Source organism: Pleurodeles waltl, chromosome 4_1 (assembly GCF_031143425.1).
Source record: "Pleurodeles waltl isolate 20211129_DDA chromosome 4_1, aPleWal1.hap1.20221129, whole genome shotgun sequence".
NCBI lineage: Eukaryota > Metazoa > Chordata > Amphibia > Caudata > Salamandridae > Pleurodeles > Pleurodeles waltl.
In genome coordinates this window covers 77,888,075-78,032,253 of record NC_090442.1, presented here as the reverse complement: position 1 = coordinate 78,032,253, position 144,179 = coordinate 77,888,075, and positions in this window count along the sequence as shown.

Genomic DNA, 144,179 nt, shown 5'->3' with positions numbered 1-144,179 from the left:
TTTATCCACGTATCTCTTCTTCTGCGGCCCTTTGCGGAGATTTTCCACTGTAAACCAGGTACTTTGTGCTTGAAAGAGACTTTGTTTGCTTTTTAAAGACTTAAGACATTTAGGGGGTCATTCTGACCCTGGCGGTAAAAGGCAGTTACCGCCGGTGAGAAGACCGCCATAACACCGCCGCAGCCGCGGTAACCTGCCAGGGTCATTCTGACCCACAACTGGCAAACCGCCAAAAACCCGACCTCCACTGAAGGCCGCCACATCAGCGGTCAGCGATAAACTGGAGATGACCAAGCCTCCACCGTCACGCCAACAGAAATACACCCATGCCATTACGACCCACGAATCCACGCGGCGGTCTTTCAACCGCAGTATCCCATTGGCGGTACACACCGCCGCGGTCAAAATACACACACATCTACAAAACACTGCCACATTGGACAATTACAAATACACACACCTGATACACATAAAAACACCACTCCCACACAATCAATACGATATAAAACACACACCCACATCACCCACAAACCCCCACAAATCGAAATTCAGAGACAAGGCGCAATACACAGAGAGAGAGCACAGGGAACGCAAACCACAACACACACAGGATCCCAACATCATCCCCCACACTACATCTACGCACAAAACACCACACACCACTACACTCATCACCACAAACACCACCCCACACCTCATCCACACCACCCCATGGCACCCCAAAGACACCCCAGGTTCTCGGACCAAGAACTCAGGGTCATGGTGGAGGAAATAATCAGGGTAGAGCCCCAGCTCTTCGGCACACAGGTGCAGCACACCACAATAGCCAGGAAGGCGGAGCTATGGCAAAGGATCGTAGACAGGGTCAACGCTGTGGGACAGCATCCCAGAAATCGGGAAGACATCCGAAAGCGCTGGAACGACCTACGGGGGAAGGTGCGGGCGATGGTGTCAAGACACAACATCGCTGTGCAGAAGACTGGCGGCGGACCCCCACCCACTCCACCCGAATTCACAGCATGGGAGCAAGAGGTCTTGAACATCCTGCATCCTGAGGGCCTCGCTGGAGTAGGCGGAGGAATGGACTCTGGTAAGTCTAATCTCAACTACTTCCCCCCCCCCAACCACCAGCATGCCAACCCACACCCCCACCCTCACCCCCAAACCCCCAGCACATATCCTCCCTGCTAATGTCTCACCAGCACAACCCACCCAAACCAACACCAACCCCTGAATGCCAACACAAACCATGGACACCCATCACCTAAGCATGACCACTGCACATACCCATCCCCCCCCCCAAACCACCCTCACAACTCCTCCCACAAGGGAATGCCAGCACTGGGGGACAAGGGCACCCACAAATCGCACGCCATGGCACACACAGAAGCAATAACCATACTCTTTTACCCCTGCAGGGCCCGAACGCCAACACACCGGCCCGGAGGGTCCAGAAATGTCCATCCCACCCCCAGAACAGGCCCCCAGTGATGACAGCAGCTCTGTCGACCTAGAACCTGATGACCAGCCCGGACCATCGGGGACCTCTAGACAGTGGGTTCCCCTCAGGCAGCCACAGGCCACAGCAGACCTACCCCCCTCTGGAAACCCCAGCACAGCACCCACCCAGCGGGCCCATGCCTCTGTCTCCAGGACAGGTCAAGCAGCGGTGTGTCTACCACTACAGGGCACCCAGGGCAACCCACCACCCCAACAACAACAGGGACCTGGGGGCAGTGGTAGTGGGCACACCGGCCAGGGGACAGAGGCCCAGGAACAAAGGGGAACTGGGAGGGCTGCTGTGCGACAGAGGGAGGACAGGCCTAGGGAACCCACTGTCCAAGAGGCCCTCACCACCATCATGGGAGCGTACCACCACTCCCAAGAGACGATGGCGACGGTCCTGGCCAGGTTCCAGGAGATCCAGGCCATGCAGGAGGGCCAGTACATGGGGTTCCGGGAAGAACTGCGCAGCATCAGTTCCGCAATGGGTACAATCGTGGTGGCACTCAACCAGATTGTCACCACATTGCGGGACCATGTGGCCCCCCAAAGGGCCCCTGCCACTAGCATGGAGGAAGAACAGCCCACCACCTCCGCCGGCGCTAGTGGTCAGGAGGCCCCGACGCAACAGCAACGAGCCACCCGGACCCCACCCCCTGCAGAACATGAACCACCCCGCAAGAAAGGCCTGAGACCTAGGAAGAAGACAGAGTAGGATGTCAAGACCCCCGCCATGCACGGATCCACCCGGATGACATCCCACTGTCCCACTTGTTCACCCTGTCCAACCTTGAACTGCCCCTGCTCCACCTTCCACAGGCATATGGACAATGCACCTGTGCGAACGAGACTCTGGACTCTGTCATGGACATGCCTCCACCATCACCCATCACCCTTTTTGAACTATACACCAATTTTTGCACTTCAATAAACACAATTATTGCACAAAAACCATCTGGAGTCTGCTATTTATTTTTTTAAACCAAATGTATTCGATATAACCAACCAAAAATGTCCAATTACAATGTGTTGACAACATACCAGTGTCACACAGCGGTAGTCCATGGGGAAATAAACCAGAGGGCACTCCATGGGGACCAGATCACTGAAATAGGAAGGCAAATTCACAACTAAGTTACCATACATTGGGGTGACAGGTCAGACAGTAGAGAGCCAGTACTGTTACAGATATAATAAAATGCAGGAGTAGATTCTTACCCGTGTGTTACTGGAAATACTGCAGTATCACTCTGTCCCTGTTGTCTGTGTCGTCCTCTTCGTCTTCCTCCTCTTCACTCTCCGCAGGCTCCACAGCGGCCACAACACCACCATCTGGACCATCCTCCTGCAGGAAAGGCACCTGGCGTCGCAAAGCCAGGTTGTGAAGCATGCAGCAGGCCACGATGATATGACACACCTTCTTTGGTGAGTACATTAGGGATCCACCTGTCATATGCAGGCACCTAAACCTGGCCTTCAGGAGGCCGAAGGTCCGCCCGATCACCCTCCTAGTACGCCCATGGGCCTCATTGTACCGTTCCTCTAACCTTGTCCTGGGATTCCTCACTGGGGTCAATAGCCAAGGCAGGTTGGGGTAACCAGAGTCACCAATTAGCCACACACGCTGTCTCTGTAGCTGTTCCATCACATAAGGGATGCTGCTATTTCGCATGACGTACGCGTCATGCACTGACCCTGGGAACTTGGCATTTAAATGGGAGATGTACTGGTCAGCCAAACAGACCACCTGGACATTCATCGAATGATAACTTTTTCGGTTCCTGTACACCTGCTCATTGTCTTTGGGGGGGACAAAAGCCACATGGGTACCATCAATGGCACCAATGATATTGGGAATGTGTCCAAGGGCATAGAAATCACCCTTCACTGTAGGCAAGTCACCTACCTCAGGGAATATGATGTAGCTCCGCATGTATTTCAACAGGGCAGACAACACTCTGGACAATACCTTTGAAAACATAGGCTGAGACATCCCAGATGAAATGGCCACTGTAGTTTGAAATGATCCACTAGCCAAAAAATGGAGTACTGACAGCACCTGCACTAGAGGCAGAATCCCTGTGGGTTGGCGGACGGGTGACATCAGGTCTGGCTCCAGCTGGGCACACAGCTCCTGTATAGTGGCAGTGTTGAGTCTGTAGGTGAGTATTACATGTCATTCTTCCATTGTCGACAGGTCCACCAGCGGTCTGTACCCGGGAACATTCCTCAGTCTCCTCGCAAGTCCCAGCGGACGGTGCCTAGGAAGGACAACATGGAGCACAGAGTCAATCAACCCACAGGTAAGTTCCCACAGCCTGCACAGTACACGAATCTCTCTGGATTGAATGGCTTGTATGAGTGTCGATGTAAGGCCTAGCCATGTGTGACGCAGTAGGAATTAAGCCATGTGGGCCCTTGAAATGGCGGCTGCCTGACCTGTGAAGTGTGACAATGTGAAGTGAGGTCATTGCGCTGGCGTGGCACGCCGTGGCGGTAGGCGGTCGGAGACCGCGGCGCAAAGCAGCATTGGTTAACATTGAACCCTATGGGTTTCAGGAGCCAATGACGATGTGCGCCGGCGGTACGCACCGCCGTGGTACACACCGCCGCGGGTGTGACCGCCATTTTCTCTCTGCTTAATCACACGAGACCTGAGCATCAACAGGAGAGGACCTATACTGCAAGTGCTGCTGTGACCTCGGTCTGGAAGTGACAATGGCTGCTGCGACTGGGGAAAGGGCCCCCGCCTTCAGTTCCGAAGAGTTGGAGAAGCTCGTGGACGGGGTCCTCCCCCAGTATGCACTACTCTACGGTCCTCCAGACCAACAGGTGAGTACACGGGGGCCAATGCATAGTGGCCAATGCCTGTGATGAGTGGGGTGGATGTACGATGGAGGGGAGGGGAGCGAATTACGAATGCATGGCACGACAGATGAGAGCATGTGCCACATGGCAAGTTTGGGGAGAGGGGGCCACTCACATCGAGCATGCAGAAAAGTGATGATGTTTCTTTTCCCCCCCTGTACATGTCACATGGGTCAGCGCCCATCAGAAGATCGATATTTGGCGTGCCATCGCCAAGGACGTCCGGGCCCTGGGGGTCCACAACAGACGGGGCACCCACTGCCGCAAGAGGTGGGAGGACATCTGCCGCGGGAGCAGGAAGACCGCCGAGGCTCTGCTGGGGATGGCCTCCCAACCTAGGAGGGGTGCCAGTCGTACCTTGACCCCCCTGATGTCCCGGATCCTGGCGGTGGCCTACCCCGATTTAGATGGGCACTTGAGGACATCACAGCAGACACAAGGGGGTGAGTACCAGCACATTCAGCTATATTTGCGCGCAGTGGAGGAGCCTGGGTGGGGGAGGAGGGCTGTGGGTATCCCTAGGCCAGGGCAATTTCTGTAGGCTAGGCACCTCCGTGAGGTATGGTCCTGTGCCCCCACCCCCCATCTCTGTAGGGTGCCTAGTAACGCTATTCATGGACCTGTGTATTCTGTGTGGGCAGTTGTCGCCCATAGGCTTGTAGGGCATGTCCCAGTGAATGAGTAGTGTACCCCAAGTGCGCAGCGTAGTGCAGGGGGATTCTGTGTCTGTCCTCTCCGCCAACGGTGTCCCCAATGCATGCACTCAACTTGTCTTTATTTCTCCACCCCCCCCCAATTTTCTTTGTTTTTCTGTGAATGTGTGCATTAGCATCATCAGGCGGAGGAGAAGTGGCATCGGCGCAAGAGGGAGCTGCATCTCACATGGCCCCGGAGGGCCATGCAATGGACTCCGACATGACCAGTGAGACGGAGGGCGAGGGGGGCTCCACCACGGGGACCCGTGCAGACGTCAGTGACACCGACACGTCCTCGGATGGGAGCTCCCTTGCGGTGGCGGCAACATCCGTGCCCACCGAAACTACAGGTACAGCCGCCACCCAGCGCACCAGCTCTGCCCTCCCAGCAGCCCCTCGGCCTTCGGCCCGTGCCCGCACGGCCAGGAAGGCGGCCATCTCCTTCGCCCCAGGCACCTCAGGCCCTGCCCCAGTCACCCCTGCTGCCCTCAGTGAGGAGGTCATTGATCTCCTGAGGACCATCATTGTTGGGCAGTCTACCCTTTTGAATGCCATCCAGGGTGTGGAGAGGGAGGTGCATCAAAGCAATGCATACCTGGAGGGCCTTCATTCGGGTCAGGCTGCCCAGCAGCGATCGTTCAACGCTCTGGCCTCAGCACTGACGGCAGCGATTGTCCCTGTCTCCAGCCTCCCTCTTCTAACTCCCTCCACCCAGTCCCACTCCCCTGTTCCTCTGCCTATCCCATCCACACCTACAGACCAGCCTGCACACACCTCAACACCCAAGGGAAGCTCATCCAGACATAAGCACCACAGAACACACAAGCATTCACACAAGCAACATACAGATGCAGACATGCCAACAGCCACTACCTCCTCTGTGTCCCCCACCTCCTCGTCTCCCTCCTCCCTCCCTGTGACGTCTACACTCACACCTGCATGCACACCACCATCAGCCAGTACACCCATCACCAGCACACCCTCCAGCCCAGTCCACACACGTGCAGTCACCACCCCCACTGCCATGTACACATCCCCTGTGTCCTCTCCCAGTGTGTCTGTCACCCCCGCTTCCAACCCACACAAACGCAGGCAGGCACCCAACCAACAGCCAGCCACCTCACGTCAGCCTCCAGCCCAAGCACCTGCACCCAAAGACACCAGACTTGACTCTCCTACAACCACATCCTCTTCCTCCACTCCCATATCCACTCCAGCTACCCTTCCCATTGCTCCTAAAAAACTATTCCTCTCTAAAGTGAACATCTTTTCCTCACCTGACCCACCCCCTCCATCTCGTAAGAGTTCCAAAAACACCTCAGCCACCACCAGCCCAGCAACTCCCAAGAACGTCGTGCCTGGTTTTTGGAGTCCGCCCTTTCCTTGGGCAGGGACATCGGCCAGCAGCAAAGGCACAGCCAGCCCCCCCCCTTGGGAAGAGGAGCAAAAAACTGAAGGGCAGGCGCGAGAGGCCTGATACGCCTGCCCCCAAGGAGGGTAGCCTTGCACCGTCACCTGCCACATCGGGTAAGGGAGCCAAGGGCCACGGAGAGTCTGCCAAGGAGGGCAAGGGCAGCAAAGCGCCGAAGGCAGGGAGCAGCCGACCTGGCCATGAGGGCCCCACCAGCCCCATTCCGGGGGTATCGGAGGAGACCCAGGGCCTCAGGACTCCATCACAGGAGGGCCCCGCAACGGAAAGGTCCGATGCTGACTGAGCGGGAAGTATTGGCCAGGTGTGGTTCACTCGAAACACAAGACAGGCACCGCTGAACAGGCCCCGCCGTGAGAAGCACCGCTGAACAGGGCCCCGCCGTGAGAAGCACCGCTGAACAGGGCCCCGCCGTGAGAAGCACCGCTGAACAGGGCGCCGCCAAGACAGGCACCGCTGAACAGGGCCCGCCGTGAGAAGCACCGCTGAACAGGCCCCGCCGTGAGAAGCACCGCTGAACAGGGTGCCGCCAAGACAGGCACCGCTGAACAGGGCCCGCCGTGAGAAGCACCGCTGAACAGGGCCCCGCCGTGAGAAGCACCGCTGAACAGGGCCCCGCCGTGAGAAGCACCGCTGAACAGGGCCCCGCCAAGACAGGCACCGCTGAACAGGGCCCACCGTGAGAAGCACCGCTGAACAGGGCCCCGCCATGAGAAGCACCGCTGAACAGGGCCCCGCCGTGAGAGGCACCGCTCCGCTGGGGCCTCATCTCAAGCACCGCTCCGCTGGGCCCTCCTGTCAAGCACCGCTCCGCTGGGCCCTCCTGTCAAGCACTGCTGGCCCATTGGCATGCCCGGTTCTGTGTCGGGCAGGGCTTCACGAGGCACTCTGCCCACCATGCCTCCTCCATGACCAGTGGACTCTGTAATCCACCTGATGGACTGTGGCTTTGCACTCCCCAGGATGGCACAGTGGGCAATCCACCCACTGTAGAGACTTGAAAGACTGTGGCTTTGCACTCCCCAGGATGGCACAGTGGGCATGGAGCCCCTTCGTGGATCTGGCGTCGTGGACTCATGTGGCTGAGGTGCCCCCCCTTCCCTTCCCCCTGAGGTGCCAGTATTTTATTATTGTGATGCCCCAGCAGTGTTCTCTCCAATGGACTCGATCTCGTGTGTGGGCTTTGCCCATGTGTTGCTGCACATTGGCCCACGGACATTTGAACTTTGCAAAAATGTGCCGGACTTTTGCTACTTGTATATATATAGTTCTAGATGTGTAATAATTCTGTATATATTGCTAAGTTCGCTATACTTCATTATTGCAATAATATAGTTCTATTTTTACAATCATTGCCTTTTGTCTTTGCATTTTTGTTTTGGGGGTTTGGGGGTGTCACTGACTTTTTAATCTGCATTGGTGTGTAGGTATTTCGGTGGGGGTGAGGGTGGGGGTGGGTGGGTGGCGTATGTGTGTGCCCGTAACCTTTCCTCCTCCCCCCTCCCCTGTGTCGTAGGTGCAGTACTCACCGTTGTCGTCTGCGGCGACCTTCGTGATCCTGGAAGATGAGCAGGAAGGCAATGGCTGGGAGGATGTGGAGTTCCGGTTCCATGCTGTTCCGATTCCGCGTGGAGTGTGTCGAGGTGAGCGTTTTCCATTGGAAATGTCTGTTTCCGCCGTGTTTTTATTGGCGGGGCTCCCGCCCCGGAAAAGGTGGACATACATAATGGCAAGTATGGATTTAATCTTCTTAACTCCACATTTATGTACCTTGAGAAGATAGATTTTCATGGTGCATATATATAAAATGAAGTATATTAACACTATACGTACCTATATACACTTTTCTTGCGGATATTAGGGTTGTCAGGATTTTTTATACAATATTTTTGCAGCGCAATATTTAATACTCAATAGTCCTGTACAATACTGCACTGGCTAATGGATCTAGGCAGTCTCAACATTTCCAAGTTACTACAGCATATTAATAGAATTGAAGTCTGACCGTGGAGCTAAAAATGTGAAAGTAGATCATGCTGTTTCTTACTATAAGTCTAAACCAAGGAATGAACGTAGGGTTGACAAAGGAAGCTTCGTCACTCCCAAGGATAGGAAGATTTTTAGGGGGAACCCCCCTCAGGGAACCTAGGGATACATCTTTCCTAAATCTAGCACCATCAAATCCAGGTATCCCTGTACCATTGGGCAATCCTAGCCTCAACTGTTTTTTTTAGGAAGAATTCTCATTCTTCTTTAGTGACCCTCGCCCACTCGAGCAGCGGAATGCTTCATCATCGGGTCTGCCCTGGCCCCTAAAAGCCAGGGTGGGCTCTACCGACTTGCGGAGCTCTTGCAAACATCCTGCGGGGAGTTTAAAGATTAAAAATGCCTGACTGTTCACAAGATGTCCCTTTATTAAAGAGACAGCAGGTATAGTTAAAAGCAAACAATAATGGGGGGTACTCTAGGATATTATGGTCCTATGACCCTCAACCTAATGCGTCAACATGTTTCAGCCCATCCGATGGCCTGCAAGATCTTTGGCTTTCATCAGGATGTCTAACTCAATATTAGCTCCAGTGCTATAGTAAACACTCCTCGAAGTAAGAATTTGGTCATACATAATATACTCAAGATGAATGTAGATGAATAATTCCTTCACTCACCTGAAAAGCGATGCACAATTTGTGGTCCATGTAATGTAAAAAGGTAAAAAGGAACAAAATACATAAAATGCGACATTTGTTAAATGTCTTCCTTGATCCTTTTGGGACACACTTCACATTCTACTGCATATGAATCTGAGGAAGGTAACATCATGTTTATCTCGAGCATACACGTGAGCCTGTGGCGGGCACTACACATGAACAATATGTTTCATGCAAGAGCAATCAGACAACTTGTGAGAAAAACGTGTGCATGACTCCATGCTTCATCTTTGTGCTTCAAACAAGAAAGAAACATACATTAGTGATGAACGACACACATCTATACACACGTATAGTTGAATGTCATGATTTGATTTATGCACTAAACGGTATTGGGCAGCCACTGGGCTTCTCAGGGAGAGTAGGGGAAGAGTCCCCTGTAGTTATACACTAAGAATATAAAGATTATTTTTGAAGATGCCCTAACCCTGCGGATCTAGGGATACCTTGCTTTGATGGCTTCTTACTGTAGCACATTTCCTATAATGTATGGGTTATAAAGCCTAAACCTATATCAAGGACAAGATCACCTACTTCTACCACTTTTCCTGGGTTATCCTAGCAACATTGTCAAAGAATATAACCATTTTTTCTAAATAATAATTGGATGGTGACAGCCTGGATTTTCATTATTTCCTTTCATAAATATGAGAACCAATGTCCACCTCGTCAGATCTACATAAGTAATACTCGTCACACTCCTGTCTGACCCTAGGGGGTGCCACCTCCCTTGGTCTGCACTGTCTGTTCTAAAAATTCTCAGCACTCCATGGCTGACATATGAACAGGTGTCTATGCCTAACATACAAAGTGCATGGCGGGGTCAGAGGATTCCATCTCTGCCCAAACACTGCTGGCCGAAGGCTCCTGAACCCATGCTCCGGCATTGAAGTGATAATTTGGAAGGACGCACCACACCAAGCAAGGCATTGTAAGTGCATAAACAACTAACCACCTGCCTTTCAGTACCTAGGTCCAAGTACTCCATGTGAGTACTATCCAGGTCTCATGCCACTTTACCATGCACTGTTCTGGCAAATAATATAATTTCAGATATCATAAGTGTTTTAGTTAATGCAATGACTTTACATGCTACAACATATGTAATATCCAAGGCTTTCACTCGTACATGGAGAAGGGGTAAGTTATAGTTCATGTAGCATGGCGAGTGGGGTGACAAGACTGTGAATGGAGGTGTGTGAGTGATACTGATTTAAAGGTGGTGCATAAGTATAAATGTGAGATATAAGTATGACTTATAGTAATTTGAAAATGGAAAAGCGCTTCAACGCCTCGTCAGGGGTAGTAAGCGCTATTTAAATACTATTACAATACAATACAATACAATATAAATGATAAATTTAACACATAACTATATATTTTTAATTTTCTTATGATTGTGTATTTTAAGTTGGTTTTGTCACAAATAAGAAATACCTAAGTACGTAAGTGGTGTGTAAATCATAAATTCAAGCAATACCTATTATTTTAGAATTTCTAAAGTTTGTATAGATTGTATACTAAATATAAATAACGTTTTCCTAATTATAACTTAACTCTAAATTTGCTTTTTTTGTGAATATGTATGTATAGACACACACACAAAAAATGCATGTAATTTAAGATTTATATTATTTTGGGGGGTCTCCAAAGGCCCTCCTTTTTTAGATTATTACACATTCACATTTGTTTAACACTGTAGAGATCGCTCAAACCACCATTTAAAAAAAAAATATTTTAGCCCCCCCTTTTTTACCCTGAACACATATATCATGTCAACTCCTAAACCCTAAAAATGCCCTTACCACCCGGTACCACTACTCAACCTTAAACCCTAAAACCAGTGCTTTAAATGGTCCGGTACTCTCCGGTACTGAGTACCGGCACTTTTTTATTTTGAAAGGGAGAGTACCGGCTTATCTCAAGAAAAATGTAATACTTTTAATTGGAGAGTACCGGCACTTCTGAGAAACAAGCAGGTACTCTATTACAGAGTACCTGCACTTCTATTTTTCCATTTAAAGCACTGCCTAAAACTAAGGGTGGGTGGTAGACTCCGCTCGGGGTTTGCCCACTCTGCGCTCTACTTGGAGCGTGGAGTTCAGCAAAAACTCCGCTATTCCCACGTGGTGGAGTTTACCGGTGTCCCTAGAATCTATGCCAGTAGCATGCTTACATACCTATCACATCACTGAATCGTCTTCCATGCCGAGCAACAAGGAAGAGGTGTGCCATCGGTTGAGGAAGCAGGGCTAGTACTAAGTGTAACCAAGAGGCCTCCTCTACATCACTTCCGACTTCCTGGCCCTGAATGGTGACTGACAGCGGCAGTAGCGGTTCCTAGCTCTCTGTGTGACCCTCGCAAGCCGGGCATGCTCCAGCACCACGGGCCAGGACGCAGTTGTCCCAGCAGTGCTGCGGGGAGGATGGCTCCTGTCGGAGGTCCTGGGGGCCGGGTGGGGCCCCAGAAGATGGCAGCGGAGGAAGAAAAGCAACCTATTGATACTGGACTGCTGCTTATGCTGCAACAAAGAGGGGCTGTACAGCTTGAGCTGCCAGCACTCAACGCTGTCCTAGCAGTCACCATCCATGGCAGTGACAAAGTCATCGACGGCACCTCGGGGGCCTTCCTGCAGCAGACCATGGGCCTGATTGGTGAGTTGGGCTTATTAAGGGCACCTATAGTTGGCATGGGCGTAGGAAGTGTGGGGGACGCAGGGGATGTATCTGTAGGAGGCTGGACTGTCTTGTAGTGAATACCTAGGGGTACTTGCACCTTGCACCAGGCCCAGTTATCCCTTATTAGTGTATAGGGTGTCTAGCAGCATAGGCTGATAGATAATGGTAGCTTAGCAGAGCAGCTTAGGCTGAACTAGGAGACGAGTGAAGCTACTACAGTACCACTTAGTGTCATATGCACAATATCATAAGAAAACACAATACACAGATATACTAAAAATAAAGGTACTTTATTTTTATGACAATATGCCAAAAGTATCTCAGTGAGTACCCTCAGTATGAGGATAGCAAATATACACAAGATATATGCACACAATACCAAAATATGCAGTAATAGTATTAGAAAACAGTGCAAACAATGTATAGTTACAATAGGATGCAATGGAGACACATAGGGATAGGGGCAACACAAACCATATACTCCAAAAGTGGAATGCGAACCACGAATGGACCCCAAACCTATGTGACCTTGTAGAGGGTCGCTGGGACTATTAGAAAATAGTAAGGGTTAGAAAAATAGCCCACCCCAAGACCCTGAAAAGTGAGTGCAAAGTGCACTAAAGTTCCCCAAAGGACATAGAAGTCGTGATAGGGGAATTCTGCAGGAAAGACACAAACCAGCAATGCAACAATGATGGATTTCCAGTCGAGGGTACCTGTGGAACAAGGGGACCAAGTCCAAAAGTCACAAGCAAGTCGGAGATGGGCAGATGCCCAGGAAATGCCAGCTGTGGGTGCAAAGATGCTGCTACTGGACAGTAGAAGCATAGGTTTCTGCAAGAACGGCAAGGGCTAGAGACTTCCCCTTTGGAGGACGGATCCCTCACGCCATGGAGAGTCGTGCAGAAGTGTTTTCCCGCCGAAAGACCGCCAACAAGCCTTGCTAGCTGCAAATCGTGCAGTTAGTGTTTTTGGATGCTGCTGTGGCCCAGGAGGGACCAGGATGTCGCAAATTGCGTCAGGGGACAGAGGGGGCGTCGAGCAAGTCAAGGGGCCCTCTCAGCAGCAGGCAGCACCCGCAGAAGTGCCAGAAACAGGCACTACGAGGATGCGTGAAACGGTGCTCACCCGAAGTCGCACAAAGGAGCCCCACGTCGCTGGAGAACAACTTAGAAGGTCGTGCAATGCAGGTTAGAGTGCCGTGGACCCAGGCTGGACTGTGCACAAAGGATTTCCGCCGGAAGTGCACGGAGGCCGGAGTAGCTGCAAAAGTCGCGGTTCCAGCAATGCAGTCTGGTGTGGGGAGGCAAGGACTTACCTCCACCAAACTTGGACTGAAGAGTCACTGGACTGTGGGAGTCACTTGGACAGAGTTGCTGGATTCAAGGGACCTCGCTCGTCGTGCTGAGAGGAGACCCAAGGTACCGGTGATGCAGTTCTTTGGTGCCTGCGGTTGCAGGGGGACGATTCCGTCGACCCACGGGAGATTTCTTTGGAGCTTCTAGTGCAGAGAGGAGGCAGACTACCCCCACAGCATGCACCACCAGGAAAACAGTCGAGAAGGCGGCAGGACCAGCGTTACAGAGTTGCAGTAGTCATCTTTGCTACTATGTTGCAGTTTTGCAGGCTTCCAGCGCGGTCAGCAGTCGATTCCTTGGCAGAAGGTGAAGAGAGAGATGCAGAGGAACTCGGATGAGCTCTTGCATTCGTTATCTAAGGAATCCCAAGAGACAGAGACCCTAAATAGCCAGAAAAGAGGGTTTGGCTACCTAGGAGAGAGGATAGGCTAGCAACACCTGAAGGAGCCTATCAGAAGGAGTCTCTGACGTCACCTGATGGCACTGGCCACTCAGAGCAGTCCAGTGTGCCAGCAGCACCACTGTTTCCAAGATGGCAGAGGTCTGGAACACACTGGAGGAGCTCTGGACACCTCCCAGGGGAGGTGCAGGTCAGGGGAGTGGTCACTCCCCTTTCCTTTGTCCAGTTTCGCGCCAGAGCAGGGCTAAGGGGTCCCTGAACCGGTGTAGACTGGCTTATGCAGAAATGGGCACCATGTGTGCCCATGAAAGCATTTCCTGAGGCTGGGGGAGGCTACTCCTCCCCTGCCTTCACACCATTTTCCAAAGGGAGAGGGTGTAACACCCTCTCTCAGAGGAAGTCCTTTGTTCTGCCATCCTGGGCCAGGCCTGGCTGGACCCCAGGAGGGCAGAAGCCTGTCTGAGGGGCTGACAGCAGCAGCAGCTGCAGTGAAACCCCGGGAAAGGCAGTTTGGCAGTACCAGGGTCTGTGCTACAGACCACTGGGATCATGGGATTGTGCCAACTATGCCAGGATGGCATAGAGGGGGCAATTCCATGATCATAGACATGTTACATGGCCATATTCGGAGTTACCATTGTGAAGCTACATATAGGTAGTGACCTATATGTAGTGCACGCGTGTAATGGTGTCCCCGCACTCACAAAGTCCGGGGAATTGGCCCTGAACAATGTGGGGGCACCTTGGCTAGTGCCAGGGTGCCCTCACACTAAGTAACTTTGCACCTAACCTTAACCAGGTAAAGGTTAGATATATAGGTGTCTTATAAGTTACTTAAGTGCAGTGTAAAATGGCTGTGAAATAACGTGGACGTTATTTCACTCAGGCTGCAGTGGCAGGCCTGTGTAAGAATTGTCAGAGCTCCCTATGGGTGGCAAAAGAAATGCTGCAGCCCATAGGGATCTCCTGGAACCCCAATACCCTGGGTACCTCAGTACCATATACTAGGGAATTATAAGGGTGTTCTAGTAAGCCAATGTAAATTGGTAAAATTGGTCACTAGCCTGTTAGTGACAATTTGAAAGAAATGAGAGAGCATAACCACTGAGGTTCTGGTTAGCAGAGCCTCAGTGAGACAGTTAGGCACCACACAGGGAACACATACATATAGGCCACAAACTTATGAGCACTGGGGTCCTGACTAGCAGGGTCCCAGTGACACATAACAAACATACTGAAAACATAGGGTTTTCACTATGAGCACTGGGCCCTGGCTAGCAGGATCCCAGTGAGAAAGTGAAAACACCCTGACATACACTCACAAACATGCCAAAAGTGGGGGTAACAAGGCTAGAAAGAGGCTACTTTCTCACACAACCCCCCCCCCCAAACGAAGGACTATAAGGCTAACCTTGGCCAGTTGAGACTTTATTGTCTAAGTGGTGATAAGTAGAGAGTAGCTCTGCAATAGACTGGATACTCCCTTTATCATCCACTATATGGCTACTTCCCTGTGGGGATGTAAACCACCCTGTTTGAAGTTTTTAGCTAAGCAACAATGTGAAGATGTATTTTTAGAGTTTCTATCAGTAAGTTTTAGTTTAGAGCAGTGGGAATTGTCCACTGAACCTATTTGTAGTGATGGAAATGCCAGACAGGGATGCTGTCTCAGAAAAGCCATAGCTGGGCAAAAACTTTGTCCATATGGCTGGAAGAGAGAACAGGGATGCTGTTTCTCTTGGGTTGGAGCAGGGCAGGGATGCTGTCCTATGAGCTCCACACTAGGGCAGGGATGCTGCCCTAAGTGTTGTGAGGCAGTGCAGGGTTTCTGCACTAAAGTTTCTCTGGGAGGGTTGGAGGGATGCTCCATGTTAACTAAAATGGTGCTCTTTTTCTCACCAATGTTAGTTATCCCACAGAGAGGTACTTCTACCTCAGGGAGTCCAGCTTTGCCAGCTGATGATTCCCTTGGAACAGGTGCCACCCCAGGAGAGGTTTCTCCCACCACAGGAATGGTATCCTGAATGGTAGGATGGTTAGGGGATACTGTGATACCCTTTTTACCTGTTGATGGAGAGGGATCCTGAGTTTTCAGGCCTTCTCTCCTTTGCTTTTTCATTTCAGTAGAAATGAGAGGGAACAATTCCTCTGGGATGCCCAGCATGGCTGCATGGGCATAAAACTCTACATCAGCCCAACCTGAGGCCTCTAGGTCATTACCTAAGAGACAGTCTACAGGTAAGCTAGGTGATACCACCACCTGCTTAGGGCCAGTAACTCCACCCCAACTAAACTGAATTATAGCTAAGGGAAGAAACTTAGTGGAGTTATGGACATCAATAATTTTATACTGTTGTCCAATGATGTGTTGTTCAGGAGCCACTAGGTTTTCAGTCACCAAAGTGATACTGGCACCTGTGTCCCTGTAGGCCAAGGCCTCAACACCATTTATTGAAACTGTCTGCCTGTACTTATCCATTGTAAGGGGACAAGCAGCCAGTGTGGCAAGGCCAATGCCACTAGGTGTGACAGAAACTGTCTTGGGACTGACTACCCCAGTTTCTACTATGGACCCATAAGTGAACCCAACTACACCCTTAACTTGACTGTTGCCAGCAGTCCCACCACTAGTACCACTACTGCTAGGGGCACTAGAGCTTGATGTATTAGTGGTGGTAGGCTCAGGGGGTTTACCTGGACAGGATTTATCCCCTGGCCTATGGCCTCTGTTTTTACACACAAAGCACCAAGGCTTTTTAAATTGTGTAGGTTGAGAAGAAGAGGAAGAATTTGTTTTATACCCACCCCCTGAAGAGTGTTTAAGATTTGAAGTGGGATCTTTGGTTTTACCCTTATCCCCATGCTTATCTTGAGATTTTTCACCATCTTTCTTCTTATTGCCATCTTTGTCACCCCCTGTATGAACTTTTTTGTTCACCCTTGTTCTGACCCATTTGTCTGCCTTCTTTCCCAATTCTTGGGGAGAGGTCAGATCAGAGTCCACCAAGTACTGGTGCAACAAATCAGACAACAATTATTAAGAATATGCTCTCTCAGGATCAAGTTATACAGGCTGTCATAATCAGTAACTTTACTGCCATGTAACCACCCCTCCAAGGCCTTCACTGAATGGTCAATGAAATCAACCCAGTCTTGTGAAGACTCCTTTTTGGTCTCTCTGAACTTTATCCTGTATTGTTCAGTGGTTAAGCCATAACCACCCAGGAGTGCATTCTTAAGAACTGTAAAATTATTGGCATCACTTTCTTTCACAGTAAGGAGCCTATCCCTACCCTTTCCACTAAATGATAGACATAGGATAGCAGCCCACTGCCTTTGAGGGACATCCTGTACAACACAGGCTCTCTCAAGTGCAGCAAACCACTTGTTAATGTCATCCCCCTCCTTATAAGGGGGAACTATCTTGTGCAGATTCCTAGAATCATGCTCTTTTGCAGGATGACTATTGGGAATACTGCTGCTGCCACCATGGGTTTCTAAACCCAGTTTCTGTCTCTCCTTCTCTACTTCTAAGGACTGTCTATTCAAATCCAGCTGTTGCTTCTTGAGCTTCAGTCTGGTTTGTTCCACTCTCAATCTATTGAGCTCCCTTTCTAACAATCTGTCATCAGGGTGGGTGGGAGGGACATGTCTTGAAACAGAAGTATGGTGAGAATGGACAGAAGGAGACCTGTCCCTTACAGAGGGCACCCTAACAGCTTGGTTAACAGAAACATCAGTTCTACTGTGGTGAGAATGAATGCTTTTGCTATGATGTGAGACAACACTATCTGTATGGTGTGACTCAACATCAGTACCAACTATGCTAGAGTGTCTAGTAATGGGCAGGCTAGGAAGTTTCTTTCCTGAATCTTTTTCTAGGGGAGTCCCTGGATCAGATTGGGAACCATTAGCTACTTTTTCAACAGATGGGGCCCTTGTGGCCGTATCTTGTTCTCTAAGCATGTTAAGCAATAATTCCAAGGAAGGATTCTTCCCTACACTCAAACCTCTTTCTATACAGAGACTCCTTGCTCTTTTCCAGCTAAGGTGGTCATATGCAAGTTTGGACAGATCAACATTTTGGCCTGTGCCAGACATTTTAGAAAGAGTTTAAGTGACAGAAAAAGTGATAAAAAAGTTTTTAGAGCTTTTAGAAAGACAGGGAAAAAAACTTTTTAAACTTTTAAGAACTTTTAGAAAGTTTAGAAGTACTTTTCAGCACTTTAGAAAAGAGTGAAAAGAGGAAATGCAAAACTTTTTAGTTATGTGTACATACACTGAACTTGTTTTGTATATTTTTCTCTTATGAAAAGTACAATGACAAGAGTGGTAAGTAGTCTCAAAGCACTTATCCCACCGCTGCACAACCAATGTAGGAGGCTGGACTGGCTTGTAGTGAGTACCTAGGGGTACTTGCACCTTGCACCAGGCCCAGTTATCCCTTATTAGTGTATAGGGTGTCTAGCAGCATAGGCTGATAGATAATGGTAGCTTAGCAGAGCAGCTTAGGCTGAAGTAGGAGACGAGTGAAGCTCCTACAGTACCACTTAGTGTCATATGCACAATATCATAAGAAAACACAATACACAGATATACTAAAAATAAAGGTACTTTATTTTTATGACAATATGCCAAAAGTATCTCAGTGAGTACCCTCAGTATGAGGATAGCAAATATACACAAGATATATGTACACAATACCAAAATATGCAGTAATAGTATTAGAAAACAGTGCAAACAATGTATAGTTACAATAGGATGCAATGGAGACACATAGGGATAGGGGCAACACAAACCATATACTCCAAAAGTGGAATGCGAACCACAAATGGACCCCAAACCTATGTGACCTTGTAGAGGGTCGCTGGGACTATTAGAAAATAGTAAGGGTTAGAAAAATAGCCCACCCCAAGACCCTGAAAAGTGACTGCAAAGTGCACTAAAGTTCCCCAAAGGACATAGAAGTCGTGATAGGGGAATTCTGCAGGAAAGACACAAACCAGCAATGCAACAACTATGGATTTCCAGTCGAGGGTACCTGTGGAACAAGGGGACCAAGTCCAAAAGTCACAAGCAAGTCGGAGATGGGCAGATGCCCAGGAAATGCCAGCTGTGGGTGCAAAGATGCTGCTACTGGACAGTAGAAGCGTAGGTTTCTGCAAGAACGACAAGGGCTAGAGACTTCCCCTTTGGAGGACGGATCCCTCACGCCGGGGAGAGTTGTGCAGAAGTGTTTTCCCGCCGAAAGACCGCCAACAAGATTTGCTAGCTGCAAATCGTGCGGTTATTGTTTTTGGATGCTGCTGTGGCCCAGGAGGGATCAGGATGTCGCAAATTGCGTCAGGGGACAGAGGGGGCGTCAAGAAAGACAAGGAGTCCTCTCAGCAGCAGGCAGCACCCACAGAAGTGCCAGAAACAGGCACTACGAGGATGCGTGAAACGGTGCTCACCCAAAGTCGCACAAAGGAGTCCCACGTCGCCGGAGAACAACTTAGAAGGTCGTGCAATGCAGGTTAGAGTGCCGTGGACCCAGGCTGGACTGTGCACAAAGGATTTCCGCCGGAAGTGCACGGAGGCCGGAGAAGCTGCAAAAGTCGCGGTTCCCAGCAATGCAGTCTGGCGTGGGGAGGCAAGGACTTACCTCCACCAAACTTGGACTGAAGAGTCACTGGACTGTGGGAGTCACTTGGACAGAGTTGCTGGATTCAAGGGACCTCGCTCGTCATGCTGAGAGGAGACCCAAGGTACCGGTGATGCAGTTCTTTTGTGCCTGCGGTTGCAGGGGGACGATTCCGTCGACCCACGGGAGATTTCTTCGGAGCTTCTAGTGCAGAGAGGAGGCAGACTACCCCCACAGCATGCACCACCAGGAAAACAGTCGAGAAGGCGGCAGGATCAGCGTTACAGAGTTGCAGTAGTCGTCTTTGCTACTATGTTGCAGTTTTGCAGGCTTCCTGCGCGGTCAGCAGTCGATTCCTTGGCAGAAGGGGAAGAGAGAGATGCAGAGGAACTCGGATGAGCTCTTGCATTCGTTATCTAAGGAATCCCAAGAGACAGAGACCCTAAATAGCCAGAAAAGAGGGTTTGGCTACCTAGGAGAGAGGATAGGCTAGCAACACCTGAAGGAGCCTATCAGAAGGAGTCTCTGACGTCACCTGATGGCACTGGCCACTCAGAGCAGTCCAGTGTGCCAGCAGCACCTCTGTTTCCAAGATGGCAGAGGTCTGGAGCACACTGGAGGAGCTCTGGACACCTCCCAGGGGAGGTGCAGGTCAGGGGAGTGGTCACTCCCCTTTCCTTTGTCCAGTTTCGCGCCACAGCAGGGCTGAGGGGTCCCTGAACCGGTGTAGACTGGCACCATGTGTGCCCATGAAAGCATTTACAGAGGCTGGGGGAGGCTACTCCTCCCCTGCCTTCACACCATTTTTCAAAGGGAGAGGGTGTAACACCCTCTCTCAGAGGAAGTCCTTTGTTCTGCCATCCTGGGCCAGGCCTGGCTGGACCCCAGGAGGGCAGAAGCCTGTCTGAGGGGCTGGCAGCAGCAGCAGCTGCAGTGAAACCCCGGGAAAGGCAGTTTGGCAGTACCAGGGTCTGTGCTACAGACCACTGGGATCATGGGATTGTGCCAACTATGCCAGGATGGCATAGAGGGGGCAATTCCATGATCATAGACATGTTACATGGCCATATTCGGAGTTACCATTGTGAAGCTACATATAGGTAGTGACCTATATGTAGTGCACGCGTGTAATGGTGTCCCTGCATTCACAAAGTCCGGGGAATTGGCCCTGAACAATGTGGGGGCACCTTGGCTAGTGCCAGGGTGCCCTCACACTAAGTAACTTTGCACCTAACCTTTACCAGGTAAAGGTTAGATATATAGGTGACTTATAAGTTACTTAAGTGCAGTGTAAAATGGCTGTGAAATAACGTGGACGTTATTTCACTCAGGCTGCAGTGGCAGGCCTGTGTAAGAATTGTCAGAGCTCCCTATGGGTGGCAAAAGAAATGCTGCAGCCCATAGGGATCTCCTGGAACCCCAATACCCTGGGTACCTCAGTACCATATACTAGGGAATTATAAGGGTGTTCCAGTAAGCCAATGTAAATTGGTAAAATTGGTCACTAGCCTGTTAGTGACAATTTGAAAGAAATAAGAGAGCATAACCACTGAGGTTCGGGTTAGCAGAGCCTCAGTGAGACAGTTAGGCACCACACAGGGAACACATACATATAGGCCACAAACTTATGAGCACTGGGGTCCTGACTAGCAGGGTCCCAGTGACACATAACAAACATACTGAAAACATAGGGTTTTCACTATGAGCACTGGGCCCTGGCTAGCAGGATCCCAGTGAGACAGTGAAAACACCCTGACATACACTCACAAACAGGCCAAAAGTGCGGGTAACAAGGCCAGAAAGAGGCTACTTTCTCACAGTATCCCCCCAGATTTTGGAGGGTGGGGGACACGGGGGATGAAGGTGGGGGGGGACAAGGGGACGAAAGAATTTCCCCTTTCACTTCTATTATTCAGAGGGCCATTAGGGCACGAAAGCGCTACTTATAATAGCCCTGTACCGACCATCCTCCAATCTGATGGTAACAGAATGAAGGTGAGTCCGGAGGCCCCCTGCGCCCTCTGCCCTTTTGTTTGTCCTGTTCACAGCTGTGGGCATTAAGGGTGCTCATAAGAACAAAGGGCGTGAGGAGGAGAAAAGAGTTTTGGATGATTACTGTCTGCATCACCTGCTGCCACCTTGAAGAGGAGCATTGCAGGATACCTTCAACAGGAGCTGCAGGACAATGAGGAAGACATCCACAGAGGAAACAGAGCCCACTCACCCTGACCCTGCAGGCTAGAAAAGAGACTCTGTGAAACACAATATTTGTATTTGCCTAAGATCACACCAGTTGGTGAAACAGTGAAGTTGAGATTGAGCCCAGATTTTACCTTTTCACACAACAATTTATCTATTAGAAGGGTATATTTTTCTAACATTTATGTTTAATGTTTTGTTATCTAGGTAATGAAGGGCTTGATTACAGCTTGGCTAACTGTGAGAAGCCAGATTTCATTTTGGGTCATTATGTCTAGCGTTATTATTTATTTTGTTGTTATCGTTACATACTGAAGTACATGATATTTTCTCTATCTTTTCTTCACTCTACTCTGAAACAATCTACCCTATGCCACTGCACACTACACCACTTTTCTCCACTCTGTGCTACTCTACGCCACTGCAATCTATGCTGTGCCACTCCACACCACTCTACTCTGCAGCACTCTACACTACGCCACTGCAATCTATGCTATTCTACTCTAACCATTGTACACTACACCCCTGCACTCTGCCAGTGCACTCGTCACCTTTTTACTCAAAACCAGTGCACTCTATGCCACTGCACTCTATGCCAATCTACTCTGCACCACAGCACTCTATTCCACTGCTTTCAGTGCCACTGTACTCTGCACCACAGCACTCTATGCCACTGCACTCTATGACACTCTGCAATACACCACTGTACTCTGCGACCCTCTAATCTGCAACATTGCACTCTGCCACTGAACTCCATGCCACTCTACTCTGCACCACTGCACTCAATGCCACTGTACTCTATCCCACTGCACTCTTTTCTTTTTCTGCACCACTGCACTCTAATCTACTCTACACCACTCCACTGTAGGGCACGGCATTCTACTTTGAAATCATCTCCTCTATGCCACTGCAATCTGCACAACTCCACTCTATGCCAGTCCAATCTACCCTGCACCACTCCAATGTACCCTGCGCTACTCCAATCTGCTCTGCACCTCTCTATGCTACTCCACTCTACATCACTATTTTCCACTCTGCAACAATCTACTCTTCACCACTATACTGTACTCTGCAGCAGTCTACTCTATGACACAGCACTCTATGCAACTCTATTCCACTCTGCACCACTGTACTCTACGCCACTCTTCTCTACTCTGCATCACTCTACATCACTGCACTCTTCACCAGTGCATTCTATGCCACTCTACACTACACCACTGCCCTTTATGACACTCTACTCTGCAACACTGCACTCTGCCACTGAACTATACACCTCTGTACTCTGCACCGCTCAACTATATGCCACTCTACTGCACTCTACACCAATGTACTATATGCCACTACACTCTATGCCACTCTACTCTGCATCACTGCACTCCACCACTACACTCTACACCAGTCGACTCTACCTTGCACCACTCCACGATGCACTGCATCTCTCTATGACACAGCACTCTGAACCGCTGCAGTCTATGATGTGCCACTCCACTCTACCATGCACTGCATCATTCTATGACACAGCACTCTGTCCCACTGCACTCTGCATCACTGCAATCGACGATGTGCCACTCCACTCTGCTCCCCTCTACTCTCACCACTCTACACCACTGCACTGTACGCTAAACCAGTGCAGTCTTCGCCAATGCACTCTACACCACTTTACTCAAAATCAATGCACTCTATACCACTACACTCTACGTCAATCTACTTTGCACCACTGTACTCTATGCCACTTCACTCTAGACCACCCAACTCCACTCTGACACTTCACCCTGACACTTCACTCTGACATTACACTCTATGATACTAGACTCTGACACTCTATTCCATTAAACTCTAACACTTTCTCCACTCTGTAACTCCCTACACAACTCCCTATATGCCACTTCATTCCACTTTACTCCACTCTATGCCACTCCACCCCACTCTATGCCACTCTACCCCACTCTATGCCGCTTCAATTTACGATACTCTACTCAACGCCACTGCACAACCCTCTATGCCACTCTACTATACAACAATGTACTATGCTGAACAACACTCTACCCAACTTTCTCTATGCCACTTCACGTTACTTTACTTCACTCTGTACCATTTCACTCTTATTTATGCCTTTCCACTCTACAACACTCTGCCACTCCACTCTACGACACTCTATTACACTGTGACACTACTCCACTCTACTACTACTTTATGGCATTGGTGCTTGATTAGAGATTCAGATCTCCGTTGATTGCCTTCTCACTCATATGAGACGTGAGTCAGATTTATCTTCGCCATTTTGGGTACAAGCACTCTGTAACCCTTTTAACTCAAGCTTAATGAAGGCTTAGGATGATCCAGATACTTGTCTAGGGGATCGAAATATAAAGTATCTTGACTTGTCTTGAATTTGGGATATTGTACATAAGTTGGCATAAGCATAGGTACTATGAGCTAATGACTTCTTGATTCACTATTTGAGTCATTCATGTAAAAGTCGGTGTATAAAATCTTGTAAATCATTATTGTGGATGCTAACCTTGTAGGAAAGTAGCCTCTTTCTAGCTTGGTTACCCCCACTTTTGGCCTGTTTGCCGGTGTGTTTGAGTGTGTCTGCTGGGATCCTGCTAATCAGGACCCCAGTAGTTATACTCTCTCCCTTAAATTATGGTTGTTGCATACTGGTAACCTAGTATTTCACCCAAAATTGGCATACTGGTGCCCCCTTATGAGTCCCTAGTATATGGTACTTAGGTACTCAGGGCATTGGGGTTCCAGGGGATCCCTATGGGCTGCAGCATTTCTTTTGCCACCCATAGGGAGCCCATGTAAAGGCTTCTGCAGGACTGCCATTGCAGCCTGCGTGAAAAGGTGCAAGCACCCTTTCACTGCCAGTTACACTGCACCAGGTCACTTATAAGTCACCCCTATAGCAGGCCCTCCAGCCCTGAGGGCAGGGTGCAGAGTACCTGTATGTGAGGGCACCCCTGCACTAGCAGAGGTGCCCCCACGACCTTCAGGACAATTTTCCCAGACTTTGTGAGTGTGGGGATGCCATTTTACACGTGTACTGGAAATAGGTCACTACCTATGTCCAGCTACATAATGGTAACTTCGAACATAGGTATGTTTGGTATCAAACATGTTGGAATCATACCCCAAGGCTTTTGCAAGCATTGGTTGTATAGTTTCATGCACTCTGGGGGCTCCTTAGAGGACCCCCAGTATTGCCATTCCAGCCTTCTGAGGTTTTCCAATCAGCCCCAGCTGCTGCCACCTCTCAGACCGGTTTCTGCCCTCCTGTTGCTTGAGAAGCTCAAGCCCAGGAAGGCAGAACAAAGGATTTCCTTTGGGAGAGGGGTGTTACACCCTCTCCCTTTGGAAATAGGTGTTACAGGCTTGGGAGGGGTATCTTCTTTCCCCATGCAACTGGAAATGCTTTGAAGGGCACATTTGGTGTCCTCCTTGCATAATCCAGTCTACACTGGTTCAGGTACCCCCAGTCCCTGCTCTGGCACGAAACTGGACAAAGGAAAGGGGAGTGACCACTCCCCTGTCCATCACCACCCCAGGTGTGGTGCTCAAAGCTCCTCCAGAGGGTCCCTGGGTTTTGCCATCTTGGATTCCAAGCTGGAAGCAAACTCTGGGAGCATCTGAGTGGCCAGTGCCAGCAACCGTCCCCTGATAGGTGCTTACCTGTATACCTGACCAATCCCTCTTTCAGGGCTATTTAGGATCTCTCCTTTGGGAGGTTCTTCAGATTCAGATTGCAAGACTCCAGCTGGAATCCTCTGCGTCCTTTACTTCACCTTCTCACCGAAGAAACTGCATCTGGGCCCTCTAGGAACTCCACACACTGCAACGTAGAAGCAAAGAGAACTTCTGCAACATTGTATCTTCAGCTCTTGCCAGCAAATGCAACAGTTTCCCAGTTGTGCATCCTCAGAGGACAGCCTGTCTTCAGCCTGCACTAGAAGAATGAAGGAATCTCCCTTGGAGTGAAGGAGTCACTCCCCTGCTTCAGCAGGCACCTCTCTGCAACGACGACCATTTGCGTGGGTCCCCTCTCCTGACGAGTTGCATGGATTCTGCATCACAGGTGGTGGACTGAAGTGGTCCCGATGGTCCTGACTTCCTACTGTCCAACTTTGGTGGAGGTAAAAGCTTGCCTTCCCACGCAAGACAATACCCCTGTGCACCACATGTTTTTCAGTTGCCAAGGCTTGTGGGCATCCTTCTACTAAATTCTTTGTGCACAATCTAGCTCCGGCCCCCAGCACTCCTTCATGTGATGCACAGCCTCCTGAGTGGTTCTCTGGTGGCGTGGGATCCTTTGTTTTTGTGCTGCGTGGGCCTCCTTTTGCAACTCCTTTGTCCCCGTGCTGGGGGACTCCTGTGTGCGCTGCCTGGTCCTCTGTGGGCTCTCTGAGTTGCTGAGAGCCCCTTCTGACTCCCCCTCCTGGGTATAGGCCACCAGCTCCCTCCTGGTCCCGGGCAGTGCCATTTTCCGCCAACCGTGAGCTTTGCGTGTGCCAAGGCTTGTTGGTGGAATCCAGCGATGCAAACCAGACTGCAATCATCCATCCGGTGTGGGATATCGTCTGCACCAACCAGAAACCCGCATCCATCTTCTTGGGTGCAGTACTGACTGTTGTTCTTTACCAGTGGTTCTTCTTTTGCACCTGGATTTGGGTTAGCAGGGGCTCCTGTCCCCCCTGGACTCTTCTGTGCTTCTTGGACTTAGTCCCATTCTTCCACAGGTCTTTAGGTCCAGGAATCCACCCTTTGTGTCTTGAAGTCTCTTCTGGTTCTTGCATTATCTTCTTTCTTGTGTTCTTGTGTGTTCTAGGAAAGTTACTGTGATTTACTCCTGCTTTCCTGGGCTCTGAGGTGGGTTCTATTAGTTACCTTTGGTGTTTTCTAATACTCCCAGTGCCCTTCTACACACCACACTTGCCTAAGAGGGATACCGACATTCGCATTCCACTTTTTTAGTAAATGGTTTGTGTTTCCCCTAGGCCCATTTCTAACCATTGTGATTTTCACTAATTGCACTGTTTTCTAACTGTTTTATTGCTATTGCTGCATACTAGTGTATATAATTGGTGTATTACTTACCTCCTAAGGGAGTATAGTCTCTATAGTATTTTTGGCATTTGTGTCACTAAAATAAAGTACCTTTATTTTTGTAACTGAGTATTTTCTTTTATGTGTGTGAGTATTGTGTGACTACAGTGGTATTGCATGAGCTTTACATGTTTCCTAGATAAGCCTTGGTTGCTCAGCTACAGCTACCCCTAGGGAGCCTGGCTTATAGACACTGCCTACATTTCACTAATAAGGGATAACTTTACACGGTATAAGGTGTAAGTACCATAGTTACCCACTACAAACCAGGCCAGCCTCCTACGAACCACTGTACTATATAGGTTACTTTTAACATTTTTCTTGTAATTGGTGACATTGGGTCATCCAGATAACTTGTGTAATGCCCAAATACCAGTCTTTCTCGATTTCCCCTGTTGATGTTTTCCCACTACATTTGATTTTCAATATTTTGATTGAATAAATGCATGAAATATTCCATTTGCATACTACTTTAATATCATTGTTTATGGGAGTGGTGTTGCATTTTATTCAAGGGACCACTGTTCCTTTAAAGGTAGTTTACTGCTCCATTCTAGGACACTCTACTTACTCCATGACACTACACCACACCAGTCAATGACACATCATTCTCCTTTATGCCATTAACTTTGAGCCATGCTGAATAGTCTTCTTACTAGTGTACAGCATGGCTAAAACACATTGGCAAAGGCAATAGAACTTGCATAGGCAAGACCTATTGGCTTTGCCAATGCTTGTTTATAAGGTATGAACTTCATGGTGACTTGCAATATCCTTATGTACGCACAGGGTATTTTACCACATATAATACATGGTCACAGCACCAACTTTCCCACAAACCACTTAAGACCTTAGTGCATAGCTTCTGTCATTCCAAGCTATTAAGGTAGAGCAGAAGAAAGAAAAGCAACATTCAATTTGTTGCTTTAAACAGCTGCATTAATTCTGCTCTGTGTCCTGATCTGCCTTTCACCTTGGCTGCTAGCTCTGGCAGAAGGCATTGTAATGTCAGAACTCAACTGTAATAACCCTATCATAGTCATTTTCTGATGTCTTTTCTTTATAATCAGTGAATGTCTTTTCTTTATACCAGTGACTTGGTGCATCACAAACAGCCGATTCTAAAGAAATTAGTGACTGCAGTTTATACAGAGATTACTGTAGAGAATCCATGTTTATATAGCCCGTGACTCCAAGAGTGTCTTCAGTTGAAATGCTTCTAGTTATGACTGATGTGGAGCTGAGCTGCCCAAGATCACACACAGGAGTAGAACTGTTATTAGAACTACGGTTTTCTAGCACAGTTTACAACTGTTGTACCTAATCGCTTTTGGGCCCATATTTATACTTTTTGACGCACAACTGCACCAACGCAGTTGTGCGTCAAAAATTTTACTGCCGGCTAACGCCATTCCAAAGCACCATGCGGGCGCCTTATTTATTGAATGAATTTAGCTGGCGCTGCGGACTGGTGTGCGTAAAAAAAAAAGACTCACACCAGGCAGCGCCGGCGTAGGGGAAAATGGAGGTTGGGCGTCAAAAAATGGGGCAAGTCAGGTCTGAGGCAAAATTCAGGCCTCAACCCGATTTGCGCCATTTGTTTTGACACCCAACCTCCATTGACATGACTCCTGTCTTAGCAAAGACAGGAGTCATGCCCCCTTGCCCAATGGCCATGCCCAGGGGACTTATGGCACAAAAAACCCGAAAAAAAATACTTACCCCAACTTACCTCAACTTCCCTGGGATGGGTCCCTCCATCCTTGGGTGTCCTCCTGGGGTGGGCAAGGGTGGCAGGGGGTGTCCCTGGGGGCAAGGGAGGGCACCTCTGGGCTCCTTCTGAGCCCACAGGTCCCTTAACGCCTGCCCTGACCCAGGCATTAAAAAACGGCGCCCATCAGGCTGGGTGCCGTTTTTTAAGGCCTGCCCCCTCCTGTGCGTCAAAATGACGTCAGAGTATAAATATGGGGCACAGGCCTTAAAGTAATTTTTGGGAAGGGAAAGCCTACCTTGCATATAATTAACGCAAGGCTGGTTCCCACTTCCAAAAAATGACACACATGGTGGAACTTTGACGCCCGCGGGGTCGGACGTCAAAGTATAAATATGGGGCAGGGTTTGCATGATTGTGCATAAAATTTTTTGACGCACATTCGGCGCAAACAGAGTATAAATATGCCCCTTGATATCTCCACTGCGGTTCCAATTGGCATGAGGCGAAGGGCATGATGGGTGTGGGGCGCAAAGGGTATGGTCTTCCTTTTTACCCTCTTACCTTTATTTGCTTGGTGCACGAAGATGCAAGGTTAATCAACATGTTATTTTCACATTTTACTTTGTGAATGTAAATAACAATAAAAGATACTTTCAGACTGTGACAGCATGCCTTCCTTTCTCCTAATTTCATGTCCAAGCTATATGATTGTGTACATTTATCGAAGCCTGCAGTTCGCAAACAAAAAGCAATTTGTATAGGGTTGATTGAAAGTCCCCAAGGCTGTCCCTGTCCCCCCCCAGAAATTTATTGTCTCCTACACCCCTGGTTGGCACGTCATGAAAGTTCGGAACCCTGAGCTCAGTGGCGGGAACAGACGTGTAATAATTTAGGACTGAGAGTGCACTCTTACATCTAGCTATTACCATAGAATACAATGAGTATTTAGCAACACTGTACAATGGTGCCAACTTGCAGGGGTTAGTTCAGTTTTTCCTTAAAGGAGGCCTTGCTGTCAACATCTACACTCTGCAAGTGGTTGCAGCAACACTAGCAGGCGCAATGCTATAAACATTTTCTTCCCGCAAACATGAACTATACGTCTGCTCAGGGTACGTAATTACGTCATTACATATAACGTAAAAATGAAAATGATGCATGTGTCCTAACGTCATACTAGATCATTGAACCTACCAGTTAGGTAGTTTTCAAAACTGTTTGCCAGAAAGGCATGGTTCTGTGTAACTCAATGGGACATACCACATTGGTGTCAAGTTGTTCCAAGTCGCACGTGGCAAGTTCACCCATATTGTTGTGGTCTTTGCATTCTCATAGGTATGGCTTTGGCTTTCTTTTAGCAGAAGCAGTACTGCCAGGACCAAATTGCAGAGAAGAAAAGAGGCCTGAGTGGGCTACTCCCAGGTGACATGGGGCTGTGAGGAGCTGCAGATGCCCTCATGAGAAGTGTCCACAGTGTCCCTATGTTAGTTTACCACTGGATGGAAGGGGGGTGTAAAGGATGCGTTAAAACAATACCTGGAAAGTTCCCTTGGCGACTTCTGAGCTTTCAAGAGAATGTCTCATCGCAACCTGGGGCAGGAACAGCAGATTTATTTGGATGTCTCTAAAGGGCTGCTTGTGATTTTACGATAACATCAGAGTGCTATGAAACTCGATAGTGGGGCCGATGATGATAGGAGTTATGGCCCATATAATGCCATGTCCACATCACATCTCGATTTTGGTGGGCGGAACTCAACAGCACCTCACAGATTTTTTATATAACTCCTTGGAATTCCATGGAGTTCAACTCCATGAGTTCCACCCACCCCTACCTAAAACACCCTTATCACCCTATACCCCTACTAACCCCTACACCCGAAAACATGCTTACCACTGTATACCCCTACCCACTCCTAAATCCTAATACACCCTTACCACCCTATCCCCTACCCACAATAAACCCTAAAAATACCTTACTACCTTATACACCTACCCATCCCTAAACCCCCAAAAATACTCTTACCTCCATCAACCCTTACTGTTAAGAATAATCCAGAAAATCCAGGATGGGAAGCATGTTTTATTGTATAAGAACACCCTGACACATAGAACAACACCTTTGTCTAATCCTTCATAACGTCTCTCCACAACTGACTCCTGAAATTCAAGTTAGAGTTCAAACTAGAACCCAGTGACATCATAATTTATGATGTCACTATGTACAACTACAACACTTACCCACCCTTTAATCTTAAAAATACCCTTACCTCCTTATACTCTTAACCATCCCTAAAGCCTAAAAATATTCTTAACCCAAAAACCCTACCCACCTCTGAACCCAAACAATACACTTACCATCCTATAACCTTACCCACCCCTAAACCCAAAAATCACTGTTACTACCCTATAACCGTACCCACCCCAAACTCAAAAAATACCCACTCCTTATTTATATATATTCACTAAAAAAAACAAAGGTTAGAGGGGCGTTATAGTTAGTTTCAGATGTTATATGCTAAAAACCACAGAAATCCAACATTCATAGATATACTTATCTCAGGAAACTATTGACCTGATTACGAGTTTGGATGTAATACCCACACACCCACTCACACACCCATACAGCCATACAGCCACTCATACACCCAGTCACAGACCCACAAAACCACTCACTCACTCACAGACTCACACACCCACTCACACAACCACTTACATACCCACAAACACACACATACAGTTAAACACACACCCACTCACACACCCATGCAGCCATTCACTCACCCACTCACAGAACCTCAAAGCCACTCATACACCCATTCACAGACCCAAACAGCTTTCACACACCCACTTACACACCCACACAACCACTCACACACCTACTCACACTCATGCAGCCACTCACACACCCACTCTAAGACCCTCAAAACCACTCATGCACATTCTCACAGAGACACACAGCTTTCATACACCCACTCACACACCCACTTACATACCCACACAAGCACTCACACAGCCACTCACACACCCATATAGCCAATCACACACCCACTCACATGCCCACAAAACCACTCACACACCCACACAGCCACTCACACACCTACTCACACACCCACACAGCCACTCCCACACCCACTTACAGACCCACACAGCCAGTCACACATGCATTCTCACACCCACCACACACTTGCAAACCCCCCTACACACCCACACAACCATTCACACCCCCCTCACACATCCAGGTTTAAGTGGCTTTGTAGTTAGGAAACCTCTTTAAAAACCATAGAAATTCATTGAAAAGAAACAAGACAAAGGTTACAGAGACGTTATAGTTAGGAAATAAATTTTAAAAAAATCGTAGAAATTGACTGAAAAATACAAAGGGACGTTATAGTTAGACTCAGATTTCACTTGTACTAAGGCATTGAAATCCAGCAGTTAGAGTTATTTCAAGTAACTATAACTTGCGGCCATCTTCTGTACATGAGGATTCACGTTAGCACAGATTTCAGTAAGAAGACACTCGGGGAATAGTCACATCGCCAAACTTACACCAAATATGGTCACTTGAGGCATGTGGTCCTTTCCACAGCAGTACTGTATAATGTGCACTATACCTTTACCCAACGAAGTAGCACTTACAACTTAGCTAGTAGAAAGTACTCCAGTCTTCGGTAACATTTTGCTCAAAACTGTGGACTCTTCTTTGATAAATAAGCAGGTGAGAATAGATTCTGGCACCGATGCTCATCTCAAAGAATTTAAACCTCATTGGGAAGCACTTACAAATATAAACATAGCAGGTGCCCCAGTTGAAGTTATTCTTCTGTAAAGAACAAATCCTACCAACTTCTTGAATCTATCCAAGGCAAAGCAATGGTGTTTTCTCCGCAACTCCACATTGAAAAATGCTCTGAAATGCTTGATGGAGGTGAATGCATCCTTGCTCACCCCAGGGTCTATAAAAGTGCACAAAATGGGTGCCCTGGGTAAGTCCCAGGCACTGCTGCCAACCCCCGTCATGCAAAGCTGCAGGCTGTGCATGGTGAGGGGTTGGATGCAGAGGAATGGAATACAATAATTTAATATTACTTAACATTACAAAAACATTAAAAATTCACTGAAAAATCAAATGTAACAGAGACATTATAGTTAGGAAATAGAATTAAAAAAAACTTAGAAATTCCTCAAAGACCCAAAGGTTAGAGGGAAGTTATAGTTAGGTTCAGATTTTATGTGCAGAAAACCATAGAAATTCAGTAGTTATAGTTATACGTATCTCAAGACACCATAATTCATGCTCTAAGGTAACTATAACTCACACGCTCGCCATGCACTGCTACTTACTTCACATATTACATCAGTAATGACATCTTCTATGACATCATTTAGAATATAACTCCAACATTTATAATAAAATTATTGATGGGAAAACTGTGCATGACTAGGGCGTGAGTTATAGTTACCTTGGAGCACAAGTTATAGGGCCTTAATATGACATTGGCAGTCGGACCAGCTGATCGTCAATGTCGCAGGGAGGACACCACCGTCATACCTGTGGTGTCCCCCACCTGCCCTATTACAATGTTCCCTCCAGGCTGACCGGTGGGAACATTGTAATAGAGCGTTCCCGCCATTCGTCCAGTGGGACCAGTGCTACAATATAGGATTCGGCTCACCATAGCATAGAAGGGGCTGATAAACACCCAAATGCATTCCAATGGCGCTGGGCAGAGGGGCCCCCAGCACACCCTTACCCCCAGCCTTTCCATGGCAGTCAGACCGCCATGGAAAGGCTGGCGGTATGGGGAGTTGTAATCAGCCAGGCAACGCTGAGTTCAGTGCTGCCCTGGCTGAGTGCAACTCAGACTGCCTTCATGCCGTTGGGACCCAACGCCAGGGTGGTAATGTGGTGGTCAGACCACCAAAGTTGTGGTGGTCCAACCATCACTGTGAGTTTTGTAGGTCTGTGAGTGGGTGTATAAGTGGCTGTATGGGTGTGTGAGTGGTTGTGTGGGTATGTAAGTGGGTGTGTGACTGTAAGTAGGTGTGTGGATCACTGAGTGAGTGTATGTAATATTTTATATTGGGGTCTGGCTTCCTGAACCCACCCAAATCTACCCGAAACCGTGAAGATCAGGGGAGGATCCACAGCTCCTTGTGTAGTTAAAAAAAGGTTTTTAGACAATTTATTTCCAAGGAGGGGTCTGTCAGAGAGGTGCCCCGACCCCTTATATCACTTTTTATCTTTATTTCCTCTGCTGGGAACAGAGTACTGAGGAACAAAATGGCAGCTGCAACTTTCCTCTCAGGTTGCAACCAGCCAATCACGACATTGCTGTTGGCTTGTCGATTCGTGAATCCAAGAAGGATCCGCGTCCCTATATACAAATTTTAATTATCTATAATATCTCAAAAACTACTGAACATATTTTCACCAAAACACAAAAAGGTCACTTTGTTGACCAAGAGCTAGCATTCTGCCAAATTTGGTGTAAATCTGTCCAGCAGTTCGGCCACTATTGCTGTTTAAATTCCCTATAGAAATGAACATGGAGAAAACATGTTTTGGGATCTCTTTTTTCTTGGCCCCTACTTGACGTATCACCCTGAAACTTTGCAGACAGCAGCTGATGTGAGCATCATATTTTTTTGGAAAATTTTGTGAAGATTCGTCACCCGGTGCCAGCCAAAGATATTGGCAAGTAAAAAAATTATTTTCCTATAGAAACTAGGTCCTAACTATGTCTACCTAGTGGCAACCACCACTAAGTTATAGTTTGTAACTTATGCCACTACTTTAAAACTTTATAACATAACATATTGTACGCTTTATACTTACATAGTACTTATTAACATCACAGAAATATTTAAATTACTAGAACTCGCCATAAATAGATGGGTTAATTAGAACATTAAAAAAGCCATTTAGAAAGCATCTATAAAACCACAGTAAAAATATGTTGACATTAAAACATTTCTACGCTTGCTATAATTCAGACAGCAGCTGATGTGAGAATCATATTTTTTTGGAAAATTTTGTGAAGATTCATCCCCCGGTGCTAGCCAAAGATATAGGCAAGTAAAAAAATGCTTTTCCTATAGAAACTAGGTCCTAACTATAACTACCTAGTGGCAACCACCACTAAGTTATAGTTTGTAACTTATGCCACTACTGTAAAACTTTATAACATTTATAACATAACATATTGTACGCTTTATACTTACATAGTACTTATTAACATCACAGAAACATTTAAATTACTAGAACTCGCCATAAATAGATGTGTTAATTAGAACATTAAAAAAGCCATTTAGAAAGCATCTATAAAACCACAGTAAAAATATGTTGACATTAAAACATTTCTACGCTTGCTATAATTCAGACGCTTGCTTTATTGTTATTTCAGTGTTTCTGTGACGTGAATAAGAACTAATAAGTTTCCACTCATGCAACATTGATTGTTGGCTTAAGTGAGATCTTGCCAAACAGTTAGAAGCCTCTTAGTTGCCTTCTGATGCAAGCTACTTAGAACTGTCCCAACCCTGCTGCATCTTGTGGTGGTCTTCTGCTGTAGTTGGTGTGGAGATGGCAGAAAGACCTCAACCTGCTGCTCCTTCTCCATATCCTTTGGAGGGGGAAGATGAGGAGATTGCTCTGGAGGAGCAGAAGTTAAAGCATTGCTGCAAATTGAAGGAGTCCATTGTCTGGCAGTTATTTTCTCTTCCACCAGGGGATTAAAAAGTAAATGCCTGCAAGGTTACTTGTTGCTTCTGCAACAAAGTGATTTTTGGGTGGACTGGGCAACAGTATTTTCTTGGAACCACGGGAATGTACAAGCACCTCCGCTCCAACCATGCCACCCTTTTGACGCATGCCCACAGAAGGTGCAACCTGGATTTACAAGAACTGGGCTAACAAACATCTGGTGCTTCTGCCAGCACACCAACTGCTCCGGTTATCTCGACTCCTGCCGTTCAGAGGCAACCAACATCACAGCCTTCCACCTCTGCTCTACCCACTATTCCACCAGCTGGTTCCCAGGTTCCTGTAAAATGTTTTCACCAGGAACAGAATATCATTGAGCCATATGTGGGTACAACAACTTACTGTCTGTACTGCCAGATAGTTATTGTGGCAGAGTAGAGTGACTTAAATATTCATCATGAGCTGCTTCTTGCTCACTGTTGTCCTCCTCAGAACCGGTAGGTTGTTTTAATTTCTTTTTTTGCAGGACATGTATTCACACCCATTTGGGTGCATTAATGTTTATAAAAAATATAAAAAATAGTTCTTCTTAGAGCTATTTTCAATATCATTTAAATAAAGTGCTGTGAGCTATTGCTAATATTTTACTTACAGGTACTGGCAGAAAGTGGATGGCTTATTTCTCTTTCTATGTGTCCTGCGAATGAGGAAGAATTGAGGACCAATAACGATATTTCCCTTTGTTATGCCTCACCTGAGAAGGTGTATCTTTCTGGTACATTCCCAGATTTTTTAAATCTGGGAATGTGTAAAAAACCATGGAAGTTGCATAGGAACACCCATGCAATGCCTATAGAATGCCATCTCAGAGCAGAGTAAGGCAACTCAGCAATTAGCTCTGCGTTGCCTTCCTACAGACAAAGTGGTCTTGTGTGGTTTTATAAATCCCATGTAAGGTATATGTCACTTTTGGACCACATTGCGTGATGCAGGATAGATGCAAACCGGCTCATAAATAAGTCCCTGAGTGTCTTATATTGGAGCAGCATAGAGTGGATGGGGATCGGCTCATAAATAAGTCCCCAAGTGTCTTACATTGGAGCAGCATAGAGGGGATGGCGTACAGTGGAGTTACATGTCGTAGACTGGAGTGGCACCTAGTAGACTGGAGTGGCACCTAGTAGACTGGATTGGTGCATCATACAGTAGACTGGCATCTCCCTGAGTAGAGAGGTGAGGAGGTTCGCATTGGGGAGTAGAGTGGTATAGGGTGAAGTGATGTGTCTTAGAGTGGAGTTGATTGTTCAAGGGAACAGTGGAGTGGCGTACAGTAGAGTGGAATGGCGTGGCATCTTGTAGACTGACGTAGAGTGGTATAGAGTGAAGGTGAAAATAGTGGAGTAGAATATATTACAGTGGAGTACCGTGGAGTAGTGTACAGCAGAGTGGAGTGGAATGTCAGAAAGTGGCATGTTGTCTAGTGTCATAGAGTGGAGTGGCATAGAGTGAAGTGGCATAGAGTGGAGTGGCATAGAGTGGAGTGGCTTAGAGTGGCATTTCAGAGAGTGGAGTGTCATACAGTGGAGTAAATTGTCATAGAGTGAAGTGGTGTGTTGTAGAGTGGAGTTGTGTGTCGGAGAGTGGAGTGGCATGTTGTGGAGTGTAGTGGTGTGCTGTACAGTGTCTTTGTCTTTTGTCATACATAATTATTATTTTTTACACTTCAATGGATAGAGTGGTGCTTTCTATTTGTTTTTGCAAAACTACTTCAGTACTCCATAAACTTTCTAAAAAATATGCAAATCAATAAAATACTTTCCCCTAACTGAACAGAGTTCATTAAACTGCCTCGTTTTTTCCTCTACATTAAAACAAGAGTGATAACATTACAGGCAAATACTATACAATCACTGTTTGTGTTACATTCAAATGTTATTTGTAACAAAACATATTTTTGAATACTTTTGCCATGTGACTACAGTTAGTTTAAATTGTAGAGTAATTTTCAAGAAACCACCCATGACATCCCTTTTCAGGAATAAATGGGCTTCAGTTGTACTGTTAGGCCTATATTACCGGCCCAATGTCATATTGAAACAATCTGCATGCTTCTTTTAAAACTATAATATGTTACAAATAAGAACATTGGGTCGAGGGGGCGTGGCTGGAGGTCACGCAAGATGGCTGCTGCTCTTTAGAGCTCCGTGAGGCTTCAGCACTTCCTGGAAAGAAGGAGATGTTTTCACATCAAAATGATTAATTTCTTCAGCATTTTTGAGCACTGGAGCTCTGCCGCTGCATAAATATGCCCTTTATCTTACAGAGACATCGAGTTTTGAAGTCATTTCAGAGACTTCATGTGAGGGCCTAGCCTTTTCACAAACCTAAACTTTCACAAAGATGTTTCTATTTGACTTTTAACTGCTTGCCTGGATGTGATTCTACAAATCTAGCTTCCTCTGCAATGGAATATTTATAACCTTCTGACAGCCAGCTGAACTTTTGACCTCTCTCTTCAAACACATTTAGCTGAGGTTTGTAACTTTCAGTATTTACTGGCAGCTCTTGTTGTCAAGGAGCTCTTTCAAATTGCTCTTCATAACATGGGAAATGCTTTCCTTTGACAGAGGGGATTTTTCCTTTTCAGAAGGTTCCCTTAAAACTAGTCACCAATTGTTTGACTATGTGCAGTAAAGTGCTTTCCTCTTGTGGGATTCTGTCATGCCTGTTATGAGAGAATAATTTAGGATTTTCTATTTATATATTATTTATTATATTTTGCTTTGTTGTTGGAAACTTCTCGCAGCAGCTTCTCATTGTAATATAATTTCATCAACACCTCACATAGCTGGCTTCCTATTACCAAATCGCTGCTGACTTTTATGGGGAGACCGCATAATTCTCAGAGTAGCCAGTCATCATCTTCCTCCAAGTCTAATAATCCTCTTTGAGTGGTGCGCACACATATAACTAAATCTTCTCTACCATCAGCTTTAATAATGGATAGTGCTGCAGTCTTTTCAAAGGATAGCGCCTCTTCATCTCATGCTGCTGGCACAATTGTGAAAAAAACATCAAACACCTCCTCCGTCAAGCGCCCAAAAAAAGACCTTGATTCTCCCTCAAAATCACCTACACATCTTACTCTAGATGATGTCATGGAGAAATTGCGTGCATTAAAGCCCTTTATGATGGACACTAATGCCTCTTTGCAACGTATTGAGGAGCAATGGTCCCAACACGAACAACAAATTTGTACTCTGGAACAGAGAGTCAGTAATCTTGAAGATTGTAACACTGTCAATCCTCAGATCTCTGAGGACATAGCTCAACTTAAAAGGCTTACTGAAAACTTAGAAAATAGAAATAGGAGAAATAATCTTCGCCTTTTTGGGATTCCAGAAGGTTTGGAAGGCTCTAACATGATTGCATTCCTTCAAACAGCAATACCTTCAATTCTTCGCTTGCCTTCTACCTCTCCCCTCTCTATCCAACGGGCACATCGTTTAGGTCCACAGACTTCAACTGGCCCTCGTGCACATCCTAGAGGCAATATTATTCTCTTTCTCCAATTTACTGACTTGATGCAAATACTCTCGAAGCCAAAAAGATGGGCTCTTTGCTATGGTCAGGTCATAAAGTGGTTTTCACACAAGACTTCTCTCCTGCTACAGCTGCACGTCGCAAACAGTTTTTGGACTTACGTCCACAGCTCAAATCCTGGAATATTCGATATGGTCTTCTTCACCCATGCCTTTTCAAAATTACATTCAAGGACAAATCTTACTCGTTTGAGGAACCTTCTGCACTACAAACTTTTTTTAACGAACACAAAACAGAAGCAATGGAACTAGGAGCATCTGCAATTACTTGAAGATATAATTTAATTTGTCTGCAATGTCCTTTCTTTTTTTTTTTTTTCTGGACAGTTTAATAGTAATGTATAGTATTTATATCCATGGTTTTCCTTCTCTGCATCTTCTTATTTTCTTCTTTTTTTTTTTTAGATTGTGTTCTTTGTGCAGTCCTCATGTTCCTTTCCAAACCGTATCCCTTTCTCAACATCCAAATTGTTCTCCTACACGTTCCACTTATAAGCTTTGATTTATATTGTTCTTCATGTCACACTCCTTTACTGTAGTTATTACGTTATTTCGTCTCCTGAATGGTACATTTTTCGTTTGTATGGTTTTTTTTCTTCCATGAAACTCGCCTTCATATGTTTTAATATCTAATATCACTTTTCTTGTGCTGAAGCCACTCTTGCCTGTCTTTTCAGGTTCTCCGCTGTCACTCTACCTTTCGGGGTATTCACTTTCTATCTTGTCTTCTTTAGCTTTCGTGGACTTTAGTCCCTGTATTGCCACATCCATGTATATACAACTTCTGGAGGTCATCTTCCTCCTTTTCTTTTTCTTTACTATCTTGTTTCTTTCCCATTTCTTTGCTTTTGCAAAATTGATATGCCTAGTTTTTTGCTTGTTACAGCAGTTTTTATTAATACTTCTTGTTATGCAACTTAGAACTGTTACTTGGAATGTTAAGGGGCTTAAACACCCCATTAAACATCAGTTTGTCTTATCTCACCTAGCTCGTTTGAAATGCCACATTGCTTTGTTGCAGGAGACTCACCTTAACGACTCTGAGGCAAGTAAGCTTAAAAAAACAATGGGTGGGGGACATTTTTTACTCCCCTTCCACCACAAACAAAAATGGGGTAATTATACTCTGTCATAAATCTCTCAAACCTACCATAATTTCACAGCATCAAGATACAGAAGGTCGCTGGGTACTTGTTACATTTACAATTGACAATATTTCTCTTACTATCCTAAATATATACGGCCCCACACATCCGGATCTAAATTTTTGGAAGAATCTTTCACATATTGTCTCTGAACATTCCTCAAACAATCTACTAATAGGTGGTGACTGCAACCAAATTCTCGATCCATTTTTGGACAGGCGCTCCTCGTCACGTTTCATTCCACATGCCACCCACAAAGCTTTTAAAAACTTTATTTTACATCATTCTCTCTCTGTTTCCTGGAGAGTATGCAATCCCGACCTCTAGGCTTGATTATATCTTTCTGAGTAAAGGTTTATTACAACATATGGTCAACTCTGAAATTGGTGCTATTTTGATCTCAGATCACACACCTGTGATTACTGGCCATGATCTTTTTCTTAATGGTTCTAAAACATCTTCATGGAGGTTTATTAACTCTCTATTTTCAGATGCTACTTTTATCGCTTCCTACAGTAAGTTTATAGAAGAATACTTCAAGTAGCATTCTTTATTCAGTTTGCTAAGTCTCTCTTCCCCAAACTCTTTCAATTACTTAATCACTTTATAATGTCAGGTTCTGCATCTGGCTCGTTTACGGAGGCCATGATTTGTCTTATTTTCAAAAAACATCGGGATGCGACTGACTGTAAAAATTATAGACCCATATCTTTAATTAATAATGATTGTAAACTCTATGCCAACGTTTTAGCTCTCCATTTACTCCCATATATACCTGACCTTATTGATTCTCATCAATCTGGTTTCATCCCTAATAGAAATGTAGCAGATAATTCCCGTACTTTTTTATGGATCAAATCTGTTTATTGATTTTTCAATTATAAAACATCGCACATGCACTACATCACAGTTTTGCCAGTAGGCTCATAGTTAGCTTACTCCATGCGAAACAGTAGAAAAGAAGAAGATTAAATACACAATACAACTATGTTTCCCCACAGCTGGCTGACAGTACAAAAATCAAACAATCTCAGGCTCTTTTACAATATAGTTCTGGTCCTATATATATATATATATCTCCTTGAAGGTGCGCTCCCCTGAGCTCAATTCAAATTCAGAACTCTCAAATAAGTTGGACATGTCAGTTCTGAAAACTCCCCGGATAGAATACGTAAGTATGGGTTCCAAAGTTCTTTAAATTCCCCGCTCCGCTGCTGAGAAGTCAGGGTGAGCTTTTCCATAGCGAGGATAAACCAGAGCTTGTGTAGCCACGAGACTGTTGCCAGGATCCGTTCAGTCCCCCGTACGGATAGCAACAGCTGTATTGCAGCATTTAAGGCTAAAGCCATCTGCCGTCCCTTCAATGATCTCAGGGGAAAAGTGAGAGGATTGGGGAGACCCAACAAGATATACGCAGGAAATCTAGGGATCTGAGTGTCAAAAGCCATGTCCACAGTGTCTATTATGTCCTTCCAGTACCAATGTAGTTTGGGACAATGCCATAGTAAATGCACAAGCGGCCCCCTCCCCCACACCCCCTCCAGCAAAGACTAGATTTATTATGGTCCCAAGCATGGATCCTTGATGGGGTGCAGTACCAGGAGGAGGCCACTTTATAGGCTGTCTCTGTACCTGCTGAATTGTAAGCTGTGTAGTGCGCCCTATAAAAAACACTCTCCCACTCGTCTTCCGATAGCTCCCTCTCTAGTTCCTTCTCCCATCTCAATTGACCCTTAGTCTTGGGTGAGCGGGCCTCCCCGCAAGAGGGCATAGAGCTCAGAAACCACACGCTTGTCGCCCTTTTTCATTAGAATCCATTTTTCAAATGGTGTTAACGTCCTGTCTATTAATATCCTATTGGCTGGGAGCAGGGCCCAGTGTCGTATTTGATAGTACATCATCCTGTCTGCCTCGGTTAGGCCATATAGCTCCCTCAGCTGGTCAAAGGGGATAACCCCATGCTCATCGAATAAATATCCCACCCTTTTGCAGCCCCCCTCATATCATCGACACAATGCTTCTGACTGTAGGCCCGGACCAAAATCAGGGTTCGCACCCAAGGGAGTCATTGGGGACGGGAAGGTCATCAAACCCACCCTGCCGGCCACCCGATCCCACACTCTCATCGAAACCTCTGTGACCGGGGATATACTGTATACAGCCCCCGTGCTCTATGACGGCGCTTAAGCCAGCGTTCCTTCCATATGTGAGAGCCAGCCACTGCCTGATCCATGAAACACCAATGCTTCTCAGAAGACGGTCGGCTCCATTCCAAAAGGAAACGCAGCTGTGCTGCTTGGAAATATCGAAGGAGGCAGGGGACGTCGAGCCCCCCCTCCCTCTTAGGGCGATACAGCACCTGCCGCGGTAACCGCGCCACCTTCTCTTCCCATATAAATCTTAGAACCGCTGTTTGGAGGGTCGCTATCGTTCGCGGCGGGGGCTCCAGCGGGAGCGCCTGAAACAGATAGAGTATACATGGCAGGATGGTCATCTTCACTGCCGACACCCTGCCCAACCAGGACAATTTGAGTCTCCCCCATGTCTCTAAGTCGCGCTGCACCTCCCGGGTTAGTTTTGCGTAGTTTAACGATGCCGTACGGGCGACTGTGGAGCCCAGCTCGATCCCCAAGTACGGAAGCCCCGAGGAGGACCATATAAAGTGGTATCGGGCCCTCAGGTCCCTTTCATGTTCCGGACTGATAAACTTGCCCATTGCCTGCGATTTTAACATGTTCATTCGGAACCCCGAGACCCATCCAAATTCCTCTAAGACACCCATTAGCGCCGGTAGTGAGGTCATAGGCTCCGCCAGAGTAAGGATGACGTCGTCCGCGTATAGCGATATGAGACGTTCATCCCCCCCAAACTTCACCCCCATGATCTGAGGGTTGTCCCGAAGCTTCTGCGCCATGGGCTCCAAGTAAAGCGCGAACAGGAGGGGCGAAAGCGGACACCCCTGCCTGGTCCCTCTTTGGACAGCGAATGGTAACGAAAGCGTCCCATTAACTCGAACTGCCGCCCGAGGCACCTGATAAATGCAGCAAATCCATGCCATGAAGCCCGGACCCAGTCAGAAGCGCTCAAGCACCTTGAACAGGCATGGCCAGTAAACCCTATCGATCGCCTTTTCAGCATTTATAGATAGGAAGAGCGCAGCCCTACGAGAGCGATCGGTTTTATCCAAGATATGGAGCAGTCGCTTGGCATTATCGCTACACTGCCTATGCGGTATAAATCCCGCTTGGTCGGTATCCACAAGCCCGGCATATAATAGTTGAGACGGCGTGCCAAAATGCCAGTAAATAGTTTGGCATCAATATTCAGGAGGGAGATCGGCCTGTACGAGGCGCATTCCTCTGGGTCCTTCCCCGGTTTCGGGATAACCACGATAGTAGCGTCTAACATGCTAGGCATGAGAGCGCCCGTTTGACCAAAGGAGTTAAAGAGTCGCACTAGAACGGAACCAGTTCCACACAAAAAGATTTATAAAAAAGCGCAGAAAAAACATCGGGCCAGGTGACTTCCCGGTCTGCAGCCGAGCGATCGCTGATATAACCTCCTCTGCCCTTATAGGTTGATCTAACGAGGTTGCCTCTCTTACAATCAGGGGAGTAATTGCTATAGCCTCTAAGAAGGATTCTGGAGTTAAGGTGTCAGGCTCCTCAGCCCTGTATAGACCTCGATAGAATTCGGCAAAGGCCTCCGCTATTTGGTCGCTCGTAAGCGCTTCTGCTCCCGATGGGGACGCATCATTTTTATCATTGACACTGCGCGCTCGCTCTCAACCTATGTGCCAGTAGCTTCCCGCACTTGTTACTTCCTGCATAATACTTTTGTTCAAGGCGGACTACCGCATACTCTGCCCTGTCCCAGTCCAACCTCCTCAGCTGCTTCCTCACTTTCTCGAGCTCTCGCCATATTCTAGGGGTGCCGGTGTGTTTATGGGAACGCTCCAACACCCTCACTCCCTGCTCTAGGTCCCCCGAGTCGACTCCTTGCCTTATTGTCCCTGGAAGAAAGCGACATCACCTCGACCCTCAACACAGCCTTCAGTGCTTCCCACAGCATTGCAATGCTTATTGTCCCATCATCGTTAAAGCTAAGATAATCTATTATTGCCCTTCGTATCGCCTCTAACGTTGCACCATTCTGAAGCATCAAGTCCCTAAATCGCCACCCCGATGCACCAACCATCTCTATGTCCATGTGAATCTCAACTGTAACCAGGGCATGATCTGACAGGGCCCGCGGCTCAATCGCTGAGTCTCTAATCCTAGGGAGAAGCTCCTGAGTTTGTCAGAAAAAGGTCCAACCTAGCGTATGTTTTAGTTGCTGATGAGTAAAAGGAATAGTCCCTCAACGAGGGGTGCGCACTCCTCCACACATCCACCAGGCCACACTCACTCAACCACTGCCGACCAGCATCTGACAAAGACCCCGTCTGCCCATACCAATGGCCTGAGCGATCCAGGTCCCCGTCCACCACCAAATTAAAATCGCCCCCCAGCAATACAGCACCATCAGGGGATTGGAGCAGCGGAGTCAAAGCTGTCTTAGGAAGGTTTCCTGTTGGGAGTTAGGTGCATATAGGGAAGCGACCGTGAAGCAAAAAAAAACCAGCCTAATCCTCATGGCCAAAAGCCTCCCTGGAACCTCGTGCAGCTTTGATATCACTTCCCCCGGGAATGAGCGTGATAAAAGTATCGCCACCCCTGCATGCTTTGATGGTAGCGAAGACCAGAACTGCCTGGGGAACCACTTAGAGCGCATACGGTAAGTATCTTTGAAGACACGGTGCGTCTCATGCAGGAGACATATATGACTTCCTGATCTCTCTAAGGTTGACAAGATGGCTAGCCTCTTGGTAGGGTTATTGAGCCCCCAAACATTTAAACTTAGACATTTAATGGTCATAGCCTATACTGAGAGGAACATGCAGGAGAGGCAAGAGCACGACAGAGGACTACCCCCTACATAAAGATCTAGACCACATAGAACACTCAGGCCTGAGGGTGTCTCTACAAAGAGCCAGTATCGCAGGGAAACCCAACAACAGACAACTAATAAGCACAACAGGTGCATAAAACACAGAAGTGCTTGGTCGTCCATCCTCGCGAGGTGAAGTCTCCACGGGGCAATATATCCAACCATGCCAGGTAACCAGGTCCATTGCCCCCACCGCCCAGACCCTCTTCGATGATCAGCGTGTTGTTAGCAATGTGGCCAATAGCAATCCCGGGCGCCCCCGGGTGTCCACCCTAGGCTGAAGTTCCGGCGGCCACACTGTTCAAAGCGGATTCTCTCTCTGACCTCAGCTCTGAGGCCGTCGGGCGCTGCAGCTTCCTTTTCTTCTCTTTTCTTCGCCAACGGGGAGGACCCCCCACCGGCAGGATCGCCACGTCGCTCGCCTCCCGGCCTATATCCTCCAGACCCAGGACACGGCTGGCCTCCAAGACGGATTTCACTTGCCGGAGTTGCTCCTCCCAGCGGAAGACCAAGCGGAACGGGTGGCCCCAGGAATAGGACACATTGTGCGCTCTCAAGTGATCCGTGATCGGTCTGAATTCTCTCCGCCTCTGCAAGGTCCGCACAGATAGATCATGAAATAGTTGGAGTTCATGCCCTCAAAAGAGTACATGCTAAAGGTTGCGGGCCCGCTGTAGAATCTTTTCTTTAAGAACAAAATTATGGAGACAGGCTAGGATGTCCGGAGGGCGGTCTCCAGGGCCCCCAGCACGCCCGACCCGATGAACCCGATCCAGGACCACCTCCTGTGTCTCGTCCGAGCCAAGCAGAGAACGAAACAAGTCCACCACGTAGCCCCCAATGTCCTCCTTTTCAGCACCAACCGGAGCCCCTCTAATACGAATATTTTGTCGCCTCGAGCGATTTTCCAAACCCTCGACCGCCATCTGAAGGAGGTCCTGCTGCTCTCGGAGGCGGACTACCTCCTGCTGCAGGCCCGCCACCTCTTCACCGCGAGGGATCTCACTATCCTCTAGCTGCGATACACGTTCACCCAAGGAAGTAACCTCTCCTCGTAACTCCTTCACCTCCTGTGAGATGTCCCTACGCAGCTCTTGGATATCGCCCCAGAGTGACTCAAACAAGGAGGTCAGAAAGCCCTTTGTAACGGGAGAACTCTCCTTTCGATCTGTCTCCACCCGACTCTCTAGGGCCCTCGTCCCAGGTAAGTCCTCCGACGTAGTCCCAGATGTCAGGCGCGCCCCTGCCAGCATGTCCCTCACTGAGCGCTCACGTTTGGTTTTTGATGTCGCCATGGCGCACCGGCCTGGTCACGCCTCGCCGGTTCAATCTTGCAGGGCCTCCAGGGTCTCCGTCTGAAGCCAATCTATATATGCCACCCTGTCTGAGACCGCACCTGGATCCAATCCTCAGCAGCCGCCACCTGCAGCGATCCGCTCCTGATGCCTTTTCCCGCGTGTATACAGGCCCACGCTTATTTAAAGTTTACTTGTTGAAGTGGAGCAGCCCGGGGGCCAAGCAACTGGGCCCCCAACTTCTGTCGGGGCCTCGCACCTCTACAGGGCCCCACTCCAAGGCGCCAGAGTGAAGAGGCCCCGTCTGCAGCCCCCGATCCGATGGCTTATGAGGGTGCGGCCCTCTCCTACCGGGCGCTCAGGCTTCTCGGGGCCAATCCTGTTGTTCTGGGGCCCAGAGTGAGCCCCCAGGTCCCCGATCCCTCAGCGCCACGCTCAGAAGGGCCGCCGGGGGAGAGCCCATCCCGCGGCCCAGGCCGACTCTCGCGCCGCTTCGCGGCCCAGCCCCGACTCTGGGGCCGAACTCCGCTCTCCCCGCGGGAGCGGCGCAGCCCCGACCCGGCTGCCGTCGAGCGGCAAGGAACCCCCGGGGGAGCCTCACAATTCGGGGGGAGCCTCCAGGCTTCCTCCAGACGGGCCGCAAGGCTCTTTGATGGGTCGAGGCGGCGGAGCGCTGGCGGGCACGTCTTAGCGCTCCGCCATCTTGGACACGTCCCCTCCCGTACTTTTTAAAAATATTATTAACAAGGCATCTAAACTTAAGATTCCTCTGGCAGCTTTATCATTGGATGCAGAAAAGGCCTTCAATAGGGTCTACTGGGGTTTCTTGTCGAAAGCATTGGAATGGCATGGACTAGGCACTGAATTCCGACATTTTATATCCATTCTTTCTTCCTCACCATGTTCCTCAGTTATAACAAATGGTATCCGATCTCCTTATTTCCCTCTTAAAAGGGGTACTCGTCAGGGATGCCCATTATCTCCTTTACTATTTATTTTGGCTCTCAAACCAAATTACCAATTTCTATACCAATTAAAAATGTCTGAACAATTTACGGGATTTCAAATTAATAATGCACACATCAAATTTATGGCATATGCTGATGATATTCTTTTGTTCATGTCTCACCCTGACACTTCTCTTCCTGCATTCCTGGATGAGCTCAACTTATATTCTGAAGTATCTGGCTATAAACTTAATATAGACAAAACAGTGGTCTTACCACTTAATGCTCATTGCACTGGCTCTGTATTCCTTGATGCAGGATTATCTTGGAATTCTTCTAAGATTAAATGCCTGGGGGTATGGTACTGCACTGCTCTCAAGGATACATTAAAGACTAATTTAGAAATCTTATCTGCAAAGCTTGTAGATCTCACACAGAAATGGTCTCCGTTATATCTCACATGGTGGGGCCGCTTGGACACCATTAAGATGATGCTTCTCCCTATCATTAACTTCTTCCTTATGATGCTTCCTATTAAGATACCTAAACTATTTTTTTGTTTAATTGATAAAATTCTATCCAAGTTCCTGTGGAACGGTAAACAATCCTGAATCTCTCTCTCGAAATTAAAACTTCCAAAAGTACAAGGTGGAGTTAATTTTCCTGACTTTTTAACTTATCACAAATCTTTTGGCATTAAGCAAATACATCCCTATTTATCTACACTCATTGATGCCCTTCAAAAGCTATGGTTCTCTTTGGAAGAAACATTTATTTCTCCCTTTTCCCATAAATACATTATATTTATGTCTAACCCCCCCCAAAATTCTGGTTGCCCAGCACTATCTCCCATTCAGTCAACTTAATGAAACCTTTTTTTATTTTGCATCTTACCCCCATTAATCAATTCTTTAACAGTCCTATTTGGCACAATAGTTCGCTTAGGAAACAAGGTAAAATCTTGTGTTCGAAGGCTTGGATGACTAAAGGTATTCTTCTAATTTCCCAATTATATCATAAAGACTCTCTCATCCCTTTTACTACTCTCTCAGCAATTTATAATCTCCCTATTCACATGAAATCCCAATATATCATTCTTTCTACTCTAGTACAAGAGGCCCTCAATAAACGTATACATCATAATCATTCTTCTCTTGCATCATCTCCACACCCGATCGTATCTTCTAATTATCCAAGGGCAGCTGGACTTTATAAACTTTTAAGAATGTCTGTTTCACCTAGACTCAAATCACCTATTGAGACATTGTGGAAATCAGATCTTGGTGTTGTTTGGCCAACTTTTTAATGGGATAGAATATGGTATAAGATGCATTCCACTGCACGCATTGCAAGCCTCACACAGACCCTATATTTTTTTATAATAGACTTTTCTACACTCCTGTACGCCTTTACAAACTCAAACTTGCACAAAATGACAATTGTTGGCGCTGCCACACTCAGCAGGGTACTGACTTTCACATGTTTTTTTCTTGTCCATCCCTATCTACCTTTTGGTCCTCAATATGGTCTCGCATTTCAGCAATAGCTCAGATCTCCTTACCAATGTCATATGAATTACTGTTTTTGGGTGGCATACACGATATCTGGAGTTCATTCAGGCCTCTTGGAAAATTGGTGGACCTTTTGCTTTCTATTGCAATCTCTATTATTACTTCTAACTGGAAATCTTCGGAGAACATTACTCTCGGACAGTGGTGGAATTCTGTATGTTATCATCATAGACTTGACAGCTACAAGCTTGATTCAACAGGAACTTTCTTCAAACGGCAAGATGGTTGCTATTAAGTATCTATCTCTCACACACTGCAAAGAAAATGGATTTTTCTCCTCCTTTTTAAAAAATGACAATATATTTCCTGTTTTTCTTCTTATATATACTTACTTCATCTCACATTCACTGTAACTAATGTCTATTACCTCACTCTCCACATGGCTATCACTTGATTCCCTTTTCTATCCCTATAGCTCTTCTCCCTCTCCCTCTCTCTTTCTTCTTTCTTTATTCAAACTTGGAGTCTTTGATACTATATTGCTGTATATGTCTAATTCATTTACATGTTTAACATGCATTTATAAGTACAATATTCCTTATGCATATATATTCACAACTTCATATCTCTGTCCTGGCAATGTTAAGTTAATGTTCTTGTATTTGACTCAATAAAAAACATCTTTAAAAAAAAATAATAATAACATTGGGTCGTACATTTGTAATACTATATTCTATTGGTCACTGCCTTTATATGACTTTTAATTGTACTGTAATAGCTGTGTCTACTCAGTAGTATGTTAAAAGGTAGCAGTGCAGTCTTTTTATGAAATAATGGGCTTCACTTGTACTCTTTGGGCTATGTGACCAGCCCAATGTTATATTGAACCAATCAGCACGCTTCTTTTAGAAGTATAATATGTTACAAACAAGAGCACTGGGCAGTGCTATATGGTATTTTCTAGAACCTTCACTTATTACCTGCTTCTTGAAGGAATTTGGTTGTGCTAAAAAAATACTTTGTATGTGGATAGTTGGACAGTTATATTTTTTGGGCAAGAGATTATGCCAAAAGAAGCGGAAAAGAGCATAATTTAGGTATACCAAATCTTGAAACCACAAGGGTGGGGAAAAGAGGTTTAAGGTGGAATAACATCCTACCTCTAATCTCATCATTTCACGAGCATCCCCATGTTATGGGATACTGGTCACCTCACAGGTGTAAAAACTGAAATTGACATAGAAGCAAATTTTACATCATTAGCAGGTTTATTTCCTGACTCCCATTTTGTCTATTTGAATATTTGCCAAAGAATACAATGAAAATATTCTGTAAAAAATGCTGCAAAGTATGAAACCCCACAGAATGCAGATTTTCTTAATTTCCTTTTTTGAACTATCCAATAGAATCATCTACACTACCTACTATGCAATACTGCCCAATTTTAGAAATATCCAGCTGACAGTTTTTGCGCAATGCGAAATACAAACGTTTATGGAAAATGCATTGGATTTGAAGTCTGTTTTGGGACCCCTTTTTTCTTTACACCCCCTTGACCAAACACCATGAAACTTTCAGTCCTCCCAAAATGAAACGGGGCAGCAGGTCTGCAACGTTTTGCAGACATTTTGCAAAGGGGAGCAAGGTAATTAAGGAAAAACATTCACAAAAATCCCTATATCTGGTCACGCTAACTATAACTACAGAGTGGCTAAAGCTATAGTGCGCAAAAGACAAAGAAGGTGGTAAGAACACTGAATTTGTGCTGTGTATTCTTAAAACTTTGAAAGTGTTTTTTTACCAATATCCATGACTTATAGATTTAGCTCCTGGTTTCTGTGCAATTTGCAAGGCACAAAGGCAAACTAACTCTCAGATGATAACCATAGATTGTTTAAGAGACTGCTTAATCTGTTTTATGGTTTAAACTGTTTAGAAAGTGTATGTAACACTTGTTTTGGCTAGGAAATGTGATTTGCTCAAGTGTGAGAAAAGCTGTATGTTTAATGGCTTTAGATTTGGGCCTTACCTGCTGGGTTGAACAGGAACTACAATGTGTAGATTGAGCCTTTCTGTATTCAAGGAGATTCTGCCTTCAGTAGCAGCCCCTACCTTGCTGCCCACCAGCCTATGCTTCACTGATTGGCCATCTAGCTCCCAAGCAAACCTGAGCCCTCCTATCACACCTGCATAGACCCTTAAAGTTTGTGGAGTAAACCTGAAGACACTCACCTTCATTTTGTAGCTTCAGCTTCGCTGTGCCCTAAACAGCCCAGTGAGCAAAAGACAAAGAAATTGGTAACAACACAGATTTAGTCCTGTGTGTTCTTAATACGTTAAAACTGATTTTCCTCCATCTATGACTATTGAATTTATCTCTTGGTTTCTGTGTAATTTGCACTTTTAAAACTGCTGTTTTTTGAGGCAGCCTGGCATAACTCTAGATGACATCTTAATCGTAGTTGATCCCACAAACTGGCGGGCAGCCAGGTGGGGCAATGGAATCCATGCTTGCCCGCAGCTCTAACATTCAAGCAAGTTCCCCAGTGGTGACAATATAAAAACAGAGTGTAGAAGCGATCCAGCGATGTCCAGTAAGGCCACATGGGATCACCAGTGCCAAGCCCAGAGAGAAGAGGAGTGGAATTTGCAGGATGGACAGCCATCCGATGAGAGGATGTCCGGCACAATGAATGCCATGCCTTAAATGCGACTGATTGAATCACTTTGCAAAAGTTTGCAGCAGCCCCAGAGTTACAGAAAACTGAACTGCAAAAGGGCGATTAAGTGCGAACATCAGGCAGCTGTCACTGGAAGACAAAAAGGATGACGAGACTCAGACCAACTGACTGAAGGAGGAGGATGAAGAGATGTTCACCATATTGTTCACAGGAAAAGACAATCAGCGGAGGAGACCCCCCTCCCAGGTGGCAAGTATATATCAGTGGCCGAAAAATCACAGCCCTCATCGACACAGGTGCTTTGGTCAATGTCATTGCCACAGAACAATTTCTCAGACTGGAGCCCCTGCCAGAAATACTCCCAACAAAGGTAAAGATATACACATGTAGGGGAACTGAACCTCTTCCATTGAAGGGTGTCACTAAAGTTGAGGTCGCCCGTGGGGACAATCAAACCAGAACAAACTTGGCTGAATTTCCCAAACTGTTCAAAGACTGGGATGCTTGAAAAGTGTGCAGGTCAAACTCCGTATGAATGATTCACTGCGACCAGTGGTTCAGCATCACTGAAAGGTACTGTTCCATCTTCGCTCTTTAGCAGAGAGGGAGGTAGAGCCTTTGGAATGAGCTGGGGTAATTGAGAAATTAAACTTTTTACCGCTATGATCTTCTAAGCACTGTCTTCATATTTGTTAGAAATTGGGTCTTTGGTTGGCAGTCAGGTGACCCCCTGTCCTAGCAAGGACCCTCACTCTAGTCATGTAAAGTCACACACAATCAAAATTATCCTGTGCCAACCCTCTGGTAGCTTGCCACTGAGCAGTCAGGCTTAACTTAGAAGCCAATGTGTAAAGTATTTATGCAATAAATCATGCAATAACACAGTATCAACACCACAAAAGTAAACCACACAGGTTTAGAAAAATATAGAATATTTATCTGGATCAAATAAGGTCAAAACGATCAAGATTTGATAAGTACACTTTGAAATATCACTTTAGAGAACGATAAAAATAGTCTCAAGTTCTTAAAAGCGAAAAGTGTCTCTTGCAAGCACAAAGTACCTGGTTTGCGTCTAAATTATCTGCAAGGGACCTCAGAGAAGGAGATGCGTGGAAAACGGGGAGGTGTGCGTCGGTTTCTCTGGGCGCACACAGATCATGCGTTGATATTTTTCACGCAGTCAGGGCCTTGCATCAACTTCCGGCGTGCGGACTTGGATCCTCTTCGGGTTGCAGGGTATTTGGACAGCCTGGGGACGATGCGAAGAAATCCTGGTCGTGCAAGACGAAGTCACAGGAGCTGCATTGATCTGGTGAGCGATGCAGAGAAAATTCTGTCGCAAGGTAGGTGCTGCATCAATTCTTCAAGCAGGAAGTTGGGCTGCTTCGTTCCGACTTGGCTATGCATTGATCCACTGGCCTGTGCGTCGAAGTTCCGGTCGCAAAACTCGCGCTGCGTAGATCTCCTCTCGGGAGCCAGGCTGGGTCGTTCTGGTTCGGAGTGCGGTGATTTTTTCACTGCGATGGAGGCTGTGCGTCGTTTCTGCAGACTGTGTGTCAGAATTTCGCCGCACAAGGAGTTCTTTGCAGAGATGAAGTCTTTTTGGTCCTGAGACTTCAGAAACAGGAGGCAAGCTCAATCCAAGCCCTGGAGAGCACTTCTCAGCAGAGCCAGAGGGCTGCAAGGCAACAGGAAGGCAGCAGTCCTTTTCAGCAAAGCAGTCAGGTGAGTCCTGCAAGCTATTCTTGGCAGTTTGCAAGTTCTGGTTCAGAGTTTCTTCATCAGTGATATCTTGTCCAGAAGTGTCTGAGTTGGTAGGGATCAGAGGCCCTGTGTAATTACCCAAATGTGCCTTTGAAGTGCGGGGGACTTCAAAGAGTGGCTTAGAAGTGCACAAGGTCACCTTTCAGTTCCATCCTGTCTGCCAGGGTCCCAATAAGGGGATTGGCAGTCCATTGTGTGAGGGAAAGCCACTGTCCTTTGACATGTAAGTGTCAACCCCTCCACCCTCCCAGCCCAGGAAGACCCATTCAGTATGCAGATAGACACAATAGCAATTGCCTCGATGCTCTCAAGTTTTATGAGGTGAGATAGAAGGGATATCATTGGCTGGATTGTTTGTGTACAGATACAACAGTAATAGCCAGGGTACTCTTCATTTCATGAAGTGAGATAGAAGGGATATTGGTGGCTCAGGTGTTTTGCAGCAGTGCAGTGGTATAGCCACAATAGAAATAGCTGGGCTACTCTTCGGTTCTATGGAGATTGAAGGGATATGATTCCCTGGGGCACTTTTTGCAGTGGTGCAGTGGTATAGACACAATAGTAATAGCTGGGGTGATCTTCATTTTATAAAGTGAGATAGAAGGGATATCATTGGCGGGGTGTTTTGCAGCGGTGCTGTGATATAGACACAATAGTAATAGCAGGGGTACTCCTCATTTTATAAAGTGAGATAGAACTGATATCATTGATGGGTGTGTTTTGCAGTGGTGCCCTGTATTGACACAATAGTAATAGCAGGGGTGCTCTTCATTTTATTAAGTGAAATGGAAGGGATATCATTGGCGGGTGTTGTAGGAAGTTGGCTCTGTATATACTATTTCAAAGTAAGAAGTAGTGTGCACAGATACCTTAGAGGTAAGATAGTGGCAAAAGTAAATAATTCTAATGCTCTATTTTGTGGTAGTGTGGTCGAGCAGTAGGCTTATCAGAGGGTAGTGTTAAGCATTTGTTGTACACACACAGGCAATAAATGAGGAACACAGACTCAAAGACTTACTCCAGGCCAATAGGTTTTTATATTGAAAATATGTTTATTTTAAGAACCACAGGTTCAAGATTTACAATTAATACTTTAAATGTAAGGTACTTCACTTAGATACTTTAGGAACTTTGAATGGAAACAATATAATGTACAGTCTTTGTAAAAATGGCAATAAGCTATTTTCAAAGTGGACACAGTGCAAAAATCAACAGTTCCTGGGGGAGGTAAGTAAAGGTTAGTTTTGAAGGTAAGTAAAACACTTACAAGTCTCAGGTTTGGGGTATAGGCAGCCCACCATTGGGGGTTCAAGCAACCCCAAAGTTACCACACCAGCAGCTCAGGGCCGGTCAGGTGCAGAGGTCAAAGAGGTGCCCAAAACACATAGGCGCCTATGAGGAACAGGGGTGCTCCGGTTCCAGTCTGCCAGCAGGTAAGTACTTGCGTCCTCGGGGGCAGACCAGGGGGGTTTTGTAGAGCACCGGGGGGGACACAAGAAGGTACACAAAGTACACCCTCAGTGGCACAGGGGCGGCCGGGTGCAGTGAGCAAAGCAGGCATCGGGTTTTAGGTTGAAAACAATGGAGAGACCCGGGGGTCACTCTAGCGTTGCAGGCAGGCACAGGGGGGGCTTCTTGGGACAGCCACCACCTGGGTAAAGCAGAGGGTCGCCTGGGGGTCACTGTTGCACTGAAGTTCGGTTCCTTCAGGTCCTGGGGGCTGCGGTGCAGTGTTAGCTCCAGGCGTCGGGTCCCTTGTTACAGGCAGTCGCGGTCAGGGGGGGGCCTCTGGATTCTCTCTGCAGGCGTCGCTGTGGGGCTTAGGGGGGTCGTCTCTGGTTACTCATGGGCTCGCAGTCACCGGGGAGTCCTCCCTGAGGTGTTGGTTTTCTGCAGGTCGAGCCGGGGGCGTCGGGTGCAGAGTGTGAAGTCTCACGCTTCCGGCGGGAAACGTGAAGTCTTTGGAAGTTGCAGGTTTTGAACAGGGCCGCTGTTCACTGGAGTTTCTTGGTCCTGTAGTCCAAGGCAGCCCTCTGGGGCTTCAGAGGTCGCTGGTCCCTGTCGGATGCGTTGCTGGAGCAGGTTTTTGAAGTTGGAGACAGGCCGGTAGGGCTGGGGCCAAATCAGTTGTCGTCTTCCTCCTTCTCTGCAGGCTTGTAGGTCAGCAGTCCTTCTTCTTTCTTCAGGTTGCAGGAATCTGATTTCCTGGGATCTGGGGAGCTGTGTTTAGGTCTGGGAGGGCAGTAGCCAATGGCTACTGTCCTTGAGGGTGGCTGCACCCTCCTTGTGCCTCCTCCCTGAGGGGAGGGGGGCACATCCCTATTCCTATTGGGGGAATCCTCCAAAATCAAGATGGAGGATTTCTAAAGGCAGGGGCACCTCAGCTCAGGACACCTTAGGGGCTGTCGTGGCTGGTGGGTGACTCCTTATTGTTTTTCTCATTATCTCCCCTGGACTTGCTGCCAAAAGTGGGGGCTGTGTCCAGGGGGCGGGCATCTCCACTAGCTGGAGTGCCCTGGGGCATTGTAACACGAAGCCTGAGCCTTTGAGGTTCACTGCTAGGTGTTACAGTTCCTGCAGGGGGAGGTGTGAAGCACCTCCACCCAGAGAAGGCTTTTGTTTCTGTCCTCAGAGAGCACAAAGGCTCTCACCCCAGGGGGTCAGAAACTCGTCTCTCAGCAGCAGGCTGGCACAGACCAGTCAGTCCTGCACTAAAGGATTGGGTACAATACAGGGGGCATCTCTAAGATGCCCTCTGTGTGCATTTTTTAATAAATCCAACACTGGCATCAGTGTGGGTTTATTATTATGAGAAGTTTGATACCAAACTTCCCAGTATTCAGTGTAGCCATTATGGAGCTGTGGAGTTTGTTTTTGACAAACTCCCAGACAATATACTTAATATGGCCATACTGTACTTACAATGTCTAAGAATAGACTTAGACACTGTAGGGGCATATTGCTCATGCAGCTATGCCCTCACCTGTGGTATAGTGTGCCTTGCCCTAGGGCTGTAAGGCCTGCTAGAGGGGTGACTTACCTATGCAATAGGCAGTATTTTGTGGGCATGGCATCCTGAGGGGGATGCCATGTTGACTTTGTCTTTTTCTCCCCACCAACACACACAATCTACAGTGGTAGTGTGCATGTGTTAGGTGAGGGGTCCCTAAGGGTGGCACAGCACATGCTGCAGCCCTTAGAGGCCTTCCCTGGTCACAGGGCCATTGGTACCACTGGTACCTTTTACAAAGGACTTATCTGTGTGCCAGGGGTGTGCCAATTGTGGAAACAATGGTACATTTTTAGTGAAAGAACGCTGGTGCTGGGGCCTCGTTAGCAGGTTCCCAGCACACTTCTCAGTCAAGTCAGCATCAGTATCAGGCAAAAAGTGGAGGGTAACTGCAAAAGGGTGCCATTTCCTTACAGGTGTGTTTTGCAACGTTGCAGTAGTATAGACACAATATTAATAGCAGGGGTGCTTTATTTTTTATGAAGTGAGTTAGAAGGGATATCGTTCGCTGGAGTGCTTGGCAGTGGTGCAGTGGTATAGGTATATTAGTAATAACTGAGGAGTGAGATAAAAGGGATCTTATTCGCTGGGGTGTTTTGCAGTGGCGCAGTGGTATTGATAGACACAATAATAATAGCTGAGGTGCTCTTCATTTTATGGAGTGAGACAGGAGGGGTATCATTGGCTGAGGCGTTTTGCAGTGGTGCAATGGTACAGACTCAATAGAAATAGGCATGGTGTTCTTCATTTTATGAAGTGGGATAGAAGTGATATCATTGGCTGTGGTATGTTGCATTGGTGCTGTGATATAGACACAATTGTAATAGCCGGGCTGCTCTTCATTCTATGAAGTGAGATAGAAGGGATATCATTGCAAGGGTGTTTTGCAGTGGTGCAGTGGTATAGACACAAATGAAATAGCTGAAGTGCTCTTCAGTGTATGAAGTGAGGTAGAAAGTATATTGTTCGCTGGGGTGTTTTGCAGTAGTACAGTGATAGGGACACAACAGTAATAGCCAAGGTGTTCTACATTTTATGAAGTGAGATAGAAGAGATATGATTTGCTGGGGTGTTTAGCAGTTGTGCGGTGAGATAGACATAATACAAATATATGGGTGGTCTTTTTCATGTTTTGTGAGCTACAGATGTAGCTAACCACGATGGTGTTTATCCTACGCAGTGAGCTAGCAAGAGATATTCTTAATTTCATGCAGTGAAAAAGACGGCATAGGAATGTGGGGCTATTCACAAAGGTTTTTTACACTTGTGAACAATTTACTCCTAACCTTCTGTGTAACTACTTTTGGCTATTCACAAACTCAGAGTGTAAAGTAACTCAAAACAGTAGATTTACAAATCTCCACCACCTGAAAAGGGATGTAGACCAAATTTACAAGTGATAGTTACTACCAGCAAAAAGAAACAGTAGTAAGTCCAGTGCCACACATGGCCAACCTCTGGTACTGCAACATTCTAGCATACAAAAATAATGGAGGTAGGGACTTAAAAAAGAACATTAATGGAAATTATTCAAAATAGTTAAACATATCAATAAATATAATTACATTTTTTTTAATCTAAAAATGAAAAATATGTATTATTTAATTATAAAATAGTTAACTACCTTATTGGAATTTATAAATATAAAATTAATATTTATTAAAGTGTAAGTAAACTATTTTAAATTAATTATATCACTTTTAATGTTTATTAATGCATAATTTTTGTTTAGTTTACATGGGAATTATTTTTTTTATTTCAACTTCAGAAAAATATTCTTATCTATTTTATTTTATTGAATATGTTTGTAAGAAATGGGGTCTTTGGTTGGCAGTCAGGTTACCCCCTATCCAAGCAAGGACCTTCACTCTAGTCAGGGTAAGTCACACACAATCCAAATTATCCTGTGCCCACCCTCTGGTAGCTTGGCACTGAGCAGTCAGGCTTAACTTAGAAGGCAATGTGTAAAGTATTTGTGCAATAAACCATACCATAACACCATTAAGCACCACAAAAATACACCACACACTGTTTAGAACAATATATAATATTTGTCTGATAAGATGCAGGTCAAAACGATTAAAGATGAAATAAGCAAATGTAGGGATATCACTGTAAAAGAGAATTAAAGTGTCTTAAGTCTTTTAAAAACAAGTAAATGTCTCTTAAAAACAATAAAGGTCTCTTGCAAGCACAAAGTACCTGGTTTGCGTGTAAAATCTCCACAGGAGACGGCAAAGGAGGCGATGTGTGGAAAACGGGGAGGTGTGCGTCGGTTTCACCCCTTCGCACACCGACTTGCGTCGTTATTTTTCACGCACAGGAAGGCTTTGCGTCGATTTCCGGTGCGCTGACTTGGTTCCTCTTTGGGTTGCAAGGTTTTCTGGCGCCCCAGGGTCTGTGAGTGGAATCCTGGGCTTGCGGAGCGAAGTCACAAGCACTGCGTCGATCCAGTGAGCGTTGCGTGGAAATTTCTCCCCCACCGCAGGCGATCTTCTCTCTGGAAGTCAGGCTGCATCATCCCGGGTTGGCTGTGCGTCAACCCGGTGGGCTGTGCGTCGAAGTTCCAGTCACAACGCAGGCGCCGCGTCAATCTTCTCCTTGCGAAGTCGTGCTGTGTTGTCCTGGTTCGGCGTGCAGTGAATTTCTCACCGGGGGCAGGCTGTGCATCGTTTTTAGCAGGCTGTGCGTCTAATTTTCACCGCACAAGGAGTCCAGTTGCAGGAGTGAAGTGTTTTTGGTCCTGAGACTTCAGGGAACAGGAGGCAAGCTCTATCCAAGCCCCATGGAGAGTACTCCTCAGCACAGCTAGGGAGCAGCAAGGCAGCAGGGCAACAGCAAGGCAGCAGTCCTTGTCAGAAAAGCAGTCCCAGTGAGTTCTTTGGGCAGGCAGTTCCTCTTAGCAGGTCTGGTTCAGGGGTTCTTCACCAGCACGTTTCTTGTCCAGAAGTGTCTGTGAGGTAGAGTGTCTAGCCCAAAAAGTGTCCATAGTCTGTGGTTTTGGGTCCTCTTCTTATACCCATTTTGGCCTTTGAAGTAGGCTTACTTCAAAGGAAAAGTCTTACTTGTTTGTGAAATCCTGCCTTGCCCATGCAAGGCCTCATAGCCACACCAGGGGGTTGGAGCCTGCATTGTGTGAGGGCAGGCACAGCCCTTTCAGGTTTGTGACCACTCCTCCCCTCCCTCCTAGCACAGATAGCTCATTAGAATATGTAGGCTACACCCGAGCCCCATTTGTGTCACTGTCTGGAGAGAGGTACAAACAGCCCAACTGTCAAACTAACCCAGACAGGGAATCCACAAACAGTTAGAGTCACAAAAATGGTTCAAGCTAGAAAATGCCCACTTTATAAAAGTGGCATTTTCAAACACACAATCTCAAAACCAACTTTACTAAAAGATGTATTTTTAAATTGTAAGTTCAGAGGTCCCAAATTCCACATGTCTATCTGCTCCCAAAGGGAAGCTACGCTTTAATCATGTTTAAAGGCATACCTATGAGAGAGATAGGCCTTGCAACAGTGAAAAACGAATTTGGCAGTATTTCACTGTCAGGACATATAAAACACATTATTATATGTCCTACCTTAACCATATACTCCACCCTGCCAATGGGGCTACTTAGGGCCTACCTTAGGGGTGTCTTATATGTAGGTAAAGGGAAGGGTTAGGGCTGGCAAGTGTGGACACTTACCAAGTCGAATTTACAGTTTAAAATTGCACACACAGACACTGCAGTGGCAGGTCTGAGACATGATTACAGGGCTACTTATGTGGGTGGCACAATCAGTGCTGGTGGCCCACTAGTAGCATTTGATTTACATGCCCTGGGCACCACTAGTGCACTTTACTTTGGACTTACTAGTAAATCAAATATGCCAATCATGGATAAACCAATTCACAGTACAATTAACACAGAGAGCATATGCACTTTAGCACTGGTTAGCAGTGGTAAAGTGCTCAGAGTTCAAAAGCCAACAAAAACAAAAACAGGTCAGGAAAAATAGGAGGAAGGAGGCAAAAGGTTTGGGGATGACCCTGCAAAAAGAGCCAGGTTCAACAATGTTTAAATTTATTAAAGAGTTCATTCGAAATTAGCCAGGGTGCTCTTAGATCTTTAGCGTTTCATTGTATTTTATTTTGTTCTACATTTAATTGTAAATAAACTATATTTATATGAATATTTCACATAAACATATTTGTACCTATTTAGTATAACATTGAAAAAAACGTTTTACATTTTCTCTTTAATGTCCATAGGGTAATCTCCTCCCCGACTGTGGTGTCTCCCTGTGGTGAACTGTAGGAAAAATGTAAAAGTTTATTTAACTTAAAAACAATTATAAGTATTCTTAGGTTAAATTGTAATGTGAATTAATTTTACATATTTACTTTAAATGTAGAGCAAGATAAAGAAAAATGCCACAGCACTATTTGCTGAATTTTGAAATAAATTTTTTCATTAAATTAAAAATACTAGATTAAATAAAAGAGATTTTCCGAAGTTTAAATTTAAAACATAAATTCCCATCTAAAGTGAAGGAATTATGCACTAGTGATTTTTAGAAGTGATACATAGAATTAATCACAATAAATAAATTATGTTTGAATAAAAGTGAATGTTATATTAATTTATATTTTCAAAGAAAGTTAAAATATTTTATAAAGAAATATTGTTAGAAATGGGGTCTCTAGTTGGCAGAAGTATACACTCTTTTCCAAGTAGGGACCACAATCCTAGTCAGAGTAAGTCACACACAATCTGAATTATCCTGTGCCCACCCTCCGGTAGGTCGGCACTGAGCAGTCAGGCTTAACTTAGAAGGCAATGTGTAAAGTATTTGTGCAATAAACCATGCAATAACACAGTGAAAAAAACACAAACATACACCACACAGGTTTAGGAAAATATATGATATTTATCTGGTTAAATTAAGGTCAAAACGATAAAGATTCAACAAGCACAAGTTGAGATATCACGTTTGCAAAAAAGAGTCTTAGGTCTTAAAAATCAACAGTTGTCTCTTGTTTGTACAAAGTACCTGGTTTGCATCGAAATTACCTCGCACGGAGCCTGCAGAGGAGGAGATGTGGGGAAAATCGAGGTGTGCGTCGGATTTCCCAACGCGGCACAGACGATGCGTTGTTTCTTTCCACACTGCAAGGGGCTTTGCGTCAATTTCCGGCTCACAGTCTTGGATCCTCACTGCAATGCGGGGTTCTTTTGATGCCAACAGACGATGCGGGAAAAATCCTGGGTGAACGGGATGAAGTCGCAACATTGCGTTGATCCGGTATGACGATGCGTCAAATTTTCTGTCTCACAGCAGGTGCTGCGCCGATCCTTCACTCAGGAAGTCAGGCTGCGTCATTCCAGCTGGCTGTGCGTTGATCCGGTAGGGCTGTGCTTCAAATTTCTGGTTACAATACAGGTGCTGCATCGATCTTCTCTTGGGAAGTTGGGCTGCTTTGTTCCGGTTCAGCTGTGCAGCGATTTTCTCATCACAGGGCAAGCTGTGCGTCGTTTCCAGCAGGCAGTGAGTCCATTTTCGGTGCACAAGGAGTTTATTCAAGAGAAGAAGTCTTTTTGGCCTTGAGACATCAGAAAACAGGAGGCAAGCTCAATCCAAGTCCTGGGAGAGCACTTTTCAGCAAAGTCAGATGCCAGCAATGCAGCAGGGCAACAGCAAGGCAGCAGTCCTTCACAGCAAAGCAGTCCATGTGAGTCCTTTGGGCAGCCAGTCAGTTCCTCTTGACAGGTTGCAGGATCTGGTCCAGAAGTGTCTGATTTGTGGCTCAGAGACCCAGTTTATATACCCAAAAATGCCTTTGAAGTGGGGAGACTTCAAACAGTGGTTTTGACGTGTACAAGTTCCTGTTTCAGTACAGTTCTGTCTGCCAGGGTCCCAGTAGGGGGTATGTCAGTCCATTGTGTGAGGGCAGGCCACTGGCCTTTGAAATGTAAGTGTCAGGCCCTCCACCCTTCCAGCCCAGGAAGACCCATTCAGTATGCAGATGAGTGCAGGTATGACCGACTATCCTGTGTTTGTGGCTGTCTGGGTGAAATGCACAAGTGTGCTGTCAACCAGCCCAGCCCAGATGTGGATTGGAGACAGGCTGTAAGGCACAGATGGATTTTAAGTGCAGAGAAATGGTCACTTTCTAAAAGTGTCATTTCTAAAATAGTAATATAAAATCCAACCTCACCAAAAAGCAGGATTGTCTATTACCATTCTGGCCATACTAAACATGACCTATTTAACCCTTTCTGATCATAATCTACCACTCAAACAGTATATGAGGGCAGACCTAATGCTAGCCTATGAAAGGAGCAGGCTTCACAGTAGTGGAAAACGAATTTAGGAGTTTTCCACTACCAGGACATATAAAACACACATGTATATGTCCTGCCTTTCACCTACATAGCACCCTATCCTATGGGTTACCTAGGGCCTACCTTAGGGGTTTACTTATATGTATGAAAAGGGGAGTTTAAGGCTAGGCAAGTACTTTTAAATGCCAAGTCGAAGCGGCAGTGAAACTGCACACACAGGCCTTGCAATGACAGGCCTGAGACATGGTTAAGGGGCTACTTATGTGGGTGGCACAATCAATGCTGCAGGCCCACCAGTAGCATTTAAGCACTTTACTAGGGACTTGCACATACATTAACTATGCCAATTGGGTATGAGCCAATGTTACCATGTTTGAAGGGAGAGAGAATATGCACTTTAGCACTGGTTAGCAGTGGTAATGTGTGCAGGGTCCTAAAACCAGCAAAAACAGTGTTAGATAAAAGTAGAGGGAGGCAGGCAAAAAGTTGGGGGATGACCACCCTAAGGCTGTCAGGTCTAACAAATATACATATGTTTTATTTTTTCATTTTGTTAACTATTTTGAATAGTTTAAATTAATATGACATTGTTACCTCTGATGTGTTATTTTAACTTTCTTCCTCCATATTTTTCTAGGGGAGATTGTTGCAGTACCAGTGGTTGGCCTGTGTTGTACTGGACTTACTCCGGATCTCAACTGAACTAATTTACTACAGTTTTGGGTGTCTTTTTGACTGCAGGAATTTCAGAATTGTGGTCTGTGAATAGCAATGGTCTTAATTGTTTGTGGGAGGTGCATGTCTCTCCCGCCTAACTCGCCCTAAGTCCCACCTTACTCCTGCATACACCCCTCCAATTTAATAGTAAGTACATCCCTTTTTCTAGTCAATCCCCAGGCCCCTCACACATTTACTACTAAGTAGAAAACGTACGTGTGTGAGGGTCTCTCATAGAATAGATAGGAGAGGTGGAGATTTATACTTGTAGGTATGTGAATAACATTTCAGGGTACTTTAAGAGTACTGCAGTAGTACTATTAACTGTATGACAAAATGAATTGGCCCCTCTGTCTTTGTTATATTCAGTGATATAGAAGAGACAGAAATCATTAAACATTAATTTATGCCTTGTAGTGAGATTCAAGGATTAGAAAAGGCCTGTTAGGGTTTACGTCATGCAGTGAGATAGGAGGAATAGAAGCAGCCCGGGATACATAAAAGGGAGAGAAATAGCCAGGAAGATTTATATTATTTGCAGTGATGCAGTGAGATAGACACAGTAGAATTATTTTGTGCAGTGACGGGGACGGAAAAATAGTCCAGTTGGTGTTTATTCAACGTAAGGAGAAATAAGGGAGTGTTGTTTACGTCACGCACGAGTGAGAAAGGATAGAAATAATCAGAGCGGTCCGGATGTGTGCAGTGATACAGTGAGATCGATAGATGAGAAATAGTCGAGGTGGTTCTTATTATACGCAGTGATGCAGTGTGATAGAAGGGACAGAGCTGAGATCTCCTTTCTTCTAGCAGTGAACTAGGCGGACTGTAGGGGTTGTACACTGCATGCAGCAATGCAGTGAAACAGAGAGTCTATGAATACTAAGGGATGCTCTCCATCTCATGCAGTGAGACAATCAGGATGGAAATAGCCGGGTGTTCCATGCTTTATGCAGTGATGCAGTGATGTAGGAGGGACAGTAATAGCCAATGTGTTTTTTTTCAATACGGAGCAATAAAAGGGTGCCAATTGCAATAACAATACACAGTTTAGACACTGCCTGGTCGGGGGTCACTCCATACTGTGAGATAGAAGGGACAGAAAGCGCTGGGTGTTGTTTACTGTATGCCATGCAATGTTGGAGTGAGCCAGAACAGCAAGAAACAGCTGAACCTGTGTTTATTTCATGCAGTGAGAAGAACTGAATAGAAAATTGCAATGATGAGTGAGGTAAAGGGACATAAATAGCAGGATTTGTGTTTATTCTGTGCAGTGAGATAAAAGGACAGGAACAGCAAGGGCAGTGAATATTCTGTGCAGAGAGGTAAAAGGACAGGAACAGCAAGTGCAGTGAATATTCTGCACAGTAAGATAAAACAACAGGAACAGCAGGGTCAGTGAATATTTTGTGCAGAGGTAAAAGGACAGGAACAGCAGGGACAGTGTATATTATGTGCAGAGGTAGAAGGACAGGAACAGCAGGGGTCGTGTATATTCTGCACAGAGGTAGAAGGATAGGAACAGCAGGGGCAGTGTATATTCTGCACAGAGGTAAAAGGACAGGAACAGCAGGGGCAGTGTATATTCTGTGCAGAGGTAAAGGGACAGGAACAGCACGGGCAGTGTATATTCTGTGCAGAGGTAAAGGGACAGGAACAGCACGGGCAGTGTATATTCTGCGCAGAGGTAAAAGGACAGGAACAGCAGTGGCAGTGTATATTCTGTGCAGAGGTAAAGGGACAGGAACAGCAGGGGCAGTGTATATTCTGTGCAGAGGTAAAGGGACAGGAACAGCACGGGCAGTGTATATTCTGTGCAGAGGTAAAGGGACAGGAACATCAGGGACAGTGTATATTCTGTGCAGAGGTAAAGGGACAGGAACAGCAAGGGCAGTGTAAATTATGTGGGGACAGGAACAGCAGGAGCAGTGTATATTCTGTGCAGAGGTAGAAAGGACAGCAACCGCAGGGGTAGTGTATATTCTGTGCAGAGGTAAAGGGACCGGAACAGCAGGGGCAGTGTATAGTCTGTGCAGAATTAAAAGGACAGGAACAGCAGGGGCAGTGTATATTCTGCGCAGAGGTAAAAGGACAGGAACAGCGGGGGCTGTGTACATTCTGTGCAGAGGTAAAGTGACAGGAACAGCAGGGGCAGTGTATATTCTGTGCAGAGAGGTAAAAGTACAGGAACAGCCAGGACAGTGAATATTCTGTGCAGAGATAAAAGGACAGGAACAGCTGGGACAGTGTATATTCTGTGCAGAGGTAAAGGGGCAGGAACAGCTGGGAGAGTGTATATTGTGTGAAAAGGTAGAAGTCCAGGAACAGCAGGGGCAGTGTATATTCTATGCAGAGAGGTAAAATGACAGGAAGAGCTGGGGTTCTGTTTATTCGGGTGAGGTAAAAGGACAGTAGCATGAGGGAACTACTGCCCAGACAAGGAGGTAAAAAGGGATAGGAACAGCTGGGGATGTGTTCATTCCAGGCAGTGAGGTAACACGACAGGAAGAGGCTGGGAAGTGTTTATTTTATTCAGATAGGTAAAAGGTCAGGAACAGCAAGGGCAGAGTTTATTCCACGCAATGAGGTAAAAGGACAGGAGCACGGGGGAAGAGTTTATTCCAGGCAGTGTAGTAAAAGGACAGGAACTTGAGAGAAGTGTTTATTCCACGCATTGAGGTAAAAGGACAGGAACAGCAGGGGCAGAGTTTATTCCACGCAGTGAGGTAAACGGACAGGAACATGAAGGAAGTGCTTATTCCCGGCAGCGCGCTTGCCAGGCCACAAACAGCAGGTGCTCTGGTGTATCTGCCCCGCTGCAGTGAGACAGAAAAGAAAAGCCAGAATGTTCTTGATTTATCCGCAGCGGGCCCGGTGGCCGCCACGCCAGGATGTTCTGTATTCACTGCAGGGCCTCGGAGAGGACAGGACGCCTGCCTGGAAGGGGTTAACTTGCCCCGGCTCAAAATACATCCTCTGGCAGGAGGTTTGTAAGCAGACAATGGAGCCGCCGGCTGCATCCCTCCGAGGGTTGACAGTCCGGAAATAATGAATTCATTTATTAATGAAAACCAAGCCACCAGAACCGTCCTCGCGCTCCCTCCAGCTGCCGTGCTGCCTGTGGCGCATGGGGGCGCTGCGAGATGGGGGGCGGTGACGTGCACCCCGACACACGCCGCTAGACGGGGGACACGGAACAGCGCCAGCGGCGGGAACCGCGTCCGACACTCTGCTGTGTACCCCCGGGGACAGACCCCCGACGCTGTCTGTGCTCCCCTCCTTCAACACCCGCGCCCCAACTACCCTGCACCCACACAGACACCGCTAAACATGAGACACAGACCGGTACAGGTGACAGGATGTGTGACTGCTGCTCCTGCCCTGTCAAAACCCCCACACCCAACTGCCCTGCACCAACAAACACACACCACTAAACATGAGGCATTGAGCAGTACAGGTGACAAGATTATAGCCCGCTGGCCTGAGTCGGTGAGCTCGGGTTGCCCCCCGACCGGTTTTCTACCGGCACCATTGGTAGCCGGTGCAAAAATATGCAGCGTCACATCAATCCGGTATTTTTAGCCCTTATCTGTACATACTTCAAGCAAACATAATAGATATTAGTTTTAAATGTGTTCTAGAGCTGTGCTAATAAACATAACGGCAGAAAAGTCATGTTGCAAATTAATACATTCAATTTTGTTTGAAGTCCTAGTTCAGTGGTTCACAACCTTTTGACTTCTGTGGACCCTACTTTATTATTACTGGAACCCAGGGACCCCCACTGAATCATTATTGTAATCTAGGGATCCCCCGCTTGGTCATTCCTGGAAGCCGGGGTCACAATAAAAAAAAAAAAAAAATGTAACATGGCGCTTACAAAGCCGACTGCAAAACAGAAACTGCAGTGCAACAAAATAAAACCATATTGCAGTAATACAGCACAAAAACACAACTGAGCATGTCACCTCCACAAACAAGCATTTGCAATGCAATGGGTCTCGTATTTGCTCGAATTAGAGTTATTAGAGTTGTAAACTCCTAACTGAACTTTTCTTGACATATAAATTGAAAATGAAAAGTAAAACAGTTTCACATAAGCGGGCCAATTCACAGCGCCACAGCCGCCATGAGAATGAGCACAAAGGAGAGACAAAGAAACAAAAAGAAGTTCGCTTACAGTCAAACTTATCTGCAAAAGTGCAATTAGCCATGTAATAGCGGGCGATGGCCAAGGTGGTAACAAAGCCTCCCCAAGGAGGGACAAACGTAAACCATTTACCAATGTCATCAAAGGATTTTTGAAGGGCAAGCCCACGAAGGAGTGGTAGTGATGGGCGTGCAGTGGACGTTGTTAAAAGTCCAGATACATACCAACATGTCAGAAAAGCAGTGCTTGCACTCTGCTATGCTCGACCTAAAAACGTGTATGGCAGATTTCTCTGCAGGCAACCCTTTGTGCTTCAACTCAGGGCCAGAACCTGGTTGTTGCAGAGATATGGCAGCCAGCGCTTTAGATAGTCGGATGATGTACACCAGGATCTAACTTTTACCAGCATAATAAAAGCCACTATCTGCCATACATTTTGAGCCTTGGCAAAACATATTTTAAAGAGCTAACTGCATTAAAAAACAGAATGACTTTCGTATACAGATCATCTATGAGAAGGACAACAAAGAATGATGATTAAGTGTACTTTTGAAATGTAAAGCAGCCCGTAAAAGACTGCAAAGTAAACACAAATGTGAGGTGAGCGAAAAATATGCCTTAAGTGGAGAAAAAGCCTCCTATGTGTATATTTGAAAGCATTGATAACAAAAAGACACTGAAGCTGTGTTGTCAGGCCGGGCCTAAAAAGCACTGCCTAGACACTTTTCCAAGCAGAACAGGAGCTCGCAGCTTCTGGGAGCATAGAGGAAATGCAGTTCGGGATAGGAGTTTAACACTGCAGTATTAATAGAGACTGGGCAATTTCCACTACCAGGTGGTTAAAGGATTTCCGTTGGCAATGCATGAATCACAAATGCTGAAGAACCACCAACTTGTTTACATAGTACTGGCTGGCAATCTTGTGGTTACAAAGTGGTGCAAACAGGTGCATGCATCATGCAATGTAGTGGTTCCTATGTTATCAAACTGGAAGTACAAGAGGCTCAGATGGGTATCTATGTAGAACCATCAGGCCCTCCTCTTGTGCCACTAGTCCATGGACTGTGTGCATTTATCTGAACCTCCAGACTGCGGTAAAACAATACTAAGTCCCAAAAGGAATGGAGGCCTTAGAGAGGCCAAGGTGGTGGAGCCTCAACTAGCAAAGGCTAGAAACTGTGGTGTAACTGACAGAGGTATTCATTTATTGTAATTTCTGCTCAACTGAGTTGCACGTTTGGCTGGAGGGGGCTGTGCAAGTTGACTCTTTGCAGGAAAGGCCCTGGGAAGAGGTCACTTAGTCACCTAGGCTTCCTCCACTTTGCCAAGGCTTAAAGTGGCAATCAGCTGTGTACAGTCTTTAAGTGACTAACAAACAAAACAATAGCTGAAAAGATATTGAGCACAAAGATCCTAATGACAGGACTAAGTGGCCAATGCCCTTGAGGGATATGGGAATCCAGCACATTTCAATTACATTTATTAAATATTCAGGAACGCTGAAATAAATACAAAGGGTTGAGTTTGGTGCACTGTTCCATTTTGCTATTATATTGACGTAACTTTGGGATGTAATTTCTGGTGAGTGCCAAGTAAACTGTAATGATTTTACACACAGATTTCCACATACTGTCCATAACATTTGGACTGATTCTTTTGTGAGCAACTAAAGAGTTTTTTTATAGAAACATTATCTAGTACTTGGAATGCATCTCTAGTGAAACGATGTGGAACAATAGTAAATTATTATTTTTTTAAATCGTAGCCCAGGGAGAACAATAGTGGTGAGGTAAAGTATGGAGTGGAAGACTGTGTTACAAGAATAAGGTGTTTGAATAAGAGCCTGAAAAGAAACAGAGTGGTTGTGTCACATTTTAGCCTCAAATCCTATGTTTGCGTGCTAATCAATCCTGCATACAAAACTTTGATTCACTGTTCAAAATCCTACATACTAGAATAATTTTAATTCAGAGCATGGTACCCACGTTAATGGTCTGTAGAGAAGTACCTGTATAAAAATGTGTTTTGCATAAACAATGAGCTATATAAGTGGTGTTCAATACAGAAGCATATTATTGCAGCACAGGGCTATGAATTCCTGGCATTGTAATAACAAACATGGGCCATAAAATAATGTAATATAGTCAGTATAAGCCACAAGTTCATCAGTGTACTTTGTGTGCTTTTCGCAACATGCGTTTCAATGTGAGAACTGACTGCCTCAAGAATGAAAAATACGCCAAATAACTTTTTTTTCTAACTTATTGTGCCGCTGTAGACGTTCTGGCCCATCATCGGAAGTAACAGGTGAGAACAAATGTATATCAGAAATATATAACGAACAAGCAGATTTAAAACACTTTCAATGAGAAACAGAGAAAAGATAAAGGTGGGAATGTTTCGATGACAGCAATTGAGCCATTTCTTTTAAACAATCTATCCAAAAGATGGTTTCGATTTTCATGTCCATATGTGGAACGAAAAATGAGGCCTGGTGACAAATCTCCACATCATAATCTGCTCTGCTGATCAACCTCGATTGAAAAACACGACCAGACTAAGCCACGGTTAAAAATAGTAAAAACCCTAAACCTCTCGCATTTGTGTATCCATCCAATTTCACAATCGCGAGGCATCACTCGGTTGTCGAAGACAAAAAGATCTCTCTGTTGAGGTAGGCAAAATTGGGTAATTATTATAGGCAGAACTAAGGGCCATATTTATACTCCGTTTGCGCCGAAATTGCGTCGTTTTTTTTGACGCAATTTCGACGCAAAACTAACGCCAACTAACGCCATATTTATACTATGGCGTTAGAGGCGAATAGCGCCAAAGTTCCCGGAATGTGCGTCATTTTTTAGCGTGAACCCCTTCCTTGCGTTAATGATATGCAAGGGAGGCGTTCCCGTCTAAAAAATGACTCCCAGGCCTTTACGTGGTATTTATACTCCCGGGCAAAAGAGACGCCCGGGAGTTGGCGTGGCAAAAAACGGCGCATTTGCGCCACTTTTTAACGCCTGCTCAGGGCAGGCGTTAAGGGGCCTGTGGGCTCAAAATGAGCCCACAGGTGCCCTCCCATGCCCCCAGGGACCCCCCCTGCCACCCTTGCCCACCCCAGGAGGACCCCCAAGGATGGAGGGACCCACCCCAGGGACATTCAGGTAAGTTCAGGTAAGTATAATTTTTTATTTTTTATATTTTTTTTTGGTGGCATAGGGGGGCCTTATTTGTGCCCCCCTACATGCCACTATGCCCAATGACCATGCCCAGGGGACAGAAGTCCCCTGGGCATGGCCATTGGGCAAGGGGGCATGACTCCTATCTTTACAATGATAGGAGTCATGTTGATGGGGGATGGGCGTCGTTAAAAAATGGCGCAAGTCGGGTTAAGACGATTTTTTCGACGTAACCTGACTTGCCCCATTTTAAGACGCCCATGCGCCATTTTCCCCCTACGCCGGCGCTGTCTGGTCTACGTGGTTTTTTCCCACGCAAACCAGGCAGCGCCGGTCTGATTGCGCCGTCTAACGCCATTCCATAAATACGGCGCCCGCATGGCGCTTCAGAATGGCGTTAGACGGCGCAAAACTTTTTGACGCTAAACTGCGTTAGCGCAGTTTAGCGTCAAAAAGTATAAATATGGGCCTAAAAGTCTCCTAATCACGTCAATATTTTATTATAAAAAAACAATCTAGGTACTTCAAAAGACATTCACCGCAAATACGAGAAGCTTTCCACTAAACACTTGCCGTCATCCTTTCACAACGGTTGGTTACAGGGATACGTCGTTCATTATAAAAACAAATAATTCCACCCCATGTTCACTCTGCTTTGGCTAATACAGCAACGTAGCATCGCATAGGGCGCTACTCAAAGGCAACGCATGAGAGACAATCAACAGTGTGCAAGAAAAACACAAATACATAAATCGACAGTCCTCCGAGCGAAAATGGTCCATGTTCACGCGCCAGTAGGGGGTGATAAAATGCTCATCCTGCCCACGGTATCACACAATCCAATGTCTCAAACTGTAGAGAATGAAATATGTTTCAAGAGACGACAACGTAACGGGTCTCGCGTTTGCTCATGTTAGAGCTGATCGAGTTGCAAACTCCTAACCCGACTTTTCACCTATCGGGCAAAAGTGCATTTGTGTACACAACCCGAAAAAGTGAAATTAACTATGTAAAGCGCTCGACTTCTGCCAAGATAGATCGCGCTCGTAAATTAGAGAAAAAGAAGTCCATGAGCCCGATGGAAAACAGCGAGCCTTGCATGTTTTCTGTACTTGGTCGATGCGCTCGAGGAGGGCTGGCCACCGGAAAAGGCATGACATATGCGTGCCTTCGACTAATGAAAGCAAGCAGATTTTATTAGGCAAGCCCACGAACCAATAAAAAACACTGACGTGAAGTTGACAGGGCTCCGAACCCTTTTCTAAATACAAAAGCGTCTCACTGCGATACGCATGCGCGAGCGCATGCAACGCAGGCTCGACCCTAAAAACGCCACAGGCAAACATGCACATCCATTCTTGTAGCATATTACCACCTAAGAATCTGATTTCATGCTGTGGCGAACGGTGAGCAAGTACTACCATGACAGCGCCTTTCAGAAAATGTTTATTCCAGCCCTGAGAAAGAAAGAAAATGAGTTATATGAACTAATGACTGTAAGTGCAACATGATATATAGGTGTGTGTTGACCTCTGTGCACTTTGGATTCTATTTAACCATTTTAAAGTGTGTTTGAATATGTGTGAATCAATGTGCTTACTTTCACACTTAACAGCACATGCCACAGTTCCATAACTAGATAAACTCTCAAAGGCTACTTTTTTAGGTCGAGCATTGCAGCGTGCAAGCTCGATGTGTTGGTATGTATCTGGGCTTCTAACCACAGCCACTGCATGCCCATCACTCATTTATGGGCTTGTCTTTCAAAAATCTTTTTTTTTAGTTGGTGAATGCTTTACGTTTGTCCATCCTTGGTGTGGTTTTGTTACCGCGTTGGTCATCGACCCTATTACATGGCTAATTTCACTTTTGCACTGTGGCGCTTTAAATCGGCTTGCTTTTTTCAACTGTTTTACTTTTTATTTTCAGTTTGTGTGGCAAGAAAAGTCCAGCTAGTAATTTACAATGCTAATAGCTCTAACTCGAGCAAACGCGACACCTATTGCATTGCAAATGCTTGTTTTCACTATGGAGAACAGAATGGGGACGGGCGCGCTGTTCTTTTCTTTCTATGAAACATGATTGCAATAACAATTATGCCTGTAGCTCTTACACGTTTCTTTTCCTTCTGCCACTTTTGGAAATTATGGCCCTCAGTAAGAGGCTGGCGGAGCCGGCGGTAAGGACCGCCACATTAAGAGTTGTGGGGCTTGGCATATGTGAGAAAACAGGGCTGATTGCAGAGGCCCCCTAACTTTTTGCCCCTGAGAGAGCATAGCTTATATAATCAATATTAACATGAAATAAGTATTGACTAATGTATAATAATGCTGCATAGAAAATGTATTAATGTATTTTTGTTAAACGCGTGCTTGAAAATGTGCCCACGGGGAGTGACCGCCAATATATACAATGATTAATGAAACTGACTAATAATGTTGAAATGTTATGTTATGAGATGATTTTACACTAATAATAATAGGTATATGTAAAAGTTTTGCTAATAAACTAATAGGCCTTAGTTAGCATGAGTCGAGGCCTAGCTGCCTGACTCTCATATTAAATTTATTTTTCTAACGTGCATTGTGCTGACTTGCTGAACGACATGAACTCTTGTTTTCCTCCAAACTAGAAGCTGAATGTAACTGTAGTAGATCCGTTCTCATGAAATTCGACTTGCTTGTAGAAACATTTTAGCCGAATGCAACACTGTAGATCATCCGTAGGTACAAGGTCGCCTGAAACGGTACAGACAATGGAGCCACTGACCGAAGATGTGCAAAAGACCACAAGACTATGAAATCATACCAGACATTCCACCCGCTATAGACATCAATCATAAGGACCAATAAAATACGTGAGAACTGTTATGGGGTAACAAATTTGATGAGCTAATTTGATGTTAATTGGTTAAAGATAGTGGGGTGCAACCCCTTGTCCAACCAGATTTTGGGGAATGTACACCAAAAAGGGGATAAAAACCCTTGACACCAGGAAGTAAATTAGAACAGGAGGGATAGGAGTTAGTTAGGGAGATGCTGATGCGATTTGCTATGACCCTGACACTTTGTCACCCTGCATACAGACTTTGCTGTTTGGTTCTTAAAACCATTCTTGCCTTATATTGCCCGTTTACACTTTACCTCCCTATGAGGGAAATGCCCCTTTTACCTGATTGCTGAGTTCCTGGCTTATGGCGAATCAACTGATCTCCTGAGGACGAAGACAGAACCTGAGTGCTGGCCCCAAATTCGGAGGGTAACTGTATGACAATGAAATTGTGATTGTCTGTTTGCTTTTCTAGGTACCAACTGCTTTTCTTTTGACAGGGACCATAGCTAGATGTTTTTCCAAATTTGCTTTACTAAATTGTTTTGCATGAAGCCCAACTGGCCAATGCTAATTCGAGGTTAAGAGAGGGGTTCACTAAACTGACGCAAATAGACAAATGACTGAATCCATGTTTTGTTGAATGATGCGCCAATGTTACTCTGCTAAGGATAACCTATGCTGACGCCGTGTTATATTCTAATGTTTGTGATTCTTGCTTTGATGAAATCTTATCAGAGTTGCCATATTGTGACTATGCTATTGTGTTTTTTGGCTTTGAGATTAATAACCTTGCTAGTAGAATTGTAATCAATAGGGAATAAACTTCATAAATCTTACTAAACTGGTGTGGTTATTCATGACTGCATGGTCATGGTGGTTTCTGAGTTTTATTAATGTCATTGACTAAAGTGAATTGTTTTCTTCTAGTAAACATTGATGACGTTATTGATATATTGATTGACATGCTGATTAGCTATCTCGTCCTAAGGTGTCTTCAATCAGGGTCAAAAGATTCATTGGCCTAAAACGAGTCCCAAAGTGAGTAAAATAGTCATAAAGGGACCCATTTTCCACTTTTGGCTGGTGTTTTCCTGACTCTGATGGTGCCCTAGGTACTGCTAACCAGTCCCAGGGCCTGTGCTCTGTATAAAATCAGTATTCAAATTAGGCTAATTATAATTGGCTAAGTCAACTTACCTATAAGTCCCTAGTATATGGTAGGGCATGTAGGTTTAGGGACCACAACATAGGTAGTGCACCCATAGGTGCACTGCTGAGGTGCCCAGTGTCATTTTAAAGGCAGGACTGCCTTGCTGCTTTTAAATTAAAGTTATATGCAAATTCGACTTTGGAATTAAAAGTAGTTCCCAAGTCTTAAACTACCTTATTTATACATATAAGTCACCCCTAAGGTGTGCCCTATGTGCCCCTAGGGCTGAATGCCATGTAACCATAAGCAGGGACCTTTATAAGCCCTGGTGAGGTAAAACAGCCAAATTCATTTTTCCCTCATGGTAGTGAATGGCCTTCATATGCTAGAATGGGGAGACTTTATTTTAATTTTCAAAGTCCCCTTAAATGACAGATACAAAGAGGTTGGTATCAAATTAATTGTTATAATAAATCCCGCAACTTACAGTTGTTGGATTTAATATAACTTGTTCAGGTAAAGAGTTTTAAACTTTACCTGAAAGGTTGCCAATTTCAGCCCTGCATCGTTTTTGCTGCTGTGCACTGATTGGCCAGCCTCTGGCAACATGGCCAGGCTGCCTTGATGAGGTGTGAAGTGGCCTGGCTTCACACAAAGAGATGTGCCTGTGGGAGGGAATCTCCTGTCAGCAGATGGTGAGGCAGGAAGTGGGAGGGCTGCCAAACTGGTCTTCAAAGGCAGAGAAGGACATTTGGAGCAACCCAGCAACACCCCCACATCCTGCAACTCCAGATAACTAGGTGCCCCCTTGATTAGATTAGGAGAGGGCAGGAGAGGGGTGTGTTTATGATTTCTAGCCACACCAGTGGGTGGGCTCAGCCAGATGTAATCTCCAAAAATCACTTTCAGCCATGATGGATTTTTGAAGAATGTTGCCTCCTGGGATTGATTTTTGCCACACTTCCCAGGAAGTGGTCATCACAGGGGGAAGGACCCTGCACCTGATTGGAGAATCAGGACCCCCCTGTTTTTCACCTAGGAGCAAGGATAAAACTGGCAGACCTGCACCCATACCTCAGTCAGTTCCCTACCATATCCCTACCGGGAAGAACTACAGAAGAAGAAGGACTGCCCTGCTGGACCCCTGGCCTGCACCTGGAACCTGCACTCAGAAGGACTGCACCAGCTGCACACTTGGGCTTCACCACAATAAGGAATTTGCCTGGCATCAACTGGTTCAAGGAGGGACTCCTTGTTTGCTACAGGTGAAAAATTGCTAACCAGAGTCCCCTGCACCAACTCCTGAAGAAATCAACCAGCTGACCACTGCCCAGTGGCCAAAAAGGAGTTTGCGCCAGGTTCATTCTGGGAGTTGTAGTCCACACCCCCAAGGATCATCTCAGAGCTTCTGGACCCTTGGGTTGAGCTGTGGACCCCAAAAGAACCTTAAAGGAACATCTGGGAGAATATCCAGAAGTTTAGAGAAGTTTGGAGAACTTTTGAAAAAAAGCTGCATAGAGGGACCGACCCGCTGCGGCAACTCTAGCCGGCTTGCCTCAACCGCGACCCAGCCTGATTTGCAGATTCGTCTCGGTGAAGAAAATCTCCAAAAAAGAGACTAAGTCCGAATGTACAAAGTTGACCGGGATCTCCCAGCCAGTGTATCCGAGGAGGGCTCTAAGGACGTCGCATTAAGATCCAAGTTTACCCCGGTCGAAGGATTTTCACCTCGAAAAAACAACTAAGTCCGAAGGTAAAAATCTCCACCGAGGGTTCCCGCAACGCGTATCCAAGGAAGAGTTCCAGGAGGTCAAATTGGACTGGCAGGTTCGTCCCGCTGAAGAAAATCTTCAGACAAACAACTAAGTGCGAAGGTAAACTTTTGACCGAGGCCTCCCGCGGCCTGTAGCCGAGCCAGGCTCCATCACGGTCGGCCTTAAACTTTGACTTTGCCCCGGTCGAGGTGCAACCAGGTGACCATATTGGCGCTTTTTGTTTCTAGGCGCTAAAAAAAAAAAAAAAATCTTTAAAAATTCATATCTCCAGTTCCCCTTATCCCATTTTATTCGTTTTTGTGTCATTTTAAAGATAAAAATATAATCGATTTTTATAAATTGGTTTTGGATTTTCAAACTGTTTCCTGTGTTTTATTTAATTACTGTTTTGTGATATTTGAATGCTTTACACTCTGTCTCCTAAGTTAAGCCTTGTCGCCCATTGCCAAGCTACCAAGGGTTGAGCTGGGTTTAATTTGCTGAGACCGAACTGGACCTAAGTGGAGGTTAGTGGCCTATTGTTAAATGTAGGTACTTACCTGCCCTTATCAACAACCCACTTTCCAACAGCATATGTCAAGCCTACACAACCCAGCCTGGCCCGCCGGTGCAGTTGCACCCCCACAGCTGGCGATGTGCACCTCCAACCCAGCAGCAGGTCTCAGCCTGTCGGCTGGCTTACAAGGCTGCAAACCACCAGGCTTTCTGTGGCAGTCACCCTGCCATGAAAACCCTGGCGGTCACACACCCGGCAACAGGAATCTTCATTCCTGTCGTAGGCACATACATGCACACATGTCCCCACACATGCACACATCCCCCTCACCCGTCCACATACTCACAGACACCCCCCACCCCTTCACACATGCATGCATTGACATACACAACCATTCAGCATACGCATTCATGCGTTCAGACACCCCCACTCACTCGCAGTCATCCACACAGACATCCCCATTTACTCGCATTCATCCACACAGACACCTCCACTCACTCACATTCATCCACACAGACACCCCCACTCACTCCCATTCATCCACGCAGACACCCCCATACATGGCAACCTTGCATCACCAGCACCACCATGCCAGCAGGACTCCGCCAAGCCTTATTACGGCTTGTAATATGGCGGGCGGAGTCCTGCTGCTATGGTGGTGCTGATGATGCACCTGCCACTGCACCGCCGACCGCCAACACGAGTGCTGGTGACTTTCCACCACAAATATGGCAGACGGCTGCCAGCACTCGTAGTATGGCGCTCTAGTGGCAGGTTTGGCTTTGGCAGTCAGGGAAATTGACTGCGAAAGTCAAATTGAGGGCCTATATCGTTAGAGCTCCATATTCTAGCATGGAAAATGTAAACAAATGTCTACACAATTTACTAACAATAATAACAGCACATTCTAGCTGTCATTTGGCAACTTATAGCTTTGTGAAAAAGGCCAACTAACTGCTCATGTATCTCGGTGCAAGACCTTCCCTTGTGAACCTCGGCCTAGGTAGATTCACACAGTAAAGCAACGCTCTAAAGAGAGGTAATGCAGCCAACTAGAGGTGCCATATTACCCTTAATTTAATGCTGTTCCCATGCCGGATGGGAGTTGGAGAAAAGTCTGAAAGGGGAAAGATAATTGTGCCAGAAGCTGTAAGGGTCCTGTAACAGGACTGCCTCTTTTGCAGCACCTAGAGGCTGCTTAGTTTATAGTCGGCACTATAAAATGACTTTTCTCTCTGTCACTCTAGTCACTTTAATTGGGTTATATATTTCCATATTTTTTGTTTCACCCAGCCTTCTTCAAAGGCAGGGGAAGGAATGGGCCATTCTAAAAATGATGCTACTCATTCAGAGAATCCCCCAAGTCACGAGGGATTAGTAATTTCAGTTCTTTTCTTTAAGGAGTTCATGTTCTTTTAGTTTTAGTTGCTTTTGTCATTATGAATCCAGGACAAAAAGTACCAGAATGCAATGTACAAATCTGACTTGCATAAGGCACTATGGTTCGATATGTGGCCAATTAGAGAAATTTGACCATTGAAACTGACCAAAAATCCTGATTTCCCGTTGCTCCTATTTTTAGGTCGAGCATAGCAGCTCGCAAGGGCTGCTTTTCCGATATGTTGGTATCTATGTGGGCTTTTAACCACGCCCACCTCACACCAATCACTTTCACATACTTGTGGGCTTGCCTTTAAAAAATCCTTTGTTAACATTGGTAAATGCTTTACATTTTTCCCTCCTTGGGGCAGTTTTGTTATTGCCTTGGCCATCTACTCTGTTACATGGCTAATTGCACGTTTGCCGATAATTTGACTGCAAGAGAGCTTCTTTTTCCTTTTGTGTGTCAGCTTCGCTCTCACGCACATGGCGGCCGTGGCACTGTGAATCGGCTCGCTTATGTCAACTGTTTTATTTTTAATTTTCAATTTATGTGGCAAGAAAAGTCCAGTTAGGAATTTACATTACTAATAGCTCTAACTCGAGCAAACGCGAGACCCATTGCATTGCAAATGCTTGTTCTTGGGTGAAGTCAACCACCACATTGAATGCTTCAGCTTCCATATAACTAGAGCAACCCAGGAGAAGGATTATTCTGGCAGAATTACATGGAGTTGGAGATCTAGAGACGATAACCAGCATAGCTCATCGGCTTCCATTTACATGAAACTGGGGGTCTCCACCCCCTCCCTGCCCAAATCCAATTAACATATGTGTTGTTTGTTTTCCAGCAGGAAGTAAGACTGGAGAACAGGGTTGAAGTTGTATCAGTAAAACGCTAATCAGTCCACTGATGGACAAATTCACAGGGTTGTGACTAACTGTTCCATACTTTGGGGCATATTTTCAAGCCTCTTGCACCACTGGTGTGTCACTTTTTTTGACGCACCGGCGACACAGAATGCAGAACCATATCTGCGAGACCTCATAGATATGGTGTCAGGGCGGTGTTCCATGGGCATTGCAGTGGTTTTCCCCACACAACACCCATGGGTTTTGATGCATTCCCAGATTTTCAAGGATCTGTAAAACTGGGAATGTGTCAAAAAGTATGCCTCCCCAAAGGAGGTGTAACAAGGAGAAACATCTCGATTTCTTCTCCTTTTTTCCTCCTTCTATGTGTGCTGCATTTTGCTGCGCACGCGGAAAGAGGAAAACACCTCCATGGACTGTTTTTGTGCAGGAAGGCACCCCTTCCTGCAGAAAAACAATCGTGTATGTAACACAGACAGCCTTGCACCGTGGCGCAAGGTTGCCTGTGTTGGCGCTAGGCATTGATTTGTGCACCAGCACATGGGGAAAGGACAGAAATGCACCATATCTTATAAATATGGTGCATTTCTGCCCTTTCCCATTGGCGTAGGGCAGCCAGCAAAAAGGCTTGCTGCACTGCACTATGCCAATTCATTGTAATTATGCCCCTTTGTCATTATGGTGATGGACATTGTACTTAAACCTTTTTATTAGCATATTGGGATGCACAGCATCCCAATGACTGATAATGTGGTCGGGTAATCACTGGTATGAAACTGCAAGAGTAACTCACAGGCTCACAGGTGGAGAGTGTCAGTAGGACTGCAAGTGCGGAGTGAGAGTGAGGGGGCAAGGATAAAGGGTGCACTTATTTCTGTCTGACGAGAGCATTATCTGCTCCCTCAGACTACTGCAGCGAGAAGGTAGGTCCTAGGGCCAGATGTATCAAAGGGGTTACCCATTCTGTGCCTATGGGAAAATGTGTTTGTACATACAGCCCTTGGTGTCTTCAGGCCTATCATTTTAGTTTGCAGTTTTTGGACTTGCTAATTCCAAGCCTCTGCGCATTTAGAATAGCGACTTGTGTTAATTTACCTGGTGTTATTGGTCCTGGTGAAGTAACCCAAGAAGTAAAAAAATGTTTATCATTGTTTACCATTGTTGGTGCAGCCAATGCTCACATTTGTGAATGAGTCTTTCTGTATTTTTACCTGTCTCTAGTACAAATTAGCAGGTGTTTTTGGGGGTGCTTGCAGTACATCAGGAAAAGTTCCAATCCCAAGCATGCAGGTGTGGCCCATGACTCATCAACCAAATGAATCCCAGAGCCATGGAGGGAGGGAGCACAATGCCAGCAAATCATCACCAGTTCCCCCATTGCAATATACTAGACAGTGCTTTAGAAATAGTTAAAGGTATGTGCTAGTTCCCCAAATTAGATGCAAAAGTTTTTCTCTGTTCGATCACATCTCTTGCGTTGGCAATATACAACTTAAACAATGTGGGAGCCAACATACAGTCCTGCTTCAGTTTTTAAACTGTATCCCTCATTTAGAATATTCAGCTGTGCCACCTTTTTCCGTTCACACTTCTAAGACTCGGAAAACCACTTATGACCACCAAGTTGTGGAACTGATAACAATGCATGCTTTTGATACTAAGTAAAAGTTTAATTGAACATTAGCGGACTTCTTCATCTAAGGCAAAAATTCAATTGCGTTTTACCATTCAATTTCATAATCACTATGTGTTAGAAATGGAGTTTTTGGTTGGCAGTCAGGTTGCCCTCTGTCCAAGCAAGAACCCTCACTCTAGTCAGGGTAAGTCACACACAATCCAAAATCAGCCTGTGCTCACCCTCCGGTAGCTTGGCACGAGCAGTCAGGCTTAACTTAGAAGGCAATGTGTAAAGCATTTGTGCAATAAATCATACAACACCATAGCATAACACCACAAAAATACACCACACAGTATTTAGAAAAATATATAATATTTATCTGGGTATCTTCAGGTCAAAATGATCAAAGTTGCAATACGAATTTGTAAAGATATCACTGAAAAGTGATAGAAAGTGTCTTAAGTCTTTAGAATATAAACAAAGTCTCTTTCAAGCACAAGTACCTGGTTGGGAGTGGAAAAATCTCCTCAGAGACCCACAAGAGAAGAGGTGCGTGGAAAAAGGGTGTGTGCGTCGATTTCTCCCCAGCACACACGGACTTGCGTCGTTATTTTCCACGCGGGGAAGTCGGCGTCGTTTTCCGGCGCGTGGACAGTCTCTTTCTGTGGATCGCGGGGATTACCAGATGTCCCGGGTCTGTGCGTGGATTTTCCTGCTTGTTCTCCGGCTGCGCGTCGGTCTGCGGGGCTGCGCGTCGAAATTACGATCTCACGGCAGGCGTCGCGTCGATTTCTCCTCTAGACTTCGATCTGCGGGGCTGCGCGTTGAAATTACGATCTCACGGCAGGCGTCGCGTCGATTTCTCCTCTAGAGGTCGGGCGGCGTTGTCCTTGCGAGGCCGTGCATCGGATCTTCGATCGTCCCCAGAGCGTCGCGTTGATCAGCGTCGGAGTGCGGCGTTTTTCTCGCCGCGAAACAAGCTGTGCGTCGAAATTTTCGGCGCACGGAGCGTCCAAGTAAAAGAGAGAAGTCTTTTTGGCCCAGAGACTTCAAGGAACAGGAGGCAAGCTCTATCCAAGCCCTTGGAGAGCACTTTCACAGCCAGACAAGAGTTCAGCAAGGCAGCAGGGCAACAGCAAGGCAGCAGTCCTTTGTAGAAAGCAGACAGGTGAGTCCTTTGAGCAGCCAGGCAGTTCTTCTTGGCAGGATGTAGTTTCTGGTTCAGGTTTCTTCTCCAGCAAGTGTCTGATGAGGTAGGGCAGAGGCCCTGTTTTATACAAAGTTGTGCCTTTGAAGTGGGGGTGACTTCAAAGAGTCTCTAAGAAATTCACCAAGCCCCCTTTCAGCTCAATCCTGTCTGCCAGAGTCCCAGTAGGGGGTGTAGCAGTCCTTTGTGTGAGGGCAGGCCCTCCACCCTCCCAGCCCAGGAAGACCCATTCAAAATGCAGATGTATGCAAGTGAGGCTGAGTACCCTGTGTTTGGGGTGTGTCTGAGTGAATGCACAAGGAGCTGTCAACTAAATCTAGCCAGACGTGGATTGAAGGGCACAACAAGTTTTTAGTGCAAAGAAATGCTCACTTTCTAAAAGTGGCATTTCTAGAATAGTAATATTAAATCCGACTTCACCAGTCAGCAGGATTTTATATTACCATTCTGGCCATACTAAATATGACCTTCCTGCTCCTTTCAGATCAGCAGCTGCCACTTCAACAATGTATGAGAGCAGCCCCAATGTTAGCCTATGAAGGGAGCAGGCCTCACAGTAGTGTGAAAACGAATTTAGCAGTTTTACACTACCAGGACATATAACCACATAAGTACATGTCCTGCCTTTTACCCACACAGCACCCTGCTCTAGGGGTTACCTAGGGCACACATTAGGGGTGACTTATGTATAGAAAAAGGGGAGTTCTAGGCTTGGCAAATACCTTTAAATGCCAAGTCGAAGTGGCAGTGAAACTGCACACACAGGCCTTGCAATGGCAGGCCTGAGACAAGGTTAAGGGGCTACTGAGGTGGGTGGCACAACCAGTGCTGCAGGCCCACTAGTAGCATTTAATCTACCTGCCCTAGGCACATGTAGTGCACTCTGCCAGGGACTTACAAGTAAATTAAATAGTCAATCATGGATAAACCAATCAGTAGTACAATTTACACAGAGAGCATATGCACTTTAGCACTGGTTAGCAGTGGTAAAGTGCCCAGAGGTCAAAAGCCAACAACAACAGGTCAGAAAAAATAGGAGGAAGGAGGCAAAAAGTTTGGGGATGTCCCTGTCAAAAAGCCAGGTCCAACATGACCCCCTACCAGCCTAAAGCCAGGGGAGAACAATCACTATCCTGATGTACTTCCCTGTTTGAGGCGACAGAACAAGGACCCAGGCCCACAACAGCAGGGGCATGCTCCAGTTCTTCGCCTTCCTGACTCCAATTGGATCACTCTGTCCATACTCTCAGGGCCCACTAAGCCAACCCATGGGGAACCTTTCTCCTTACCTGCGGATCCCATCTGTGCAGCACCTAACCTTACTTTGCTCACAGATGTATCCCAGGAGCAGGATAGTACCACCATGACCAACACAGTGGTGTTGCCCACTCTACCCCCGGGGTGTGACACTTGTCCCCTCCCCAGGGATAACTCTGTCCACCCGGACAGCAAGCCACAGTGATTACTGACAGCTGCCAGGGATGAAAGCCAGGCCCCAGGCCTCTCAAAGCTCTCCAACCACTGTGGGTGTGGAGAGTGGGGGGCGGTAGCCCCAGGTGCTGGGCACCCTTTAACCACTCTCCCTTCCACCAGGTCAGGGATGACAGCCTGAACCTGGTCCTCCCCTCTGGGGCTCTGTACCCTCCCTCCTGGAGCGGTACCCCCAGAGTCCAACATGGTCAGGGTGCTTACAGAAGTCGCCCTGTACCATTCCTCCACCAGTGCAGGTCTGTTAACCTGCAACTGGCCCTCCAACCTGGGGCCTGTACCTTCAGGTTGGACTAGGGCCCGGGGTGAGGCTTCCCTCCCCCTGCCCTCCCTTCTGGGGTCCAGCACCCTCCAACTAGGAGTGGCCTTCTCAGAAGACAACATGGTAGGGGCACTGTTATCAGTAGCCCCTCCCTCCAGGTCCGGGGGGACACCCTGAACCTGGTCTTCCAGCCCAGGGTCTGTACCCTCAGACTGGATCACTGCCTGGCAAACCAGGACTTCCTGGGGGGCACACCTACCCCCCACCAGGTCAGAGTTTAACCTCCGCACCTGACCATTCAACTCAGAGTCACCACCCTGAAGTTGAACAATTGCCTGGCACGCCAGGACTTCCTGGAGGGCACACTGACCCTCCACCAGGTCAGAGTTTAACCTCTGAACTTGGCCATTCAACTCAGAGTCACCACCCTAAAGTTGAACAATTGCCTGGCACGCCAGGACTTCCTGGAGGGCACACTGACCCTCCACCAGGTCAGAGTTTAACCTCTGGACCTGGTTCTCCAACCTAGGGTCACCACCCTGAGGTTGGGCAACTGCCTGGCACGCCAGGGCTTTCTGGGGGGCACAACTACCCCCCACCAGGTCAGAGTTTAACCTCTGAACCCGGTTATCCAACCCAGAGTCAGCACCCTGAGGTTGGACAACTGCCTGGTACACCAGGACTTCAAGGGAGGCACACCTACCTCCCACCAGGTCAGAGTTTAACCTCTGAGCCTGGTGCCCCAACCCAGGGTCACCACCCTGAGGTTGGGCAATTGCCTGGCACGCCAGAACTTCCTGGGGGGCACACCTACCCCCTACCAGGTCAGAGTTTAACCTCTGAACCTGGTCATCCAACCCAGAGTCAACACCCTGAGGTTGGACAATTGCCTGGCACAGCAGGACTTCTTGGGAGGCACACCTACCTCCCACCAGGTCAGAGTTTAACCTCTGAACCTGGGTATCCAACCCAGAGTCACCACCCTGAGGTTGGCCAACTGCCTGGCACACCAGGACTTTCTGGGAGGCACGCCTACCTCCCACCAGGTCAGAGGTTAACCTCTGAACCTGGTTCTCCAACCTAGGGTCACCACCCTGAGGTTGAACAATTGCCTGGCACGCCAGGACTTTCTGGGGGGCACACCTACCCCCCACCAGGTCAGAGTTTAACCTCTGAACCCGGTTATCCAACCCAGAGTCAGCACTCTGAGGTTGGACCACTGCCTGGTACACCAGGACTTTCTGGGGGGCACACCTACCCCCCAACAGGTCAGAGTTTATCCCCTGAACCCGGTTAGCCAATCCAGAGTCACCACCCTGAAGTTGAACCATTGCCTGGCAGGCCAGGACTTCCAGGGAGGCACACCTACCTCCCACCAGGTTAGAGTTTAACCTCTGAGCCTGGTTCCCCAACCCAGGGTCACCACCCTGAGGTTGGGCAATTGCCTGGCACGCCAGGACTTTCTGGGGGGCACACCTACCCCCCACCAGGTCAGAGTTTAAACTCTGAACCTGGTCATCCAACCCAGAGTCAACACCCTGAGGTTGGACAATTGCCTGGCACAGCAGGACTTCTTGGGAGGCACATCTACCTCCCACCAGGTCAGAGTTTAACCTCTGAACCTGGGTATCCAACCTAGAGTCACCACCCTGAGGTTGAATCTTTGCCTGGCATGCCAGGACTTCCTGGGGGGCACTCTCACCCCCCACAAGGGACATACCGTCCCCAAGGGTCACACAAGAGTCTGGTTGGCGCAGGTCTCCCGACCTCTGCCCATCCGACAGAGTCTGGGTTTCCCCCAAACTAGAAACGGTTTAACCTGGGTCATTCCTGGGGGGCTCTGCTCTCAGAGCTGTCCCCTGACTCTCAAGGTCCTCCACTGGGGTCTGCAACCCCCTCTCAACCCTATGTCTGGACTTCTGCACCCCCTCACTAGGAGGGGTACTGCCAGACACCAGAACTGTTGGGATGCTGGCTACAGTCACCCCCCCAAGTTCTTCTGACACTGCGGGGCTTCCCTCAAAAGATGGCCCTATGGTACAGGCTAGGCTTCCCTCCTGGTGTTCCCTCATGGAACCCTCTAGGACCTGGGACCTACCTGGGACACTACAATCCTTTCCCACCTCACTCGGTTGGGAACCACCTAGACCACTTCCTTCAGGAGCACCCCCAAATGCCTCTTCAGACTCTATGGTACTCACCCAGAAGTCTGCCTCCATTGTAAGTTCCCTGGGGTCAGAGAACTCACACTCCACCTGGTGTTGGCGTAGCTCTGGAAAATAAGGACCAGACATATGCTCTCCAGCAATTACATCATTCTGCCCTTCACATGTATTAACCACAGTACCCTTCACCCAACCACCCAGTAACTCAACCTTGGAAAAGCACTCTACTTCACCCTCCTGAGACTGGTGAGACAGTATCTGTCTGTCCCTGACACTCAACCCATACTCTTCTGGGATGTCTCTACACTCTATATCCAGGACGTCCACCAGGGGGGAACCCTTTTCTCTGTCACTCTCTGCTAGAGTCAGTAAAGTGTCCCTCCCCCCAGTAGGAATATGACTCCCTGTGCCAGTTCCCCAATCCTTCTCAGGGACCCTGTGCATAACGGGAACTATCTCATACCCTTGAACTGCCTGGGGTGTGTCAACTCCCTTCTTCAAGTTGGGCACCACATCTCTGGGCTTGTGCCCTTCTTCAGCAGTACTAGATGCAAGATTTTTGCTGCCACCATCTGAAATGGACTCAGCCCTTCCGGCCTCCAGTTTCAGCTCTTTACAGCTCAGCTCTTGAACTGCAATCTTTTCTTCCTCCAGGGCTAAGAGACTCGCTGCCTCAGCCCTTCCAAGAAACTCATCTAGTTCTTCCACCCACCGCTCTCGAGCTCGGAGCCATTCTGCTCTCACTGGATCTCTTTCCTCATCTGAGTAGTCATCCTCCTCATTTGAGTAGTCCCCCTCCTCATCTGAGGGGTATTTAGTCATTTGTTTTTTTTCTGCCTCTCTCTCTGCCCATCTTTCTTCCTCCCAGACTATGTAGGCATGTAGCATTTCCATCTTAGTAGATTTCCTTGATACAGGAAGGCCCCATTTTCTGCAAAGCCTCCTTAAGTCAGCCTTAGTGAGGTGGTCAGTAGGCACAAAGAGTGAGTAGGTAAGCAATCCCATTCTGATAAGATCTTACTAGCAAAAACCAAAATCCAAAGTCCCAAATATCAATAGTATATCCAGGAGGACATCAGAGAACCAAAAGCAAAAAAAGATGAAAAATCAAGTTGACCTTCAACTGTGGGTAGGTAGTGAAATACTTAGCTACTGTATGTCACTGCACAAACACAAGTCCTATCCTCACCGCTGATCACCAATGTTAGAAATGGAGTTTTTGGTTGGCAGTCAGGTTGCCCTCTGTCCAAGCAAGAACCCTCACTCTAGTCAGGGTAAGTCACACACAATCCAAAATCAGCCTGTGCTCACCCTCCGGTAGCTTGGCACGAGCAGTCAGGCTTAACTTAGAAGGCAATGTGTAAAGCATTTGTGCAATAAATCATACAACACCATAGCATAACACCACAAAAATACACCACACAGTATTTAGAAAAATATATAATATTTATCTGGGTATCTTCAGGTCAAAATGATCAAAGTTGCAATACGAATTTGTAAAGATATCACTGAAAAGTGATAGAAAGTGTCTTAAGTCTTTAGAATATAAACAAAGTCTCTTTCAAGCACAAGTACCTGGTTGGGAGTGGAAAAATCTCCTCAGAGGGCCACAAGAGAAGAGGTGCGTGGAAAAAGGGTGTGTGCGTCGATTTCTCCCCAGCACACACGGACTTGTGTCGTTATTTTCCACGCGGGGAAGTCGGCGTCGTTTTCCGCCGCGTGGACAGTCTCTTTCTGTGGATCGCGGGGATTACCAGATGTCCCGGGTCTGTGCGTGGATTTTCCTGCTTGTTCTCCGGCTGCGCGTCGGTCTGCGGGGCTGCGCGTCGAAATTACGATCTCACGGCAGGCGTCGCGTCGATTTCTCCTCTAGACTTCGATCTGCGGGGCTGCGCGTTGAAATTACGATCTCACGGCAGGCGTCGCGTCGATTTCTCCTCTAGAGGTCGGGCGGCGTTGTCCTTGAGAGGCCGTGCGTCGGATCTTCGATCGTCCCCAGAGCGTCGCGTTGATCAGCGTCGGAGTGCGGCGTTTTTCTCGCCGCGAAACAAGCTGTGCGTCGAAATTTTCGGCGCACGGAGCGTCCAAGTAAAAGAGAGAAGTCTTTTTGGCCCAGAGACTTCAAGGAACAGGAGGCAAGCTCTATCCAAGCCCTTGGAGAGCACTTTCACAGCCAGACAAGAGTTCAGCAAGGCAGCAGGGCAACAGCAAGGCAGCAGTCCTTTGTAGAAAGCAGACAGGTGAGTCCTTTGAGCAGCCAGGCAGTTCTTCTTGGCAGGATGTAGTTTCTGGTTCAGGTTTCTTCTCCAGCAAGTGTCTGATGAGGTAGGGCAGAGGCCCTGTTTTATACAAAGTTGTGCCTTTGAAGTGGGGGTGACTTCAAAGAGTCTCTAAGAAATGCACCAAGCCCCCTTTCAGCTCAATCCTGTCTGCCAGAGTCCCAGTAGGGGGTGTAGCAGTCCTTTGTGTGAGGGCAGGCCCTCCACCCTCCCTGCCCAGGAAGACCCATTCAAAATGCAGATGTATGCAAGTGAGGCTGAGTACCCTGTGTTTGGGGTGTGTCTGAGTGAATGCACAAGGAGCTGTCAACTAAACCTAGCCAGACGTGGATTGAAGGGCACAACAAGTTTTTAGTGCAAAGAAATGCTCACTTTCTAAAAGTGGCATTTCTAGAATAGTAATATTAAATCCGACTTCACCAGTCAGCAGGATTTTATATTACCATTCTGGCCATACTAAATATGACCTTCCTGCTCCTTTCAGATCAGCAGCTGCCACTTCAACAATGTATGAGAGCAGCCCCAATGTTAGCCTATGAAGGGAGCAGGCCTCACAGTAGTGTGAAAACGAATTTAGGAGTTTTACACTACCAGGACATATAACCACATAAGTACTTGTCCTGCCTTTTACCCACACAGCACCCTGCTCTAGGGGTTACCTAGGGCACACATAAGGGGTGACTTATGTATAGAAAAAGGGGAGTTCTAGGCTTGGCAAATACCTTTAAATGCCAAGTCGTAGTGGCAGTGAAACTGCACACACAGGCCTTGCAATGGCAGGCCTGAGACAAGGTTAAGGGGCTACTGAGGTGGGTGGCACAACCAGTGCTGCAGGCCCACTAGTAGCATTTAATCTACCTGCCCTAGGCACATGTAGTGCACTCTGCCAGGGACTTACAAGTAAATTAAATAGTCAATCATGGATAAACCAATCAGTAGTACAATTTACACAGAGAGCATATGCACTTTAGCACTGGTTAGCAGTGGTAAAGTGCCCAGAGGTCAAAAGCCAACAACAACAGGTCAGAAAAAATAGGAGGAAGGAGGCAAAAAGTTTGGGGATGTCCCTGTCAAAAAGCCAGGTCCAACACTATGCAAACCCTTCTTGACACAATAGTGCTTGATGGTATTCCTCAAACAAATCTATACTACAAAAATCTTGGCATCCTGATTGGAAAACTGTGTTTGCTCAAGGTTAAGCAAAGGGTGGTAGCTGACCCTTATGTCCTGGGTCGGATCTCATAAACTGATGCACATTTTCATCAATTCATTTGATTTGTGACCAGAAATTAAATGTGACACCCACATGAAATGTTCATTCACATCTTTGTACTCCAGGATATGACACGTTCCTTCAACCACTTTTTACTGCAGACAATCTTTGAACATACCAAAAGACACACAAATACCCTGCCCTTTCAATCTTGAAAGCAATCTTCACTGCTTGAATCTAAAACTCTAAGATGCACATATATCCACACAGCAGCTATCCTCCTATTTGTTACAAAAATGGGCCTACATTTAGTATTTGGAAAGTGGCAGCCTAATGTCTTCGAAGGCAATACAGCCAATTTACTAATGAACTTAAAGGTGGTCATTACAACATTGGTGGTAAAAGCCGCTTACTGCCGTGCAGAAGACCGCCAAAGCCGCGGCAGCGGAATTCCGCCATGACCATTATGACCCAAAGGCCGGAATCCGCCAAAATCTAGACACCCACACAAGTCCGCCACACCAATGGTTAGTGGTAAACTGGCGATAAGAAATCCTCCACCGTCACGCCAACAAGAATACGCCCACACTATCATGACCCACGAATCCATGCAGCGGTCCTTCAACTGTGGTATTCCATTGGCGGTACACACTGCTGCGCTCAAAATACACACACATTTACAAAACACATCCACATTGGACAATTCCAAATACACACACCTGATACACATACACACACCACTCCCACATACCCAATACAACATAAAACACACACCCACATTACCCACAAACCCCTCTGACAACAATTGCGACAGAAGGCAGAGAGAGGCACCATCATCTACAAACGAGCATCCACAGGCACTCAACACCATCACCCACATAACATCCACGCACCTCACACAACACACCACTAAATCTCACCCCACACATCACAACACACACCACCTCACACATCACCCACACCACCCCATGGCACCGCAAAGACACCCCAGGTTCTCTGAGGAGGAGCTCAGGGTCATGGTGGAGGAAATCATCCTGGTAGAGCCACAGCCATTCGGATCACGGGTGGCGCACACCTCCATAGCCTGGAAGATGGAGCTATGGCGAAGAATTGTGGACAGGGTCAACGCAATGGGACAGCATCCAAGAACTAGGGATGACATCAGGAAGAGGTGGAACGACCTACGGGGAAAGGTGCGTTCCGTGGTCTCAAGACACCACATCGCGGTACAGAGGACTGGCGGCGGACCCCCACTTCCTCCCCCACAACTAACAACATGGGAGGAGCAGGTCGTGGCTATTCTGCATCCTGAGGGCCTCGCAGGAGCAGCTGGAGGAATGGACTCTGGTATGTCAAATCTTTACTACTATATCCCCCACCCTACCTGCATGCCATCACATACCCCCACCCTCACCCTCACCCCCATCACTCCAACTCCTCACACATGCCCCAATATCACAACCCACCCATCCCAAACCCAAGCCCTGCATGCAACACCAAAGCATCGACACCCATCACCAAAGCATGGCCACTGCACATACCTGTTAGAAATGGGGTCTTTAACAAGCAAACAAAGGGGGTCATTCTAACTTCGGCGGGCGGCGGAGGCCGCCCGCCAAAGTTCCCCAGCCAGAATACCGCACCGCAGTCAAATGACCGCCGCGGTCATTCTGACTTTCCCGCTGGGCGGGCGGGCGACCGCCAAAAGGCCGCCCGCCCGCCCAGAGGGAAAGACCCAGCAACAATGAAGCCGGCTCCGAATGGAGCCGGCGGAGTTGCTGGTGTGCGACGGGTGCAGTTGCACCCGTCACGATTTTCAGTGTCTGCTTTGCAGACACTGAAAATCTTAATGGGGCCCTGTTAGGGGGCCCTTGCAGTGCCCATGCCAGTGGCATGGGCACTGCAGGGGCCCCCAGGGGCCCCACGACACCCGTTCCCGCCATCCTGTTTCTGGCGGTGAACACCGCCAGAAACAGGATGGCGGGAAGGGGGTCGGAATCCCCATGGCGGCGCTGCTTGCAGCGCCGCCGTGGATGATTCCCTGGGGCAGCGGGAAACCGGCGGGAAACCGCCGGTTTCCCTTTTCTGACCGCGGCTTTACCGCTGCGGTCAGAATGGCCCCTGAAGCACCGCCAGCCTGTTGGCGGTGCTTCCGCGGCACTCTGCCCTGGCGGTTTACAACCGCCAGGGTCAGAATGACCGCCAAAGTCTCTTTCAAGCACAAAGTACCTGGTTTGGAGTGAAAAATCTCCGCAAAGGGCCGCAGAGGAGGAGATGCTTGGAAAAATGATGTGTGCACCGGTTTCGCTCCTTCACACACGGACTTGTGTTGTTATTTTTCACACTGGGAAAACGTGCGTCGATTTACGGCGTGTGGACAGTCTCCTCTGTGGGTCGCGGGGTTTTCAGACGCCCCGGGGTCTGTGCGTGTAAACCTGGGCTTGTTGTCTGGCTGCCCGTCGTTCCAGTGGGCTGTGTGTGGAATTTTCTTCCTCACGGCAGGCGCTGTGTCAATTTCCTCTCTGGAAGTCAGGCGGCGTTGTCCAGGCGGGCCGCGCGTTGAAGTTCAGGTCGCACTGCAGGCGTCGCATCGATCTTTTTCTTGCGGGGTCCAGCGGCGTCTTTCCGGATCGGCGTGCAGTGAATTTTTCACCGCGGAGCAAGCTGTAGAGAAAGGGGAGGTTTACGCTTGGCAAGTACTTTTAAATGCCAAGTCGAAGTGACAGTGAAACTGCACACACATGCCTTGCAATGGCAGGCCTGAGACAAGGTAAGAGCGGCTATGTGAGTGGGTGGCACAACCAGTGCTGCAGGCCCACTAGTAGCATTTAATCTACAGGCCCTAGGCACATACAGTGCACATTACCAGGGACTTATAAGTGAATTAAATAGTCCAGTTGGGTATGATCCAAGGTTACCATGTTTGAAGGGAGAGAGCATATGCACTTTAGCACTGGTTAGCAGTGGTAAAGTGCGTAGAGTCTAAAAGCCAGCAAAAACAGAGTCCAAAAACTGGAGGGAGGCAGGCATAAAATTAGGGGTGACCACCCTAAGGCTGTCAGGTCTAACAATACCCATACACCCCCCTTAACCATCATCACACAAGGTCCCACACAAGAATGCAAGCACTGGGGTACACGGTCACCCACCCATTGCACACCACGGCACACACAGATGCAATCATCATGCCTTTAACCCCCTGCAGGACCACTACCCAATGTCACCGGACAGGAGGGTCCAGACATGTCCACTCCACCCACAGAAGAAGCCCACAGTGATGACAGCAGCTCTGTCCAACTGGATCTAGACGACCAGCCCGGCCCATCTGGGACCTGGGGGCAGTGGCAGTGGGCACACGGTTCAGGGGACAGAGGAACAGGAACACAGGGGAACTGGGAGGTCTGATGTGCGACAGGGGGAGTAAAGGCCCAGGGAACCCACTCTCCACGAGCGCCTCTCCAACATCATGGGACCTACCACCATTCCCAGGAGACGATGGCAACGGTACTGGCCAAGTTTCAGGAGACCCAGCGGCTGCAGGAGGAACAGTATTTGGGCTTCAGGGAGGAACTCAAATCCATCAATTCCACCCTGGGCACCATTGTAGGGGTGCTGAAGGAACTCGATGATCTGGCATACCTTCTATGGTGAGTAGAATAGGGAACCACCTGTCATATGGAGGCACCGGAACCTGCCCTTCAGGAGGCCGAAGGTCCGCTCTATAATCCTCCTAGTTCACCCATGGGCCTCATTGTAGCGTTCCTCTGCCCTTGTCCTGGGATTCCTCACTGGGGTCAGTAGCCATGATAGGTTGGGGTAACCAGAGTCACCTGCGTATGGCGAGGGACAACTATTAGACACACACTAACTCATAGGGACATCCACAGACCCAGACAACTATTCCCACTTATTTGGGTTCATGTGCTCACCTAATAGCCACACCCGGTGCCTCTGGAGTTACCCCATCACATAAGGGATGCTGCTATTCCGCAGGATGTAAGCGTCATGCACTGAGCCAGGAAAGTTTGCATTAACATGGGAGATGTACTGGTCTGCCAAACACACCATCTGCACATTCATGGAATGGTAACTCTTCTGGTTTCTGTACACCTTTTCACTCCTGCGGGGGGTGACCAAGGCCACATGTGTCCCATCAATGGCACCTATGATGTTGGGGATATGTCCAAGGGCATAGAAATCACCTTTCACTGTAGGCAAATCCTCCACCTGAGGGAAAACGATGTAGCTCTGCATGTGTTTCAGCAGGGCAGACAACACTCTGGACAACGCGTTGGAAAACATAGGCTGGGACATCCCTGATGCTATGGCCACTGTTGTTTGAAAAGACCCACTTGCTAGGAAATGGAGTACTGACAGAACCTGCACTTGAGGGGGGATTCCTGTGGGATGGCTAATAGCTGACATCAGGTCTTGCTCCAACTGGGCACACAGTTCCTGGATTGTGGCACGATCAAGCCTGTAGGTGATGATCACATGTCTTTCCTCCATTGTCGACAGGTCCACCAGCGGTCTGTACACCATAGGATGCCGCCATCTCCTCACATGTCCCAGCTGACGGTGCCTATGGAGGAGAACAGCGAGCAGAGAGTCAACCAACTCTGAGGTACGTAAACACAGCTTACTCTGAAAATATTCAGAAATCGAATTTTGCTTGTAATAGTGTTGCGGCAAGGCCTAGGTATGTGTGACGTAGTAAAAAATAAAGCCATGTGGGCCCTTGAAATGGCGGCTGCCTGACCTATAAGGTGGGACAAGGGGATATGAGGTAACTGCGCTGGGGTTGCACACCGTCGCGGTAGGCGGTTGAAGACCGCAGCGCATTTCTGCATTGGTTAACATTGGACCCTATGGGTCCGAGGAGCCAATGACGATGTACGCCGGCGGTGACAGTACGCACCGCCTCGGACGTGACCGCCATTTTCTCTCTGTTCAATCACTCAATACCTGATCTTCGACAGGAGAGTACCTACACTGCAAGTGCTGCTGTGACCTCAGTCTGGAAGAGACAATGGCTTGTGTGTCTGGGGAAAGGACCCCTGCCTTCAGCACAGAGGAGTTGGAGAAACTCGTGGATGGGGTCCTCCCCCAGTACACGGTACTCTATGGTCCTCCAGACAAACAGGTAAGTACACTGTGAGCATGCTGTATGGGCAATGCCTGTGTGGAGTGGGGTGGGTGAAAGATGGGGGGGTGAGAATGAGGCATGCATGAAACGACGGTGAGTGCATGTGCGTCATGGCAAGGGTAGGGATGCGGTCCAATGACTGTGACGCAGCAGTTGGTAATTACTACTCTTTTTCCCCTGGACAATTCCTGTAGGTCAGCGCCCACCAGAAGAAGGACATCTGGCGTGCCATCGCCAAGGAAGTCCGGACCCTGGGGGTCTACCACAGACGGAGCACCCATTGCCGGAAAAGATGGGAGGAAATTCGCAACTGGAGCAAGAAGACGGCGGAGGCCCAGCTGGGGATGGCCTCCCAATGTGGGAGGGGTGCCCTTTGCACCATGACCACCCTGATGTTCAGGATCCTGGCGGTGGCGTACCCGGAGTTGGATGGGCACTTGAGGGCAACACAGCAGCCACAAGGGGGTGAGTACACTCTCATTCTGCTGATTCAGTGCGCATTGTAGGTGTCTGGGTGGGATGGGGTGGGCTGTGGGTTCCCTTAGGCCAGGGCGAGTTTGGTAGTTAAGTTCCCTTCTTCAGACAGGCCCTGTGGCACCCCACCCCACCAGTGTACAGTGCCAACTACACCTAGTCAGGCTCCTGTGACATCCATGTGTCCAGAAATCGGCCATAGCCTTGTAAGCCATGTCCCAGGGATTGAATAGTGGACACCAAGTGCGCGGCGTAGTGCAGGGGGCTTCTGTGTCTGTCGTGTCCACCAACAGTAGCGGTATTGCATGCACTCAGCATGTCTTTCTTCTGTCTCCCCCCCCTTTTGTGATCTCCCTGTTCTTGTGTGCATTAGCATCATCAGGCGGAGGAGCAGTGGCACCAGAGCAGGAGGGAGCTGCATCCCACATGGCCCTGGAGGGCGAGACTACGGACTCCGAATTCACCAGTGGGACGGAGGGTGAGGGGAGCTCCACGGCAGGGACAGGAGCTGACACCAGCGAGACGGACTCCTCCTCTGATGGGAGCTCCCTTGCGGTGGCGGTACCATCTGTTCCCCCGCATCTACAGGTATAGCCGCCACCCTCCTACCAGCACCGCCCTCCCAGCAGCCCCTCAGCTTTTGCCCCGTGCCCCCTCACCCAGGAGGGTGGGCATCACCTTCGCCCCAGGCACCTGAGGCCCTGCCCCAGTCACCCCTGCTGCCCTCAATGAGGAGGCCATTGACCTCCTCAGGCCCCTCACTGTTGAACAGTCTACCATTTTGAATGCCACCCAGGGTGTAGAGAGGCAGTTGCAATAAACCAATGCATTCCTGGAGGGCATTCAATCTGGTCAGGCAGCCCTTCAGCAAGCTTTTCAGACTCTGGCCTCAGCACTGATGGCAGCCATTGTCCCTTTCTCTAGCCTACCCCTCCAACTTCCTCCACCCATACCCACACCCCTGTACCTCAGCCTATCCCAAGCACACCATCAGACCAGCATGCACACACCTCAACACACAAGGGAAGCTCTGGCAAACATAAGCACCACACATCCCACAGGCACTCACGCAAGCATCACACACATGCAGACACACCAACATCCACTGCCTCCACTGTGTCCCCTTCCTCCTCGTCTCCCTCCTCCCTCCCTGTCTCATCTCCACTCACACCTGCATGCACTACATCCTCAGCCACTACGTCCATCATCAGCACACACACACCACCACACCCCGCTCACGTGCAGTCACCACCCCCACTACCATTCACACATCCCTGTGTCCTCTCCCAGTGTGTCTGTGAGGCCGCCTCCCAGGGTACACAAACGCAGCCACACACCCACCCAACAGCCATCCACCTCACAACAGCATCCAGCCCATGCACCTTCACCCAAAGTCACCAAACGTACACCTCCTACAACCACTACCTCTTCCTCCACTCCCAAACCTCTCCATCTACCTGTCCCAGTGTTCCTAAGAAACTTTTCCTGTCCAACCTTGACCTCTTTCCCTCACCTCCCACACCCCTTCAGTCTCCTAGGGCCCGACTCTCCAGGTCCCAACCTAGCACCTCAGCCACAACATCGGCGGGACCAGTGGTGCCAGTAGTCACCGGATTATGGAGTGCACCAGGCAACAGGGCAGCCAGTGTGGGAAGGAGCCAGAGCACGGACAGTCCCCCACCTGTCAAGCATCAAAAGTTGGCCAGTGCCCGGCGGGAGAGGGTAAAAAAATCAGCCACCAAAGCCGCTCCCAGGGGTCCAGTTGGGAGTGTGGAGACAGCTGCGACACCATCCAAGGTGGGGAAGGGGCACAGTAAAACCGGCAAGTCTCGGAAGATCAGCATGGAGGACAAGACCACCAGCAGCCCCGCTGCCACAGACAGGACCGCCAGCAGCAGTCACACTGCCCAGGAGAAGACCGCCAGCAGCCCCGCTGCCACAGATAGGACCGCCAACAGCAGCCACATTGCCCAGGAGAAGACCGCCAGCAGCAGCCCCACTGCCCAGGAGGTGACCGCCAGCAGCCACACTGCCCAGGAGAAGACCGCCAGCAGCAGCCCCGCTGCCCAGGAGGCGACCACCAGCAGCCACACTGCCCAGGAGAAGACCGCCAGCAGCAGCCCCGCTGCCCAGGAGGCGACCGCCAGCAGCCCCGCTGCCACAGACAGGACCGCCAGCAGCAGCCACACTGCCCAGGAGAAGACCACCAGCAGCAGCCCCACTGCCCAGGAGGCGACCGCCAGCAGCCCCGCTGCCACAGACAGGACAGCCAGCAGCAGCCACACTGCCCAGGAGAAGACCGCCAGCAGCAGCCACGCTTCCCAGGAGGTGACCGCTAGCAGCCCCGCTGCCACAGACAGGACCGCCAGCAGCAGCCACACTGCCCAGGATAAGACCGCCAGCAGCAGCCCCGCTGCCCAGGAGGTGACCACCAGCAGCCCCGCTGCCACAGACAGGACCACCAGCAGCAGCCCCGCTGCCACAGACAGGACCGCCAGCAGCAGCCCCTCTACCCAGGAGGCGACCGCCAGCAGCCCCGCAGGCCAGGACAAGACCGCCACCAGCTGAACCGCTGCCGAGGACACCGCCGCCAGCAGCCCCGCAGGCCAGGACAAGACCGCCACAAGCACCCCTGCCAAGGACACCGATGCCACCAGCACTGCTGAACAGGACAAGACCGCCACAAGCACCGCTGAACAGGACACCGCCGCCACCAGCACCGCAGGCCAATGAGCGTCAAAAGCTCTGACACTACTGAGACTGCCACGAGCAGGATGAAGCACTCTGGGCACAAAGCCCCCTCCAGAACCAGTGGAGATTTACATCCACTACCTCTGTCCTTGGCAGGATGAAGCACTCTGGGCACCAAGCCCCCTCCAAAACCAGTGGAGAAGAGCATCCACTACCTCTGTCCTTGGCAGGATGAAGCCCTCTGGGCACTAAGCCCCCTACAGAACCAGTGGAGATTTACATCCACTACCTCTGTCCTTGGCAGGATGAAGCACTCTGGGCACAAAGCCCCCTGCAGAACCAGTGGAGAAGAGCATCCACTACCTCTGTCCTTGGCAGGATGAAGCACTCTGGGCACCAAGCCCCCTCCAGAACCAGTGGAGAAGATCATCCACTACCTCTGTCCTTGGCAGGATGAAGCACTCTGGGCACAAAGCCCCCTCCAGAACTAGTGGAGATTTACATCCACTACCTCTGTCCTTGGCAGGATGAAGCACTCTGGGCACAAAGCCCACTCCAGAACCAGTGGAGATTTACATCCACTACCTCTGTCCTTGGCAGGATGAAGCACTCTGGGCACAAAGCCCCCTCCAGAACCAGTGGAGATGTACATCCACTACCTCTGTCCTTGGCAGGATGAAGCACTCTGGGCACAAAACCCCCTCCAGAACCAGTGGAGAAGAGCATCCACTACTTCTGTCCTTGGCAGGATGAAGAACTCTGAGCACCATGCCCCCTCCAGAACCAGTGGAGAATGTTATCCACTTCAGAGACTGTGGCTTTGCACTCCCCAGGATTGAACAGTGGGCAACCCACCCACTGTAGAGACTTGTGAAACTGTGGCTTTGCACTCCCCAGGATTGAACAATGGGCAAACCACCCACTGTAGAGACTTGTGAGGCTGTGGCTTTGCACTCCCCAGGATTGAACAGTGGGCAAACCACCCACTGTAGAGACCTGTGAGACTGTGGCTTTGCACTCCCCAGGATTGAACAGTGGGCAACCCACCCACTGTAGAGACCTGTGAGACTGTGGCTTTGCACTCCCCAGGATTGAACAGTGGGCAACCCACCCACTGTAGAGACTTGTGAGACTGTGGCTTTGCACTCCCCAGGATTTCAAAGTGGGCAACCCACCCACTGTAGAGACTTGTGAGACTGTGACTTTGCACTCCCCAGGATTGAACAGTGGGCAACCCACCCACTGTAGAGACTTGTGAGACTGTGGCTTTGCACTCCCCAGGATATAGCAGTGGGCAACCCACCCACTGTAGAGACTTGTGAGACTGTGGCTTTGCACTCCCCAGGATGCAGCAGTGGGCATGGAGCCCCCTCGTGGATCTGGCGTCGTGCACTCAACCGGCTGAGGTGCCCCCCCCTTCACTTCCCCCTGAGGTGCCTGTTTTATTTCCAACTGATGCCCCTGCAGTGTTCTCTCCATCTTGTTTGGGTATTGAGTGTGGGCCTCAACCATGCCTTTTGGGCCCAGTGATCCACAGACTATGATTGTGGAATCCCTTGGACTTGTGTTCTTGGTGTATATAATTGTATATAGTATAAATGTATATATTTGTAAATATTTTTGTTCTAGGTAATTGAATACATCACAATTATTCGACTTATTTCCTTTTCTCCTTGCATTCTTCCACGGGGTTTGGGGTGTAACTGTTATGTGTCAATATGTGTGTGATGTAGTGGGTGAGGGTAGGGGTGGGGGTGTTGCGTGTTGCATGTGTGTGTCACTGTTTTTTCCCTCCCCCTCCCCTGTGTCGTAGGTGCAGTACTCACCGTTGTCTTCGCAGCCGGCATTCGTGCTCCTGGTAGAGGAGCAGGAAGATAAAGGCTGGCAGAATCTGGAGCTCCGGTTCCATCGCGTCCTGGTTCCTCGTGGGGTGTGTAGAGGTGAGCGTTTTCCCTTAAAAGTCCTGTTTCCGCCATGTTTTTTGTTCGCGGTGAATCCGCCCCGGAAAAGATGGCGGATTGGTGGGTTGTAATAGTGTGGGCGGTACATTGTCCTCCGCCTGTCTGTTGGCGGTTACCGCCGCGGTGTTTGTTTATACCGCCGTGGCGGTCGGAGTGTTAAAGTGGCTGTCTATGTTGGCGGTTTCCGCCACGGTCGTAATTCCATTTTTTTTCACCACCGGCCTGTCGGCGGTTTTACCACCGCTTTAACACCGACCGCCAGGGTTGTAATGACCACCAAAGTCTTTAGCCCACTCTTTTAGCTTTAGCTAAGCAGTTTAGCTTAGTAGTTCTTTTGAGGTTATGCAGTACAGTGAACTTGATTACGTTTTCCAATTTAGAACATGGATACTACATTTTAATAATGCACTCTTTTTTAAGTTTCTAAAATAATCTTTATAGAAATGTAAATAAAGCAGTTAAATATTGATAACAGTTACAATATAATAAAAACAGTTATATGGACAATTATACAGCAATATATGAGACATAAGAAAAAGCAGGGGAGTTATGTTGGAAATGAACCCTGTGCAGGGTAACTCCCAAAAGTTTTGCCTTCCTCCTCTTCTTTGTCTGACCTCATGTTTGCTGGCTTTAGGACTCCGGTCACTTTACCACTGCTAACCAGTGCCAAAGTGCATATGCTGTCTCCCTAAAAACATGGTAATATTGGCTCATACCCAATTGGCATATTTGATTTACTTGTATGTCCCTAGTAAAGTGAACTATATGTGCCCATGACCTGTAAATTGAATGCCACTAGTGGGCCTGCAGCACTGGTTGTGCCACCCACATAAGTAGCCCCTTAACCATGTCTCAGGCCTGCCATTGCAAGGCCTGTGTGTGCAGTTTCACTGCCACTTCGACTTGGCATTTAAAAGTACTTGCCAAGCCTGAAACTCCCCTTTTCCTACATATACGTCACCCCTAAGGTAGGCCCTAGGTAACCCAAAGGGCAGGGTGCTATGTAGGTAAAAGGCAGGACATGTACATGTGTGTTTAAAATATGTCCTGGTAGTGAAAAACTCCTAAATTTCCTTTCCACTACTGAGAGGTCAGCTTCTTTCATAGGCTAGCATTAGGTCTGCTCTCACATACTTTTTGAGTGGTAGATTCTGATCAGAAAAAGACAGGTCATGTTTAGTACAGCCAGAATGGTAATAGAAAATCCCGCTTATTGGTGAAGTTGGATTTTATATTACTATTTTAGAAATGCCACTCTTTGAAAGTGAGCATTTCTCTCCACTTAAAATCCGTCTGTGCCTTACAGCCTGTCTCCAATCCATGTCTGGGGTGGGCTGGGCTAGTTGACCCCTCCCTTGTGCATTCCACCCAGACAACCATAAACACTGGACACTCAGATACATCTGCCTTAATCTTCATACTGAATGAATCTTCCTGGGCTGGGAGGGTGGAGGGTCTGACACTTACATTTCAAAGGCTAGTGGCCTGCCGTCATACAATGGACTGCCAAACCCCCTATTGGGACCCTGGCGGACAGACCTGTACTGAAAGAGGACCTTGTGCACTTCAGAAACACCCTTTGAAGTCTCCTCACTTCAAAGGCATTTTTAGGTATATTAACTGGGTCCCTGACCCCACCAAATCAGACACTTCTGGACCTGAACCTGAAATCTGTCAAGAGAAACTGCCTGGCTGCACAAATAACTCATCTGGACTGCTTTGCTGAGAAGAATTGCTGCCCTGCTGTTGCCTTGCTGCCATGCTGCCCTCTGACTTTGCTGAGAAGTGCTCTCCAAGGGCTTGGATTGAGCATGCCTCCTGTTTTCTGAAGTCTCAGGGCTAAAAAGAGTTAGGGGGTCATTCCGACCCTGGCGGTAAATACCGCCAGGGCCGGGGTCCGCGGGACAACCGCCAACAGGCTGGCGGTGGGCCAGAAACGGAAAGTTGGCGGTGTACCGCCGACTTTCCGCTGCCCAGGGGAATCCCAAGCTGCGCCGCCATGGGGGATTCCGACCCCCTCACCGCCATCCTGTTCCTGGCGGTTTCGACCGCCAGGAACAGGATGGCGGTGAGGGGTGTCGTGGGGCCCCTGGGGGCCCCTGCAGTGCCCATGCCAATGGCATGGGCACTGCAGGGGCTCCCGTAAGAGGGCCCCACTTTGAATTTCAGTGTCTGCTTAGCAGACACTGAAATTCGCGACGGGTGCTACTGCACCCGTCGCACACCTTCCACTCCGCCGGCTCCATTCGGAGCCGGCTTCATCGTAGAAGGGTGTTTCCCACTGGGCTGGCGGGCGGCCTTTTGGCGGTCGCCCGCCAGCCCAGTGGGAAACCCAGAATGACCGCCGCGGTCTTTTGACCGCGGTACGGTCTTCTGGCGGTTCCCGCTGTGCGGGCGGCTCCCGCCGCCCGCCAAGCTTGGAATGACCCCCTTAACCTCTTCAAGTAACTCCTTGTGCGCCGAAAATCGAAGCACAGCCTGCCAGAAACGATGCACAGCAATGGTGCGACTGAGAAATCGCCGCACAGCAGAACTGGGATGATGCAGCCCGACTTCCCGAGTGAAGAATCGATGCAGCGCCTGCCTTGCAGCTGGAAATTTGACACACAGCCCTACTGGATTGACGCACAGCGGAACCGGAATGACACAGCCCAATTCCCGAGTGAAGAATCGACGCATTGCCTACCAGCTCAACGCAACACCTGTGACTTCATCCCTACACTCCCAGGATTTCCACACATCGTCCCTGGATGTCAAAAAGATCCTGCATTGCTGTGAGGAACCAAGCCTTCTCGCCAGAAATCAACGCAAAGCCCCTGGCAGAGTGAAAAGAAATGGCGCATCATCTGTTTCACGCCGAAAAATCCGACGCACACCCTATTTTTCCACACATGTCCTCCTCTGCGGTCCCCGTGTGTTTTTATTTTACGCAAACCAGGTACTTTGTGAAGCCAAAAGACAGCTGTTGACTTCTAAGATTTAAGGGGGTTATTACAACTTTGGAGGAGGTGTTAATCCGTCCTAAAAGTGATGGTAAAGTGACGGATATATACCACCAGCCGTATTACGAGTTCCAAAGGATATAATAGACTCGTAATACGGCTGGTGGTATATCCGTCACTTTACCGTCACTTTTGGGACAGATTAACACCTCCTCCAAAGTTGTAATAACCCCCTTAAAAAGACTCTTTTAATCTTGCAAGAGTATTATCTCAACTTGTGCTTGTTGAATCTTTATCGTTTTGATCTTATTTTAACCAACTAAATATCTTATATTTTTCTAAACCTGTGTGGGATATTTTTGTGGTGTTTTCACTGTGTTACTGATATGTTTTATTGCACAAATTCTTTACACATTGCCTTCTAAATTAAGCCTGACTGGTCAGTGCCAAGCTACAAGAGGGTGGGCACAGTGTAATTTGGATTGTGTGTGATTTACCTGGCTAGGATTATGGTCCCTTTTTAGTCAAAGGTGAATACCTCTGCCAACTAGAGACCCCATTTTTAACAGGGGAGATAAGAAAGCATTCCTTATATTTAGGAAATGTTATAATAAAAGCAAATCAAGAATATCACTACAATTCAGATTAAATGCTACAAATGGATAAATGGAATCATACGTTTCTATTAATATGAACTCAACTAAGTAAGTAGGAAAGCTAAGGGGGTTTCAAAACTTCTTCAGCAATAGGATGATGTGAGTTAAACATTGAAGCAAAGGAATCTAAAAATATGGTTACCGGTGATCAAATAGATTCTCGTTTAATTGCCAGGAAGATTGGTTTTCTATAACTTCTGTCTAGTGTATGATTGTAACAAATGCCATAGCAGCCTGCTTGATAGGATATATTAACAGCGTTTTTCCGTTTTATTTGTTATTTGTTGAAATGCAACCACAATCAATACATTTAGATAATGTATATTACATTTAGAATTGTTCCAACCATCTGAAAAACTGCCCAAGAAGAGCTATGCAAAGGACAAAGGGATAGGTGAGTGAAAAATACAATTTATTTGTGACCATGCTTGAAGCCAGAATTGATAGGTATGTGAGCATTCAAATAGCATATGTTTTACTCTAGAGTTGGATCGATGACATGTCCAACAAGTTGCCGGAATACTGTAGTTTAATTTATGTAGTGCACTTGGTGTAATCATTAATCTGTTATGGATGAAAAACACAGTTTGGGTTGTATTAGCGGCACAGACGTTTTGCGGATCTTTATCCATATTTCATCCTAAAAGGAAAGAGGAAAATAAATCTGCAAGTTTGTTTCCCAGAGTATTTCCAATAGAGTCTTTTGAGTAGGCTCAGATACGGAAGTTAGTTGAGATTATATTTTGGAGACAGAGAGAGAGGTTAATATAAAAGGAGGTCATTATGAACACGGCGGTAAACACCATCGTGTTCATGCTGGCAGCCCCCTTGAGACTCTGCCAGCCGCATTATGAACATTCTGCTGGGCCGGCAGGCAGAAATGTTGTTTCCGCCCACCAGCCCAGCAGAATGCAGGGGCGGGACATTGTTGACAGATCCCCATGGAGCCGGCGTCAATGCGTCAGTGCGGCGGGTGCAGCAGCACCCGTCGCGCAGATCACTGCCCATAAATCAGACAGGGACCTGCGCGATGGGGCACTGCATGGGGGCCCCTGCACTGCCCATGCCAAGGAGCACCCTTTTCGCCAGCCTTACCCTGGCAGAAAGGATGGGGGGAACAGGGTACATTATCTGGAGGGCAGAGCTGCTTGCAGTGCTAAACTGTCGGATATTGTAATCCGCCATCGTCAGGCTGCCTGTCGGCGGTAGCCTGGCGGTGGTGGCGGCCCTCCATGTTTATATTATATGGCGGTTCAGACCGCCATGCCGGTGTTTTTCGCCACCGCCGGGATGGCAGCCTGACCTGCCGGGGTTCATAATGAGCCCCGAAGTTTGGAGGGGTGGAAAACTGGGTATTGAAGAAATATGTGATTGTAGGGGGGTATAAGTTTAAAAAACTATTGAATTTAGTATTTAATCCTATATGAATTAGGAAGTTTAAAAAGTGCTTGTGAAAAAGTGATAGGAGATTGATTATGCATTAACTGATGAAACCGTAGCAAACCTATATTTTATTGTGTATATTATGCCAGATAGAAGATTGAGGAAATTGATCTGGAGTAGAAAGATTAGAAATGAAAACAGGGTGTAATAATTTACATGCATTTTTAAGTATAAAAAGTGTCATGGAAGGAGGTCTGTGATATTTGAATAGTAGTGTTAATAGAAACGGTATCTTTCACAGAAGTAGTGAACCAGCGACCCAAATATTTAATTTTGTTGCATTCCAAAGAAAGCTTGAGGATAAAAAGTCATGTTTAAAGCACCATTTATTAAGTGGAAGAATTTCTCATTTGTCAGCATTATGTTTATAACCTGAGAGTGAGACGTAATCAGATACTGCACCTAGAAAAGGTTTCTGGGAGGAAAGAGGAGAAGACATATATAAACGAATATTGTCAGCATAAACTGAGCTTTTTTGTGCAAATTGCCATAGTAAAAACCTTGAATCTCTGTATTTCGATGTATATGGGACAAAAAAGGTTCAAGTATAATATTGAAATGAAGTGGGGAGAAAGGACTACCATGACTGACTCCTTTGTGAAAGAAAAAGAAGACAACAAACCGTTAACAAAATATGCTGCTTTAGGGGAGGAATATCAAATAGAGATTAGGTTAATGAACCTTTGTCCAAATCTATACCAGGAGAAAGTGGAGGATAAAAAGTCCCATTGGACTCTTTCTAAAGCTATTAATAACACATTCTGAAGACTCACACTTGCCACAAGAGACATTTAGAAGAAACACTTCAACTCACTGTTTCATTTTCAACACACATTTACCTGTATTTTGTTCGGCACAAGTAAGAAAACTGTCTCCCTTCCCCACACTGATTACATTGCATGCATGGTCTTTCCTTCCTAAATTCTCTACAACTAGTCAAGGATTTACTCTCTCTTCATCTGATAATTCTTGCACAAAGCATCAGTTTCTTTCGTTCTCTTTCTTGTCTTTTGCAGTTATAGCGCTTGTGATGGCATGATCCACCCTCTTAGAAATGGTGTTCGACTATTGTAGAAAATAATTTCCTGATGAATTAAGTTAATAATGTGCAGGCTGCTTTGGTTGCAAATTTACAATTTAGTAAACATTCCCTGCCTGCTTCCTTGAATAAAGTTTATACAGGTGAACTGCAGTAAACACATATTATGGCCCTCATTACAACCCTGGTGGTCGGTGATAAAGCAGCGGTAATACCGCCAACAGGCCGGTGTAACAAAAATGGAATTATGACCATGGCGGAAACCCCTCAGACAGACAGCCACTTTACCACACTGACCTCCACAGCGGTAGCAACAAGCACCATGGCAGTAACCACCAACAGCCAGGCGGAAGACAATGTACTGCCCACTGTATTATGACCAGTCTATCCGCCACCTTTTCTGGGACGGTACCAACGACATCAAAAGCATGGTGGAAACAGAACACATAAGTCAAAGGAGTCACCTCTGGAGACTCAGGGAACAAACACGACGCCATGGAGCCTGAGCTGCATATATTTCCCATGCTCGTCTACCTTTTCCTGCATTACGAACACTACCACAGTGAGTACTGCCACCTAGCACAAAAGGGAGGGGGAGGAAAAGAGAGAGACACACACACGCAACATGCAACACCCCCACCCCCAACACCATACCCACGGCCAAATGCAGTAACATTACATATCCACCGCGTACTCCTCAGGAATAATGCAAGGACAAAATGATTTGAAGAAAGTGAGTGTAATACGATTAAAGAACATGAATAAGTGCATAAAATTACAAACGTATATACATATTTACAAATGGAGGGACACTGCTCAGTCCTCAATGTCCGTGGGCCACAGGGCCACAACACATAGGCCAAGGCCCCACCTCTCTCCTGCAACAACACGGAGAGAACACTGCAGGGGCATCAGGTCAAAAATACAAAGGCATCTCAGGGGGACAGGGAATGGGGGGCAAATCAGCCGGAAGATGGTACAACACCACTGGTCCTGAAGGAGGTTACATTCCCTGTGCATGGTCCTGGGCCACAGTCTCTCAAGTGGGTGGTTTGTCTACTGCTTGGTCCTGGGGAGTGCAAGGCCACAGTCTCTCTAGTGGATGTGCCCAGTGTGCTTCATCCTGGGAAGGATGGGACGAGTGTATGACTACTCCACTGGTTCAGGAGGGGGCATTGTGCCTTCTGTGCTTCATCCTGGGAAGAATGGGGTGAGTGGATGCCTTCCCCCACTGTTTCTGGAGGGGGACTTGTGCCCAGTGTGCTTCATCCTGGGAAGGATGGGGTGAGTGGATGGCTTCTTCCACTGGTTCTGGAAGGGGCATTGTGCCCTCTGATGCGTCTCATGGGGAGTGCAAGGTCACAGTCTCTCACCTGGGTGTCAGACCCACTGGATTTGCAGGGGCTAGGATGCACAACAGCCCATGGAGGCAGGACTACACACTGTCTGCCGGCAGTGACGGCTGCTCAGTGGTGGCAGTGGCGGGGCTGGTGTCGGGGCTGGCAGTGGTGGGGGGAGGCTCCAGCCCATTCCCTGCAGCCTCAAACGGCTGCCCACTGGGGCTGCTGCTGCTGGCAGTGGTGCTGGTGGCGGTGCTGGCAGTGGTGCGGGGCGGCTCCAGCCCATCCCCTGCAGCCTCGGACGGCTACCCACTGGGGCTGCTGCTGCTGGCAGTGGTGCTAGTGGCGGTGCTTGTGGTGGTGCTGGTAGTGGTGGGGGAGGCTCCAGCCCATCCCCTGCAGCCTCGGACGGCTGCCCACTGGGGCTGCTGCTGCTGGCGGTGGTGCTGGTGGCGGTGCTGGAGGTGGTGGGGGGAGGCTCCAGCCCATCCCCTGCAGTCTCAGACGGCTGAACCACCATGGTTGGTGGTGGGGGCTCAGAATGAGTCCCAGCACCAGGCCTCCTGTCCTTCCTGTCTGCTGGTGTAACCCCTTGCCCTTCCTATCAGCAGCCGGGGATTGCCCCTTGCCCTTCACGCGTGCAGCTGGTGGTGCCTCCTTGCCCTTCCTAGTCGCAGCTGGTGGTGCCTCCTTGCCCTTCCTAGTCGCAGCTGGCGGTGCCTCATTGCCCTTCCTTGATGCACCTGGTGCAGGCACCCTGTCAGTGTTGCTGCCTGGTGCCCGGGATCCTCTCTCACCTGCAGTAGCTGTCGACATTACTGTGCCCCTGGACTGGGTGGCTGAGGTGCTTGCCTGAGTTTTCTTCCCCCTGGCCTGACGTGAAGGGCGGGGGGAGGAGGGGTAGAAAAGAGGTCAATGGTGGAGAGGGAAAGCTTCTTAGGGACATTGGGGCGGGAAGAGGGTGAAGGTTTGGGAGTGGAGGAAGAGGAAGTGGTTGTAGGAGGTGTCTGTCAGCTGTGTTTGGGTGCAGGTGCATGGGCTGGATGCCGTTGTGAGATGGATGGCTGTTGGGTGTCTGAGTGCTTGCATTTGTGTACTTTGGGAGGAGGGGGCACAGACACAGTGGGAGAGGACACAGGGGACATGTGTAGGTGGTGACTGCCAGTGAGGGGCGTGTAGTGATTGGCGTGATGGTGGTAGTGGATGAGGATGTAGTGCATGCAGGTGTGAGTGTAGACGCTATGGGAGGGAGGTGGACGAGGAGGAGGAGGGGGACACAGTGGAGGCAGTGAATGTTGGTATGTCTGCATCTATATGGTGTTTGTGTAAGTGCCTGTGGGATGATATGTGGTGCTTGTGTTTGCCTGAACCACTCTTGTGTGTTGTCCTGGGTGCATAATGGACTGCCTGTGTGCTTGGGATAGGTTGGGGTTGAGGGGAATGAGACTGGGCAGAGGAGGTTGGAGGGGGGAGGCTAGAAACAGGGACAATGGCTGCCATCAGGGAGGAGGCCAGGGCCTGGATTGATCTCTGTTGGGCCGCAATGCCAGAGTGAATGCCCTCCAGGAATACATTTGTTTGTTGCAAATGGGCTGCCAGCCCCTGGATGGCATTCACAATGGTTGACTGCCCAACAGAGATGGATCGCAGGAGGTCACTAGCCTCCTCACTCAGGGCAGCAGAGCTTGCTGGCACAGGGCCTGAGGTGCCTGGGGCGAAGGAGATGCCCACCCTCCTGGGTGAGCGGGCACGGGAAACATGCTGAGGGGCTAATGGGAGGACGGTGCTGGTACGGGGGTGGCGGCTGTACCTGTAGTTGGGGTGCGCACAGAGGTGTCCGCCACCACCAGGGAGCTTCCATCAGAGGAGGTATCACTGTCAGAAGTGTCCCCTCCAGTCTCCGCCGTGGTGCTCCCCTCGCTCTCCGTCCCACTGGTGCCCTCACCGTTGGTGGATTTGGCCTCCTGGGCCCTGTGGGATGCAGCTCTCCCCGTCGATGGTGCTTTTGCTCCTTCGCCAGATGATGCTAATGCACATAACGACAGGGTAACAAAACAAAAAGGGGGGGAACGAGACAAAGGATACCCTTGGTCAATGGCGGCAACAACACCACCGTTGGCGTACATGACACACATGCACAGGGAACAACCCTACGCACTAGGCAATGCACCAAAAGTCACAATGCTAGTCACCAGCTAATGGACAGGGATACCTAACGCCAACTGCAGCATACCTGAGACCCACAGACCCTTGCCCAGTAGTGGAGGCCTACTAGTTTGTTTGGAGGAGGCTGACATCAGACCCTGCCCAACATGGGCCCTACCCTGCACTGGCCGGCCTGGCCTAGGGTCACCAATAGGCCCACATCCACCACCCTGTTCCACCCCACCACGTCCTAGTAGTATTTTGGGGCACTGTACTCACCCCCTTGTGGCTACTCTGATGCCCCCAAATGCCCATCCAGCTCTGGATAGGCCACCGCTAGTATGCCGGCCATCGAGGGATCAGGGTTCGACAGGCACCCATTCCTCATTGGGAGGCCATCCTCAGCTGGGCCTCTGCCCTCTTCCGTGCCCAGTGTCTCAGGTCCTCCCACCGTTTCCGACAGTGGGTGCTCTGTGTGCCGTAGTTCCTCAGAGTCCGCACGTCTTTGGCGATGGCACGTCAAATACCCTTTTTTGATGGGCGCTGACCTGCAGAGAAATACAAATAGGAAAAGGTATCAGTCAGACCGTCCAGCCTGTTACACTCATGGCCCACCATAGCCCTCACATCCCCTTACGCACAGACGTTGCCCACCATACATGCAGCACGCTGCCCAGGGCCCTTACCCCAACCACCCCCCTACACGAGGCCCTCACACACAGCACTCCATGCATTCATGCCCCATTCATCATGCTCACAGTGCACTCACCTGTGGGTCTGGAGGCCCATACAGCATTCAGTACTGGGGTGGGACCCCATCCACCAGTCTCTCCAACTGCGCAGTGGTGAAGGCAGGGGCCCTTTCCCCAGTGACACGAGCCATGGGCAGTTCCAGACACAGGTCACAGCAGCACTAGCAGTGTAGGTCCTCTCCTGTAGAAGGTCAGGTAGCAAGTGGGTGAACAGATAGAAAATGCTGGTCACGTCCGCGGCGGTGCGTACCGTCACCGCCGGCGTACATCACCATTGGCCACTATAACCCATAGGGCCCAATGGTATCCAATGAGGAGTTGCACGGCGGTTTTCCACTGCCTCCCACAACGGCGCACAACGTCAGTGGAATTACCTCATTTCCACCTGTCCCTCCATACAGGACAGGCGGACGCCATTTCAGGGGGGGGGGGGGGGGGCAGGCCATGGCACCTAACTGCATCACAGTACACATAGGCACCATTTGGGCCTATACAACAATATTTTGTTACAGTCACAACATGCAGTGCAGTGTAGTGTTTGGAAATATAGAATACTGACCAGCTACTCACCGTTTGCCCCCTAGATTGCAACCGCTGCGATTGAATAGGAGATGGAGACATCCCCCGTGTACCCTGGTGGACCTGACCTGATATCTGCTATCCGTCAGGCCACCGGGATCCCCCCTCTTGTGCAAGTCCTATCTGTGATCCATTTCCTGGCAAGTGGCTCCTTCCAAGTGACAGTGGGCTTGGCAGGAGGAATGTGTCAGCCAATGTTCTCAATAGTGCTGACCAGAGTATTGTCTGCCTTGATTAAACACATGTGCAGCTACATCCCCCAGGTGGAGGATTTGGCCACAGTGAAAGTGGATTTTTGGGACATATACCCAACATAATTGGGGCGATTGATGGTACACATATTGCATTTATCCCCCCCCCCGGAGAAATGAACAGGTGTTCAGAAATCGAAAGAGCTTTCACTCCATGAATGTGCAGATAGTGTGCCTTGCGGACTAGTACATCTCCCATGTCATTGCAAAGTATCCTGGGTCTGTGCATGATGCCTTTATCCTGAGGAATAGCAGCATCCCAACTCCAGAGGCACAGGGTGTGGCTAATAGGTGAGCCCTGGTTCCCACCCTGGGGATGTTGGTGTATGGGTATGGTGTGGGCTCTAAGGGTTAGTGTGTGTCTAACAGTTGTCCCTCGATATTTGCAGGTGACTCTGGTTACCCCAAACTCTCATGGCTACTGAGCCCTGTGAGGAATACCATTTCTATGGCCACTTACTGTACCCTTTGGCATCTCTATTTTCAGATATTTGTGCCCCAGTATCGATCCTGGTGTGTTGACTGCAACCAACTACAGGTCATTCTTATGTATACATCACTGTACAGTTATATTGCAGTGTTTAAAGCTTGTTAAACAAATACATGGTTAAATGATTTGATTTGACAGACTCCATACTTGTATTTATTCAAATGGTGGTTTTTTAAGTGCTAATGATTAGAGGGGGATGTGCAATGGGCTGGGGTGATGATGGAGGAATGTCTAGGATAGAGTCCAGTCCATTTGTATCACAGGTGGATTATCCAAGGGGGCATAGGAAGTGAAGCAATGGCAGTTGAAGGTGGACAGGGTGACAGAGTGGAACACAAGGGTGACAATCTGGAGAGTCTTATTTCCTGGCGGGGGTCTTGGCAATGTTCTCTGGCTTCTGTCTGGATCTCAGGGACTGTTTGCAGGGGTGGTTCTCCTTCTGCAGGGGGTGGGGTTCTGATGGCCTCTTGTTCCTGTGGCGGGGCCTCCTGTCCACTAGCAGCAGCGGAGGTGGAAGGCTGTTCATCGGTTTGGCTAGTGTCAGGGGCCCGGTGGTGTGCCACTGCCTCCCTCATGGTGTTGGCCATGTCAGCAAGCACCCCTGCAATGGAGACAAGGGTGGTGTTGATGTCCTTCAAGTCCTCCCTGATCCCCCCGGTACTGTCCCTCCTGCAGCCACTAGGTCTCCTGCAACTTGTCCAGTATCTGGCCCATCGTCTCCTGGGAATGGTGGTATGATCCCAAAATGTTGGTGAGTGCCTCCTGGAGAGTCGGTTCCCTGGGCCTCCCAGCTTCCCTGTTGTCCTGTGCCTCTGTCCCCTGAACCGTGTGCCCACTGCCACTGGCCCCAGGTCCCTGATCGTCCTGTGTTTGTGGGGTGACCTGGGGTCCCTGTAGTAGGAGACTCACTGCTGATTGATGTGTCCTGGGGACAGAGGTGTGGGCCCGTTGGGTTTGTACTGTGCTAGTATTTCCCGAAGGGGGAGGCTCTGTGGTGGCATGGGACTGTGCCTGGATTACCGACTGTCCGGAGATCCTTGATGGGCCAGGTTGGTCACCCAGATCCAGGCATCCAGAGCTGCTGTCATCACTGTAGGCCTCTTCTGGGGGTGGACTGGAAGTTGCTGGCACCTTCTCTCCGGTGACGTTGGGTGGGGGACCTGTGGGGATGTAAATGCAGCGTTATTGTTTCTGTGTGTATCATCTTGTGCATGGGTGTGTTGCTCTCTATAGTTGTTATTGCCCTGCCAGCTTTGCCTTGTGTGAGTAGTGATTTTGTGGGCTAGGTGATTCTATCTAATGTGCATGCTTTAGTGCTGGGTGTCCATGCATGTCTGAAATGGGGGTCCGTGGATTGGTGTTACATGCAGGGCTTGGTATAGGGATGAGTGGGTTGGGATGGTGGGGTGTGTGGGAGGTGGTGAAGTGATGGGAGTGAGGGTAAGGGTGGGGTATGTGATGGCATGCAGGTAGGGGGTGATAGTAGTAAAGAGTTGACTTATCAGAGTCCAGTCCTCCTCCTACTCCTGCCAAGCCCTCAGGATGCATGATTTCCAAGACTTGCTCCTCCCATGTTGTTAGTTCTGGGGGAGGAGGTGGGGGTCCAGCGCCAGTCCTCTGTACAGCTATTTGGTGTCTTGCTGCTGTGGAGCGCACCTTCTCCTGTAGGTCGTTCCACCTCTACCTGATGTTCTGGGGTGCTGTCCCATGGCGTTGACCCTGTCCATGATTCTCCGCCATAGCTCCATCTTCCTAGCAATGGACGTCTGCTGCACCTGTGATCCGAATAGCTGTGGCTCTACATTAATGATTTCCTCCACCATGAATGACCCTTAGCTCCTCCTCAGAGAATCTGGGGTGTCTTTGCGGTGCCATGGGTGTATTGTGAGTGGTGTGGGTGAGGGTGTGTGGGGTGCTGTGTTGGAGTGTGTGATGTAGGGTGCATGGATGGTGTATAGGTGATGGTGGTGTGTGTCTGTGGTCCTGCTATCCCTCTTGTGGCACTTGTTTGTATTGGTAAAGGGTTGTGGGTAATGTGGGTGTGTGTTTTATAATGGTGTGGGTGAGAGGGTGTGGTGTGGGTATGTGTGTCAGGTGTGTGTAATTTGAATTGTCCAATGTGTGTGTATTTTGAGCGCGCAGTATGTACTGCCAATGGTTTAGCGCCATTGAATGTCCGCTGCTTCTCGGGTCGTGGGTCATAATGCTGTGGACGGTGTGGGTTTTGCTACGGCCAGTTTATCACTGACCTTTAGGCTGGCAGACTTGTGTGTGTGGCTGTATAGTGATGGATTGCTATGTGTGGGTCATAATATGGGTGGCGGTAATCCGCTGCAGCAGTGGTTTGTTGGCGGCAGTCAGTGTGGCGGCAAGCGGTACTTACCGCCAATGTCATAATGAGGGCCTATATTTTTCTGTTCTTACTCTGTTTGGAAGTCTGATGAGGAAAAGTAAGTGCCGGTCCCCAAAAAAGAGTGCAGTGGGCTCCAACTGCAACCACTGGCTCAAATTAAGTGGTGAGGCATAGGCACTGTTTTTCAACATGATCTCAACCCAAACTGTGTGCTTGACAGAAAAAAGTGCGGCTTTTCTGGACCCAGTGATTATAAGAAAGAATATTGGTATTAGATGTCTTATCATAGTCAATTGTAGCAAGCACTGATTCCACAGGAATGGAAAGGGACCACTTAAATGGTCTTAGAGTCAGAATACATGGATAAGGTCAGGCCTAACCTTATCTATGCATGAGGAATGCATGACCAATGTTGAACCAGTGCGTAATCTAATTGTCACAAACATTATACAAGCCAAATATAGTGAAGGTATTCTAAGTCCATGCTGGGAGAAAGACAATACATTGTCACTACTTGCTCATGAATAATTGACAAGCAAATATTCCAATAAAAACATACTGAGGACCGAGCCCATAATTTGCATAATTTCCTGCATTACACTTCACTCTTGTTACACATTTTTTAAAATTGCACCATTAAGCCATGTCACTTAATTAAGGTTTATTTTGGTGAAAATTCTAACAATCAACAACATGTTTGAACAGAATGCAAGCAGCTGCTGATTGCAGCACTTGTTTTTTTGTACTTTGTTTAGCACAAAATGCATCTTTGCATCCAAAAGTGAAAATATTCCACTCTAAAATGTAGCACAACATTGCAGATTGGCAATTCCTTTATTTTCCACTAATTTGTCAGAAAATTTGTATAACTATGGAAAATTAAATTATATTAATTTTGCTCATCCCTATTCAAAGGTACAGAATTCCATCCAAGTCACACCATTAGGAAGGTGCTAGAAGAAATGGTAGAACACCTTCACATAGCTACTGTCAAACTCTACATGTATACTTCAGTTTCAAATTTACAGGCTGGAAGTCCCTCACTCTTGCAGACTTCAGTCATGCAATACTTTCTGTAATGTGTCTATGCTTTTGGTGATACAAAACACCACAGGTCACACTCCTCAATAAAATTTGGCGCCATGACAGAGATACGTAGGAAGAATTGTTGGCTTTCACATGCCAGGTTTCATGCTGAAGTTCTTGGGACATATAGCAGTGATGGATAAAAACGGTATAAGAGAAAATGAGTGGATGCTGAAAATAAAGAGTGCATGCCAGGGACTTGTATCGCAGACTCTCTGGTTGGATCTAAAGAGATATGACCACATCATGCTGGCCCATGACCACATTATGCTGGCCTTTACTGCCATACGCTAGATGCCTCTGTCCATAATGATTTAAATCCGTAAGCATTGCTCACCAGGACTTCTGTAATCAGAAGTAGGCAGTGTGTAGGCAGGAGCCTCAGCAGGTGGAAGAGAGCTGGTAGACACCTCCAAAGTTGATTCACCATGAACAACTCAGTTATTTTGAGAAGTACTAAAAAACTATAGACTTACGTGTGGTGTATTTCATGTATTTGCAGCGGTGACAGGAATCAGCAGAAGTTAATTCTTTGTCTTCCCTAACCTAGGGGAAATAATGTTGGTGTTATTTAATTTTTAAAGAGGTACTTAATGTATGGTAGTGAGCGGGGTTAAAGAACTACCCCGCAGTCCTTGAAGCCTACTGTGAGTGATCGGCCACATTATTGAATTTTACTTGATCATGGAGACAAAGCGTTTGTCTTTACAACCAGCAAACAGTGGCAAAATGACAGTTCTGGTACCTTGAATTCCAAGAACTGCCACTTCAATCTTTTCTCAAATGAGATCCGTAACTTTTGGAATCCAGACAGTATATGCTGGTTTTACCTTCACGCCTTCAGTGGCAGCAGGTGTGGTAGAACGCTCATCTTGGAAGTCTTGGAGTTCCTGTAAGACAGTCAAACGTTCATTGATGTCAAAAGGTGTGTCTATTGCCATTGCACCAGGACCATGAAGGTCTGGGGCATACATCTAGATTCCAAACAGGACTACATATGGGGTTCGGTCACCCAAAGATCTTCTAGGTAGATTATTTAATGCTCGCTGGACTCTATAATGGTGGTGAATCTAACTAGAACCCGAACGTAATTATATAGCTGTTAAGGATTGTTTTAATTCTCGATTCTTCCTTTCCACTATCAAATTTCCCTCAGGATTATAGGGTAAGGAATAATGCACACCTAGGGTTCCCATGGTGACTCTGTATGATTTAGAGGCAAAAGCAGGGCCCTAGTCTGAGTGGAATGCATCTACTGCATTTATTCCGATAAAGACTTGCAAATCTTTAAGAACAGTGCAAGCGTCAGCCTATCACTGTGGCTACACCTATAGGAAGCTGAAGCAACAACCTACCAGGTGTCTTCGGTGGGCATTTGATGGTGGAACCTTTAATTTGTTGGAAAATGTTACAACTAAGAACATACTGCTTTGTCTGTTTCTACAGACCATGCCACCAATAGTGTTTTTGTAAAAGAGAAACTGTGGCTGCCAAACGAGCATGGGCAGATGCAACACTCTCATGTGCAGCTCTAATTAATTAAAACTGGTGGTCTTGCTTGGGGATCATCTGATCACCCACCCCTGAAATGGTTGCATAAGGAATGTTTTGGGCACAAAAGTGGTAGGACTATTTTGCTCGGTGTGCTTTTGGTAATGGGATGCTGTTGCCTGAAGCATTAACAGCAGCCATTATTTCTTCATCCACCCTCTTATTGGAATGTGTAATTACAGCTAGAGTAGTAGTCTTAGCTGCAGATTTGGCAGTTTCACCAGCCAGTGAATTCCCTACAACGTGTACGCCAACAAGTTGGTGACTCAATGTATGAATTATGTGAGCCTATGGCAGACAATCTTTATGTTCTGCCACTGTTCCCCAGAGCACCTAATGCTTGATAGTATTTCCTTTAGAGTCTCTAAATCATTTAGGCACAAATAATACAGGGTTTCATTAAAAGACGGGACACAGTAGTACAAATCACACACTATAAGAGTAAGGAATTTAGCATCCATATGCTCCAGTGCCAGAATTAAAGCTTTGAGTTCAGTCATTTGTGCAGTGCAGTCCCCTAGGGACTGTATAAACATTTGTTGAGGGTGGTACTCTGCATCCCTCATTACTCCATAAACAGCTGCGCAAGCCACAGAGTATTGGTGTTTAGTGCCTATAGTCGGCTGAGCTGAACCATAAGTATATATAATTATATTAAACTGATCAAGAGGCAAACTGTTAGTGGGCATGGGATATTCTTGTTTATACTTGAGAAATAAAAATTCTTGAGTTTGTAATGTAGGGTTAAAAACATAGGCCCTCATTAGGACTTTGGCTGTCTCTGAGAGAGACCGCCAAAGCCACGGACGCCAGCCTTCGCCTGTCATATAATGGTTACTGACAGATTCCATCACACTTTGGGTGGATATCCGGCAGTAGCCATGCAGGTGGGTGGTGGCGCTCTGGCGTTGCTACCACCCTCACCGCCCCGCCAGAAGGACGCTTGCCAGCCGTATTATGACCATTAAGATGGCCTAGCGGTGTCCTGCTGGTGGGGTGGGGTGCTGCTGGCGGTAGCAGGGGCTATTCCCGTTCCCTGCCGGACGACCTCCTTATCAGACAAGGTAAGTTAGGAGTCCGAAAGGGGAGGGGGAAGGGAGGGTGGGGGGTGTTGTGTATGAGTATGTGATGTCTGCGTGTTTGTATGAATGTGTGTGTGAGTGTGTGAATGCGACTGTGAGTGTTGTGGAGTAAGAGTGGTTGTATGCGTGTGAGTAAATGTGTGTATGAATGTTAACCAACAACTACAAGAGGCACTCCATTAGTTTTTCTATAGCTGTGTTACGATATTCTAGAGATGAAAATAAAGTACTCCTGAATAGAGATTCCTCATATACATATATTGTATGTTGCTAACAAAAAGAAAATACATATATATTTTATATATCAACGTCCTTCGTTGAAGTAACAATATTCATATACAATGCATTCAAATACTTTGAGTTGATACTCCAAAATTTGTGGTATGGTCCAAATTAAAAGGTCCAAAGTCCTTCTGTCCAAATTGAATTAAACTTTGTTGTCGATGTTGAATTGACTTTCAAGTTCACCGCCAGCCAATTGAATTAAACTTTGTTGTCGATGTTGATTTGACTTTCAAGTTCACCGCCAGCCAACACGTGTTTCGTCTGGGTTTATCCCAATGACTTCATCAGGGCTGTAATTGTGTATATTTCTATTATAAAAAATTATTAATTTATTTATCACAGGTAGATGCCACCACCAGAATAATATAAGTGACGGTGTAAGTGTCTGTTAGTGTGCTCCTGACTCACATTAGAAAAATAGATATCATCACCATTACACTGTAGACGGTGGGATTGAGAGTCAAGCAGTGACTTAGAGCAACTTAGTTCTCTTGTGCAACCATGGTCAGCGTGACGTCTTCATGCTTATATTACTAGATCATGTGCCATTAGGGCAAGAGTGAGGTTATGAAGATAGTACTTACAATTAAGGATGAATCCATATGTGAGAGTTAAAAGTATAGAACTGAAAAAATCCCACTAATGTGCTTAACCTTGTTACTTAATAGTGCCCCTTATAATATTACCTAATGCCTTACCTATATTGAGTATATCCCAAAAATCATACTCTATTTCTGAAAATCATGTCCAAGATAATTCTACATCGATGTCTGTTATAAAAGATACAGAAGCCAATTTGATAAACCAGATGCCAAATGCACCAAACTGACCAGTAAAGTTTAAATTATACTAATCTCCCATCTGTAGGTATTGCATGTATAGCTATTATGTTGTTGGTTAATTAGCGTGCTACTCACCGACCACTGAATCTATTTAAATATCATGAGTACGCTCCTCTATGTAAACAGGTAACCGAAAATCTCACTATTAGCGAGTAGCATTAAGATAGAAAATTATCGACAGTACGTCAAATTAATTCGCCACTAATATCTAAAATCCAAACCCACTTATAAAGTGATTACCAAAGTTGTAACAAATAATTATACCTATTGTTTAATGAATGAATGAAGGTATTTACTAGCCTTGAAATTAAGAACAGAATGCCTGAATCGGCATTATGCTTACCTGCCAGTATATACGTGTACGGACTCGTAATATCGTAGTGTGGAGCCTACCGCGAGTACGCGTGGCGTTGTGTATGGAGTCAAACTCCGTAGAAAGCGTCTGCCTTCCTTAAATACGGTTAAAGGATTGGGTACTGGAGCGACGTATACGATTATGCGCGCTCAGATGTTGATACGCTGACATAAAGAAAGGACCAAACTACTCAGCCGCCATATTGGTAGTACAATCGTACCAATGGGCGGAATACGAAAAAAAGTCAAAGGGCGATTTCCGCTGTGCTATTGTCATAAAGAATAATATTAAGTTAAGTCTGACGGTATTGGTTTCTAAAAATACCCTGTATGTAAGAGAACATGTACTAAGAGAAAATCAGGGGCCTAAAGTAACTCGGTTAAAGTATATGCAAATTACTATGGTGGGGGTTAGTAAGTGCTCATTATAGTATTGTAGTTAAAGGTAAATTGGCCATCTATGATAATCATACTTAGTGATCCACAAGTTACAACGACGATAATACTTCCACCGAACAGGAAATGATATTGGCACATAACAAACTATCAATAGTCCATTTTACATTGTTAAAAAACAAATCATACAGAGCATGTGAAACATATTATGTAATAAATATATAGATATATTATTGATATAAACACTAATTCAGCTCGGTGACGAGTCTAATATAGTCACCGTGAGGACAAATATATTTTTCTTAGATCCAAATGTAACATGATGGTATTTTGTCTAAAACTCATTTATAGGTGGTAGAGATGTGTGTCAGCCTATTGATTCCGTACCCATTTAAGATATACCAGTACCCGAAATACATTCCACCACCTGTTCACCCAAAAATAATTCAAGTTCCCTATCTGTGTTGAGACCTATTTCAACAGCTTTTAATCGTAATATCCACATGGCCTCTTTTTTCCTCAATGTCAGTTCCCTATTACCTCCTCTTGGGTCAATACCTATATGGTCAATACCAAAAAACTCAAATGATTTGGGACGTCCTTGTAATTCACATGATAGTATATGTGCGATTAGTGGGTACCTATAGTCATGATGTGCAAGTGCCCTTGCATGTTCACCTATCCTAATTCTTAATGGGCGAATTGTACTCCCAATATAGTACCGTTTGCATTTACAGAGCACCATATATACCATAAATGAAGTACCACAGTTAATACGTGTTGTGATCTTAAAGATTTTTCCAAACATATCTGTAAACTCCGTTCTTTTGCAACTAGCCCACTTGCAAACACTACAGTGACCACAATTGTGGAAACCTATTAATCGAGATGATAGCCAATTTTCCTTAATATAATTTGAGGGATAACTAGGACTCAAGATACATCTTAATGTTTTACCCCTACGGTATGTGATCTCAGGTTTAGTGCCAACAATGTCTTTTAATGAATCATCTTGTGATAGAATATGCCAATGTTAGCGCATAAACTTACGCAATAATTTTGCGTACTGTGTATAATCTATGATGAGTCTAACCTTTTCTCGATCTCTATCAACGATGTGTTTTTTAGGTTTTAATGTGTATTTCCCTTTGTATATTTTTAACTCGCCGTTTTGCATTGTTAATGATTTGTCTTATCGTATCGTGTGTATGAATGTTGAAGTTGAGTGCATGTCTGCATGTCAGTGTGTATGCGTGTGAGTATGCATGTTTGGATGTTTGCGTGTATGCGTGCCTGAAAGTGTGTGAGTGAATGTGTGTATGGATGTGTGTGAGTATATGTGAGTGTATGCGTGTCTGGATGCATGTGAGTATGTTTGAGTGAATGGATGGATATATGGGTGCGTGTGAGTATATGTGAGTGAATGCATGTATGGATGAGTGTGAGTGAATGCATGTCTGGAAGCGTAGGTGAATGGGTGAATGCATGGTGCATATGGGTGTCTGTGTGCATGTATGCAGGGAGGGAGGGTGGGGGGCATTATGTAAGTAGGGGAGATGGGGGCGCTATGTGAGTAGGGGGTAGGGGTGGGGGTGCTTTGTGAGTAGGGGGCACTATGTGAGTACACGGCGTGGGAGTGCTATGTGAGTAGGGGGTGTGGGGGTGCTGTGACTGTAGGTGGGGTGGGGGTGTCAGGTGCTTGCTGGCGTGGTGGGGGAGCTGTCTACCGATGACAGGGAAGGAATTCCCTGTCACCGGTAGCCATACCATCATGGTTTTCGTGGTGGTGCTACTGCCGTGGATACCATGGCGGTAGGCCGGCTCCTAATACTGCCTGCAGTACTCTGTGGACCGCCGGGTCTGAGATAAACATCTCCGGCCCGGTGTAGGAAGCTGGCCTGGTTTATAGTGAGTATCAAAGGTACTTACACCTTATACCAGGTCCAGTTATCCTTTATTAGTGAAATGTAGTCAGTGTCTAGAAGCCAGGTTGTCTAGGGGTAGCTGTAGCTGAGCAGCCAAAGCTTATCTAAAAGACATGCAAAACTCAAGTCACACAGTACTTACACATGTGAAAGAAAATACTCGGTGTTACAAAAATAAAGGTACTTTATTTTGGTGACACAAATGCCAAAAATACCTTAAAGACTATACTTCCTTAGGAGGTATACACATTATATACATTAGAATGCAGTAATAGCTGTAAATACAGTTAAAAAGCATTGCAAATAATGACAATCACACTATTTAGAAATGGACCTGGGGGAACACAAACCATATACTAAAATAGTGGAATGCGAAAGTCGTTTTCCCATCCAGGCAAGTGTAGTGTGTAGAGGGGCGCTGGGAGTGTAAGAAAACATCAATCAATCAAGCAATCAATCAAGGATTTATAGAGCGCACTAATCACCCGTTAGGGTCTCAAGGCGCGGGGGAGCTACTGGTCATAGAGCCATGTCTTGAGGCCTTTCCTAAATGTCAAGAGGTCTTGGGTCTCTTGCGAAGGTGGAGCGGTAGGGAGTTCCAGGTCTTTGCAGCTAGGTGAGAGAAGGATCTTTTTCCGGCGGTGGTGCGGCGAATGCGGGGAATGGAGGCGAGGGCGAGGCTGGCGGAGCGAAGATTTGCGGGTGGGGGTGTGGAAGGTGAGTCTGTCATTGAGGTAGGCTGGGCCTGTGTCGTGGAGGGCCTTGTGTGCATGGATGAGGAGTTTGAAGGTGATCCTCTTTGATGCTGGTAGCCAGTGAAGGTCTCTGAGGTGGGGGGAAATGTGGTCACGGCGTGGGATGTCCAGAATGAGGCGGGCGGATGCATTCTGGATTCTTTGCAGCTTTGTTAGGAGTTTGGTTGTTATTCCTGCATATAGGGCGTTTCCGTAGTCCAATCGGCTGCTGACCAGGGCATGGGCGACAGTTTTCCTGGTTTTGACGGGAATCCACTAGAAGATTTTGCAGAGCATGCGGAGAGTGTTGTAGCAGGAAGAGGAGATGACATTGACCTTCTGGGTCATGCTGAGTGTGGAGTCCAGGATGAAGCCTAGGTTGCGTGTGTAAGTAAGAGAACCCGCCCCAGAGCCCAGGAAAGCAGGAGTAAATTGCAGTAAGAAGAGACTGCAAGACACCAACGATGGATTCCTGATCCTGAAGACCTGTGGAAGAAGGGGACCAAGTCCAAGAAGCACTGAAGAGTCCAGAGAGAACAGGAGCTCCTGCTAACCCGGATGAAGGTGCAAAAGAAGAACAACTGGTGAAGAAGAACAGTCAGTACTGCACCCAATGCGGGTTCCTGGTTGATGCAGATAATGTCCCATGCCGGATGGATGATTGCAGTCTGGTTTGAGTTGCTGGATTCCTCCAACAAGCCTTGGCACACGCAAAGCACGCAGTTAGCGGAAAATGGCACTGCCCGGAAACAGGAGGGACTTGGTGACCTCTACCCAGGAAGGCGAGACAGAAAGGGCTCTCAGCAACTCAGAGAGCCCTTAGAAGATCAGGCAGCACACACAAGAGTCCCACATCACGGGGACAAAGAAAGTGCAAATGGAGGCCCACGCAGCACTACACAAAGAGATACCACGCCGCTGGAGAATGATTCAAGAAGCTGTCAATCACTGGAAGGAGTGCTGGGGGAAGGAGGTGTGCTGTGCACGAAGAACTTCATGGAAGACTGCACACAACTCTTGGCAACTGCAAAAAACGCGGTGCACTGGGGTACTGTCTTGCATGGGGAGGCAAGCTCTTACCTCCACCAAAGTTGGACAGATGGACCTTAGGACCTTCGGGACTACTTCAGTCCACCACCCGTGTTGCTGGATCTGCGCAATTAATCAGGAGAGGGGAACCACGCCACCGGTCGTTGCTGTAGAGGGGTGCCTGCAGAAGCAGGGAAGTGACTCCTTCACTTCAAGGGAGATTTCTTCATTCTTCTGGTGCAAGCTGAAGACTGGCTGCCCTCTGAGGATGCACGACCTAGAAACAGTTGCAGTTGCTGGCAGGAGCTGAAGATACAATGTTGCAGAAGTTGTCTTGTCTTCTTTGTTGCAGTTTGTAGAGTTCCTGGAGGGTCCAGATGCAGTTTCGTCGGTAGAAGGTGAAGTAAAGGATGCAGAGGATTCCTGCTAGAGCCTTGCAATCCAAATCTGAGAAAACACCCAGGAGAGAGATCCTAAATAGCCCCGAAAGGAGGTTTGGTCAGTGTTAGAAATGGGGTCTTTGGTTAGTAGTCAGGTTATCCCCTGTCCAAGCAAGGACCCTCATTCTAGTCAGGGTAAAGGAGAATCACCCTTGGTTAACCCCCCGCTCAACCCCTTGGTAACTTGGCACGAGCAGGCAAGCTTAACTTCAGAAGCAATGTGTAAAGTATTGGTACCAACACACAGTAATTCAGTGAAGGTCTACTTCAGAAAGAAGTCTCTGTTGTTTTCAAGCCTGCCTTGCCCAGACAAACACCAGGGGGTTGGAGACTGCATTGTGTGCGGGCAGGCACAGCCCTTTCAGGTGTAAATGACCACTCCTCGCCTCCGTCCTAGCACAGATGGCTCATCGGGATATGCAGGCTACACCCCAGCTCCTTTTGTGTCACTATCTGGAGAGAGGTGCAAACAGCCCAGCTGTCAAACTGATTCAGACAGGGAATCCACAAACAAGCACAGTCACAGAATGGTTTAAGCAAGAAAATGCCTACTTTATAAAAGTGGCATTTTGAAACACACAATCTAAAAAACAACTTCAGTAAAAGATGTATTTTTAAATTGTGAGTTTAGAGACCCCAAACTCCATGTGTCTATCTGCTCCCAAAGGGAATCTACGCTTTATTCATATTTAAAGGCAGCCACTGTGTTAACCTATGAGAGAGATAGGTCTTGCAACAGTGAAAAACAAATTTGGCAGTATTTCACTGTCAGTACATGTAAAACACATACGTACACGTCCCACCTTTAACATACACTGCACCCTGCCCATGGGGCCACCTAGGGCCTACTCATAAAATGGCGACCCCACACTCATGAAGTCCTGCAAAGTGGTCCTGGATGATGTGGGTGCACCTCTGGTAGTGCAGGGATGCCCTCACACAGAGTTACTTTGCGCCCAGCCTTCAGGGTTGGAAGACCTGACATATAGGTGACTTATAAGTGACCTGGTGCAGTGAAAATGGCAGTGAAAGGGTGCATGCACCATTTCACGCAGCCTACAATGGCAGTCCTGTACAAGCCTTTGCATGGGCTCCCTATGAGTGTCAAAAGTAATGCTGCAGCCCATAGGGATCCCATGAAACCCCCATGCTCTGGGTACCTAAGTACCATATACTAGGGACTTATAAGGGGTGACCAGTATGCCAATTTGGGATGAAATACTGGGTTACCAGTATGCAATGACAAAATTGAGAGGAGAGCGAGCATAAGCACTGTGGTCCTGGTTAGCAGGATCCCAGTGACATAGGCAAACACACTGACATCAAGCAGAAATTGGGGGTAACATGCCAAAAAGAGGGTACGTTCCTACACCCAGTGGTTCACACCGCCATGGCGGTATGGGTGGAGATGTCGCGCCCAACCCACCACATTCAAAATGTGGCGGTCTTCATCGCCAGCCTATTGGCGGTGATACTGCCACATTAACCCTGGCGGTCATAAGACCTCTAGGGTCATAATGACCACCAAAATCTACATCCGTGGCAGTCAAGGAAGTGTCCCATTGTATCCATCAGGAATGTAAGGCTTTCCCATTTCAAATGCTAGTCTTTGTGACAGCCTATATGGCTCGGAATTGAATAACAACAGTGATGTGTTTTCCTTGAGCCAGTGGTCTTTCATTTTAGTAGTCTGAACTTCAGTCACAATTTTTTCAATGGATGCATTTCTGCATTTTAATATTAATATGATTTATATGCAGTTGTGTCACCTTCACTGATTGTGATATAAGTGAAGCCAATTGCATCCGGTATTATCCGGATGACCAACTTTGTTTTATTGACTTGTGTGTGTAAGAGTCGTTCTGCAAACATGTCAGACTCTAGTAATCTGAGAATTTGTGTGTGTTCTGGTGCCCATTGTTTACTGGAAAAATCTGGGCAAATTAAAGCTTTTATTAATTTTGAATAATCTGGGATATATGTGCTGCCAAAACCGAAGAATCCTAACAAGCATTGTAGTTTTCCAATAGTAGTTGGTGCTTGTAATGGGGCACACTTTTCAAGGAAGTGTGGTGCGAGGCTCTTAACCTAATTTGATAACTCATATCCTAATAACAGGACACTGAGAAAAGCAATGTTTGTTTTCTCGAAGCTGACTTTGTAACCAGGTTCAGCAAATCACAAAACAATGCAGGCTATTTGAGTATTTGAATCATCTTCCATTAGATATATGTCTTCAACATAGAAAAATGCTTCTGGATAAATATCACACAATATTGATGTTATTTCGGGCAGGAAACAGCCCTGGACTGTTCTTATACCTCCGAAGAAGCTGGCAAAAACAGCACTGTGAGTCAAGCTTGGAAAAAGCAGTTAAATCACCTCTTTTAGGTGCTATGTTTTGAAAGAAAAACCAGTTGGAAATATCCAGGGTCGTTTTGTATTTTTACAGACAATATTGTTCATTAATGACATACTGTGTGCGTTTTGTATTGCAAATGTGTGTCTGTGGCTGTTTAAATGTCTATAATCTAAGACTATTCTGTAAGAATGATCAGGCTTAGCTACTGGAAATAAGGGGTTGTCATGGGTGTTACACATGGGAGATACCCTGATACTGGAGCTGTGAGAGAATTTCTCTCAGAGGAGCTTTTACTTCATGTTTTATTGGGTATTGTGTTTGCACCTGTGGGCTGGACCTTATGAGTATTACATGATAAGGTGAGTTCTTATTCCAGCCCACATGGTTGCAGTATAGTGCAGGGGCTTGTGCATGAACCCATTCTGCAGCATAGGCTTGTTTTACTTCTTCAGGAACTTAGGGTGAGAAAGACGGCAATATTACATCTTCTCCATAAGGGAGAGTTCTAACAAACTCAGGAGGCCAATCCTTTTCAGCTAAGTGAATGTCATAACTGAGTGTTAGTGTTTCCCAGAAAATGACTTTAATTCTGTGCAAAGCAGACACTGAAAATCATTATGGGGCCCTGTTAGGGGGCCCCTGCACTGCCCATGCCAGTGGCATGGGCAGTGCAGGGGCCCCCAGGGGCCCCACGACACCCGTTCCCGCCAGCCTCTTCCTGGCGGTGTAAACCGCCAGGAACAGGCTGGCGGGAAGGGGGTCGGAATCCCCATGGAGGATTCCCTGGGCCAGGGGTAAACCGGCGGGAAAACGCCGGTTGCCCTTTTCTGACCGCGGCTTTACCGCCGCGGTCAGAATTGCCCATGAAGCACCGCCAGCCTGTTGGCGGTGCTTCCGCAGCCCTCTGCCCTGGCGGTTTCAAACCGCCAGGGTCAGAATGAGGGCCTCTGTCTGGAGGGGTGCTTCACCGATCTAGTGTTTTTACTTGAATGTAGTTGTTGCTTTCACCTCCTCTTGAAGATTCTCATGAACTATTGTGACTTCTGCCTCACTGTCTAGCAGAGTCACTGCCCACATCCTGTTTTGAACTAATGTTCTCAGTATGGGCAGCATATTTTGCCGAAATTACTGCAACCTTCTTTTTTAATTTTGTCTTTGTTTGTGGAAATTTATCTTCCTTTTTTATGATGATATCAGACGAGCATTGTGAGTCCTTTTTCAGATGAGTCCTGAAAGGAATGAGAAGAGAGTGAATAAGTGTACTGATACCTGTCAGGTTGTTTCAAAGTATCAGGGTTAACTCTATTATAATGTTTTTCAGAGGTCTCCAGCTTCTGAGATTCTCCCTGAGATTTTTTTTTTCTTTATTGTTTCTTTGTTTATCTCAGTGTTTCTTACAAGACTCTGGTGTTTGGTTGGTATAATCCTTTTCAGGTTAACATTTAAGCTGTGGCATATTTGATCTGGCTCCTAGATTACTGTGACCTATAGATGTATAGGTTTCAGCAATGATTTTTGGTAACTTTTGCTCCTGATCTATTATTTCACAAAATAATTGATGAAACTGTGGTAAAGCTGCATTTAGTTTCATCCCCAGGTCCAGGGCAGCCCGTATTCATGTTGTATTTATTTTAGCACACCTGGTAAAACAGCAGGAGATGGTGTACCATGACTTAATGTACAGATTTCAGCAAAGACTGTACTCCATGTGGTGCAGTTGTAAATTGAGGGAACCATCCCAAGTGGCAATTACTTTGTGAGAATTCTATGTTTTTCTTAGGGTCTTGTAAGGGGTAAGACTGCTTACAGCTCAATTGTTTCTGAGCAATCCAGAATGGAACCTACTCCCATCTAGTGTGTACTTTGTCCATAATAGCATTCATTGTTACTGGGTTTATCCCATGTGTAGCCAATTGTGTTTGGATAGCTTGAGCAGTCCTCGCTGGGGCAGTTAGTAAGCTACACATAACAAACTGCCTTAAACATCTCTATAATCTTGCTAGGTTATCATATAAAAGATGCAGACTTCCCACTGGTAAATTTTGCATGTTGGAAAATGGTGTGTAGCCAGCTAGAACTGGCCAGATGGCCCCATCATTGCTAAGGAGACCCAATCTAATGTTGTCTACAGCATGTGGTAGGGCACCTTGGAACCAATTTTAATGTTCCTGGAATGTGAAGGGCGTTGAGAGCAGCGTACATATGAAATGTATTTGTATTTGCATCGACTGCAGGAAAAGTGATCCATGAATAAAAAACGTTAGTTTTGTATGCATCATGTGTCTCACCCACAGAAGTAACATCTTCACCCACATTATCTAACCCATTTTGCAATAAATGTTGTGTAACAGCTTGTCTGTAATTAGCAAGAATATTCACTGGATTCACCATTTTAATGATGGAATTCAGATAAGGAAAATACTATAGTAGGGTATCCTTTTAAGGTTCAAGCTTGAACAACCTACAGACAAATATAGGTACTTCCTATTCTGCTGAGGAGGATTTGATATCTAACACCACAGATGTCTCCGTATTAAGATGAATAGTACACCTTGGGCACACAAGAGAAAACTACTCAGGAGACCAGTTAAATAAGTACCTGACCTATTTATATTGGTAGCACCATGTTTTATGGTTCCTAGTGAGATAATAGAACTGCATATTTAGGACAGCAGAACTTCAGAATTTGGAGAACTGAGTCCTTCCACACCATCGGAAACTGTCGGCCTAATTCCTGGCTAACTCACAGTGCCTCACCTACATCCCAACCCCGTTGGGGCGAAAGGTGATTATGGCATCATGAACATGACACTGACTCCCCAGGAAAGTTGTGCAAATAGATCTCACCCTTTTGGTGTATTACTCATGCATGCCCAGGTGAAACACAGGAGAGATACAAGATATGTTTTCATTACATTTATTGAAACAATCATAATCTTGAATAGAGAGAATGAGCTGTGAGAATTAGGTAGATGAAACAAAGCAATGTTACCAGCATGATGAACACAATAAACAACCCTAGCCATGGAAATGAATTATAGGAGTCCTAGAGGTTCTAGAGGATCCTACCTAACCCTTTGTCTATACTGAAAGCATAGCGGGTGCACCTTTCTGCCTGCCCGATCTAAGAGATTAGCCTTAGCCCCATATCTGGAAATGGTGTCAGGAAGCAGCCCTTAGTGTGGATGGCAATCCTCTCGGAAAGCTGGTAGATTAGCGCCAGCAAAGCTGCATGTCGAACACAGCATTCATCCCAGTATGGTTGCCCTGGAATGCCTCTCTGCCCCTTCCGGGTTGCTACATCATTTACATAATAAAAGCACACTGTGTTCACAGCTCTGATGCAATTCTATGTCTAGATGTTAGAAGCTGTCGCATGAAAGGGCAACCTAAGCCATTGGATAGTGTGTACTGTGTTCCTAGCCATCGACAGTATGTACTGATTACATGTTGAGGAAAGACTAAAAATAATCAATTTGTACAGTATAGTACTAGAATAATATCATGCAGGCGAAATTAAAAAGTATGTAAAAGGTATTGCTGAAAGTGTAGCAGCTAAAATGTGTAAAATATCAAATATGAAATTAAACTCAGAAAACGGGGGAAACAACTTGGGTCCAAGAGTTCCTTACAACAGGGTCACCTTCCTACATTGCACCCCTTCTCTATGCTTCCACCATGGACCTAGGATCTTCATCCTAGCTTCTCTGGCCGTCTCTCACTTCCCTTGATCCTACGGAGGAGGGGGTGCCTTGCCTGTCACTCTGGCCGCAAACCATTTATGACAGCTCTCTTTTTACAAACCTCACAAGACTTGGCTTTTCCAACTCAAAGTCTTCCTACATTAGGTCAGCCCCTACTGCCCCCACCCCTTCCTGTGCTAGCATCAAGAGCCCACCCTGGGAGTACATGTTCTGCTTACGTATGTCACCAACACACAAATAATTGTAAACTTTCTCAAATCACCATGTGTGAGTGTCCTTGTGCACCAGGTAATAGTGAGTGTCATGTCCAAGCATAACGTTGTGGAATTCCCAAAACACAAAGGACAGGGGGTGACACCGAATCCCTGAAGTCTAGCAAATGGTACCCGTAAGATTCTCGTCATCAGTTTCAAAAATGCACAAACACGTGTTTGCAATAAGAAGGGGCATTCACTGAAGACATTTGGTTAACAAAAACAGCTGAAGTAGAGACAGCCTAGGTTGTTGAAGAGAGCACAAACGAGGCTGCTACTCAAACACACACATTAACTGGAAAACAGTCTCTTTGTTTTTAGCTTTACCGCCGCCTCTTGTGTTATTAGGGATTTGTCCATGTAATCCCCCGTTCTTCCAGTAATGCTCACTTACAGGCACTACTAACCCACTGTGTCTGATTACGGATATTGCAGCAGCTCGGCTGCCAGGTGCTGAACCTGATCCACTCAGCCGCGACCATGAAACTGAAATGAGGAAATAAATCTAAGGATCAGAGGCGGAAGCTTAACTGTGACAGCCCTGGGTGAGCCTGTGACGCTGCAGAGGCCAAGAGACCAAGACATTTCTTGTTTTTTCAAACGAAGAAAGCGCCTGATTGCGCCGAGATGGTCTGCTTTTTGTGACAAAGTGCAGCTCATACTGAGAGGTATCGTAAGTGTCCACGAACCAGTATTATATGAAAGTTCGGAGTGTATAGATTATGCATTTAAAAAAAAAAAAAAAAAAACGTTTCTTGAAGTTTAAAAATGTTCCGCTTCGGAAAGTCTTAAATTGAAACTTTACAACACTTCACCCATAAGTGAAAATTATTTGAAACATCTTTTTTTCCCTCAAAGAGTTCTTGTATTTACACTGTTTTTTCATATAGAACTTATTTTTCAGATATCTTCTCTGCATGTTAACGTTTGTAAAGTTGTTGCAGTTTCGAAAAAACATCATAAAGTTTAATTGAGTAATCCCACAGATGCCAAAACACCTTTCAGATGCACCTGTGTAGACGGAATGCAGAAATCTTTGCTCAATGTGTTGGAGATGCTGCTGAACTCTGTTGAGTTTGTGTTAATGAATACTCGTACCTGCCCCATGACATGATTTGTGTTAATGTAGTGGGCACACATAACATCTTATAATTTTCTGATTATTTGTAAATGATTGTGCTCTCTTTTCAGATACTGTAGGGAGTAGTCAGATGCCTAAACACATCATTGGGTGGTGAGGGCTGAAGGGTTTGTGGAGTGAGCGAGGTTTAACTAAGAAGCAGAAAGTATTGAAAGTGATGCCCCTCACAACCATTTGTCGCTTGTCATGTTGTCTCAGTAGATGGCCCCCTGTGGTCCATATTCGACTCAAAGATAACATCTACTCTCATCTCAATGGCTAGCTGATAATGGAAGGTTCCATATTAGCAAGCCACTGCTGGATGAAGCCTTCTCTTCATTGGGCACATCCTCTCTGTGGGAACCTGAGGGAGCAGGGGGTGTGGATGAAGCCCAGAAGGTCCAGCGCCTGTGGTTGTTTGCAGATAAATGAAACAAAATTCATAAGAATAAATGTATGGCTTCTCAAGCTGTGAAACAGAGCCACTGTTGTATTCCACTTTTCCTTCGGAGAGCTACCCTTCATACCGAACTGTAACAAGAAATCTCACCGCAGGAACCTGCGGTACTTAGATGAGGGTGAAGGTCTGAATTAAAAACAGCTTCTTCCACCTTCAGCTTCACCGTTCCCAAGATCCAGGGTGTCTCTGAGAAGGTGGATGCCCTTCATGTTAGAAAAGTGACAGGCAGCTATTGCCTTGAGAGGTTTATTACCTTCCTCATGTTTTTTTCTTCTTCTGTTCCAGGAATATGGAGTCTGCAAATCAACTCAACAAGAATTCACAACCAAAGAGATCCTTTCCCTTCCTTACCGTCTCTGCAATATCTTGGTTTATTAAAGGGGCCTTCCAGTGAAGACCTTGCAGTATGTCTGAAACCCTAAGCTGATATCATCAAAGAATGAAACATTCTCTCTTTGTGAGGGTGTTTGTCAGGGTATGTGTTTCCACTGATGTATGAGAGGCATTTTCTTGTATGGAAGATGGAAATAAGTCTTAGGATAGTGACACCCGTCACATGAGGGTGTGTTTAGAGGTATGCATGTGCTCAACGTCCTTAGTATTCTGTTCATTGAGACTCTTTTTATCATTGCCCTCATCAGCTGCCAGTCCCCAGTCTCCTGGGAAGTTACAGCCACTGTCTATCATCTGCTGTCCTCCTTAGAACATTCTCTTCCATTATCCAAGTTCACAACATAAATATCTCCCTAAGTACGCCCAACCCTGAGATACTAATACCCTACCCTCATCCAGCTTATCATTCATCTTATCTTCAACTCTCCTATCCTCTGTGCGTTAGCATACTCTACTCTGGTGCCAAATTTAACATTCTTCAAACTCACACATTTGGAATCCACCTCAATCAGTCTTTAGGTCTGTTTTTCTGAGTACTATGAGAGAGGAGTTTAGGCTCCACCCACATGTAGATGCCCTGAGTACAGGATATGATTGGACCAAAGTTGTGTGCTTCCAGCTCTACACCTGAAGACAGTACTAGTAATGCACTTCTTAGCTGGTGACAAGTTCATGCTATACTACTATACTAAGTGAATTTATAGAGCGCTTGCGAACCATAGGCATCCCAGCTCTGGATACTCAAAGCTTACACTCAATACACCAGGACTGAGTTAGTTTTGCTGACATGCCAATAATCATGCTTTTCTGCCGGATCTATTTATTGAGAAATGCCACAATAACGACACCAAAGCTGGCATATTTATTGTGAAAAACACAAGTTAACATCAATCTATTTAAGGATGGATTGTTATTACTCTCTATGAAAGCCTGCAGAGGCTGTAGATGAGTATTTTGTTACATATAATCTCACCGACTATCATAGTTGGCTTGGGTTTTGATATTGGTCACCGACTCTGACAAACTATGGAAGATTTTCAGTGTGATGATTTTTTCCCAACCATAATTTTGCATATATTTGTAATTTTATACCTGTGTGCATGATAGATCCCTGCTTATGCTCACTTTAGTAGGCTTGTGTTGGTTAAAGCTGCAAGCCAGTAGTAAGGGCTAATGGCTTTATATGTTCATTGGGAAAAGTTATGTCATATTCTGGCGGTGTGGTCAGTTTATAATTAACATTTTTTACAATATAATAGACCTTACTTACTTTTGGATTGTCACTGCACTATGATAAAGCCTGTGGGCGGATATTTTTTAACATGGAACCTTACAGATTATGGTAGTATGTAAGGGGTTTAGTGCCAGTGACCCAAGCAAAAAAACTAAAGGAAAACAAGATCTGCACTATGGTAATCCTTATCAGACTTTGTTAAAATGGAATTTGCATTGCTTTGATAAATATAATCCTGTTCCTATTTGTAATTTTACTATGTTAGACCTGATATTTGCCTTATGAGAAAGTTTAAGCCGAACACAGCAGGTCAAGGTTAGTCATGGTGACAAGCCAATGATAAAAGTCTTAGGCCTGAATTTTTTATTATACTAAGTTATGATCAAGGTGCTAGGTCTGGCAAGAGTCAACTATGGATTGTTTATCTGTACTAAAGCGAACAAGTAGGCATTTTGTTACATGGACTGTTATAGATTACTATAGTAGGCAAGGGTTTTGGTGCGGGTTATTTTCTCTGATGAATCCTGGGTATAGAAAATGTGCACTGTGAGAGTCCTTATAAGCACATCTTAAGAGAAATATTTGCTCGATTTGTTAACTGTAATTTCATATTCATATGTAATTGCCCGAGTGTATGCTTGATTGCTGCTTGTGGGAAAGTTTAAACTCAATACAACAGTCCTGGTTGGTTGGCTATGGTGACCAGCCAATGATACCAGCGATAGGGCCGATTGACTTCCTAGGAAGTGTGTTTCAGGTATCCTAGGTCTAGCCAGCAGGTAGGTATGTTATTACATAAAATCTCAGAGGTTATCTTTGTATGACAGAAGTTTAGTGTTGGTGACCCCCTCTGGGAAACCAGAGTGGTTAAAGAATTTATACGTAGTAATTCCGGCTAGAATTTCTTTGGAAGGCCTATAAGGCTTAGTTGTCTGCCAGGATCATTAAATAATATCTTCATCCATGTATATAAATATATATCCATAGAGATACATCCAGGGTCCTTTGAAAGCCCTCTTCTGCCACTTTTCTGTCTGAGTGTCATTTACTGTCAGTTTCCAATCATGACAGCAAACTATATGGGGTAATGTTACAGCCCATATCAGTCATTAGCTGTCTTGCCCCGTGAATGGCAGCGTTTTCTGAACAGAAGTGAATAGACCTGGAAATTAGTGCACTTCAGTTCCAGGGCTGGTTGCCCAGTCCTATAATTTTAACAGTAGTATGGTGAAGGAGGTCAGAGAGGTTTCGCAGGAAATTGTTTTTCAAGTGGAAGCACAAATGAGTTGCAGTGAACATCCTAGTGAGGTGGTTATGGTAGATGGTATTGCTGTACTGATGCATTTTGATTCATGTTCACAGTTGACTATAATTTCCAAACAGAGTTTTGACACTTTGACAATGAAGGATAGATAGTTGAAGAAAATGGATGTGTGCCCTGGGGGTTATGGTGGACAACCTATAAGGATGTTAGGGTATTTTGAAGGGCATCTTGAGTTGAAAGGGAGACATCTTGTATGGAAAATGTATGTGTCCAACCTGGGTGACAATCTTTTGAATTGGACACATCAGAAGTTGTTGGGTGTTATATTAAATCCGAATGCCCAACCACAATTACAGGTGCAGAAAGTTGATGATTATGAGAGGGACTTGGTGCATGAATTTTCAGATGTGTTCTCGGAAGGGTTGAATGTCTGATAGGCTATAAACATAGGATTAGACTAAAGAAGGACGCTAGTCCTGTAGTAGCAAAGGTGAGGAGAATTCCATTGGCCTTACAGGAGCCAGTAGTGGCTGAACTTAAAAGATTAGAGGATTCGGAGGGAATTGAGGAGGTGGAGGCAACCGAGTGGTTGGTGCCTATAGTAGTGGCAAGGAAGGGTGATGGTGAAATTAGGCTATGTGCGGACCTTAGGGCCTTAAACAGAGATGTAGTAGTTGAAAAATGTCCTCTCCCGAATATTGAAGAGATTGTGTCCATGTTAGGTGGAGCAAAGTATTTTTCCACTTTAGATTTGGCATCGGCATATCACCAGGTAGAGTTGGAAGAGGGTTCACAAGAGGTGACAGCATTTATTACACCTTTTGGTGCGTATAAGTTCAAAAGAATGCCTTTTGGGCTTGTGTCTGCAGCTTCAGTGTTTCAGCGCATCATGAACCGGGTGTTAAAGGATTTGAAAGGTGTGAAGTGTTATCAAGATGTGTTGATATATGCAGATACACTGGAAGAGCATTTTGATCGGGTAAGATTGGTTTTACAATGTTTAAGCCAGGCAGGACTTACTCTTAAAAGGAAAAAATGACGTTTTGGTTTGACTGAGGTCGAATACTTGGGACATTTGATTTCTGGAGATGCTGTGAAACCCAAACCTGATTTGGTAATGACGAAAAAAAATTGGTTACTCCTCAGACGAAGGAGGAAGTGAGTTATTTTTTGGTGATGGTTGAATACTATGGGAGGTATATTGAACATTTGGCAGAAAAGTCAGTTAACATGAGAGATCTGTTAAAGAAAGAAAGGGAGTTTAAGTACAATGCGGTATGTGAGAAAGAGTTTATGAAATTAAAAGAAGAATTGGAAAATGCTCCCTGTTTACAGGCTTTTAAACCTGGCAGGCTAACATTTATTGTCACTGATGCAAGTGCGAAATGTTTGGGGGTAGTTTTAATGCAGGATGATAGAGGGAAGAAAAAGATGATTGCTTGTGCTTCAAAATCTTTGAGTGGTGCTGAAAGTAATTACTCTGTAATCGAAAGAGAATCTTTAGCCATTTACTGGGCACTAAAGAAATTTAGGCATTTTGTATGGAGCACAGATTTTGTGATGCTGACTGATCACAAACCACTGGGTGAGGTATTTGGCAGCAAGGGTTTGGATTGCATTTCTGCGAGAATAAGAAGGTGGATCATTGGGTTGCAAGAGTTAAAATTCAAGGTAGAATATTTACCTGGGGCGTTGAATGTAAGTGCTCTTGTCTAGATTGGTTGATGTAAACGTGAAGGTAGAGGAGCAAAATAATGCAACAAGGTTGGAGGAAAGTGTTTGTGAGATTATAGGTGAAGTGTGTGAAATTACTTGTGGAGTAATAACTGAGCAAGAATGGAAAGATGCATTGAAAGAAGATGAGGAGTTGTGTAGAGTTTGTGAAGCTTTGAGTAATGGAAGATTTAGGGCCAGATGTAGCAAAGCTTTAGCGAGTCGCAAACGGCGAAAATCGCCGTTTGCGAGTCGCTAAAGCCACTTTGCTATGTAGAAATGCATTTTGCGAGTCGGAACTGACTCGCAAAATGCATTTCCAACTCGCAAATAGGAAGGGGTGTTCCCTTCCTATTTGCGACTCGCAATGGTATGCATTTTCATTTGCGACCGCGATTGCGGCCGCAAATGAAAGCGCAGTTACCATCCACTTGAAGTGGATGGTAACCCAGGCGCAAACAAATAGTTTTTCAGGGCAGGCAGTGGTCCAATGGACCACTACCTGCCCTGAAAAATACCGAAACTAAAGGTTTCAGGTTTTTTTTCAAAGTGCAGCTTGTTTTCCTTTAAGGAAAACGGGTTGCACTTTGAAAAAAAAAGACTGCTTTATTTAAAAGCAGTCACGGACATGGTGGTCTGCTGTTCCCAGCAGGCCACCATCCCCGTGAGTGCCCTGAATCGCTATGGGGTCGCAAATTGCGACCCACCTCATTAATATTAATGAGGTGGGTCTTTGCGACCCCATAGCGACTCGCAGAAGGTGTCTGAGACACCTTTCTGCATTCCAAATTGCGAGTTGCAATTTGCGAGTCGCTGGGACTCGCAAATTGCAACTCGCAATTTGGAACCTTGCTACATCTGGCTCTTAATGTTTTAGGAAAGTATGGGGTTTGATAAAAGATGAACTAGCTGTATATAAATCTATGTTGTTGAGAAGTACAAGATTGATTCCACCAAGGGTATTGAGGGAAAAATTTATGAATCAGGCTTATGAAGGGCATCTTGGTTTTGTGAAGACAAAAGAAAACTTAAGGGCCAATTTTTGGTGGCCAGGAATGGATTTGGAGGTGGAACTTATGGTGAGAGAATGTGTACAATGTGTTCGGAGTGACAAGATATTGAAGACTTGTAATGCACCCATTTGTTGTACGAAATTACAGAACAAACCTTGGGATGAGGTGGCGATTGACATAGTTGGTCCGTTACAGAATGAACACTCAACACCGTATTTGATTGTAGTTTTAGACCTGTATTCCAGATGGGTAGAAGTAAAAAATGTGAGTGATGTATCTTCTTTCAGTGTGATTAATTTTCTGGAAGAAATTTTTAGGAAAGAAGGTTTTCCTAAATCAATTTTATCTGATAATGGTCCACAATTTTGCTCAAAGGATTTTGAGGAGTTTCTGGAGGATTGCGGCATCCTTCACAAGAAATCAGCGGTGTACCATCCGGAAACCAATGGTGCAGTCGAAAGATTTAACAGGTACATAAAAGAGAGCATTCAATTTGCAGGGGTAAATAATATAAGTTGGAGGAAAGAACTTTTGAGGAGAATTACTGCTTATCGTTTTTCTCCATATACTACCACTGGTAAATCTCAGTTTGAACTGTTTAAAAGAAGAGTACCCAATACCAAGTTGTGTCCTGGGTGGATGGATCGGATGAAAAATAAGTTCAATTTGTTTAACACTGATTGGAGGAGAAGAGAAGAAAGACTTATGTGTAAAAGGAAACAAGAGTTTGATGAAAGAAAGAAGGTGTGTAAATTGAACATTGTTGTAGGAGATGTGGTGAAGGTAAAATCACCGGTGGGTTGTGTTGACGGGTCAAAGTTCACTAGACCTCTTAAGGTTATCAAGTTATTCAAGAATGCTGTTAAAACATCTGATGGAAAGATTTGGAACATGAGCAGAGTTGTTCTTCTGAAATAGTTTGTGGAAGATGACATGGTAAATATTAGAGATAACAACATTCTTGGAGGCAAATTAAGGTCAGGATCAGAACGTTGTAGAGGTGTTCATGATAATGGAGCATGTAATGAAACAAGAAGAAGTAGTAGGAAAAGAGTTAGTCCTGGACATTTCAAAGACTATGTACTCAACTCATAAGCAGGTTTGTATAATATTCGGACAATATTGATATGCTTATGCTGGGTGCGTTATATTTAAAAAAAAGAAAACAAACAAAACAGGTTCAAAAACAATTGTTCTAATTAGCAAAATATGTGTTGAGTTCTATTCTCACAATATTATTGTTTGTTATGTGAGAATATCATGTTTACTATGTTCAAATATTTTTCTAGTATATTCACTATGTTGTAGGTAGTGGGTTTTGGTGTTGTTAAATAGGAAAGGGAGATGTGTGGTATATCTAGTGTGGTAGAAACCACGGAGATAGAATGTTTGCAGGAGACGACAGTTGGAGCGGGCAAAAAGATGGTTGGGGCAATTATTAATAAACCGACTTGTAAAGACGAGGATATTCTCTAAGTTTTTTATTGACACATAAATAACTTTACAGATGTAGTCTTCTATAACACGTATATTCTTTTACAACTTCGTATGAAGACAGAAGAGTTCCAAGATGTCTGCTGTTCTTATTTTGTCCTGATGATGACCCATTCTAAATAATAGTGAAAACGGGTTGAAGCGTCAATATTAGCACCTGTACTGGTTTAAAAACTTGATGGTGGCTCTTGACACTCAAGTTATGAGTGCTGCTTATAACAGCTTACTGTCCAAATCAGTCAAATGTATATAATTCTGTATATAGCACAAGAACACTTTTATTCACTTTATGTCACTTCCACTGCACCCTCACTTGTGAGGAGCACCTTGTTCTTGAAGAAAATTGAATGTTACATCTTTTCATGGTGAATAAATGCAGTTACAGCAAAATGTTAACTAACTCATAGAGTAGTTTATTCATGACAATATTGGCGTGGAACCTTAAGGCTACACTTCCCCCATTGGGACCACTTTTTTGATAATTCATGGATGGGTATCAGCTGCAAAGTCTATGGCAGACACTTATGTTACCAGGGTAGCTTGAACACTGTGAAACACTGAGTAATGTATACATTTCAAGAGGTATAAGTGGTGGAAACCTACACGCACTTTCTTCTCCACTTGATATGCTGTGGTAAGTTCGGAGTCTATCCAGATACCAAGGCCCTATTTTAGAGTTTGGTGGATGGGTTAATCCATCACAAACGTAACAGATATTCTGTCCGCCATATTACAATTTCCATGGGATATAATTGAATCGTATACAGTGGACGGAATAGTTGTCACGTTTGTGACAGAGTAACTCCATCTGAATCAGGCCCAAGTTGTTTTTTACATTCTGGATGGGCATAAGAGAGGAGCCCAGATTTGCTGGCAAGATCTATGTGGGCCAGCTGGCAAGTGGCACTCCTACAATCATGATCTAAGTGATGGTAGGAGTTAAATTTATTTGATTGTCTTCCATCTGTTGGTCCACACTGACACAGTGGTTGTAGAAGCTGGCTTGGGTAGTATAATTGCGATTTACAAGCCACACCCTCTGGCGTTGCCTATGTTTGTATGTAGCCAATCCCAACCTTCTCCAGGACCCATTCTCTGGGTTTTTGAGAACTGAAACCAGACAAGCAAAAAACTCCATCAGCATGGAGAAGCAGATCTCTCACCAACCGGGGCGGACCAACTGCCATGTGCTTCCCCACACAGGGCACCACTACCGGCGGGGCGCATCTCAGGATTCTGTTCTAGCTTGACTTTCTTCTCAGCTTGAACAGCAGTCCTCTGAGAATGCCTGACTTTTGCCCAACAATCAGCTCCCCTACCCTGAAAGCCCTGTAAATTGCCAGTCAAGAGTAGCCTTTAGGAGAACTACCAACTCAGAGCAACACCCTCTAGGGTACCCCTACAGTCCTACCCTACTTCTCACTGTCTTTGGGTGGCTAGTATCTGACCTAGCCACCTCTAGCTTCTAGAGGATCTTGAATAGTGCTCAGCTAAGACAAAGTCAATGGGAGTGGTAACAACAAACCTCTCACATGACGCCGAGGAAACCACACTGTCCCTCAGCACCTTCGAACATACCCTCCAGGGTCAAAGTAGTACCTAAAATGGCTGACAACAGGGATGAACTGGCCAACTGGAGCTAGACTGAAAGATCAGTGAGTTTATCATTTTTTTGGCTGCTTATGAATTTGTGTTCGTTAATTTCCATGATGATATTGCCTACTGCCTTTGCCATTACCTATTGCTAGCACCTTGCTGCACTGCCCTGCTCCAAAAGGAAAAAGATATGGGGCATTTCTGCCCTCTCCCCCTGCGCTGCTGCACAATGGGCGGCCTAGTGCTGACGCAGGCATCCTTGCACCACGGTGCAAGGATACCAGCATCTCAGATATGATTGTTTCTGTGCAGGAAGGGACAGCTTCTTGCATAAAAACAATCCATGGTTTCTACTCTATGTGTGCTGCAGAAGGCAGCACACATAGAAAGAGGAAAAAACAAGGAGGAATAAAGATATCAGGAGGCATACAGTCTTCACATATTCCCAAGTTTACAGATTCTTGTAAATCTGTGAATACGTCAGAACCCATGGGTGTTGCATGGGAAAACCCACCGCAACGTCCATGAAACACCTCCCTGATGCAGTGTAAGGCAACACAGCGCGTTGCGCTGTATTGCCTTACACCATATCTACAAATATATGAAAAGCCACAAAAAGTGGCTTTGTGTGGCCTTGTAGATATGGGCCTGTACTGTGTGCTGTCTATGTGTCACAAAAAGTGATGCACCAGTGGCGCACAGGGCTTGTATATAACCCCCCTGCGGTCTTTGAAGTTCAATCCCCAACAACAGGTGACGGTGCTGTCTACAGAATTGCAACATAGTGTATGTTAATTTAGGGCCTAACTTCTGGACATGCAAAATGCACTCCCTGCCCACGCGGCTGTACACAAGGCAAGTGGACATAAAAATGCTACCAAATAGTGAGGAAGACCTCATGCTGCACCATCAGGTCTAATTCCCAGTCCATATAAAAACACTACACTAGCTGAGGACCCAACAACCTGCAGTTAGCGCACCCTTCTGGAGCCACCCTAGTAATGCCACTGATCCTAAACCAGCCCCTGGACCAGGTTGGTGCTGCTGCAGGGGGTAAAAACACTGCCATTCATCCACTGCAAGGCTTTCAATGAATATACTGTTTCCGCACTATGAAGCACCACCCTCCATTTGGAAGCTTGGCGCATTCCAATGCTATATAATCTCTTACATGGCTGCATGGCCAACCAGGGGCTGTCATGTACATTCTAGCTCAACATATCAACACCATACTGTCACACAAATTAATCTTTCCATAAAAAGACCCAACTAGTGACTAAACCTCACACAAAATATGACCCAATCGTGCAACCAACATCACAGGAGGGAAGAAGGAAAGTGATGGCACACTCAAGATTCACAAAAAACTTTGCTAATAATACTATACCAATTTTGGTATTCTTGCACAAATACCAGAATTCATGGCCAGTTAACTTGATTACAGCACCTATAATTTAACATGGGGAACCAGCCGACAAATCTCATGAGGCTGGAAAATGTGGAAAGCATTACCCCCAACACATCCACACCAAACTCCGTCAGACCATATTGCCTACCGACATACATATGGATGTACTCTGAGCCCCTTGAAATCTGTAAGAAGGTGAGTAAGAGAAAAATATGTGGCACTTGGCTTAAAAAAGTCTGTATTAATTCTAGAGTTTTGCCCACTCCGTGCTCCACTTGGATATTAGAGATTCGGCAAAACTCTGCCAACAGCCATGTGGTGGAGTTCTTTCTCATGTGTGGCTCATCAGCAATAGGTTGGCGAGTCAAGTGACAATTTGCATCCCAAAGCGTGATTTTCAGGTGCTAGATTGCCACCCTGTGAGATTTCTTAACGTGGGCAGTCAGAGCAAGTTGTGATCATTCGCATTGAGAAAGCTGCTGCTTGAATAGAAAATCTGAGTGGCAGATGAGGCAGTGCCCATTGGTGCGCCACATGGCGGCATTTGCGCTGTAAAATTTTACAGCACAGAACAAGGTAGTCGAACAAAAAATCAGCATGAGCAGTGTGAAGGGCCCAAATTGCGCTCGTTCGTGCAACTCCACAGAATATTGTGGAGCTTTTATGTAACTCCATGGTATTTCGCGGAGTGAAACTCTATGAGTTCCACCCGGGCCAAATGAATTCACTTACTAGGCCTGCATGACTAAATATCCACCAAAAATATACTTTCTCCACCTGAATTGGAAGCATAATCAGATGGGGCACAAGGCAACCCCACGCTTGTAGGAAGACTCAAGACAGCAATGTTACTCCACTTAGACATAGTACTGCTCCTTGCGCTGCAATGAAAAGTTGAGTGGACCCACCAGGATTCAAAGCTGTGCACGAACAAGTTCTCTGAGGAAGCCAAAGGATGAGTGGGAGGGAAATGGGAGAAAACTATTGTTGTACTTGTTTTCAAGATTTCCAACTTGGGTCATAATTCCAAATTAATTCCAAATGCATTTGAGCTGCCTGGACATAGGAACATAAGTCCGGGAGACCTAGGCCTCCTTTGGCTGTAGACCGGGTTAGGGTGGCTTTTGAAACTCCAGATTTTTTCACCTGCCAGGTAAAATTTGTCATCTCATTTGGGATAAGAGATTTGGGATAAGTTTAATTTATAAAATACGCAGAGGTAATGTCTGTTCCACATACAAGAGGCAAGGTAGGAAGTTGATTTTTAAGCTTGCGATTCGGTCCATCCATGATATTTCAAGCTTTCCCAAGTGGTCTAAGTCTTTGAAAATGGTTTTATTAACAGAGGGCCTAACTAAACTTCAGAGGGCCCCCTCTGAAAATACATGAAGGTCCCCCCCACGCTCTGTACCCAGTAAGGAGCTCAGAAGCCAGGGGCACACCACCTGTGCACAGTGCCAGAGGGCTCCCCACCAGTCCTAAGCACACACCCCCCCTGTACCACCCTGCACCACAGGGGCTGCAGGTGCTATTGTTAAGCTACTGGTCTACTGTCTGGCGATAGGTAAATGCCCAAGGGCCATGGTTGTTTGCGTCCTCCAGCTATTTCTATTAGATTGCAGGCCAGCCTTGGCTTGTGTTGGCGCCTGTTGGAAAAAAAACAAGTGCTGTGGGGAAATCAGGGTGGGCCCCATGGGGTGGAGTCTAGCAACTGGACGGAAGCAGAGAGCTTCACATCACTAGTTAGAAGTACAATTGGCCTGTAGGAACCACACTCACTGGGATTCTTGTCTAGTTCAAGCAAAAGTGTGAGATGTGACAGTAACAAAGAATCTGCCACTGAGCGTGATGAAAGGACACAGTTAATGTAGATTTCCCTAGTAAACTATGACGGAAAGTTTTCATTTTATTAAAGACACGGAGGTGAGTATTATGCTTCTCTTGTTTTAATTAGGTAGCAGCAGTCAAGAAAACTACAATTCCCATAAGGCTAGAGTACAGATAGCCAATGGGAATGCAAAACGTATCATAAGAAACATCAATCATAACAATAGGCACAGTATAGTCACCATACTTGACTGCGACCAGCCCTCTTTTCTAATGCGAGAAGGCTAATGGCAATTGTCAACAGAAATGAAAAAAGTTCTTGAATCAAGTTCAACCACGACTGGCAGGTAGAAGAAATCCGGAAATCTGTGAGTGAGTCCAGGCAGAAACAAGATAGAGCCCCTGAAAAAGCCAAAGATGTTAGAAATCCTATCTGACTCTTAGGAGGAAGGTGGAGGTTGAGGCACTGGTGCTGTGAGGGAGGGACAAAACGAATAACAACAGTTATAGAGAATTGTGGATGGACAATACTCGCCTCCGTGTCTTTAATAAAATTAAGACTTTCCCTTATGGTTTACTAGGAAAATCTACATTTTATGTCAAGACCGGAGGCTCTTATAATGCTTTTTTAAAGCATGTTAATTACCACTGAAGTTGCTGTACGAACTTGTTCGCAATAAAAAGTTCTGAAAATATTATCATTGGACCAATCAGCCGATCTCAGAATGTCTTTGAGTCAGGAACCTACCCAGAAAGCTTTGGAGGCCATGGCCCCTCTAGAAGAATAATCCCCAAAAACTGAAGTGTTGATACCTGCCAAAGACATGACTCAACAAACCCATCTAGCGCAGGTAGCGGAGGATACGGACTTGTGAGGTTTATGAAAGGATATGAGAAGTTGAGAATGGGAGGACGTTCTGAGATTGGCTGTGCGGTCTTCGTAACTCTTAAGACATTGTCCTACACAGAGTTTAGGTTGATTAGGAAAATATGGATAAAACACAGAGCGTAAATTGGTCTTTCTACACTTATTGATTGAAAACAAAACACTGGTAGGAGTAAATTGGTGAGAAGAAATATCTAAAGCTTTAACATCTGATAACCGTTTAATGGAAATTAGGCATAACAACATAGTGAGTTTAGCGGAAAGCATTTTCAATAATAAATCCATATTATCTTGCTAAGATAAAACAAATTTAAAACAACATTAACATCCCATAATTTTAAATATTTGGGTAAAGGAGGAATAGAAAATGTTACTCCCTTTAATAGACAACAGAGAAGGGGGTGTT